General features: G+C 42.2%; 2 protein-coding genes and 1 pseudogene across 3 annotated transcripts; 1 reads left to right on the forward strand and 2 right to left on the reverse strand.

Annotated features, from left to right (window-relative positions):
* The first annotated feature begins 44,114 nt into the window (after positions 1-44,114).
* NIT4 (nitrilase 4) lies at positions 44,115-120,904 on the forward strand. 2 transcript variants are annotated; one of them, XM_086515317.1, is made up of 6 exons: positions 44,115-44,445; positions 69,790-69,969; positions 83,851-84,144; positions 84,284-84,565; positions 119,388-119,550; positions 120,462-120,904. In XM_086515317.1, the coding sequence occupies exons 1-6, from the start codon at positions 44,286-44,288 to the stop codon at positions 120,517-120,519; spliced, it is 1,137 nt and encodes a 378-aa protein (XP_086371443.1). In that variant the 5' UTR covers positions 44,115-44,285; the 3' UTR covers positions 120,520-120,904. The 2 variants fall into 2 exon arrangements, with proteins under 2 accessions (XP_086371443.1, XP_086371438.1); XM_086515312.1 differs by having other exon boundaries at positions 44,119-44,445; positions 119,388-119,565.
* On the reverse strand, positions 59,165-61,331 carry LOC147464505 (uncharacterized). Its single transcript, XM_086524695.1, has 2 exons — positions 60,754-61,331; positions 59,165-60,665 (listed from the first exon to the last, which is right to left on the reverse strand). Exons 1-2 carry the CDS (start codon positions 61,329-61,331, stop codon positions 59,165-59,167), a joined length of 2,079 nt encoding a protein of 692 aa, XP_086380821.1.
* On the reverse strand, positions 114,391-115,482 carry LOC147464506 (uncharacterized; annotated as a pseudogene).
* Positions 120,905-144,179: the final 23,275 nt, after the last annotated feature.

A 144,179-nucleotide genomic window follows, 5' to 3' on the forward strand; every position in this document is an offset into this window, starting at 1 on the left:
GGATCATAAGTGCACTCTACATTAAATGCCCATTCTACATCAACATCAACATCACAATCTCCTTTGACAGAAGACTCTACAATCACTTCACTTTTATTGGACACTGTAGTGGATCAGCGTCTTTTTTCTTAGCCTCTTTTGCCTTCAATTTCAAACATTGCTTGATCAAGTGATCATTAGCTTTACAATAATGGCAACGCATCTTCTTTTTTCCCTTATCACCAGAATTTCCAGACGAAGTGCTTCCAGTAAAAACATTAGGAACAGAAGTTTTCCACTTGCAGCAAAACCATAAGAAGTGGTTACATTGTTGTTCCCACCTTTTCTTTAAGCTGCAATAAAAGCCTATTCAATTGCACACTGCCTAGTCCTGTTTTTTTGGAAGTGACTCTTTCAATAGCAATGTGCATAATGCATCAAACTTGACAACTTCAAGATTTCCTTGGGTCATAAGTCTCCAAGTACTAGTAAAAGTCTGGTAAGAATCTGGCAAAGCATCAAGAACAGTCTACACACAAGTGAACTGTCAGAAATGACCTCCTGCGGATATTAGTTGCTCATTACACATCCTTGACAACAGTAAGGAAAGTGTCCATTTCAACTTCCTCATGCATAATCTTTTATTCAAGCTCTTTACACAGCAATGCAATTTTAGCCTCATTGCGGCTTGCATAAAGACCAATCAAAATATACCAAGCCTGTTTTGTAAATTTTGGTAAATGAATGTGAGGAGTAATGGTGCGCTTTACCCACAACGCAATCAACGCATGAGCCTATGCATCCTTTACATCCCAACGAACTTGTTCTACCATAGACAAAACAACTCTGACAGCATTAACCCTTGCAGCAAGACCTGCAACATCCTCGACATCGCCTACATCCTCAGAATCAGGACATACATCAATGCCCTGCACAATATTCTAGACATCCTTTGACACAAGAACATGTTGCATCATGTGAGCCCACATAGGGTAATTGTCCCCATCCAATCTGTCCTCGGTAGCAAACATCTTGAACACATTTGTGTTGCTGTCAGCCATGGTAAATGTTGCACCTTATGTGAAAACTGACCAAAAAGAGGATAAACAAAGCAAGAACAACACGTGCTATATAGCACAAACTGTAGAAGACTGTCAGGGACCTATTATGCATGTTGGGAGGCATTGTAGAAACGACCTAATCGCAACCCACACAAAATTATCAATCCGTGGATCGGCAACCCGGTTAGGGCTTGGAGGCACGAGCATCATAGGATGCATCGAAATAGAGGATTCAAGAGAATACCTCACCAATGCAAGTAGAGATTAGTCATGGCAAGACTAACTCTAATCATACTTTAATCACTAATCAATCAACTCCTACACACATCAAGCCCACCAAAGTCTGACTTGCCAATCGTATGGAGTCACAAGAACACAATCAACACAAGCATCCATGATCAAAGCACACACTAATTGCATTGAAGTTGGCTTTCCCAATCATCACATGCAAACCAAGGTACTCTAATCACATCACACACAAGTGGCATTGAGCTTAAGGCTCTTAAACCTTCACACACTTAAGCACACAATTAGTCACAAACTCTAATGACATGACCAAGAGTGCACACACACTACACTAATCAAGAGAATTAGAGAAGTCATCAACTAATTGAAATACTTATGGAAGAAGAGAGTTAAGATCAAAGCAAGAAGTAATTACCTCTCTCAAATCTAGAATAATGAGTGTAAAACTACTTCATGACATAATGAAATGTAGAGAAGATAAGACTAATGAGTAAAATAGGGATTAGATTAATCAAGAAGAGCTTACTCTAATTACAATGGATTAGCACTATCCTCTTAAGCATGAGCATTAAGCTCAAGGCTAGGCCATCCATAGAGTGAACACGAGAGAGAGAGAGAGAGAGAGAGAGAGAGAGAGCTCAAAAGTGGATTCTCAAGAGTGGATACTCAAGAATGAAGCCTCCTTGCATAAAGGCTTCCTTTTAAAGGCTTTCACCACAATCCCTTCTACTATGGGTTTAAGTTTGATCCCTCTAAATAGGATATACAACTTTGGAACTCCTAGTGAGCCCGAGACTTATACAAAGTGAGTTGGAAATATTATGCACAACCATAGCATATCTCCTGCTCGATGCATAACTAGTGTAGCATGAGTTAGTCATTGCTAACATTCCCCCCTTCCTAATTTGGCACACGTCCTCATCTGTCGGTGAAGCAAAACATATTGACATGGTAGAAAGCAAGTCCATGGAAGAAATATTGAGCTGCAAAACATAAGAACAAGTAATGAGCAGCAAAGGCCAACAAGGATAAAACATAAAGTACAATGAACAATCATGCAAAGTGAATTTTTTGCTTCTAAAAGATGGGTGAATCATAGTCAAAAACTAGACATCACAAAGCAAAAAAACTCAAACTATCATGAAGATTAAACCACTTGAAATTTCAGTTTTATGCATGAAACACAAGCAATCAATTATGACCCTAGGCTAATGCAAGTTCATAAAGCTACTAGATTAAAAACTAGGTGACCAATCTTAATAAATCATTCAAGCCTATCATGTCTACATGCTATAAAAAAGCTCTTAATCTATTAGTACATTGTCAGAGTTTTTTTTTTAAGCTCATGGAAGTTTGTTTTTGTCATTTATAGAAAAATGTAAAGCACAATACAAGGCTACCACCCCAAGGAAAGTCTAGGTATGACTCTTGGCTTCTTGAACCCTCAAGAAGGTGTTCCAAAAGCCTACTAGCCCACCAAGGTGACGGCTAACCCCTATCAGCTTAGGGCATCAATTTAGGGCCTTGACCAAGCGAGCCAAGGTGATTCCCCTCGCCTGCCAAGTGCCAATAAGGCACTAGGCCTCACAAGACACAACATAACATAGAAATTTTCTTTTCATGTGTCTAGTAGCATTTTTGCTACTTTTTCTTGACACTTTTTTGCTTCATTGTTTCATTTTTTAGCACTTTTTTATTGCTTCCAACATGAGATGCTAATGGCAGATGGACTAATGGGCTAAAGCCTAATCATAGCCCTAGGTCATGTTAAAAATGAATGGAGTATTAAGACTATCATTAAGAATCTAGGACTATCAAGAAATGAATCTATATTAATCTAAGGTCAAGGCCAATTACCTATGATTAAAACACATAAAAACTAATTTTTTGATGAGTTAATATTCACAAAGCAAAGTGCTGAAACTTTAGTATGCCTAGCTTTTGAACATGAAAGAACCATAGCTTAGAAGCAAAAATTATTTAAGCCAAGCATAGAGAATGGAGAGATGAACAAAAAAGCAAAATCATGGAAGGATTTCACCTATTCATGCTCTTTGTGCATCCTTGAACAAGCATCCACTTTGTGTACAGAAGTTTCTTGAATTTTTGCAATCCAAGCTTTTTGAAGCTAAGTATAAGCACAAGCTATAAAAGCCATTTATTTGAAATCCAAAAACAACATTAATGAAAACCTAAAGCTACGGTTTTGCATACCCGAATTTGCCAAAGAGAAAAAACCCAAGGGAAAAAGTGTCTTTGATTATGCACATAATGCTCTTTGATAGCAAGTGTATGCGTACACAACAAAAATGAGAGAGAAAAATGCTTCTTCATAAGCAAATTTTGCAATTTAAAGTCTCTCATGCAAGATTCAAAGTTGATTAATTTCTAGCTTAAATGAAATATGGAATTTAAAACAAGCCAAGAGCTAAAAATAATACAACTTTGATGAGATGAAGTGGCTCTTGAAAGTCAAATTTTACAATATAAAGCTCGGAACAAGTTGGCTAAACAGTAGCTCAAATGAAATTTTACAATTTTAGAGCAATCTATGAGCTAGAGATGATAGCAACTTGTTGGAATGAAAGTCAATGGCTCTCAATAGCCAAATTTTGTACTTTGAAAGCTCTTGAAAAAGTTGGGTAAACACTAGCTCAAATGAAAACATTTGCATTTAGACCAAGCTATAAGCTAGCATGTATACAACTTTTAATCCAAATAATTGGAATGGCTCTAAATAGCGAAGTTTTGTAATATTTTGCAATGATGACCCCTCCTTGAATCAACAAAAGTTTATATGTGCTCGCAACCCTTCACAACAAAGCACAATTGTTAGTGCTATTAAAGCATCTATACATGCACATCCAGCACCAAAAAGAACGAGCTCAATCATAAATTCACAATGGTTTAGGTTTTTCAACAAAGCTCAATTTTAGTGCGATGCAATGATTTTGCATTCAATTTCAAGCATTAAAATGCATATCCAATGCCATTTTCAAACATCAAATCCCAACCAACAAGCACAACTCACCATCCATATATAGCATAATAGGCCACTACCTCTTCAAAATGAAGCTTCACCATCAATGCATGAAAGCATTTCACATCAAACACCCAAAAATCTATTCTGCTAGTTTCATTACACAACCTTGATTTCTTTTCTTTTTTGGTTTTGGTCTCTTCTCTCAAGTTAAGTTGCAAACCAGCTCATTCCAAGCCCAAGCATTCCTCCAACCCAAACTTAGTCTGGCTCAAGATTAGGTTCAAGTACATTTTACTTCGATAAACCAGGTCGCATTTGTCCCCATCTTGGAATTGTTATCTTCCCACGAATTTGAGAGAGGTATTTTTGTCGAAGTCTCTCAGTTGGAATTCCGTCCTCATAAGAAAACTTTCATTATCGCCTATGAAAAGGTATTTTATATTTTTTAAATGGCCAGAGCGGCGGCCTATGCAGGTCGACAGAGAGCGAGCTTGAGGGTAGGGAGCTCAGGCCTTAGGTTGCGGGCCTGCAAGTGAATAAAGTGTATGTGTACTGTGTGTGGTCAAGGGTGGAGCCAAGGAAACTCGGCAGGTGCGGGTGTGTGAGCTCGAATTGGCTCTGCACGTAGGCAAGAGCAGATGGAGGAGGCGCAAGTGTGACGCACCATAGGCAAGGCTTGGGACGGGGAAGCCACGATCTGCGAGAGAGAGAGAGAGAGAGAGAGAGAGAGACGAGCCCAGCTCAGTTGATTGAGCATGTGTGTGTGTGGGGGGGTGTTTTTCAAGCCACAAGCGCCAGCCCAAAAAGCGCTGTGACCTGACACATTGCAGGTTGTTTGCTCTCAACAAGTCAACGCATGCCCATTGCAATTGATGGGAGAATCAGCCCCTGTCACACTGGGACGGGTGCCCATGGTGATTTTGCAAGAAGGCACAACCTTTCGTGTCACATTAGGTCAACAACTAAAAGTTGGCTCCTGCTGCCAGCAAACCGGCATTGGCCAAATGGTAGAGCCTCCGGGTTTCACGCTGCAGGGCAGGGATCAAATCCTATAAGACGTTTTCCCACATTCACTTTTTCAGTTGGCCACAAGTTGGGAAAAATGGGTAGGCAAGCAAGGCCGTCCCTCTGACAATACCTCGCGGCCAACTTTCCTTTTTCGCTGCAGCCAACAACCGCGCGCCACCTCAGCTTGGGGCGCTTTTGCCTGCCCCAATGTGACACCGGCCTCACTAGCATAGCTGCAACTGCAGCGCCCTTCAAGATGAGCACCAAAGAGATGGGAAGATATGGGCCTTGACGTGCAGGCTGCAGGCGCTGGGAACAACCCCTGGCCTATATCTCACACGGGCATGGGAGGAGATGGGATCTACGGTGGGATGATTGAGCACCGTAGATCTCGGGCTTCCGTGGACAATGTAAACTCGGGTACCCGAGTTTACTTCGCCCATCCCCCCCGTCCCGAAGGATTGAACCCACAACCTAGGGTTTGAGGGCCATGTGGCCTATCCACCACGCCCGCGCATGTCACTGTGGAATGTACACCTTTCCATGGAGTTTTGACGTGCAAAAGTATCGGGGCGGGCAAAAGTAAACTCGGGTATTTTTGTAAACTCGGGTACCCGAGTTTACAAAAATACCCGAGTTTACTTTTGCGACAAGATCTACGGCGCGCGCCTAATGTCAGGGCCCAAAAGTGATGGGAGCCTTTGATCCCATCTCCCATGCCCGTGTTAGATATAGCTGGCCGAAAAATTCTCAAAGTATGTGTTCATTGAATGTGGTCAAGTGGGACCAGTCAATAGATGCCGCAAACAATATGTGCGTGTGTATATTTGGAAACAAATCATTTGGCATGCTTCTCTAGGTTTGAAGCGGTGTGTGTGAGAGCTATGAGCCAAGCTTGGAAGTTGGCGCGTAGTAAGGAGGGGTCAGAGAGGCGGGGTCATGCTGCTGCCGACTCATGCAGGTCCCATCATGCGGGTGTGGTTAAAGTAGGAGAGCAGGAGTGAAGCGGGAAAGTGGGGCCTGGTTGAGCCGAGGAAGGTTGCATGCGGCAGCAGCTGGGCAGTTTGTAGGTAGCACATTGAAGGCATGATGGCCCCGCCGACTAAGTCAAGGAGTGTGTGTGTGTGTGTGTGTGTGTGTGTGTGAAGGTAGGGTCAGCAAGTGGCAGCCAAAAGTGACTAGGTAGTTAAAGTGGTGTGTGTGTAATGAGCTCCATTCTAGGCAAGTACCGTTTTGGGCGGTGGGTAGCGACAGAAAACAAAAAGAGTTGGCCTGGCCTTTTAAAATAATAATAATAATAAGTCTCTCTTGGAGTACATTCCCGTGGTGGATCACAAGAGTGTGTGTGTGTGTGTGTGTGTTCAGGGACATGAGAAAATGGTAGTCGATTCAGTCAAACATGAGTTATCAAGGGTGTGCACATCAACAATCCAATACATAGTACGCAAACAATTCAATTAGGACATACATTCCTTAATCGAATCATCATACAAGCTCAAAGAATGGATTTGTTGCTTATAGATCAATCATTGCACCCACAATGTGGCGCGATACTTCTCCTCGAATGCAAATGCATATACAATTTTCAATCATTGCAATATTGAATTGCTCATATCCGAGTTCTCTAATCATCCAAACCATTTAGATTTGTCATATTAGTTTTTATGTCTACACATGAGTGAATTTTGGGTGCAATTAGACACATAATTGAATGCAAAATTGCCATGTTCATCACATTGCTCAATCATTAGCATGGCGATATACTAAAAATATTCACAACAATTAACCATCAATTGAGCGATCTATCTCACTCTTAGAGCCAATCTTGTGATACACACGTCAAATATTTTGCCAAATCATCATCATAATTGGTAAAAATTACCAATTATTCATTCACATATTGGATTGCACATGCCATTGATTGGTGCGCACACCCAAATTTAGGCCAAAATTACATCAAATTACACCCAATTATTGGATTGCACGTGCCATTGATTGGCGCGCACGCCCAAATTTAGGCCAAAATTACATGCAAAAAATACATCAATTGCATAATGCAATGCTCAAAATTTTACAGTCGATCAAGCATAATCGAATGCATTCATGCTCAATTTCTAAAAAATTAACACTATATTGACCCAATCAAGCAATGCACACACTCAAAAATTAAGCACAAAAGATCAAATTTGGCTCAATTGGCAATGCATTTAGGCTTATACCTAATGATTACACACCTTTTTATGTACATTTCACAATCAAAAAGCATTTGGGTGCTCCAATTGACCATCAATCATTGAAAATCAAGTGACTTGGATGGGCACACACACTCAATTTTTGTCCAAATTCTTGGCAAAAAAGCATAACCAATGATTAGAATTGCCTATCATACACATCAAATTACATGATTGCACACTCACATGTCATCAATTTTATCAATTTCTATGCATGCACACACTCAAGATTAAGTGCACACACACTTGAATTTTATGGCAGTTTTTTCCCTCTTTGGTGTAGAGTCTTACCAAACACCGAGCAAAACATTCCGAGTAAGCCAAAAAGCGAGCAAGTTCTTATAACACTTTTGGAGAGACGTTATACTATGAACCCCCGCCCCCCCCAGCTACACACACAAAAACTCTCTCTCTCTCTCTCTCTCTCTCTCTCTCTCTCTCTCTCTCTTTGCTCATAGTAGAGCATTAAATACCAAACACGCACACACACTATCTATATCTCTCTCTTGTTGCACATATATTCATACTCTGTGTCTTCTTTTTTAGAATTTATAAACCATATCATGCACATTTTCTATCCCTTTCTATCTCTCTCTGTCTCATAGTTTGTGGAATACACAAACGTCTCTCTCTCTCTCTCTCTCTCTCTCTCTTTGCTCATAGTAGAGCATTAAATACCGAACACGCACACACACTATCTATATCTCTCTCTTGTTGCACATATATTCATACTCTGTGTCTTCTTTTTTAGAATTTATAAACCATATCATGCACATTTTCTATCCCTTTCTATCTCTCTCTGTCTCATAGTTTGTGGAATACACAAACGTCTCTCTCTCTCTCTCTCTCTCTCTCTCTCTCTCTCTCAAACACACACTCTCTCCCTATGGAGTGTTCTAGAACTTGGTCTTAGTCTCTTTGTGTATCTCTCTCTCTCTCTCTCTCTCTCTCTCTCTCCCCTACCTAAAATATACATACATAAAAATTTTGCATGCACATATAGTTTCTCTCTCTCACTCTCTCTCTCTCTCTCCCCCATAAAAAATACATACATAAAAAATTTGCATGCACATGTAGTCTCTCTCTCTCTCTCTCTCTCTCTCTCTCTCTCACACACACACACACACGCACACACACGCGCGTGCACGTGCACAAAAGTAAAGCTTCTTCTCTCAAGTTGAAAAAAGGGAGAGGAATAAGGTTTAGATGTAGCTACATAAAAACAAAACTCTCTCCAGCACCACGCGCCAGCCTGTGGTGTTTGAGGGAGTTTTGTTTTGATTTTTTCCTTTGAAAAAAGGCCAAGTGAAAGGCATCACTTGGCAAAAAATTAAAAGAAATTTAAACTTTTAAAAGCTTGAAGCTCTAAGGTATAATACTTTGGATTCCAACATTTGAACTTCAAGGAAAATTCGTCCTAAGAGTTAAAATATATCCTTAAAACTAGAACCTATTTGCTTCCCACCTGTCTCCATCATCTCCCTCCCCCTTGCCTCTACACACAAGTGTTCTGTATCGTAGGTGCGACCTCTCTCTCTCTCTCTCACACACACACATACAAAACATGCAATCTCCCTCTCTCTCTATACCTTTGCCACACTAGACATTGCATAGCTCTCTTTGTTTGTTTGTCCTTGTCTCTTTCTATTTGCGACGACAATCGACGCTTGCCCTCCCAGCAAATATGCTTCTCTCCTCTTGAGGCAAGATTCATGCCCTTCGCCTACCAAGGACCACTCTCGAAGCGTGCAGACAAATGAGATAGAGGCAAAACAAATGCATCTCACGAGGCTCTCTCGTTGCTTGTCTTGGATCTGGTGCCTCCCCTACAGAGGAATGACAGAGAATTCAAAACTGTCAATTAATTTGTCGTTCAAGTGCTAGAAAAATCTGCAAAACACCCCCTTGTCTCTGGTCCCCCCCCCCTTTCGCTTGCTATGCATGGCTTCTACCTAATCTCCTGAATTGACTCACAAGCTCTGGAGCTAAACCCTTTCCTATGGGCCTTCCTACCTTGAACACATACACTCCACCTTCCACCCTCGTTGTAGAGCCCTCCCTATGCCTGACACCAGTCACCCTTCCTTCCCTTCACTTCTATCTTCGCCAAGGCTTCCAACTGTCACAACAGAGCAACACATACAACTATACCATCGCCACACAATGACAACAAAACAAAATAAACAATCTCCCAGATCGACCTTATACATCATTGCAATTAAAGCTTGCTGGAACGCCTCCCCTTGCACTTTAGACCTCCAAGCCCGCGATAGATCCTCCTAGATGACTCTCCGTCTATACCGCGCACTACCTCCTGCCACACCCACATTGGCTCTCCAAGTGTCTTCACAAATAGCACGACAAAGGAAAATATCTAAGAGAGAGAGAGAGAGAGAGAGAGAGAGAGAGAGAGAGAGAGAGAGTTCCATTCAAATTGAATCCCAATACGCAACCATTGTCCGTACCATCGAAAAGAAGCTTTGCTCGTGACTCATGCCTCTACCTCCTCCTTTCTTTTCACCCATCTACCCGATACACATCTTTGGAGATTCTTCTTAATTAGACTCTCAAAATTAAAAAAAACATGGGCAAGACCTAATCATAACTAAGTCTCCATTTTAATCATATACCCAAGGGTCTACAAAAGCTTAAGCTTCACAGAAATTGGAAGTCTCACATTTTGAAGCTTCCTCAAGTGCAGCTTAGAAAAAAAATGGGAGGTGTTGATGACAACATGAAGTGGTTGGTGTCCATATTGTATCCGGGGGGTTCACCTTACATAGTATGTAACCTATCACGTGAGTTCAACAGAAGGGTATTTAAATCCCTTAAAACTTACAGAAATAAATTTACATAAGGATATGTTTTTTACAAATCTAAAAAAAAATTACAGAATTTAAAAGAAAAGGGTTCATTATATTTCCTAGAGAATTCACAGAATAGGGATTTTAGAAAAGAGCCCGAATGCACGTGATATAGAGGTCTTAAATATAGTGAACCCCTCGGTATATTGTAGGGTCCTTTTTTGCACTCTTCGCACCCATATATCGTGTTCATCAGAACATGGCTATAGTTCTCATAATTTTCTAATTAATCAAGAGGCATTTAATTGAGAGAGAGAGAGAGAGAGAGAGAGAGAGAGAGAGGGAGGGAGGGAGAGAGAGAGAGAGTCAAAAAGTATGCGAGAGAAAAAGACACACATACATACTAATTTTAAGAGTAATTTTAAACAATACCTTTTGTGGTTAGATTGTGTTCTTTATTTTTGTTGACTGCTGCTCGGTTTAGGTCTTGCTCGAAAAGTCTCGCTCTGAGTTTGAAACTCCTCTTGTATGTATTACTCACACAACGGTTTTTATACACACACATGAATTCTTGATAAGAATTAAGCATTATCTTGACACATACAAAGTTCATTAGTCAAAATTTGACCATCAATTTCATTTTAAGTGAATCAAATTAGGTGCAAAGTGTAGGTCGATTGATTTACACACCTAATTTTAGCAAATAATTAGCAACATTGAACCACATTAATCAATCAAGAAGTGACATGAGCAAGTGAGCGCACTTACATCATAATCACACTCCAAGCTATTCCATTGCTCCACGCAAAGAGGCATCATTGCACCCACAAGTGAGTGCACCATCAAATCGGATTCCAAATTGACCATTGTAGGCCAAAAATTGAGCATTGTATGCCAAAAATCAAACACTCAAATCATCAAATTAAGCATAAATTAGCACAATTAATTTGATTAGAGTGATGATTCCACCTCTTACGAGGAGATTAATCATATATTACACATCAAATGTTAGCGGTTAGGTTAAAAAATTTAGCCAAAAATTAAGATGAAATTAGTACAATTAGCATGGAAATGAAGTGAAATTAGCAATGGTTAGTGAGAAGTTAGTGAAATTGGGGGTGGAATTGGGGATTTGGGGTATTCATAACTCAACAATTAGCTTCAATTACTTGCACACCATCATCAAATCAAACCAAAATTGAGTTACACACACTCAAAAACCAATGAAATTAGTAGTGAAATTACTCTATTCTAAACAACCTTTACTCACTAGCTTAAGTTATTGATTCCCAGCAGCAACGCCAAATGTTGGGATGCATTGTAGAAACGACCTAATCGCAACCCACACAAAATTATCAATCCGTGGATCGGCAATCCGGCTAGGGCTTGGAGGCACGAGCGTCATAGGATGCATCGAAATAGAGGATTCAAGAGAATACTTTACCAATGCAAGTAGAGATTAGCCATGGCAAGACTAACTCTAATCATCTCTAATCACTAATCAATCAACTCCTACACACATCAAGCCCATCAAAGTCCAACTTGCCAATCTTATGGAGTCACAAGAACACAGTCAACACAAGAATCCATGATCAAATCACACACTAATTGCATTGAAGTTGGCTTTCCCAATCATACAACACAAGCTCCAGCACACGCTTGCTCACTTTCTTCGATTTCTGTGGAATTAGGGTTGCAGGGAAACACACACAGCTTGGAGAAGACAAAGGAAGCTCAAGGCACACAACAAAGAGTGTATTACTTAGTGTGCAATGGAAAGATAGATAGCCCTAGAATGATTGGTAGTATATACAATGCACAGGGGGAAAAACCTCCTAGAGAGGGAAAAAATGCACCGACGATCCTAAGTGTGTTCACAGACATCACTACCACATGTATATGGTAACACCTCTTCATCTAAGGTGGCACACTCTAAAATAAGGGACTTCTTCCCCACCACTACCAAAACAAGCAAAGCCACAGGATCCCCCATCGCTTACTCTCTCTCGACGCTCGCTGCCCTGAGATGAACGTCGACGCGTGCTGTTAGAAGAAGTGCATCAATGATGCTCAGATGAAGCATGAGTGGAATGGAGCGGCGTGGGGCCCTGCGATGGAAGGGGATTAGGACCCTGCGATGGAAGGGGAGTAGGGCAATAAGAAGGGACAGTAGAAGGAGACACCGTCGGTGCAAGTCTCTGGACATAAGGAGTCCCTCCTTGCCTCTCCCATGACGTGCTTTGCTAAGAAAGACAGTAGGCCGCAAGCTGCTATGGAGTGTAGCAACGAGGTAGCAGCCAAACAATCTCTCTATCGAACGAAGGTACTCGTCATGTAAAGAGAGTGCCCGTTGGAGGTCTTGATCTACCACTGGTGGAGAAACCTATGTACATGGACCAGCACCTTCGTAGGTGTAGGAGGGCCATGCCTACAAATAACAAAGAGAAACCTACACTCATGCTCACAAAAAACTAGCTACAGATAATCTTAATTTTTTTGTTTAGGCTTATCGCCTCAAGACTTAGGTCCATTGGAGGAAATGTCCACCCTGAATGGGAGCCCATCTGAGACGTGAACCAACCAAAAGAAGAGTGCGATTACTACTCCCCACCAGATGGTCTCTCGTCTGAAATTTACATTACAAGTTGATAAGTGTCAAGAATTAATGCTATATCTAATCTGCATATCGCTAGATGCGTAAATCCAATCCTCTCTTTACACCTAAATATACGTGTACCTAAACCTAAACATATGTATTCATCTACTCCTTTATATCTCTCCCTATATCTATCTCTTCTCTCTCTCTCTCTCTCTCTCTCTCTCTCTCTCTCTCATGTATAGAGAGGGTAGAGATAGATAGAGATTAAAGCTTCAATTACTACTTCTCTTAGCCTTTGTAAAAATGCACTCAAGTAACTACACCCGTGTTTAGAATATTGTTTATTGCAAAGAGTAGTGGAGTAGGTTTAATACTGCTAAGTTGGCACCGGTTCCTGTCGAGCTTTCTAATAGCTCAATAATGGTTAATCCATATGCAAGTCCAAAAAGACCCATTATTAAGACCATAGTCCTCGATGGTGCCCCTCAAACCCTGTAAACAAGCATGCCAACCAAGAATATATATCCCAGTCCCACTTAGCCTATTGCAATACTCGAACCTTTCATAGATTAAAGGAGTACATCTCTTCTTAGGTAGAGAAGAAAGAAACCTAAGCTCTTGTCACTAACTATCTATCTCTAATCACTATCTATCTATCATTTTGAGCTTCTCTTCTGTAGGTCATCTATATCCCAACAATCCACCAACCAAAACTTTGGTTCGTATTCGTAGTTCTTGTAACACCTCGGGGGAGAACCATTTTTGCCACTAATGAAGTGGAGACCATCTTAGACCCTCTTCCACATGCTACTTTGGATGAGGGGGGGAGAGAGATTGATGATTCAAGTCCCACGGCCACAAGTCTTGGCAAGGATGATTGCCATGATAATGATGATGATGAGATGGAGGATGATGAATTCAAAGATGATGAAGCCAACACATCCACAAACGACAATTATATTTCTCTCGTTATTGATTTAGGAGCCATGGGCTTATAATTGGATGACGCTTCGTGTTGAGATCTTTTGGAAGATGATTTGTAACATTTTGTATACTTTAATGTTGGAATTAGGATTGTAGAAAAACACACACATCTTGGAGAAAACGAAGGAAGCTCAAGGCACACAACAAAGAGTGTATTACTTAGTGTACAATGGAAAGATAAGGCAGCCCTAGAGTGATGGGCGTATATACAATGCACGGGGGAAAAAACCTCCTAGTGAGGGAAAAAAATACCCCGACGGTCCTAAATGTATTCACACACATCACTACCACATGTATATGGTAACAAATCCCCCCTGGGAGTGATGCGTTGAACGAGAGCTAGCACATAGAGTATAGGGAAGTGCCATGCCCTGAGGACATGATCAATCCACAAAGGGGAGTAAGTCCAAAGCTTTTTGGAAAGCTTCAAACTTCTCATGAGACAATGCCTTCGTGAAAAGGTCTGCAAGGTTGTCCTATGTTGGCACATAAGCCAAGCTGATCTCTCTTGCTGAGAGCCCGTCCCTGACATAGTGGTAATGCACCTCACTGTGCTTTGTGCGAGCATGAAAAATTGGGTTCCTCACAACTGCCAATGCGCTCTGACTATCAGTGTAGATAGTGTTGCCAGTGTCCTTTCCAACACCCAAATCGTCCATATGGCATCTGAGACATACACACTCAATTGTAGCTATGAATATTTCCATATACTCAGCCTCACAACTGGAGGTGGCCACAGTAGGTTGCTTCTTGCTCAACCATGAGATACATGAACTATCGAGCATGAAACAAAAACCACTCCTAAACACTTGTGAGTCAAGCTAGCCAGCCCAATCTGAGTCGAAAAAATCATGTAAGTCTGGCGGCAATGATTCCCCCTTGGGATAAAACAAGCCAAGATGTAAAGTTCCACTCAAGTAGCAAAAAATCCTCTTGACAGCCTGCCAATGCTGTTTAGACCCTAGGCTATGCATAAATTTGATGACATGTGAGACTGTAAACTAAATATCCAGCCTCGTGTTGTATACAAAAATAAGGTAGCCAATATCAGTTTGGTAAAGAGTAACATCGACAGAATTAGCAGCATTATGAAGACTCAATTTCAAACCTGTTTCTATGGGAGTGCCAATAGGTTTGCAATCCTCAAGTTAAAACTTACATAGCAATGTCTCTATGGCATCTTGAAAGTAGCATTCAAATTAGCCTTAAACTCAGTAGTATGTCTCTCATTTGGTCCAGTGATCAACAAATCATCCACATAGAGAACCACAATAAGAAGTACATCATCCTCATGCTTTACATACAATGTGCTTTTGTTGGACTATTACGAAAGCCTCGTTTGACCAAATGAGTGCTAGCCTTCTCATACCAAGCACAAGGAGATTGCTTCAGCCCATACAAAGCTTTCTTGCATTTGCAGACTTTATTTTCTTTCTCTTTAATGACAAAACCGCGAGGCTATGTTACATAAACTTCCTCAAATATGTCACCATTCAACAAAGTAGTAACAATGTCTGATTGATGTACATCCCAACCAAAATGAGCTGCCAATGCACATAGAAAACACACAATAGTCATACCACAAGTGGGAGCAAAAGTCTCTTCATAATCTATGCCTTTTTGTTGTGCATAACCCTTTGCAACAAGTCGAGTCATATAGTGACCAATCTCACAATCCGGCTTGTGTTTCAACTTGTAAACCCACTTTGTACCAATGGCCTTTTTGCCAGGAGGCAAATCACATAATATCCATGTATCATTTCCTATAAGTGCATCATATTCTGATTGCATGGCAACCATCCAATTTTTTAACTTTGTGCTTCATCAAAAGACAGAGGCTCCTCAACATCACATAAACTAGACACCGCCGAAGCATAACAATCTGATGCATAAGATGCATGATGAGAACCTGAAACGAGTACAACTAGACAAAGGTGCATCCAATTTACAGTCACGCAAAGTATGCACCATCCATTTTGGCATACCTTTAGCCTGCTCATTCTCAGCCCTTTCCTCATCATGTACATCATCTGCATCAGTAGTAGGCTGATCTATAACATTTTTAGAAAACCCCATAGGCTGTACATTTGCCTCATTGGAATTTACATTTGAACTTCCACCACTGAAATAGGCAACAAAGTGTCATAAATGTCATGTGAGCTTACATAATTATCTCTAGTTCATGATAGCAAGGGCTAAACAGAATCTTCCACAAACACAACATCCCATGAGACCAAGATACGCTTTGTCTGTGGATAAAACAACCTGTAACATTTGCTTTCAGCACTATAACCAACAAAAATGCATTTCACAGTCTTATCATCCAATTTTTTGTGTTGCATTTGTGGCACCAAAGCATGTGCCAAACAGCTAAAAACACGCATGTGCTCAATAGAAGGCTTTCTATCATGCCATGCTTCATATGGAGTCGTGGACTGCAAAGCTTTCATAGGATCCCTATTAAGTACATAAGTCACACACATGATGGCCTCAAGCCAAAACAAATGTGGCAAAGCTGAACTTGACCATACATAGTGCCACTTTGTAAGTGACCTATTTTTTTCTTAGCAATACCATTTTGATGAGGTGTATACGCACTGTACATTGGTGTTTTATCCCACGACTAGCCAAAAATGCGTTAAATTCATGAGACATGTACTCCCCCCCTTGATCGAAAAGAAGGGTGCCTATAGTACATTTTAAGACATTTTTAGCCATAGCCAGGAATTGCTTGAAGCACAAAAACACTTCGGAATTTTCCTTAAGCGGATACACCCATGCTTGCCTGGAGTAATCATCAATGAAAGTCACAAAGTAAAGGTAATTGCCCAAGGATGGAGTTTGCATAGGCCCACAAACATCACTATGCACAAGTTGCAACTTGCATGTGGCCCTAACTGAACCATCCTTTGGAAACTTTGAACGCTGCATCTTACCCAAAATACATCCTTCACAAACATGTTTGAGAGGTGCTTCAAGAGGTGGCAAAGAAGCAACCATATCATATTTTGCAAATGCAACAAACTGGCAAAATTCAAATGCCCAAAACGTGCATGCCAAAGTTTTACATCTGAAATAGCCTTAGAATCCACAACAACATTTGCAAAATTCTGCCCACACTTGTCCTATAAAGTGAGCTTATGTAGCCCATGGCATAAAATGCAATTAGATGCAACAATTTCATCACCAAAATTGAGATCATGCACTGTACATATGTCATCCACAAATTTGACTACAAGAGCAAGTCTAGTAAGTGCAAATACAGACAAAAGATTCTTCTTGATCCCAGGTACATACAATGCACCAACAAGTGTGAAAGAATGCCATTTGCAATAGTAAGCACAATCTTTCCAACTCCCTTGACCGGATAAGAGGCATTGTTGGCACGTGACCAAATTCCCATGAGGGACAGGCTCAAGACATGCTTTATAGCACCACTGTCAAACTACCACACATATGAATCTGCAGCAACTGACAAACATTCATCACGGACAAAAGGATCATAAGTGCACTCTGTACTAAAAGCCCATTCTGCATCAACATCAAGATCACAATCTCCTTTCACACAAGACTCAACAATAGCTGCATTTGCAGTGGAACCAACATTAGAAGTGGAACCTGCCTCTTTCTTCTTAGCCTCTTTGGCCTTCAACTTAGGACACTGCTTGATCAAGTGATCATTAGCTTTATAATAATGGCAACGCATCTTGTTTTGGCCCTTATCACCGGAATGCCCAGACAAATTGTGGCCAACAGAAGCATTAGGAACATGTGATTTACCACTTGCAGAGGAACCATGAGAAGTGGTTACATTGTTGTTACCACCTTTTCTTTAAGCAGCAATACAAGCCTGTTCAACTACACGTTGTCTAGTCCTCTTTTTTTTGGAAAGTGACTCTTGCAACAAAAATGTGCATAATGCATAAACTTGACAACTTTTGGATTTCCTTGGGTCATAAATCTCCAAGTACTAGCAAAAGTCTGGTAAGAATCTGGTAAGGCATCAAGAAGAGTCTGTTGTTTGAAATGACTTCGCCTGCAGAAACAAGTTGCTAATCGATATCCTTGATACAAGCAAGGAAAGTGTCCATGTCATCTTCCTCATGCATAATCTTCAACTCTAACTCTTTATGCATCAATGCAATTTTAGCCTCATTATGACTTGCATAAAGACCATCCAAAATATCCCAAGCCTGTTTTGCAGATTTCGTTGAACAAATGTGAGGAGTAATAGTGTGCTTACAGATAATGCAATCAATGCATGAGCCTATGCATATTTTACATCCCAACAAGCTTGCTTAGCTGTAGGCAAATCAGCTCTGGCAGCAACAATCCTGCCACCAAAACCTGCAACATCCTCAGAACCAGGACGTACATCAGTGCCCTACACAATGTTTCAAACACCCTTTGACACAAGGACATGTAAGCCAATATAGGTAATTGTCCCCATCCAATCTGTTCTCAGCCAACATCTTAAACACATTTGTGTTGTTGTCAGCCACCATGGCAAATGCTGCACCTGATGTGAAAACTGCATGAAAAGAGGAGAAACGAGGTGGGAACAACCATAGAAGATTGTAAGGGACATGTTATGCAAAAAATGACACTAACAAAAATTTTGCACAAAATGACAAAATAGCATGCACAGTTCTGTGTATAGTGGAAACGGAGGCCGAAATGAGCCCGAACCAGAAATCCAAAAAGACCAAGCTCTATGAGCTTGCCCAAAGTATCTTTTGACCTACGGATTCTCATCAAAGCTCACATAAATCAGAGAAAGTAAGCAGGCGTGTGTTGGAGCTGCTGGCGACTAAGCCCGGGGGAATGCAACCTGCTCTAATACCAATTGTTGAAATTAGGGTTGCAGAGAAACACACACAACTTGGAGAAGATGAAGGAAGCTCAAGGCACACAACAGATAGTGTATTACTTAGTGCGCAATGTAAATATAAGATAGCCCTAAAGTGATGGGCGTATATACAATGCACGGGGGGGAAAACCTCCTATGGTGAGGGAAAAAATGCCACGGCGGTCCTAAGTGTGTTCATACACATCAATTATGCATGTATATGGAAGCATTTAAGTTAAGATTATATTTTTGTGTCGACCATTCATGATCTCTCTCCCCCCTCTTTCTCTCTCTAATTTTGTGAAGAATGCTAAATTATGTTAATCAACTGGGAGTGAATAATATAATTAATAACAAAATATCTCTAATTTTTTGGAGAAGTCTTTATGTAAAATAACAAATGCTTTGAATTTTTCTAAGAAGCATTAATATTATAAAACGTTATGGGTGTAAGTGGAGCTAGCATTTTGTGTTGTGCACAATGCAAGAGTGCTCTGAAGAAGAGCTTCTTTATTGTGCTCCTTGTTCAACACCTTTCATGACAAGAGAGCTCTTTGGCACCACTACATAAAGCCTTTCATAATATGCGAAGAGTGCATGGATGCAGTCGCTCGGGTGAAATGTGTGTGCAGTAGTAGAAGTGTTAATAAAGGCAATAATAAAAGCAAAAATATATGCGGTAAGCAAGAGAATGAGAAAGACTCCTGCAAAAGTGTAGGCCACGCGCACATTGTTACAAGATAGCGCTTAAAGAAACTAACATAGGTGCTACCATCTGGTAATTGCTTTACATGGAGGCGCATGCATAACTTTAGGATGGAGCAAGCTCTTCATAGTTTCATGTTTATCCACATAGCTATTGTTTCATGTTTTAATGTCATTTTTTTAAAATTTTTATAATTTTAATATAATGTTCTTTAATTTTTTTAGAAGAAAACTGAGGGAAACACCAAAAGCTGAATGTTTAAGCACCTAATCAGTGTTCGGTAATAGACGTGATAAGTTTAACGTTAATAAGTACGATAATAAACACGATAATAACAGTGGATATATGTGCGGTAATGTTTGAAATACAAAAAATACCCCCCACCCTCCTCTCTCTTTCCTGTCGAGTGCTTAATTTTTGGGAGCTTATAATTTAGAGCTTTTTCTAAAAGATTTAGGTCTTTTTAAGTTATGGGCAAGATTTGGAAAAATCTTGTAGTTGTACCCTTTTTTAACTCTTTAATTTCATGAAAAAAAATCATTTCCTATATTATTAACCTTCACTTTGCTAATTTATGTTCAACCTTCCAATTTTCATAGCCTTCCAATTTTCATAGCCTTCCAGTTTCCACCAATTTCCCATTGCACCTCTCAATGTTTTAGCCTAAAGTAACAATTTCTTTTTCTTTTCTAAATTGTGGTGACTTTGATGAACTCTAAAAACAAACAATATAGTCCCCATATTTCATATAATAGATTTTCAAGTTACACCCAATAATAAATGCATTTTCTTTGAAATATACATATGATGTGAGCTCAAGTGTTGATCTAGCGGACCTTATGCATCAAAGTTGGTAGCATGGCATTGGGTATAAAAGTCCAAAGAAGCCTTAGCTTGATAGTAACCTTGATTACAAAGAGAAAAATTGTCCATGTACTTACACAACCATATCTTCAAACACTCTTTCTTTTAAGAGGAAACGTAATCACCAAAGTTGGAATCATCATCATTAATATATTTAGTTTTCTATCCATAATATGGAGCATAGGGTGCTTACAATGCAAGTCTTTTCACCTCTAAAGACCAAAAATTTAGGAAATAAATTTGTGTGTAGGTAAGGAAATAAAACAATGGAGATTTAGCATGTTAAGGTGGCAAGCAAGGGTTGAGAAGTGTCCAGAGATATGCACAAAAATCAATTGAGGAGATATGTATGGAGTGAGATTGGAATTCCATTTTCAAGGTTGACCACCTAAAATCACTATGGGATGCACTTGAACATGAGTCTTTCTCCACTTTCAAAGGCAAAGCCATGAAAAAAGCCCTCATTTATCAAGTTGAAGGAAAATTGATTTCTCGTTTAGAGGGGACCTTAGACTTGTTGATTGAAAATGATTTATTGTGGTAGATCTTAATGACAGTGAATATTTTGATTCTTCCTTCCTCGCAGGTGAAAAGAAACGATTAAAATACTATTTTTTTATGAATTCTAGAAACCCATTAAAGCTTCATTGAGACTGGTTAGTTCCAAATACTTTCTAGCATTTTTTTGACATTTCTTATTTTTTGGTGTATTTTGATTCTTTGTTAGAGGGTTGGAAGGGACACACCAACTCACCATACAAAGTATAAGATTATATGAGAATTTATTAGGTAGGACAATACATAAAGAAGGTACAAAGTCCAAGCCTAAGCTTTTTGAATTAAAGTCCTAGATCCAGGTCTTACATGTATACATCTCCTTTCATATGTATAAATGATGGTAATCATAGCTTATTTATCTTGTCATTTAAGTTCTATTACACTATGTATGTATTCAATGTTTTGTTTTTAATTTTTTTAGAACTACATCAAGCGATCAAAACCATTAGTAGCTAGAGTGGCATGCAATGTCATTTTCATTGCAGCTACTATCAACAACTATCTTTTCAAAGCAATACTAACAAGTGTGAGTGGAGATATTATCTTAACTCAACAAATAATGAACAACAAGACTTAACTACTACATGTGACTTGAGGGGAAAACACTTCTCAAAAGGTGGTGTATAATTCATAAGCAAAAGACCGTGTTTATCTTTATCTAGTAGCTTCAACCAAAGGAAGCGGTCTATTTTTCCCAAGCAGTTAATGTAGTGTATGTTTCTATTCTTTGACCTGCACAAATGTCCCTACTCTTGATCCTATTAAATATATAAGCTCATTGCTTTTGGGTATGATATCATTGAACTGAGCTATCACAAGGATTCCACAAAGGTTAAGATAGCAATATCTAGCTATTTATGTGCACACAAGCACTACTTGGTGCTAAAATCTTCTCCCTCTCAAAACTAAACCATTCCTAAATAAGAGTAACTTCCATGTCCTTTGTGCCCATTTGCAGATTGACCCTGTGAGGAAGGGAAATCTTTTAGTAGATGTAAGGGATCCTACAAAGCTACTTTGCACCCAGAGATTCATAATAGGGATAGGCCCCACAACACCTTCAAAGTGATTATCTTCATCGAACTTGGCCATATTTTACTTTTCAAATGTTGTTCATACGTTTTAGCCACTTCTCTTCTGACCAATTAACCCTCCACAATTTGGTGAGTAGAGTGAACCATTTCACATTATGAATTGCACATAATTTCTAAGCCTTTATTGATCATTATCCTTTCATTTTAGATTCAAACTATGTTGCACCACCAATAAGTCCACATCCTTCAAACAACAGTTTGCCATCATTCGAGAAATGTGCCAGCTTGTAGATTCCTTTGTTACTCACCAGTTTCTCTCCAAAAGGTATTCAAGGATCCTCCTCGTAGCTAAGAGAACCAAGGGACCACTGTAAGATGGAGCACTTGAAGTATTTGAAGGTCTCTCTCTCTCTCTCTCTCTCTCTCTCTCTCTCTCTCTCTCTCTCTCTCTCTCTCTCTCTCTCTCTCTCTCTCTCTCTCTCTCTCTCTCTCAAATCCTAAAAAAATGGATGTGTGTGTCACAAATTGTGGTTGACGAAGGAAGGGCTACTAGCTTTTGGGGATATAACCTTTGCATTAATTTGTGTAGGATGCCAACTCACAAAATGAAGTAAATAATTACTCAATTGATTTCAGTTTTATTAGTAGGAATCTTTTGAGATTCCATTGTCTCCTCCCAATTAAGCCCACCTCCTGCACTCATCTCCTACCCAACATGTTGTCTCATAGTCCCTCACAAGCAATGAGGATTCCTACCCATTCTTTAAATGTAGCCTATAGATCGCATTTCTCCCAGGCAGTGTGAGACACACATTTCTCCTAATAATATTCTTCTTTGTTGCATATATTATCTATTTACTGATGCCCTTGTGATCAAGCACAACCACATGACACACCCACACCCACACACAAACACACACACACATACATACACACAAAAATATCCAAACTCAATCGCCTCCTTCCCCCTTGGGCCCCAGCCTTGGCTCTCTCGTAGTGACCAATGCATGTCGCCTTGACATTGACCCCCCCAGAGACACGCACCTCGCTCACATGCCGCCTTCACCTTGCCACTTGTCATCGCCTCCTTTTTCATTTTAAACCCACAATGGGGATCTTTTGAGATTCTGCTTTTTGAGAAATAGTTCCTCCTCTATTGGATTCCTTATGTGTCGCCGCTAATGGGCTTCCAGTAGCTTCAATTGCTAGAAGTATAGACTAGGGCAATGAGCACGCAGACTATCCGCACATGGAGGAAGAACAATTCCCACTTGAATTTTGCAAGAAAATAGTATAAAAATATAGTTTTAGTTGCACAAATTAAAGTGATTTTTTTCAATGGAAAAATAGCCACGTAGGTCGTTGAGCACGCAATCCGCCGTCCGCGCGCACACGAACCGGCTGCGTGCTCAACCACCTAGGGTCGCTATTTTTCCATTGAAAAAATCTCTCCATTTTGTGCAACTAAAACTATATTTTAGCATATTTATACTATTTTCTTGCAAAATTCAAGTGGGAATTGTTATTTCCTCCCTTCTCAATTGACTTTCTCCAATTTCCAACTAGCTCAAGGCTAAGCCGAGAGACCTTTTTTCCAGCTCATGTGAGTCTGCACTCACTTTTATTATAAAGTATTTTTCATAGCTTGAGCTCATTGTCCGTCTGCGCGCGCGGACGGACAGTGAGCTCAAGCTATGAAAAATGCCAGATGATGCATAGACGAGGAGTGTGCTTATAACTCGACGAGCTCAAAATGATTTAGTTGCCTTTGGGTGAAACGATGACCACAACTTGAAGAGCATGGTAGAGCAAGAAGCACCGGTGAGGTGCTGTCGGATTGCTTTGAAGTTAAAAATGCAAGAGAAAGTGCTACTAAGAACGCTCATTGCCAGCTGCATGGCATATTCAATGTTCGCTCCAAAGGCTGCAGACACTTCGTCTTCGCCCTCAACATCGTCTCAGCCCCCCAACCCTCGAAACTTACGTTGCATGAGTTTGGAACTCCTAAGTAGAAATATTGTAATAGAATGGCCATTTCTCGCAATCATACAGCTGCTGCTATGGAGCGAGTCGAATCTGACTACATGTGTTGTGGATGGAATGGATGGTTGTATGTACTGCACCTAGGAAAACACCCATGATCTACGACTATTGGAAGGGGAGGAGGAGAACCTAAGGGAAGGCCTGGAGAGGATGTTCCTTTAGGATAGCAAAGCAAAGCAAGTACATGAAGTGGATCATGGAGGTGCAGCTAGCGGAGGAGGATAATTTGACGAAAGGACTGCAAAGGGGATGTCGCCAAGAATAAAGCTTCTCATAGCCTCCAAAATGAGCGAGTCATTATGCATTGTCAGGGACCTTAAGGTGGCCATCTTGGATTGTGGCAGCTCAAACTGCAGCAACCATAAGAGTATTGAAGATCGGAGGGAAGAGGAGGTTATGAGGCTTGAAGAAATGCTGGAGGACCGTCCAAACTGATGCTAGAAGGCAGAAACTCTTTAAATTTTATATGAACATTATTAGCATGTGAAGTTGATAAAAACCTCCATGTGAAAATTTTTAGATGTAAATTGATATATTTGAAGGTAATTTTTACACTTAATTTTGTATATATTCTCACCTTTGAATTTAAAATTCACAGCTTAGTTTTGAAATTTATAAGTGGTATTATGCTACACTTCGGTTGGTTTATATCATTTTGATTATTTACAAGCAGTATTTGGAAAAAATGTGTCTCAAGTTACAATTAGGTCGCTTTGAAATTGAAAAATTCCGCTTGAGAGTAAGAGGAAAAGGACAATCGCGTTTGGATTTTTAGAAAAATAGTGTGAGAATATATAAAATTAGCTTTATTTTCTCAAATTGTCCTTTTGAAAAACTTACTAGTGTGAAAATATATATAATTAGATCTTTTCCTTTGTACCACATCTCACTCTAGTCAACCTTAACTGCTCCTACCAACAACCTCATTTGACTAGGAGTCATATCAAAGTCAAGATGCAGAAGCGTACACACACACACACACACACACACACAGTCTCATGAACCAATCAACCTTGGGAATGAATAAGTGAGTGTGTGATACAATGGAGGCAAGGGATTGCATATATAGCACCTCAGTAAATTGCCCTACCCAAAATTTGACAAATAAGTAAAATAAGTACCTAAAGGCCAAAATAAATAATGGGATCACAGTGGGTAGTTCACTTGAGATGCCAAAACTCTAACACCCTCTATGTAGCTCATAGAGGACATAAATAGTGAGACCAAGTTGATGAAGAAGCTGCTACCATGGAAACCCCAGCAACACCAGGCGTGCTTGATACACCTTCAATTTGCTACCCTCAACTTTGTACCTTAGAAGAATGCCATCTTGAGCATCGGTTTCCTTTTAGAAAGTTTGAACTTGTAGACTACACTATGTCCAAGAATCCCCAATGGTGAAGTGTGAACACATCACCTCCAGAAATAATACTGCAAGATAATGAATTATGGAACACATCATGTCCATGATTCAACCAACAACAATGGATTGGTGCGCTCATCCATAGTGTTTTAGATACATCTGATTGGTTCCCTATTGGATGCATGTGCCTTGAACTCCAACCTATGTGTTCAAATAGTTGTGCCTGGGTCATAATGAGTGGATGCGACAATATTGATCACCTTTGAGAGCATTTGTGATGAAGCTCTTAACATGCCGTGTTTCACAAGTTGTGTATCGGTTCTACAACATCTGTTTTGGTGACTTGGTATCTGAGTTTAAAGAAAAAGAGTTCAAATTGGAGGATCCAAAGTTCTTATTTATAGTTACACACAGTGCTCATAAATTTTTGTTTGGATTTAGTTACTTCAATAGAGTTTTCTTAGTTATAATGTTTCTAGAATAAAAATGAAAAAAATGATTAGATTATCCTTTACAAATAAGCAATGCTCTCTTTGAATTTTGATGCTCGCAACAACTAGGTGCCTACATGTTCTAGTTTGTAGTGTGAATACCCAATCAAAGATAGAAATATATGTGATCCATATATAAAACAACAAGGTAAAATACCCTAAAACAAGGAAAATGCCTATCGTATATCAAGCCTAGTCATATATACTTGAAAAGGTTATTTAGGATATTTCATCCCAAAATCTTGAAAGCCTTCAGAATCTCAATAGCGTAAAGGGGAGCCCTAAGCACATGATAGCCACGTTTTCTTTGTGGTGCCCCTTTTTAGCATGGATAGGTGCAATGGATAGAGAGGCCAAAGAGGTTTCTATAACATAAGGCTTGATGGGATCAAGAATTCATAGAGTGGGAACAACAACAAGTGCGCTCACGTTTATCTAAAGCAAGGACTAATACTTGAAGTGCAATCCTTAGAGGTGAATTTACTCAATTGAAATTTTATACACTTAATTTTTCCAATATTTGTTGAGTTTCACACCTCCTCATGGAAGACACAGAGACAATTTTGTGGTGGGAATTCACTACACCTAGGCTTTTTCTCTTTTAAGAGCATCCCTCGACCAACTTCTAGAATTAGAAACATTTTGCAGTGCGTGAATCTGCCTTAATCTTGATATGACCTGACCGTTGATGTTGGAAGTTAGAACTTGGAAGAATAAAGAGTCAAACAAAAGGTAAACGGTACAATGCAAAATTTTTGAGTCTCGATCTTTAAGTCTATTGACTTTCTAGCGTTAAGTCCCGCACGAGCTAATTGCCACTGAGGAGGAAAAGGCTGCTACCATGGAGCCAATTTTGATTGCCATCTCAAAGGAGTGCTCAAAATATATCCTTAGTTGTGATAATGGAGGGGAAATCCTCAAATCACTCTGTAGTTTCTCTTTCCCAGCTAGCTATCCACTAGCCTCAGCATGTCAACAACGGCTATCTCTTCACCCAGCACATAATGTGCCGTCTTTTTGTCTGGGTATTTTTCCTCGTTCCACATACACCAAAAACATAAGATCTCAAAGTTAATGTTCCCTATCCCACCAAGACTTGATGCACTTTCACTAAAAGTGTCTCGATATAGATTAGCGAAGCAGTAGCTGTCACCCTTCTTTATGAGGAGAAAGGCTTAAAATTATACCAGAGAAAAGACACACATGTATATTTAACACTAATTCTGTAATCGGACACTCAAATGTCCTGAGACACTAAAGTGTCCTATTTTTCTAGCAAATTGTCATAATTATTTGGTGAATCTAGAAATAACCATCATATGCCACGTTCATAACTTAGGTCAGCTATGAGGTGAAGAACATAGCCAAATTTTACTTTTACCAAAATTAATACCAAATTAAGATTATAATGATAAATTTTAAGATGAAAAAATCGTAGAAATTTAGTGCAGTCTTAACAAAATTTTCATAAATTGAATATAACTTCTCATCAAAATAAGATTTTCCATAGATTTCAAGGTGTATGGATAGGAAAAAACTTATTTTAGCAAGAAATTGAGCTTCATAACTTAGTTATGGAACTAAATTTTTGTTATAATCAAAAGACCAAAATCTTGAAAATGCTGACAAAGAGAAAAATTTTGGTCTTTCAAGGCCTCTTTCATTAACATGATGAGGTTATGGGACAAAACCTAAGGTGTATAATGTATCTATAGGTCAATACCCATCAACTAAGCATTTTTCAAGGGTTCAAACTCATAGGCATCTTGTAATTTAAGCTCATTTAAAAAAATTTGTAGTGCGTAATTTCTTGCCAAAAAAACCATTGCTATGAAAAACTAATGAAAGTGTGTGTATAAATCTCCCAATTGTGTCCATATGAGGTGTTTGTATACAAATAAGTGACATGAACAAAAAAAAAATCAAAAGTGGACTTTATTTTAAGGCTTATCTTTGATAAATAAAGAATCATAATTACCCCATGCGCAGTTTTTTGGATATGCCATAAATCACCAAGCGTGGCTTGCATAACCATTAAAAATCATCACCTTATGTAATGGAGACATAGATCTAGTATATATGCATCATAATACTTTGTAAATTTAGATGAACTAAATGTTTTTTTTTTATTGTTAATTGAATTTGTGAAAGTTGCATATTTGACCCACAAGACTTTCTATATTTAATTCTAGTCACAAAGAATTTTTTTTCTCACAATGAAAGTTGCCAAAATATCAAACACATATATAAGTAGTTACTACAGATCATTGCATGCATCCTGCTCATTTTTTTCTTAGGCTAGAGTACGAGTTTTAATGAAACATTGAATGTTGTTTTGCGCAGGTTCTTTTCATGAGTGTAGTTATTATTGAGGTTATGATCAAAAGTGAGGAATTATAATTTCTATGAGTACTTTGAACAACATTTTATAGGTTTGCAAAAGCATTCCTTGAGATGTGTTCTAGATTTCATGTACCATTTTTATTTAAATTCGCAAAAAAAGGACACTAAAGTGTTCTTTTTGGTACCAAACTAGTATTAAAACAACATAAAAAGCTGATTTCGTGGGATAGAATCCAAAAAACTTTCTATTGAATATAAATTTGTATGCAACTTAGAATATCAATATGAACTCTTGAATACAGAGCTATAAAATAATGTCAAAAGGCAGTATGTTTGGGAGCATTCTTGTGTGTACGATAAGCCCATTTAAGCACACAATTAAAAAAGATCTAAATTTGTGTCAAAAGCTCTATTAAAAGCTTACAAAATTATTATCCCCTTCCTTGCCCAATCCATTTTGGACTCTCTCTCTCTCTACAAAACACGGTAAATGAGCGTAGTAAACGTTTTAAGATTTTTATAGTGTGGTCTAATTGTTTGTGATACTTCTTTTTGCTTGTCGATACCCATATGTCCATTATTATCTTTTGTGTGACTTCTACCCTTGTGGCTATTGTTGTATCCTCTAGAGAGGAGTTGTTTTCCTATGGATGATCAAATGGTTCATAGAAAACATGTAGTGTTCAACACAATTCTAATTGCTAGAGGGGTTCCATAGGTTCCATATTGCAAGCTAATCTTAGTTTGAAGATGCTCAACATTAATAACTCATCATTACTTTATTTTTTGCATCAAGTGACCAACTTGGTAGGCACCAAAGCAGATAATCATTGCATATAAAACACACATCATTGATACCTACTTATGGATACTCTCACATTCCCTCTCACATAGATCTCGTTAGATCCTAGCAAACCTAATCCGTAATCACGCACCGTGCCAATAACAGACACCTTGTATTTAGGAGAAGATCAATGTAGAGTGAGGATGTTATTTTTAGGAGCATTTCCACAGAGGCCAAGGAAGGCAGAATCCTATATGGAACTACAAAACCATCTCACCATGAATGGCATCTGGATCGCAACCATCTAGGCAATTTCTTACACCACGCACTTCCTCTACAGCCACATCAAAGACTAGCAGGACACGTTAGAACTCTGATATGTGTCTCCTTGTTGTTTACTATACATTAACTTTTATTGTGGTTCAAATTTCTCTATAGTGTTAAGTCAAGATTCCAAAAAATTTCTTCATGCTAGGTTTTCTCAAATTTAAGTTTCTAGTTCAAGCATAATTCATTTTCTCAATTTATGTTTAGTTTATGTATCAAGATGACACGCTAGGAGACAACACTTCGTGACTGATTCTTTTTATTGATTATTTGAGTGCTAAGCTTTTGTACTATTCTGGTGGATGATTAATAAAGAATACCTATTTTCTAAGTGAGGTGGCATTTTCTATCTATAAACTCTATCGCAATATTTCATATTTAGAATTGTTTTCTCTTGGACTTGCTAAACATAAAATAATTGTTTGATAAAGCATTTAAAATTCACCCTTCTACTTTATGGCCATGGGCATCTCAAGGGATTTATTTATTGATGCACTAACAATTAATTATTGGCGATGATTGGTGGAAAAAGCACGGTCCCTCATAACAATGAAGGCACTTACTATTGAATTTTTTTTAAAAAATATTGGATGGCCAATGAACATTTACCAACCTTAACACCTCTCATTATCATCTTTACTTGTATTAAACAAGATTCATATCATTTTTAATTCTCGTGATTTACCAATCATTTCTCCCTTCAAAGGATATATTGGCAGGTGCCTATAACCCTTTAACTTTCTAATTCTGGTGTAAATTGTCATAAAAGGCCCCCATGTGCAATCAAACTCAATATTCATCTGTATCACTATAGAGACTAAGTGGTAGTGCTATTCTTTTTTAGTATGTTTTGACATAAATTGATTTATCTTAAACATGATGGCATCTTGTTTTATTTCATAACCAATTATTAGCACAAAATTGACACATTTTGTGGTGTTAGTTTGATAGTTATAGCTCTCTCCTACTTGTACGTCTCTCCACACACACACACCGGCACTTATATTTTCAATTGCAGTATATCTTCTAGGTACGTACATCAAATACCTCACTCCTCTTTTTATATTTTATTTACCTACATTATCTTATGAGCTAGGAACCTAGCCATCTCTCACGTCGTTACTTAAGCTTGCACTGAATGAAATTTCTATTGAGATGATTTGACATTAACATATAACTACCCACATGAGCTAAGATGGTTTGGGATAGTGGACAACAATTTCTAAGCACTTTGCTACTTAAACATATACCAATTTGTTGTCAAGCAAGTAGTAAATGTTTTTTCTTTTATGCATTGTCTAGTCCATTGGTCACATGCACACAAATTTGCCGATTTAGGCAACACCAATTATCCGTGTAGTTTCGTTGATTTAGATAGCATTAGTATAGATTCACTGATTTAGGCAGCACACCAACAGACTCCCAACAAACAAGAGACTCACTGGTTTAAACAATACTAAGTGCAGATTCGTTGGTTTAGGTAGCATAAGTGTAGATTCATTGATCTAGGCAGCATGTTTCATTGGTGTCAATTCGCCGATTAAGCAACACGGATCACAAATCATGTTGTTGTGGCTGGCAATGATTTTGGATTGGACATTGAACTTGATCTGGATTTGGTTTATGATGAATGGTTGTCAACACTGTGTATAGAATTGGACTTGAAATTTATGAGAATTGATTACTGACCGATGAGTGTGACCAATGATATCCCGATCCATCAAGAAATGATATACACTGCTTATTCTCATGGTATGGGACACTAGAATATGCAGTATGTGGATGACGATAGGCATAAGTAAAATTGTTTGTGTAAGTTATGACCTCTATTTTGTTCCATGATATTTTTGACACATAATTTTAACCTTTGTTTTTGACAAGCATGATTTGTAGATTCTTAACTTAGCAATTGAGGACAATTTCTTTTCTAATGGAGAGGTATGTAATGCAAATGGAAATATATTTATTATTGCAACTCACAGGTGGCAAAAGCATAAGCAGTCAAGGGACTATGTGAAAGGATATTACAATACTCTTTAATTAAGAGCTATGGTCACTGTACATTCGGGCAGACAATCTGTATTCATTAAGAAATCTATAAATAAATAGATGCAAGAGGAAAATGCTCACACTTGCACGGGGGGGACATTGCACCCGATGTCTGTGTCTTTCTTCTCTCTTCTCATCTTTCCTCTCTCGTCCGGCCTGTGTAGCACTCCGCTCTAGGAGGTGGACTTGCTCTCTATCGCTCTCAGATCGTATATGGCATCGATCATGTGCTTGTGGGATTTGTCAAGTATGAAAATCTGTTGTTTTTTATGGTTTGTATCATGTTATTTCTAGTATTTTGTAGGGTCCTCAACACTCCCATCTTTAACATTGTGCTTGCTCACTACTTGCATATATGGCTATGCGCTTTCTCTTCAATCAAGAGATGTTTGCCCTTGGATTGGACTCACTTGGTTTAGTGATGCTACTTATGATCGTAGATCTCATGTTGATGCTTGCTTATGCATGGTTACTCTATAGATTTACGTTGAGTCATGGATTTTACATTGTATACCTATTATAAAATTGTTTTATGCATATTGAGGCATTGGTTTGATGCGATTGATTAGGTTATGATTTTGTAGTGGTTAAGTGATCTCCACCTTACTTTTATGCACATGCTCTATTCACTGGTATGCCATTTATCATGTGTGAAAATCCAGAGTCGATAATGATGACTTGTAAGAGATGACAGTCTCATAGTTGCCGATATATGCGATGTTGTCATTGTGGGCACACATGGCACATTAGGCATTGCTATTTTAGATGTACGAGGCAACAACGAAGATGTATGCATGATGCATGTGAGGTTCTGACACAAGCTAGAGAGGTGGTTGAGTATGCCGCCGGTGACACTGCTATCAAATTTATCTCTAGTGTTCCTTTGCTCATATGCATGGTATAGGTGACACTTCTTCATGGTGGTTACTAGATGATTGTGCATTCTTCCACATCACATCATGTCATGAGTGATTTAGCACCTTCTCTAGTGGGAGACTTGGTCGTGTGTGCGTGATTGATGGTTAGACATTGAGAGAGAGAGAGAGAGAGAGAGAGAGAGAGAGAGAGAGAGAGAGAGAGAGTTGTTCTCCTTTTGCAATTGTTAGGGTTTATGAAGAACACATACGAGACAATGAGGTTATCCTAATGGTAGTAGGGTGGAAATATCGTGGTGGTTGCCAGTGCCTCTAATTGCATGTGCTCACCCCAAGTGCCATTTTGTTTACATTTAACCTCTCACATGATTCATTGTAATACTACAAACTAGACATGTAGCTAGAGATAGAGAGAGAGAGAGAGATAGAGAGAGAGAGAGACCTATATTAGCTCAGTTTAAATGACTAGACCTTTATTGGTTTTATGGGAGGGCCCTAAAAAATTCTTATATTTTTCGAGCACACTTCGTAAAGCTAGCCAAAAACAAGAAGTAGATATAGATCGAGAGAGAGAGAGAGAGAGAGAGAGAGAGAGAGAGAGAGAGAGAGAGAGAGAGAGAGAAGAAGAAGAAGAAGAGAATTTTCAATGCGATATGGTCAATTGCAAGAGACCTTTAAATCCATGCGACGAGTCTTGATAGAGGCAAGTGTACGTGCTAGCTAGGTTGAGTGAAATCCAACCTAAAAATTTTGAAACTTACCCATATATAGAGCATCTAGTGTCATAAAATCTAATATCTAATATCTAATATCTAACCAACCCAAATGATTTTCTCATATAAAACTGATCACTTAATGTGGGAGAATAAACGGGAACAAGGGTTAAGATGTAGACATGTGCTTATAGATCTATCTCAACACGGGGCCAATGGTAAAGGGGCCCAAATAAGAGATGGTCTATCAAAGAGCAAGGCTAACCAATGGAGCGTAAGACCTTAGGGTTATCTTCATTGAAGACCTCCAGTAATGCGCGTAAAAGTCCTTTGACCTTAGGTAAGCTAGGACAGAGCTTGAGGCGGGAACCCTACCCAGCTCAAGGTGCTTGTCCTGCTTGTCATGCTTGATGACTAAGGTGCTTGAGGTGCTTGAGATGCTTGAGGTGCTTGATGATTGAGATGATTGAGGTGCTTGACATGCTTGAGATGCTAGGGTTGCACTTGAGGTGAGAACCCAGCCCAAGCTTAAAGTGCTTAAGGGCCAAGCTTGTGGTGGGAACTGGGCCTATGCATGAGGGGCTTGAGGTGTCAAAAGGTCAAGATTCAGTCCCTACAAGGAACGGGCGAGCCCTACAAGAGGGGGGATGAGAGAAAACACCCACACACTCACACAAGGCATGAATGGTACAAAGAAAGCAAAAGGACACTTGTCAAGTTCCTCCTCATGTTGCCCTCATGGTGTGCCTGAAGCCTATTGGTTGGCCACCCAAGGGGTCCAATGATAATTTAGGAGATTTAATTAATTGATTTTGCATTTATCAAGTCCTCTCTCTCAAAGGGGAAAGGGGGACACTTGTCCCAAGGCTACCCTTGCTGCTTGTAATGCCTCCTGCTTGAGATTGGCTAGGCCTGGAGGGGTCCAATGAGCTTCAAGCATGAGCTACAAGGGGGGGTCGACCCAAGCAAGCTAGGGGGTTACTTAGGGGGTATACTCACCCACACACACTCACAAACACTCTCATTGTGTGCTATGCAAAGTGCAAGTGCTCCCTCTCCTTCTCCAAGCAAGTAGAGGTTGAGAGCCTACACCAACACTCTTGGCTATGGAGTGCAAATCCAACCAAGAGCCATGCTTCAATGCTTAAGCTTGCCATCTCCTTCTTCTTCATTACTATGCTATTATGTACGCTAGCAAGAAGAGTTATGATAAGTGAGGAACTAATTCTTTCTCCTATGAAATGTTTCTTCTGCCTCTTCCCTACCCTCATTCCGTGCTAGCTCTCTCCACCTTCGAAGGTGTTTGATGTCTTGGGAGTGAGGCTTTGGATAGTTAAAGCTTTCTTCAAGTTTATGTATTCTTGTGATGCATGAAGCTTTCCATCTTCATTGCATCACCTATGTCAGAAGGAACACAAAGATTGTATTGTAACAAGTCTCTCTTAATGGGAGAAATCATAATACAAATGCCTATTGGAGGGGGGACCAGCTCCACATAAATCCGGTCCTCAAGTGTTGTCATGCTCTCTAAATTCTCTCTCTTACAAAAGTATTGTTCATGCCAAGTTAGCGAATTGCTATGATTATGTTGCTATTTTCAATTATGTTCACCCACTATGCTCACAAATTCATTTCTCAAAAGTACTCGCATTAATTTCCACTACTCTCAAGTTAAATAGGCCAATTCCATTACATTGGTATCAAAGCATTTGGTTTCTCTTTTCTTGCTTAAGAAGAGAGGTCCTTAAGTAGCCTATAAATGGTTGATGTTTTTACATATATTAGGGTAACTGGAACTGGGATCTATTATTGGTTTTCTTGAGCCCACTATGTAGGATATGGTGCACACCTTGGGAGCTTCGGACTTAATAATGGAGTCTTTTTAGACTTGCCTACGGCTTTACCATTATTGAACCATAAGAAGTCCAAAAGGAGCTAGCCCTCGGCACCTCTGCTATGTTAGACCTACTCCTCTACTCTCTATAATTAACCACTTCGAGCCGTGGGTGTAGATACTTAAGAGCGATTTTCAAAGGCTAAGAAGAGTGGCAACTAAGGTTTTGAATTGCCAAAGCATACACTAAGTACATACATAAATTTTGTTAACATGGCTGACAATAATCAAGAGAGTAGAATGAACATTGATAGCTTTGATTTTGCACATGAAGGTGCTAATGATGATGCTCCCATGTTTGTGAATTATCTCGTCACTAGGTTGCAGCAAGCTATGGGTAACCCTGCTTTGCAAGACGAAGTTACTCAACAACTTCGTGCTTATGGAATTTCCCTTCCTCTCCAAGAGGAAAGAGAGCATAGGAGGCCTCTTGAAGAGACCCACAAAAGAAGACTCACTCCCATTCAAGAGGAGGAATCCAAAGAGCAAGAAAGCAATAAAAGTTTAAGTTCCTCTAAAGACGTGGCTCCACAAAGACGGCGGTCTAGACGATCGCCCACTCCTCCCAAGAGGGAAAGATCAACACATAGTCCTTCTCCTTGTCACTCCGAAAGGGATGAGAGGAAACAAAGGAAGAAAAGGGCTAGGAAGAGGTCACCCTCTTCTCCTTCTTCTTCACTTTCCTCCTCTTCTGACGAAAGCTATGGCTATTTTTCTAGAGAATAAAAGAGAAGAGGACATCGAAATCATTTCCTGCATGGCGAAGGTCACAAAAGCTAAAGAAGTTCAAGGAGGGAGGAAAGAGTATCTCTTTTCTCACCTATGATGGCACCTTTGGTGCTACCGACAAAGTGTTGGCATTCATCTAGCAATTTGATGCAGCGTTTGGAGATGAGGGCTTCACAGAGTCCTCCAAGCTATGCCATGTAGCTATGCACTTCCAAAAATCAGCTCGTCAATGGTGGGCTAACCTTTGTGGCAATGGTGAAGCCCCAAAGACATGGAAAACTCTACGAGTTTCCATCATGAAGAAATTCCTTGCAAGCGATGCAAAGGACAAAGTGCTTACCGAATGGCGCAGCTTGAAGCTTCTCTCCCATGAGTCTATCCACAAGTATGTAGACAAGTTTTGGGATTTACATCTCAAGGCTACTGTCTTTCAAAAGATAGACTTTGCCGAGCAAAGGTAGCAATTCTGTGCGGGATTACCTGAAGAGATGGTTGAATACATCAACTCTCAACGGCCTGGTACTATTAGCAAAGTAATCCGTCACACTTGCTTCACGCATCAATTTCCATCAAGGGGCTAGACGTAATGTCAAGCCCATGGAAAACGAAGACAAAAATGATGCAAAGGGGAAAACCAATGTTCAAAATTCTTCCCAAGGCACTTCCAACAACAACAACAACAATCGGTCCAAGGAGAAGGGAGTTTACAAAGGTAAAAACAAACTCTCTCCTGAAGAGCTTGAAGCTTTTCGCAAGGACCATAAGTGTTTCAAGTGTGGGGAGCAAGGACATGGCTATCATTCTTGCCTCAAGAAGAATACTCGCAATGAGACTCCTGGGGCTTCCACCATCGAAGCTCCAAAAGAAGATGCTCATTGCAAAGGATCGTCACTTTCCTATGCTTGGGGAAAGGTAAGAGAGCATGATGCCTTCATCTTGTTTGACCCTGGCTCTACTCACAACTTCATATCAACGGAGTTGGCAACCAAGTTGGATGTTCAAGCTTTTGAGATGGGAGATATGGTAATGGCTGACGTAGCTTTCAAGGGACAGCAAGCCTCTGTTACTCCCTTGATTGGGAAGTTGAGGCTTCGTGTCCAAAGCTATGTCGACAAAGAAGACTTCTTCATCTCTCCTCTCCAACATGAGGATGCTATCCAAGGGGCACCATGGTTTGATCGCATGGCTGCCAACATGAAGTTCCCTGAAAGGAGAATCTACTTCACCTACAGCAGAAAGAACATGTATATAGATGCTAGTGAGTGTGGTCACACTATTCCACTTGTAAATCCTCTTGCTTTTGATAAGTCAATGAAGAGCTCAGTTTCTGCGTACATGATTTTTGTCAAAGAGTCTCTAAAAGATCCTAATGTTTCATCAAATGTAAATGGTAGGAATTAAGAAGAGTTAGAATTGTCTAATTTTCTAAAAGGATTCCAAGATGTGTTCATCGATGATATCCCTATGGACTTACCTCCAAAACGAGGGGATGATGACCATCGCATTGAGCTCCTTCCAGGAAGCTCACCGCCTAACAAGCCTCCTTATCGAGTCTCACAAGCTCAACAAGAGGAGATCATGAGGCAAGTATAGGAATTGGTAGACAAAGGGATGGTGAGGCCTAGTTCCTCTCCCTTTTGTTCTCCAGTTCTTTTAGTGCAAAAGAAAGATGGTACATACCATATGTGTGTGGGCTATCGACGAGCACTAAACCATATCATTATCAAAAACAGATTTCCCGTGCCTTGGGTAGAAGATCTGTTTGATAATCTACAAGGCTCTACCTACTTTAGTAGGATTGACCTTTAGAGTGGCTATCATCAAATAAGGATAGTGGATGAAGATATCCTAAAGATTGCGTTTCGCACAATGTTTGGTCTTTATGAATATCTAGTCATGCCTTTTGGCTTGACTAATGCACCAGCTACGTTCAATCGTCTAATGGAGAATTTTTTTAAGACCTTATCGTAAATTCACTAGAGTGTTCTTTGATGATATCATCATCTACTCCAAGTCTTTGAAGGAACATAAGCAACATCTCCAAGTGATTTTTCAAGCATTGAGGGAGAATAAGCTTTTTCTCAACCAAAAGAAAAGTGATTTTTTCCTTCAAGAGATTCAATACTTAGGTCATATTATCTCTCAAGATGGTATCCGTATGGATCCATCAAAGTTAGAGGTAATAAAAGCATGGCCTAACCCAAGGAATCTACATGAGCTAAGAAGCTTTATTGGTATGTGTGCATACTATAGACGCTTCATAGCAAAATTCTCTCAAGTAGCAAGACCACTACACGACTTAACTAAGAAGAACGTTAAGTATGTATGGACTGCTAAGGAGCAAAATGCTTTTGATAAGATCAAAGAGAAGCTTACTTCCCAACCAGTCCTCGTACTTTTGGATCTCTCAAAGCCATTTGAGGTCCAATGTGATGCCTGTGGTGATTGTCTTGGAGTAGTTTTGCTTCAAGAAGGGCATGCCATAGCATATGAGATCTGAAGGCTCAATATTGATGAACGAGTCTTGGTCATTTATGAGAAAGAGCTTTTAGCTGTTCTACATGCCCTAGACACATGGAAGCACTAATTATTGGGGACTCCATTTATTCTACGAACCGATCACCAAAGTCTCAAGTATTTCATGATGCAAACCAAGCTTTCTGACAAACAAATGAGGTGGGCAAATTTTCTATCACAATTTAATTTTCATATTGCTCACATTGCTGATAAGCACAATCAAGTGGCCGATGCACTTTCGCGACGACCAAAAGTTAATGCGGTGTCTATAGCTACTCACAATGATGTGTCTTCTATGATAGATGAGTATGCTACTGACCCTGACTTCAGAGACATTATGTCAGTCCTTGCTTTGGTGAAGAAAGAGGAACCATTCACCTTGCAGGATGGTTATCTTCTCCACGGCAATAGGCTATGTGTTACACATTCCCTTCGTGAGAAAGTTATATATGAATCCCATGCTCCTCCATATGCGGGGCATAGAGGTATTCAACCTACTCTCCAAGGAGTAGAGACATACTTCTATCATGAAAGTGGACATACAAGAGTATGTCTCAAAATGTGTAGTATGCCAAAAGACCAAGTATGATAGAGGGAAGCAACCTGGATTACCCCAGTCATTGCCTATCTCAAATTAACAATGGGAGAGTATATCCATGGATTTCATCTTTGGATTACCCAAGTCTATCCATGGGAATACAGGAATATGGACAATAGTCGATAGGTTTAGCAAGCAAGCACATTTTATTCCTGTCAAAAAGACTATTAAGGCACATCAAATGGCAACTCTCTTCATATCTCAGATTTTCAAGCACCATGGATTACCCACATCCATCGTGTCAGATAGAGATCCTAGAATGACCAGTCTCTTTGAAAATCTAGGAACAAGATTGAATTTCTCTTCAGCTTATCACCCACAAACGGATGGCTAAAGTGAGATAGCCAATCTTACAATACTCAATCTACTCAAGACTTATGTTACCGAAGTAGATCAACGCTCACAATGGGAAAAGTACTTACCTCTTGTAGAGTATGCCTACAATAATACTGTACATACTTCTATGGGAAAAGCACCTTTTGAGATCATTGAGGGAAGACCTAAAAGTCCCTTGCTACTCAAAGTACATGGGAAGATCTTTGCCGCCGATGAATATAGCCGTGACCTACAAGAATCTTTTCAAAAGATTAAGGAGGCTATATCCATCTCTCAACAAAGGCAAAAAGCTGTTGCTGTTGATAAGCACAGAAGGGCCTTACTGTTCAAAGAAAATGATTGGGTCTTACTCAAGTTTCCTAAGGCTCGATTAAGGAAAACGACGGGCAAAAATCCTACGGGCCATCAAAAGTATTATGCTAAACTAGCAAAAAGATACTATGGTCCTTTCCAAATCTTGAAGCCCATCAATGAGACGGCTTATCAACTCAAGTTGCCCAACCGTTGGCTAATACACAATGCCTTTCATGTAAGCCTACTTAAGCCCTACAAAGGAGACCCACCAAGTGAACCAATTATTGAAGACCCTCCCGAAGTTGAAGACCAAGAAGAGGTGCTACAACCCGAAGCTATCCTTCGGCATGAAGACAAGGTACTAAGACATGGTAAGATTATCCGACGGTATCTTATTAAGTTCAAAATTATCCTTTTGAAGATGCGATATGGATGCAAGGAATACAGCTTAAGATAGTATGAACCTTGTCAATGCTTACAATGCTACATTAGAGTAAGCAAATGTACAAATTTCTTTTAAATGACTCATGTTTTGTCTTATAAGACTAGTCCTCTTTTTAATTGTGCACAAATTTAACTAGTATGCATGCTTAGAATCATGTTTGTGATGACGACGTTTCTCAAACACCAAGTAGAATTTGTCACTCTACTTTAAGAGAATGAAATGGACTAAAGAGCAGACATGCTTGCGACAGCTATGTCTCCCAAGCACCAAATGGATTAGTCATCCATCTTGGAAAGATCTCGTAGGGTAAAAAGGGATCCTCTACCCGCTGAGTAAAATTGACTAATGACTAACACTAGAATGGTAACATGACACTTTTATGTCCTGTTAAGTGACCATTTTGCTTGAATTATTTGAAGAGTATGAAAATGAATTTCTAGGTGCTATATATCCACAAAGTTGCCTTATGAGCTGGAAAAAACTTAGCATTTTTTTTTGAGTATCGATCTCACCATTAACCTTACTCTTGCACAACATTTTTGAACTTAAACTGTGTGAAAAAACGGGTCCTGTTTTTGGCTTTTTTTCAATTTTTGGCAACTATACCACTCTAAACTTCATGTTTGTGAGGTTTAGATGGCTAGAGGTTAGGACTTCATAGTTCTCAACATGTTTTGATGCTTGTAGGGAGAGCTAAGTGTTAAAATTGAAAGTTATGACCAATTTACAAGAATTGCATAATCCTGTTTTTTGGCCAAAATTAGCACTTTTATGATTTTTTTGGTGGCTTTCTTGATATCCAAATTCAATTTTGATTGTGTAAATGTAATGTATAACATAAAGCTAATCTTCCTTGAGTTTTGGGGGACCTAATATGCTATATAGCATAGTATATGATGATGGTTGAGTTTTTTGATTGCTGAAGAATACGATACATTTTAGAGTAGCAAGTATAACTTTCTCAATATTGCTAGTTTCTTAGGCCAATTGTGTGTATTTTGTAGGTATTGACCATATCTAATCATAGACTACAAACTTGGCTAGATATTGAGTAGTTTCTATGGGTTTCTAGAGGTCATAATGCTAAACCCAGTTTTTTCATGTTTGCTGTATTTAGCACTTTATCATTGCCCCCAAGGTTCCAATTGTAAGAGATCCATTATCCTTTTGACATGCTCCATGGCTCCCTTTGAATCCAGAGGCCCAAAGGGAACTAAGAAAACATGTATATAGTATCTGTATTGAGCGTGACTATAGAAACTTTGATGATAGGTCCGCAGAATGGCAAAAATGCAACTTTTTTGTACCTATTTTTTTGCCCAAAAAAAAATAGTGAGGTAAAAGCAACCATATGTTTTGGTCACAAACCCATTGAAGTTAACGAGGAATTTTATCTCATGTCCTACAAAAATCTCCACTCTTATTTATATGCAATCAACCGTAAGAAATTGTTGTTTTGGGCAAAATGCACTGGTCCATCAACTTTGGAGGCTTGTAGTGACCAAGGGATGAGAAAAATTACAAGTTTCTCATTTTTTCCATATGTAGTAGTTATTGAACTATAAGCTCATGAAAGGATTTTTCAAAATGAGTGGATCTACTATGGTTTTGGAATTTTTTCCCAAAACCCTGAAAGGACACTTTTATGTCCTGTTAGGTTACCATTCTAGTGCTACGGCTTTATCTTTTCTACCTCTTAGTCGAGGACGACTATGATTTTAAGAGAGAGGTAATTTCATAAAATCTAATATCTAATATCTAACTAACCCAAATGATTTTATCATATTAAACTGATCACTTAATGTGGGAGAATAAACGGGAACAAGGGCTAAGATATAGACATGTGCTTATAGATCTATCTCAACACGGGGCCAATGGTAAAGGGACCCAAGTGAGAGATGGTCTATCAAAGAGCAAGGCTAACCAATGGACCATAAGACCTTAGGGTTAGCTTCATTGAAGACCTCCAATAATGTGTGTAAAAGTCCTTTGACCTTAAGTAAGCTAGGGTTGAGCTTGAGGCGGGAACTCGACCCAGCTCCAGGTGCTTGTCCTACTTGTCATGCTTGATGACTAAGGTGCTTGATGATTGAGGTGCTTGAGATGCTTGAGGTGCTTGATGATTGAGATGCTTGAGGTGCTTGACATGCTAGGGTTGCACTTGATGTGAGAACCCAGCCCAAGCTTAAAGTGCTTAAGGGCCAAGCTTGTGATGGGAACTAGGCCTATGCATGAGGGGCTTGAGGTGTCAAAAGGTCAAGATTCAATCCCTACAAGGAAGGGGCGGGCCCTACAAGAGGGGGGATGGGAGAGAACACCCACACACTCACACAAGGCATGAATGGTACAAAGAAAGCAAAAGGACACTTGTCAAGTTCCTCCTCATGTTGCCCTCATGGTGTGCCTGAAGCCTATTGGTTGGCCACCCAAGGGGTCCAATGATAATTTAGAGATTTAATTAATTGATTTTGCATTTATCAAGTCCTCTCTCTCAAAGGGGAAAGGGGGACACTTGTCCCAAGGCTACCCTTGCTGCTTGTAATGCCTCTTGCTTGTGATTGGCTAGGCCTGGAGGGGTCCAATGAGCTTTAAGCATGAGCTACAAGGGGGGGGTCGACCCAATCAAGCTAGGGGGTTACTTAGGGGGTATACTCACCCACACACACTCACAAACACTCTCATTGTGTGCTATGCAAAGTGCAAGAGCTCCCTCTCCTTCTCCAAGCAAGTAGAGGTTGAGAGCCTATACCAACACATGTATGCTAGCAAGAAGAGTTATGATAAGTGAGGAACTAATTCTTTCTCCTATGAAATGTTTCTTCTGCCTCTTCCCTACCCTCATTCCGTGCTAGCTCTCTCCACCTTCGAAGGTGTTTGAGGTCTTAGGACTGAGGCTTGGGATAGTTAAAGCTTTCTTCAAGTTTATGTTATGCTTGTGATGCATGAAGCTTTCCATCTTCATTGCATCACCTATGTCAGAAGGAACACAAAGATTGTATTGTAACAAGTCTCTCTTAATGGGAGAAATCATAATACAAATGCCTATTGGAGGGGGGACCGGCTCCACATAAATCCGGTCCTCAAGTGTTGTCATGCTCTCTAAATTCTCTCTCTTGCAAAAGTATTGTTCATGCCAAGTTAACTAATTGCTATGATTATGTTGCTATCTTCAATTATGTTCACCCACTATGCTCACAAAGTTATATCTCAAAAGTACTTTCACTAATTTCCGATACTCTCAAGTTAAATAGGCAAATTCCATTACATCTAGCTTCAAAATTTTCTATAGCAATGCAACCACCCCCATGTCACAAACCCATAATGAATACTACCTATGAGACGCAAACAACACATTGCTCGTCAAATCCATTGTGCATACGGTGTCCAAAACCAATGGCATAGTGTCTCCTCCTCTTATGTAGTGTAATGTTCGCGTGTTGACTCATGGATGGTACATGTATCCTAAGTGCTAGCAAATAGCACTTGATGACTCGACTGACTCTGATGCCCGAAATGTAAGACCAAAACTACACCAGAGAAGCATGGGAGAGTTGCTAGCATGACCAGTTCCTTGATTGGTGTGGATGGTGAGAGGGGATGCTAATGCCTATAAAGAATTTGTTGTTCAATGCAAACACTATGTTCAAAGGACACTAGCTCTCCATTAGTCTACTTAGAAGGCCACTACCACTCACGAGGATCCCATATCAATTGTTGCAAGGGGACTCTAGCCTGATCACAAATTAGCTGCTCCTTAAAGAGAAACATAGGATGGCAAGACGACATCATGCGAAGGGAACCCATTACTTAATTCAATCCCAAGAGACGTCAATTTGAGATGATAACTTTAAAACTCAACACACGCGCACACACACGCGTGCGCGTGCACACACACACACACACACACACACACACACACACACACAATTGTGGGGGGGGGGGGGGGGGGCAATGAAATTGCCATGATTGGGAGGAGTGTGTTATAGGTTGGCATGACCAACTAGAAGGAAATTTTCTCTTGAGAATGTGGAGAGTAACTACACTTCATTAGTTGTTAGATCTTACACTCGAAAATATAGACATAGTGTTGATCCAAAATATAGATTTGTGCTAGGTTGTAGCGAATGTGGAGAGCGCTTAGACCTTGTGAGTTGTCATACATTGCCCTCGAGAAAGTAGTAATAGCGATGGTTGATGCAGAAGCGTATTAAAGAGCTCTAAAAGCTCACATGAGAATCATATGCATGTGCCCTCACTGTGGACGGAAGGTGATCAGCAACGGTTGCTCCAATTGAAAGACACCTTCTTCTTGGCCACAACAACGCATGGGTCACATACTAGTAGGCTATATGCTACATGGGAAGAAGTGCCCACTGTTTTGAAAGTACCCGTCCCCAAAATTGACCGGCATGCATTGGGTCAAGTTGATAAAGTCAGTTGGAACTGGGTGCTAACCGGTGAAATGTGAGGACTCGGAGGCGGGATTTCAAATTCAGTCATCAGTCAGTACTCCAGAGTGCAAATGGTTTTGCATGCTTAAGCCATAGCCGCCTGCGGCTCTTTCAATTTGCGCAAGAGATGATGCAGTCAACTGTGGATACGCCCATTGTAACGGCAGCTATGACGGATGATCCCGCGATGGCGGACACCGACATGAGCGGATTTTCATCAGCTCGCAACATTCGCGCAACTGTTGTGCAGGCTTCAACTATATTTTATGACACGCCGGCTACTCTAGGTTTTTACTCTTCTATCTTTATGTACATATGTGTGTCTGAGAGAGAGAGAGAGAGAGAGAGAGAGAGAGAGAGAGAGAGAGAGAGCGAGCTTTGTTTTTATAACTTGGAACTTCTTTTTGGCTTTACCAAGCAAGATTCATGGCTAGCTACTTTCGTTTTGGTGCACAGAACGTTGAATGGCTTTCTTGTGACAAGCTACTTTTGGGAAGCTGCATTCTATTCTGATCAAGGTTTAAGCTACAAATCTAGAGGCTAGTAGGTTTGGCATGGAAACAAATTGTTTCATAATGAAAGCTCAAATCGTTGTGGAATAGGACAGAATATCGACCTCTCTTACTTAGGCAAGGGTCTTCTTGCACTTACCGTAAGATTGCTTGGACTGAAGATGCTCATGTCATGGTAGTTATCAAGTCGAATGTTTTCCAAAGGAGTATCCTCATCCTTTGGATAACTTAGAATTTGGTTTTATAGGACAAGAGATGGGAGAGCAATTTTCCATACCATATTGCCAAAGCAAATCGTGAACATACTTCTTGTGTCCGACAGATGAAAATGTCTTTAGTAGGACTAAATTATTTTTGAACCAAAAGTAGTGTAATGAATCAAGATCCATTATAGAAAAGGTAGATGTCATGTGACACATCCCAACCCTATGTGTCCGTGGACAAGCTACACCATAGCAAGGTTCCCGTCAGTTCAGTCAAGTCTAGATTAGCAGTGATCTAGTGATCTGGCACTTTTGTGAGTCTATTCGTAGACCGTGCATGCCCAGTCACTTAGCATAGATGCATATTCTCCGGTTGCACACAGCATGATCATCGGAATTCCCATCAGAATCCATTAGCATCAGTTAGGGGAATTTTCTAGTGCATTTAGTCTATTTTCCTATTTTTGATTATTTTCACTTATTATTTTTAAGTGACTTTCCAACAAAAGTAGGTAGGGCAATTTTGCTAAGTTAATATATAAGCAAACCCAAGTTAGCACTTTCTGGCAGAAGAGGCAGCAGGAGCTTCCCGCTCAACAGGCAACTTCTCACCAGTAACCCCCCCCTCAGCATTAGATCCATCGCCACCATCTCCCCTCATCTGGCGTTTTCTGTCACCAGCGTGTGACTACTATTCCAGCGTGTGACTACTATCTATCCTTTTTGTTGATTTCTTTCTTATTATCTATTTACTTTCACTTTTTGGAAACACCCCTCGGGAAATCTAACTGCCCTGCATTGCATAGCTAGTGTGGAACTGTCCAGAGGGAGTCCGGGCCTGAGGGCAAGAGAGCACTAAGGTTGGACAAGGACTATGGTTAGCCAAGTGGGGTCATTGACTAACCAAAGTGGAATCCTTTGCTACAGAGGCTACATTTCAGTTTTGGATGTGGCCGCAGTGTACAAAGAGGGTCGGATGACCTAGAAAGATACAATGGCAGCATCTCCTAAAATTTAGGGAACTGCTATTTTGGGACCTGAAAATGTCTTCGCGTCATTACGTGCAGTTTGACATGGGGATCATTTTGTTACTCTGTGGCCAAGTCAACAGAGGCTGCAGGTGAGATATTTTTAGACCCGAGGGTCTAAAGCGGGAAAATGCACAAATGAGTGACACTTGGCACTTTGAGGCCAGTTTACTACTTATAGAGAAGGCAAAAACGTGATTTATAGTTGGGAGGCTCATTTTGCAAGTCTCTGTCACAGGTTAAGAGCTATGGAGTGCTTGCTTTCCCTCTTATGCACAGTGCGGTGCCAGGAGTGATGCCCTGCACGCTACGCACTGCCCTCTCTCTCCCCTTTGGCAGTATGTTATGCCCCTCTAGTGGGCTCTTCATTTGACCAATGTACAGTTGTGTGGGTTCATGCGCGATTGCCGAGGCAAGAGCCTCTTGCACAGGTACTGGATTAGCTAGTGGCTAATCCCCCCGCAGGTACAGGTGAATTCGGAGAGGTTTCACGCCAGAAATCTCGTCCAATTCAAAGGGCAAGTAGCCCTACAGGCGCGGGAGCTCGAGGACTTGCTAGGGATGCGACCGGCACGCGAAACGGAGCCCGAAACAGTGAATTACAGCCTGCTGTGTATTTTTGCAGGTTTAGGGTTTTGGCCCTAAACGGACCCTAATACCCCCAGGAGGTTCGGGGACGCAAGGGAACCGTTGTACAGGCGAACTGGCGCATTTTCAGGGCTGAAAACAGAGAATTCAGCGTGCTGCAGATTCTCGCCAGGTTTTGCAAAGTGCCCGTATGCGTCGGGAAAGTCAGTCAATGCGTGGGAATACTGACCGTGAAGGGTTCTAGTACAGTTATGCTGCCGAAATCGGGCTGGAACAGTGGAAATTCAGCCGAGTTTGTGCGGGGCAGCTTGTAGGAACCACAGCGTTTATTCCCTCTTTTGAACAATAAAGAAATACCGAAAGGGGCGCCTAAGTTAGGGGCCAATCTGGTGTCCGTCTACTCATACAGGTGCAATCTAGCAGCCTGTATCCCTCTCCCCTTTGTTGTGTCTTGAAAGTACAGGTAAAATAGACGACTAATAATGGGTGAAAGCTAAATCAAGGTTTAAAGTAAAGTCTACCGCCCTTTTTGGATCAAACAGGCCGGTTTCATGGTTCCATGGCCGGGATTAAATCACTTTTTCCCATAGAAGTGAGCCTTGGTCAGTTTTCGGCTTGAAGACACAGGGGATCATAGACGAGACACAGGGAATTGTAATTATGGCTGACAGACCAGATAATGTGACTGAAGAGGTTTCCTCTTCACAGGGTCAACAGACACATGAAGTGGGTGAGTCCTCAAGACCACCACAGACTGATGATGATATATTCAGGACCCAGTTGGTTACTGCTGTGGCTATGTTCACACAAGTAATGCAGAATCCGAGGTTTTTAGCCTTTCTGCAACCTCCTGTTCCGTCTCAGCAAGTTGGGTCACTGGATCATATTCAAAAGCCTGTTAAGGCTCGAGCACAGGTGATTCATACCGCACAGTCAATGGAAACACCTGTACACTTGACGGAGAACATGCAGTCTCCACAACGTATGCCTAAGGTGCAAGAACAGGTGGCTGAGATGCCAGTTTTTCAAGCTGTACCAATTCAGCCCGCCACCTTTCAGCAGCCTATAGCTGGTTCTAATGGGCAGGGAAGCAACTTACAGGCTATGCAACAGGTCTTCCCACCACCTTCAGTACACCCTGGCTATTTTGGAGGTGGATCGGTATTTCAGAGCATGGCTGGTCATGCACCTGGAAATCAGTTTTATACGCCAGAAACAGTGTTTGGGGGTGCTCAAACGATGATGCCTAACCCCATGTACAGTGTCATGGGTATGCAACCAGGGTTTCAAAGCACTCAGGGACAATTTGGGATGCCACAAGCAAATTTTGGCATGGCTGGAATTACAAATCAGCAGCCAAATATGGCATTTCCAGGTCAAGTTAATAGCGGCCAAGGAACACAGATGAACCCTAATAGTGTTCCCATGTTTCAGTCACTTCCATATGACAATTTAACGCCGCTGGAGAGGCCAACTCCGTACAAAGAAGGTGGCAAAGGAGTGTCATTCACGACCTTTACAGGGTTTGATGACAGGAAGAAGGCTCTTTCATTCCTCCAGCAGTTTGACAAGGCCTATGCAGGGGGAAACTTTACAGAGGCTTCAAAGGTCCGCAAGGCAGCCACTTTCTTGACAGGGAATGCGGGACAATGGTGGACAACTTTATTGCTTCAAGGGCAAGCTCCGTCCACATGGATTTACTTCAAGCAGATTTTTGCAGCAGCATGGTTATCTGATGATTTCGAAGCAGATGTCATGACAGAATGGCACCAGCTTAATGCTGCCACTTGCAGAAATCTGGATGATTACAATCGGAAGTTTTGGAAAGCTCTACTTCCAGTAACTTCCTATAGGTTTGTGCCATTGACAGAACAGATTGAAAAATACTGTTGTGGCCTACCTAAAGGATTGAGAAAGTACTGTACGAAGACAAAAGTCACTACTTTGACGCAGCTCATCGAGGTAGCAAACACTGGCAATGGTTTGCTCAAGGGAGAAGATTGTGAATTTAACACTGGCGTCAAGGCAGGATCAGGCAAGAAAAATTCAGCCAAGAAGCACGTTCCCAATGAGGCTCCTAAAGGGACTCAGGAGTCGGCCAACGCAGGGAAAGACAAAGCTACGGCTGAATCAGAAAAAGGACCAGCAAAGAAATGGAAAAGACGTTTTCCTCGCAAGTCAGAAGAGCAAAAGAAGGTCCTGAGGACAGAGAACAAATGCTTTATATGTGAGCAGCCTGGCCACATTGCTTACAACTGTCCTACAAAGAAAAGGCCAGCTGATTCTGAAGACAAGGAAGACAAGAAAGGAAAGAAGCCCATGGCTGGTCTAGTGCCAGATATGGTGGGCGACAAGCCAAATTCAGATGCAAGTGAGCTTTGCAGAGCATGGGGAAAGGTTAGGGATCAAACAGTGCTTATCTTCTTTGATCCAGGTGCCAAAGCCAACTTTATTTCCCCAGAATTGGCTTCAAAGTTGGGAATCAGACCTGAAGAGATGGGGTATACAGCAGAGGCAGGTTTGGCATGTCCTGGCCATACAGAGGCTGTGACACCCATCATTGGAAAGTTGCGTCTACATATCCAGTCCTATGTAGATGCTGAAGAATTTTACATCATGCCACTGGACGGATGTGATGTGTTGTTAGGTATTCCTTGGTTGTTTCGTGTACAGGGAATCATGGATGCCTACAACAAAAAGATCACTGTACAGAGCAGGGGAAAGACTCACATTCTGGATGTAAAGCTTAAAGGGGAGTCTATTCCTACTGTATCAGCTTCTGTTATTACTTCTGTAATGAAAAAGCATCTTTCTGCGTACTTGGTTTTTGCACGTGAAGTGTCAGATTGTGATGAATCAAATTTATCTGTGCTAGATAAAGAAAGGTCAATGTTTTTACAACAGTATAGTGACTGTTTTTCCGATTCATTACCGTCTCAATTACCGCCAGAGAGACCCGAGGACCATGCGATAGATTTGGTGCCAGGCAGTAGCCCACCAAATAAGCCTCCGTACAGGGTTAGTGCGGCTCAGCAGAAAGAGATAATGGGCCAAGTACAGGAGCTGTTAGAAAAAGGGCTGATTCAGCCCAGTTCATCTCCATTCTGTTCTCCAGTATTGTTGGTGCAGAAAAAAGATGGCTCATGGCGTATGTGCATCGACTACCGTGCACTGAACAAGAATACCATCAAGAATAGGTTTCCTATACCTAGAATTGATGATATTATGGACAAATTAGAAGGAGCAGCTATGTTTAGCAGGATAGATCTAAAGAGTGGGTATCATCAGATCCGCATTAGATCAGAGGATGTGCACAAGACTGCTTTTAGAACAACGTTTGGCCTTTACGAATTTTTAGTGATGCCCTTTGGTCTCACAAATGCTCCTGCTACGTTTAATAGGATGATGGACAGAATTTTCCGTCCACACCAGCAGTTTGTTGGTACGTTCTTTGATGACATGATAGTCTATTCAAAGAATGAAGAGGAGCATAGGCATCACTTGGCCATTGTGTTCAAAGAGCTACGCAGTCATAGGTTGCTCATCAATGCAAAGAAAAGTGAGTTTTTTCTGGAAGAGATTCACTTTCTGGGACACATTGTCTCAAAGGACGGTGTCAGAATGGATCCTGCAAAAGTCGAAGCGATCAAGTCATGGCCAAATTTGAAGACGGTGCATGATGTCCGAAGCTTTTTGGGACTATGCTCCTATTACAGAAGGTTTATTCGAAATTTCGCTGAGATTGCTTCACCTTTACATGCTCTTCAAAAGAAGGCAGTCACCTTCAGATGGACACAGAAAGAGATTTCAGCTTTTAATCTCTTAAAGGAAAAGATGACTTCAGATCCAGTCATTGTGTTGCCGGATCTTAGGAAGTCATTTGTGGTCCAGTGTGATGCCTGCGGTAGTAGCATTGGTGCTGTGCTAATGCAAGATGGCAGGGTAGTAGCCTATGAGAGCAGAATTTTGCAAGGGCCAGAGATGACCATGCAGGTCTATGAGAAAGAGTTACTGGCTGTGATTCATGCGCTCTTAAGTTGGAAACACTACCTGCTAGGTGCAGATTTCGTTGTCCAAACGGATCATCAGACCTTGCGATACTTCTTGACACAGACAAAGTTATCTGAAAAGCATATGCGATGGGCAAATATCTTGTCCATGTTCCATTTTCAGATTGTGCATGTGGAAGGCAAGAAGAACGTTGTGGCCGATGCCTTGTCAAGGAAGCCACAAATTTCAGCTGTGTCAATTCCTTATCATCATGAACTTGATGATATGAGAGAACAGTATGCAAATGATGAAGATTTTGCAAGGGTCTTCGAGCAACTAATGGATGGACAACGTCATGAACACTATCTTCTTAAAGACGGGTTCATGATGATGCATGGCAGATTGTGTGTCACAAAGCCATTGCGACGCAAAGTTATGGAAGAGAGTCATGTCCCACCGTATGCAGGGCATCGTGGTATTGATGCTACAGTTAAAGCGGTAGAGACATTCTTCTATTGGCCTACATTGAGAAGGGATGTGGATGCCTTTGTGCGAGAATGCCTAATATGCCAAAAGGTCAAGTTTGACAGGCAAAAGGCACCAGGGTTATTGCAACCACTACCTATTCCAGATAAACCATGGGAAAGTATTGCTATGGATTTTATCTTTGATCTTCCAAGAACGCAGACAGGAAATGATGGTATTTGGACCATTATTTGCAGATTCAGCAAACAGGCTCATTTTATTCCTGTCAGGAAGAAGATAAAGCCAGATCAGATGGCACGCTTGTTTATGAGCAATATTTTCAAGTATCATGGCATGCCACAGTCGATTATTAGCGACCGTGATCCACGCATGACTAGTTTGTTCTGGAAAGGCTTGTTTGAGAATATGGGTACCACGCTCAAATTCTCTTCGTCATTTCATCCTCAAACAGATGGGCAGTCAGAAGAGGCAAATTCTACTGTCCTAGATCTGCTGAAGTGCTATGTGTCAGAGCATAAAGGAAAGTGGGAGCAGTATTTGCCATTGGTGGAGTATGCATACAATAATACAGTGCATTCATCAACTGGCAAGGCACCCTTTGAGATAGTTGAAGGTGGCAAGAAAGTTCCTCCCATACTGCATACAAAGGACAAGATATTTGAAGCAGATAAGTATGTTCAGGACATGGATGAAATGTACAAGAAGGTCAAAGTGGCCTTAGAAAGGACTCAGGCAAAGCAAAAGAAAGCAGCTGATCGTCACCGTCGTGAAGTGGTATATTCACTTGGTGATTGGGTGCTTTTACGCTTTGAAAAGGCAAGGTTAAAGAAGATGAAGGGCAAGGAAAGACTATTTCCAAAGCTCAGCCTGCGTTACTATGGGCCTTTTCAAGTGTGCGACATAATCAGTGATGTTGCATATAGGCTGAAATTGCCTGACAGTTGGAAGATTCACAATGCGTTTCATGTGAGTCTTCTCAGACCCTATGTGGGTGATGTGCCAGAAGATATGCCAGCTGAAGATCAGCCGGAAGTCGAGGAACTTGACGAGATCTTGGTCCCTGAACAGATTTTGGCACACAAAGAAAGGAAAGTGAAAGGCAAGGTTGCCAGGCGTTACTTGGTAAAGTTCAGAAACTATCCACCAATGGATGCTAAGTGGATGGAAGAAGGTGAACTTGCAGAGTCACCAACTGTGTTATCACTTTACCTGGAAGCCTTCGATTTGCAACCTACCTTGACCCCTTGAGTTTCAAAGCTACATGGATTGTCAGTGTGACAATGGCTTTTGAAACAAATGATGTACATGGTATTTAAAGTGAGCTCAAATCAAATACCTGTTACATCAATGTTAGAGCTGTACAGATTGTCAGTTTGGCAATTGCTCTTATGAAATGTCCAAAAGTTTGGTTAGTGCTATAGAAGTGAGTATTTCTTGTCAGTTTGTCAAGGATACAATGATTGCTTCTATTCAGGAGTACATGTGTAACTGCATTCTTAAACTGTCGGTTTGGGTATGCTCGAAAGTGTTACGGGATCCAACGTGTACTATAAGACAGTGGCAAAATGTGCAGCTACCATTTTGTCATTGGAAAGTTCGTGACTCAAAGCAATGGCAGAGTGCGAAGCTACCACTATGTCATTGGGACAGGGTTCACACGCAGGCAATACATGAGTCGACGAGGTGTTGAATACACCAGGGTTGACAATGAGCATGTATGTGTCGTATATGTGTCGACAGGTGTTGAATACATCAGTGTTGACAGTAAGCATGGACGACATAGATGCAAACGAGGACGTTTGAGATTTCAAGAGGGGGGTATGTCACCAGCGTGTGACTACTATTCCAGCGTGTGACTACTATCTATCCTTTTTGTTGATTTCTTTCTTATTATCTATTTACTTTCACTTTTTGGAAACACCCCTCGGGAAATCTAACTGCCCTGCATTGCATAGCTAGTGTGGAACTGTCCAGAGGGAGTCCGGGCCTGAGGGCAAGAGAGCACTAAGGTTGGACAAGGACTATGGTTAGCCAAGTGGGGTCATTGACTAGCCAAAGTGGAATCCTTTGCTACAGAGGCTACATTTCAGTTTTGGATGTGGCCGCAGTGTACAAAGAGGGTCGGATGACCTAGAAAGATACAATGGCAGCATCTCCTAAAATTTAGGGAACTGCTATTTTGGGACCTGAAAATGTCTTCGCGTCATTACGTGCAGTTTGACATGGGGATCATTTTGTTACTCTGTGGCCAAGTCAACAGAGGCTGCAGGTGAGATATTTTTAGACCCGAGGGTCTAAAGCGGGAAAATGCACAAATGAGTGACACTTGGCACTTTGAGGCCAGTTTACTACTTATAGAGAAGGCAAAAACGTGATTTATAGTTGGGAGGCTCATTTTGCAAGTCTCTGTCACAGGTTAAGAGCTATGGAGTGCTTGCTTTCCCTCTTATGCACAGTGCGGTGCCAGGAGTGATGCCCTGCACGCTACGCACTGCCCTCTCTCTCCCCTTTGGCAGTATGTTATGCCCCTCTAGTGGGCTCTTCATTTGACCAATGTACAGTTGTGTGGGTTCATGCGCGATTGCCGAGGCAAGAGCCTCTTGCACAGGTACTGGATTAGCTAGTGGCTAATCCCCCCGCAGGTACAGGTGAATTCGGAGAGGTTTCACGCCAGAAATCTCGTCCAATTCAAAGGGCAAGTAGCCCTACAGGCGCGGGAGCTCGAGGACTTGCTAGGGATGCGACCGGCACGCGAAACGGAGCCCGAAACAGTGAATTACAGCCTGCTGTGTATTTTTGCAGGTTTAGGGTTTTGGCCCTAAACGGACCCTAATACCCCCAGGAGGTTCGGGGACGCAAGGGAACCGTTGTACAGGCGAACTGGCGCATTTTCAGGGCTGAAAACAGAGAATTCAGCGTGCTGCAGATTCTCGCCAGGTTTTGCAAAGTGCCCGTATGCGTCGGGAAAGTCAGTCAATGCGTGGGAATACTGACCGTGAAGGGTTCTAGTACAGTTATGCTGCCGAAATCGGGCTGGAACAGTGGAAATTCAGCCGAGTTTGTGCGGGGCAGCTTGTAGGAACCACAGCGTTTATTCCCTCTTTTGAACAATAAAGAAATACCGAAAGGGGCGCCTAAGTTAGGGGCCAATCTGGTGTCCGTCTACTCATACAGGTGCAATCTAGCAGCCTGTATCCCTCTCCCCTTTGTTGTGTCTTGAAAGTACAGGTAAAATAGACGACTAATAATGGGTGAAAGCTAAATCAAGGTTTAAAGTAAAGTCTACCGCCCTTTTTGGATCAAACAGGCCGGTTTCATTTTCCCTCTTGCAATCATCGTGCCCAACTTCCAGTCTCTGGCGCTTGTGTTCCCTTGCATGATCGCCCTACAACAACCCTCATCCCAACGTTTTTCATTGCAAAAACGCTAGACCTTCATCAACGTTTTTCATAGCAAAAACGCCAGCCAGATCTCAGCCCTTTCCAGCAATTTCAGCCCCAACCACTAACGCTAGGAAACCTGCAATTCAGCAGTGAAAAAACGCAGGAATTCAGCCATAGACGCAGTAGCAGATCAGCCCTTAGACGGTTGCAGATGTTCCCCCAAGTTTAGCCTCGAAAAACACAGCCAAAACAGTCATTTTCAGCCACCAAAACAGTCCCGAAAAACAGCAGATAGAAGACTACAGATTTCAGCCATTGAGTCGTCGTCGTAACCACCGTCGTCGTCATCGGCATAGTCCCATTGCATATGCATTGTACACCTTTATGCAATCAAAGTAGACCACTCTCGCCGACGAGAGTGGGGCCTTCGGAGGAGGGTTTTACAACCTCTCGGGTGTCGTATCTCTTCTCTCTCCTTCTCTCAGTCTCATTCACTTGCACGCACAATATCCACTCACTTTGTTTGTGATCGTAGCATTCTCCATATGACGGAAAGCTCTCTCTTTCCCTAAGAAGGAACCTTGAGCAATAAAGATCACTAATCTTGAGAAAATACAATATTCATTCCGCTGCACCTTACATTGGTATGAGAGCTTTGAAAGTGTTCTGCATTACTCAAGGAAAGAACCACAAGAAGCACAATATTTTTTTTTGCTTGTTGTGATCGCACGAACCCAAGTTTACTTGGGCGTGGCGATTCCTAATCGTGTTTTGTTGAAGAGTGACAGGAATCCCAAGAAAGAAGGGCTTGTCCAGCCTCCCTTTGTGTCTCTTTTCACTCATTGAGAGCGGACCGTGCACTTAGCGGTCGGCCAATCGATGTGAGGTGGGAAAAAGCAACCTTGGTGTGAGCGCAAGGCCGCCAAGGGGTGCGCCCACAGAAAAGGGTAGAACTCGGGTGAAGAGAAGATCCTTCTGCAACGCGATTTGCAAGCGAAAGAAAACCTCAAGAACCGCAAGATCCTCAAGAACCCAAGAACCCAAGAACCAATACGCTCAAGAATCCAAGTTCCTCGCGAGCTTAAGACCCCAAGATCATAGTGTATGGTCGTCACCCGAAGCGGCATGGATACTTCGCATTCAGGTGATGAGCATGAGAAAGGCGACGAAGGATTCTCCCCATCGGGAGATTTTTCCAACCCTCCCCCTTCGCCATCTACGCCAGACCCTATGGAGGCAATGGTCAAGCAGATGATGGCCATGATGGATAGACAGGCAGACAAGCGCCTTGCTTTAGAACGCGAGTGCATTGCTCTTGCCGCAAAACAAGAAGAAAATCGTCTTGCTCAGGACCGTGAGCGCGACGACAGAATTGCAAGAATGGCCGCAGATCAAGCAGCCAAGGACCGCAAGCGCGACGAAAGAAACAAAAGATTTGCCGCCCAACAAGAAGAAAATCGACTTGCTCTCGAACGCGAGCGCGCTGAACGAAATGAACGAAAAGCAGAAAAGGAGGCCGAGCGTGAAGCTCAAAGGGAGCTTCGCAATCAAGAATTTATTGCCCAAATCCTAGCCTCGAAGACCGAACCACCCAAAGATCGTGGAAGTTCGTCAAGTGGCGCAAGCCACGATGCGGATTCCAACCATTCAGTTACAGAAAAGTTGATTTTCAGTAAGTATGACGGGAAGATGGATACTACTGTTATTCATTCTTGGTTGCATCAATTTAATGCTTATTTTGCGACAACTAAGAAGACAAGCAATAGCAAAGTTTTGACGGCAGCTATGTACCTTGCCGGTGATGCCATTAATTGGTACAACTCATGGCAAGAGGCACAGCTAGCCGCGCACCTAGAGGCAGCCGACGATTTCACGCCCCTCTCTTTTAGTTGGGCTGATTTCCAAGACAAGCTCAAGGCGCGGTTTATGCCAACTGAGTATCTCGCACGATTGAAGGACGATTGACGCGCTCTCAAGCAAAATGGTATGCCGGTTATGTCTTTTTCTAATCGTGTTTTGCAGCTAGGTACCCAACTACGCATGTCGGATGAAGAGCGCAAAGAGGCTTTTCTCTTTGGATTGGACGAGTATATCAAGTACGATGTCGAGGTACTCGATCCAATCGATCTCAACAAGGCGGTAGCGATTGCTCTCGCACAGGAGATGAAGCACAACAAGGGAAAGCCTAAGGAGAACAAGACTTCCACAAGTACCTTGCAGACTCCTCAGAACGGTAAGAATGGTAAGAATGATAACTCTTCTAACCAATCTACCAACAATATCTCATCAAAGAATTCTTCCAATGAATGTAAGGGTAAGGCTAACACAATTGCTAAACCTAAGCTTACTCCAGATGAAAAGGTAGCACAAGGAATTGTAGGAGGATACATCACGTCGGAAGAACAAAGCACTTATTCTAAAGAAGGTCGTTGTTTTCATTGTCACATTAAGGGTCACATAAAGAGAACACGTCCTAAGCTTGAATCGAATGAATCTAAAGAACCCACAGCACCCACTACATCTGTCAATGCAATGAATGATAACATGAGTGTGCCCAAAGTTTCTCAGGACCCTCCCATTGATGATTCTCTCATTAAATGTTATGGTCGTACGTCGGGGCACCGTTTTGTCATATTGTTTGACGGAGGTAGTATGCATGATGTGATCAGTCCCTCTCTTGTTGAGAGAGCCCACCTCGAAGTTAGTCCGAGATCTCCTATCGAGGTTTCTGGCTTTCGTCCTGGTATGGACGCTCTCATCACGAAGGAGTGCCTTGATGTGTTGTTTGTAATTCAACAGATTACCTTCACTAGAAGATTTGTTGTTTCTCCTCTCTCAGGATGTGATATGATTTTAGGCATGAAATGGTTTCGTGAAATAAACCCTCTCGTTGATTGGGAGGCGAACACTTTAACTCTCAATGTCAAAAGTGATTCTCCTAGTGTCTTTCATGGAGAGGACATTGTTCCTTCTCCATCTCTCATTGCTAATATGCAGGACAAGGTTGAAAGGATTCGAGATAAGGAGACTCTCTCAGTCTCTTTTTCTCCACAGCATGATACACAGAACTTGCATGATTATGAGAAGCATGATGATTTGAATGATAATGATTTGCATGTTGATTTGGATGATAAAGACAAGCATGATGAATTGCATGAAGATGATGTGATTGTTCATAAGGCTGATGTGTTAGTGTATGCTTTTTCTAGCGAAGCTAACCTCGTTGTAGATTCGAGAAGTCACGAAGATCTGATCTTGGCTTTCGAGTTAAGGTCCAAAGAACCTCCACAGGACGATTCGATCATTCAGGACGAACCGATCTTGGCTCTCGAGCCTTGGTCCACAGAACCACCACAGGAAGTATTATGTGTTCGCATGATTGATACGCACGCATTGTTCGAGTGTTTCATTCGTGAAGGTTTCCTGTATTTTAGTCAGCATCGTTATGTGATCCCTTTTACTAGGCATGACATATTGTATGTTGAGCACGTTTCTCTCATGGATGAGCACGAATGTATGCGGATTGTGCATGAAAAGCTGAAAAGTTTGTATGTCAGGAAGTTGCATTCCATGCCTCTTCCTTGGCATGACACAGTTTCCGAACGAGCACATGATTGTATGAGCACTAAGCATGGGCATTTCCATTGTGATTTGCCACAGTTGATTGATTTTGATCAAACAGAAAAGATTCTAGCGCATTGTTTGCATATGTTTTGATGAACGGGTTGTCACTCCGTCTCTATGTTCATCTACATTGCATACACAGTCTTTAGAGAAGACAATATTTTTTTCCTTCACTTTACATGGAATGGGTATGTTCATGGTTTTGTGTTGGAGATGGTTTCATGAATTTTCAGCCATGGAGATTCTTGAAGACGAAGGTAGTAGGACTCTAGACGAAGTTGAAGCAACAAAGGAGATTCAGAAGATTTTGTGTCGCTTTCGGCGCGGCCTAAAGAAGCAAGCGTTGCAGACCTTTATGAAGTTCAAGTACCGCTCGACCCACACAACAGAGTGTGCCGGCGAAGAGTCCCTTCCAGGATTCTGGATGCTGTTGGCGATTTCCCTCGACGCCATACAGTTCGGTACCAGTACCTCACTTTGAAAAGGAGGGGATGTCACGTGACACATCCCAACCAAAGTTACCCGGAACGGGAACGGGGGCCTCCGGAACGTTTCCGGAATGGCCTCCCTCCAAAAAAGCGAAACGAGAACGGGGCCCGGAACGGTAAGTTTAAAATATGCTTAAATTAGGTTGGATTTGACCTATATGTTAGTAGAGAGCCATACACACCCATTAGTCCAAGTAGAATCCTATTCAGGCATGCTCTGCAATGATTCTTCAGTCTTAAGGGCCAACTTCCAAGGCTTACACACGATTGCGCAATACACAATACATGAATCCTTCACAAAAGCATCTTGAATCTTGATCCTTCATAGAAAGAACATTAAATCAGAGTCGAAGAATAGAATCTAGAGTCCATGCTCTACACAAAAGCTTGGAGGAAAAAGATGGTAGATCATAAATTATAAAGATGGCTTACAAGGCCAGCCAAGGCGCTACAAAAAGACATGTAGAGGCTAAGAGTGCTAAATAACAACTGTAAGAGTCAATAGGTGACATGTCAAGACTCAATCACTCATATGGTAGTGCAATACAAAAAGGGGGCAAAGCCGGCGGCCACAAAGGAAACAAATATCAAAAACCAATGAGCAATGAGTCATGACTCATGCCTGAAGTTCACCTCTAGGTAGGGGCAGAAGAGCATCCTCCCTTCCAATTTGTAGTGGCGTCCTGGACGTCGTGAATATCATCTCAATCCTCCTGCATAGGCTCATCCTCATGCGTAGATCCTCCTGCCTCTCCAAGCACCTCTGCCTCTGCCTCCATCTCCCACTGTAGAAAGGGGTCTGTCACTTTGGATGCTGACTTGCAAAGCATTCTTAAGTTTGCACTGACAAAAACAAGGTCATTTGCTTTCTCCACTCCAAGTCGGTTCCTCTTTCTAGATGCAATGTGGCTATATACACTCCACAATTGCTCCAAGCAAGAGGAGCTAACCGCTTGGCTGAGAATGCGGACGGCAAGTCGCTGAAGATCGGGACCATCTGAACCATTTTCTTGCCACCACAAGACGGAGGAAATCTTGGTGCGATCAATTTGGGCATCGGCTGTCCCAAATGATCCTCGCATATCCCTGTAAAATGCAAGCTGATCCTTTATCTTGCGTTTCATGTCACGTTCAGGGTGAAGCTTCTTCAAGATGGTGTTCCAATGTGTATTTACCTCCGAATCATGCTCCTGCCCTGCACCCTGGAACTCTGGGTCCAACACAAAAGCTGCACCATGAAGAGGTGAACTATAGGCATTCCACCTGCTACTGCAAAGCTCTTTGATTTCTTCGAGTCTATCTGGGTCCTGCTCATACTCTTCAAGGGCCTCGACCATGCGATCCATTGCTTCATAGACCTTGCCAATGCAAGGTTGCACACCATCCATCACTCTAAGCAAGTGGATCACTGGTTTCACCATTTTGTCAATACTCTTTAGGGACTCCCAGAACTCGGGATCCTCCACCTTCCCTGTACAAATGATCCCTGCTACTGTACTTGCATGGGTAGTCTGAGCAAACTCTGTACTGATGAAGAGCTGCCGCACTGCACTTTGACACTCTACAAACCGGCTCACCATTAGATAGTTGTAGGCGAAGCGGGTCTCACAATACTTTAGAAGCACTTCGCTCCTCGACCGCTTCAAGAACTCGGCTCGAAGTATGTTGTGGTTATTGATGAAAGCAACCACCTTGGACGTGGATGCAATGAGAGGCTCTATCCAAGGTAGTTTGCTGAAATCCTTCAAGAGGTTGTTAAGGCAATGTGCCATGCAAAAAGACACCGTGATGTGAGGATAAGTGCCTTCCAAAATAGCTCCGGCTGCCTTGTTTGATGCCTCCCCATCGGTGACCAAACCTATCACAAGGTCCGACCCAATGGTCTCTACGACGGAGGCCCACTCACCCGCAAGGACATCTGCTGATTTTCTCGTCTCTGTGGCGTCATGGGAGTGGGAAAAATACATCTTCCCTTTGGAATAGGCAACAATGCCATGGATGGACCTCCTCCTAGTGTCGCTCCATCCATCCGCAATGAGGGTCACTCCATACTTCGTCCATTGCCTCTTCATGTTGAGGGTTGCCATCTCCACTACGGCTTTCTCTCTATCGAGTAGAGTAGTGCGGAGGGCCTCGAAAGAGGGTGGCAGGTAGCGTGCCCCATACTCTCGAATCCTCGTGCACATGGTCTTGAAGTACTCCGACCTAGACATTGCACACAAGAGGTATTAGTATTTACTATTTAATTGAGAATTTACTATTTGATTGTATTGAAAATGATAGTAAGTCTTACCGAGCCTTTATGAAGGGGATGTGATCGTGATAGAAAAAGCGGGCAACACTTGCATCCACATTCTCCTTCCTTTTTGGATCCCAAGTGGTATGTAGGGTGGGTTGTTGAGAGTTGGGGGTGGAGACCGGAGTAGTATTAGGCATTGAAAATGCCGAGCGAAAAGATGTCGCTACCGTCTCCGTCGTTGTCGCATTGCTATCACCACCAACCGATGAAGAAGGTGTAGAAGAGGGAAAAACCAAGTTGTTGGGGTCGATTGCGGAACGCTTAGGCCTTGCTGATTCTTTCTCTTCTTTGTTGGCTTTCATGGCGGCATCCTTGGCTTCAAATTCCTTCAACCGTTGCTCGTTGACGGCCTTGCATCTTGCTTCTTGTTGTCCCTCAAGCTTAAGGAGATGAGCACGGACTTTGGTTGTACCGGATTGCCGGTCGAAGCCGCATAGTTTGCACTTCCATGCGCGTGCACCACCGGACTTTCCCAACACTCGGGAATGCACTTCATCCCACCATGATGCTTCGTCCTTCTTCTTCTTGGCACCCAAGGGATCACGTTCACTTGATGCGGAAGCTTGCGCCATAAGTGATGAGACTCGATAGAGGAAGGAATCTTGAGAGAGAGAGAGAGAGAGAGAGAGAGAGAGAGAGAGAGAGAGAGAGAGAGAGAGAGGGGATGATGGCGCGGTAGAGAGTGATGGAGAGGTGGAGTCTTGATTCTTGAATCTCAAGCTTGAGCCTTGAGGCCCAAGGGAGAGGAGACTCGAGAGAGGTGATGAATGAGAGAGATGGAGAGGTGGAGCTTGAGAGGTGGAGCGTCAAGCTTGAGCCTTGAGGCTTAAAGCCTTGAGGCCCAAGGGAGGGAGAGACTCGAGAGAGTGCCTTGGGAGAGAGAGAGACTAGAGTGCCTTCAACCTTGCCCAATGCCTTGAGCCTTGGCTTGCTTCATTGCCTTGAGCCTTGGCTTATTATATAGGGAAGATCTCCCCCCAAAACCCATGGCGTTCAAAATTTAAAAAACCCAAACGCCCGTTTTTTTATACCAACGGACAGTTTTTTAAAAACTGCTGTTCTGCTAGGCCGCCCGTTCCGCCGGCGTTCCGGGGTCCGTTCCGGCCGCCGTTCCGGTGAGCGTTCCAGCAGGCGTTCCGAAAAGTGCCCGTTTCCGTTCCGGCTGTCCGACCCCCATGGGAACGCGTTCCGGGAACGGGAGGGGCCCGTTCCGCCCGTTCCTTGTTACTCTGATCCCAACCCAATGTGTCCGTGGACAAGCTATACCACATCAGGGTTCCCGTCAGTCCAAGTCAGTTTAGATTAGTAGTGATCTGGCACTTTTGTGAGTCTATTCGTAGACCGTGCATGCCCAGTCACTTAGCATAGCTGCATATCCTCCAGTTGCACACAGTATGATCATCGGAATTCCCATCAAAATCCATTAGCATCAGTTAGGGGAATTTTCCAGTGCATTTAGTCTATTTTCCTATTTATTGGTATTTTCACTTATTATTTTTAAGTGACTTTCGAACAAAAGTAGGTAGGGCAATTTTGCTAAGTTAATATATAAGCAAACCCAAGTTAGCACTTTCTGGCAGAAGAGGCAGCAAGAGCTTCTCGCTCAACAGGCAACTTCTTAGCAGTATCCCCCTCAGCATCAAGATCCATCGCCATCCATCTCCCCTCATCTGGCGTTTTCCCCACAGCATTCAGCCTCGCTGTCGATTGGCATTGCCTAGCGACTTCCCACAGGCCATTCAGCCCAGCGTTTTCATTACCAAGACAACCCACTTTCAGCCAGCGTTTTTGATGCAAAAACGCCAGCAAGACCTCAGCAATTGTCCAGCGTTTCAGCCCTAGTCACTAACGCTAGCCTATTGCAGTTTCAGCAGAGAGAAAAACTCAGAATTCAGCCTATAGAAAGGTAACAGATTCAGTCCCTCATGGTTGCAGAAGATCCCCAAGTTCAGCCCGAAAAAGGCAGCCAAAAACAGAGAATTTCAGCCACCAAACAGTCCCTAAAATCAGCAGATAAAGATCTCAGATTTCAGCCATCAAGTCGCAGTTGTCACCACCGTTGTCGTCATCGGCATAGTCCAACTTGCATCAGTCCATTGCATTCGTATTGTACACCTTTGTGCAATCAAAGTAGACCACTCTTGCTGACGAGAGTGGGGCCTTCGGAGGAGGGTTTTACAACCTCTCAGTGTCGTATCTCTTCCCTCTCCTTCTCTCAGACTCATTCACTTGCACGCACAATATCCACTCACTTTGTTCGTGACCACAACACTCTACAAGACGGAAAGCTCTCTCTTTCCCTAAGAACTAAAAGGAACCTTGAGCAGTAAAGATCACTAATCTTGAGAAAATACAACATTCATTCCGTTGCACCTTACAATCTATCCCTCTCTCGCCCCTACCCCTCTTCCCTCTCCCCTCGCCCCTATCTACCCCTCTCGTCCCTACCCGCTCTCATGCCCCTCGCCCGTATCTATCCCTACCCCCCTCTACCCCCACCCCCTCTTGCCCCTATCTACCCTCCCTCACCCCTACCCACCCTCCCTCTGTAACAAACTTGGACACCCCAAGTCAAGATTCTACCGCGACACAACAGAGATTTACTTCAAGACACTTCACAAAAGACGACACGGCCCGGCGTAGTTCCGTGCCAAGAGGTATTGGCCCCAAAGATTGGCACCCCTGTCAGTATTTCTTTTTGAATTATTCTTTGAGCAAAGTACAACTCCCGCGGGTGCTCGCTCTCAGACTCTGCGTCCAGATGCTCTGCAGACTGAGCCCCCTTGGGTTCATTATAAAGGTTACAAGGAATGCTAAAAACAGAGGCCCAAAAGCTTTCAAAATCAAAGGCAACTCGATCTAAAAGCTGCCAATATCTGTTCTGGAATGAGTATCTCTTCGGTTTCCTCCAATTCGGGTTGCTCATCTGGCTCCCCATCATCAGGCACATCGCCTTTGAAAGGCTTCAATAGACTCACATGAAATGCATTGGGAATCTTCCAAGTATTGGGTAGCTTCAGTCTAAAGGAGACATCATTTATCTTTTCTTTTATCTAGAAAGGGCCATAATATCTCATGCTAAGCTTTGGAAAAAGTCGCTCCTTTCCCTTTTTCTTTCTTATACGCGCCTTCTCAAAACGTAAGAGCACCCAATTGTCTTCCTTTAATTTCAAATCGCGACGGTGTCGATCAGCCGCCTTCTTGCTCGCGTACTGGTCGGCTTAAAAAATCTTACCTCTCGTGCTAAGGAAGGGTGGAACCTTCAGAGCACCTTCAATGATCTCAAATGGTGCCTTCCTCGTAGAAGAGTGAATCGTGTTATTGTAGGCAAATTCCACCAAGGGCAATTTTTTTTCCCATTGAGTCTTCTAATCAGAAATGTAAGACTTCAATAAATCCAGTACAACTGAATTTGCAATCTCAGATTGCCCATCTGTTTGCGGGTGGAAAGATGATGAGAACTGCAACCGTTTGCCAATGTTCTCCCAAATAGCCTTCCAAAACAAACTCGTGAATCGGGGATCTCTGTCGGAGACTATTGTCTCAGACATGCCATGTAGTATGAATTTTTTTTCAATGAACAGTCTCGCTAATTGATCCGGCTTGAGTATTTTCTTCACTGGAATGAAGTGAGCTTGCTTGCTAAATCTGTCAATGACAGTCCAAATGCCATCATGCCCACTCTGTGTCTTTGGGAGATAAAAAATGAAATCCATTGCAATACTTTCCCAGGGACGGGTAGGAATGGGTAAAGGTTGTAACAATAAAGGCTGTAACAATCCCTGTGCCTTATGCCTGTCAAACTTGACCTTCTTGCATACTAAACAACTGCGAACAAAGTCGTCCACATCCTTCTTGAGTCTCGGCCAAAAGAAGTAACGCTCCACACCTTTCAAGGTGGTGTCAATGCCGTGGTGACCCGTAAAAGGTGGACAATGGCACTCAGTTAGAACCTTTTCCCTCGACGGCCGTGTGACGCACAACATCGTTTTCTTCATCAAGTAGCCATCCCATATGGAATATCCTGCTACTACCTCCCCATTCTGTATTCGCGTGAATACATCGGAAAAATCCGGATTTGTGGTGTACTGATCAACCATGTCCTCGAAGCTTCTATGATGAATCGCGGAAATAGCCAAGGCTAACGGCTTCCGAGACAAAGCATCTGCCACCAAGTTTATCTGTCCCTGCACATGGACAATCTGGAAGTGAAACTGTGACAAGATGTTAGCCCACCGCGTTTGCTTTTCTGAAAGTTGCTTCTGTGACAAGAAGTAGCATAAACTCTGATGATCAGTGAAGATCGCGAAATCAGCTCCAAGTAGGTAATGTCGCCACTAAGTAAGAGCATGGATCACTGCCAAAAGCTCTCTCTCATAAATATGTGCTGTCAATTCTGGCCTTAAAAAAAGTCGGCTTTCATAGGGAATCACATGGCCTTCTTGCATTAAGACCGCTCCCAGACTACGACCATAAGCATCACAATATACTTCAAATGACTTTTACAAATCTAGCAAAGTCAATACTGGTCCAGTAGTCAATTTCTCTTTCAGTGGCTGAAAGGCAGTCACCTCTGTGGGTACCCACGAGAAAGGGACTCCTTTCTGTGTCAAAATGTGCAAAGGGGAAGCTACCTTTGCAAACTTTCGAATGAACCGCTGATAGTAAGAACACAAGCCCACGAAGCTTCTAACTTCACGAACATTCTTCTTCAAATCGGGCCAATCGCGAATAGTGTCAATCTTGGCCAGGTCCATCTCTACTCCTGTTATTGAGACAGTGTGTCATAGAAAGTGTATCTTGAGCAAGAAAAACTCGCTCTTTTTTTTCACATTTATAAGCAATGTATGCTTTCTCAGTATCTGGAAAACCCACAAATGGTCGGTACTCTTTGAAAAATCCAAGAAGTTGTCCTGAAAGCTGTCGTGTAGACGTCTCCAGGAGCAATACAGATCTGATGATAATTACTCTTCGTATCAATTCGGCAAGTAGAATTCTAAAGTCTGTCGAGTATATTAGCGATCCTCGTAAGGTGGAAATCTGTTCGGGTTCATTGGTTCTTTATTTTGGCCTCGGCTAACTTTGTAAGTGGCCGATTCGGTGGTGTACTAACAGGAATCAATCATGTGATCTTCACGACGTAAAGTAGGCAACTCGCTTTGTACGCCTTCAAAGAAACAGTCAGCCCCTAATGCAAAAAATCTTGTCGTTCTTTTTCGAGGTCAAAACATATTGACCTTCAATTATCATTCAGTTCTCTCAAGAAAATCGAGTAAAGAAACTGAATTTTATCAAGTACAATCTCTTCGCCCTTCATTTGTCAAAGTCTCTTTCTCAGCGCGAACTACGGAATTCCGGCAGCCTATCCACGTCATCAGGCTGCCACATCATCAGTTTGTGACACCCTCCCCCTCTCGCCCCTATCTACCCCTCTCGCGCCCCTACCCCCTCTCCCCTCGCCCTTACCCACCCTCCCTCCCCCTCTCGCCCCTATCTACCCCTCCCTCGTCCCTACCTACTCTCCCCTCTCCCCTACCCACCCTCCCTCCCCCCCTCGCCCCTACCCACTCCCCGTCGCCCCTCACCACCCCATCCCCTCCCCCCTCGCCCTTACCCACCCCTCCCCTCTTCCCTAGCCCTATTCACCTCCTCAACCCTCCCCTCCACCCTCCAATGTTACAACCCTCCCTCCACCCTCCAGTGTTTTACCGGCGGAATTCGTGGTTAGCTTTTGAGCTTGCTTTGAAGAATCCGTAAATTTTTGTAAGTGTTAGTGTAATTTCTTGCAAAAGCTTCAAACCTTGACCTAACCCGGGAGCATTCAAGCCACGACACTAAGTGACACAGGATGGGACGTGGGGGCGAGTAAAGGGATCGACGGTGAAGGACGATGGCGGGGATCTCGAGGCGGGCAAGTCCACCCAAAAAATGGCGGCGCTGTTGGGAGGCGGGGGTTTGAACGCAGGACGTCGCCCCTCAATGCTTTTTTAAGCATGGGCTAACCACTACGCCCGCCAGCGCACATTTGAAACCAAAGCCGTTTTACACAATGATATAAACGATAAACTTGGACGGCCTAAAACTAAACCCGGACGGGGCCCTTGGCCAGGTTTAGTTCTTGGCCGGGTTTAGTTTTAATAAGCCATCTACGGCCCAGAACACCTCGACGGTCGCGCATGGAGTTCCCGTCCATTGATCCCCTCACCCCCCCCTCTTAAATGATCCGTGTCATTTAGTCCTGAGGGCATTCAAGGCCATTCGTGGTAGCCAACTCTTCGCCTTTTGGATGCATTTACACTCGCTTTGTGACTTTCGGGGCTTTTGTTCATGCTGGGGCATTCTTTAGTTTCTGCTTCTGGACAGATTATCTCTCGTGGCGAGGTGTCTGTACTTCTTCATCATCTCCTACAGTTGCCTACATCTCATGAGTGTACCTTTCCCTCAGAACTTAACTATCTTCTCTACACACAACTTCTTCAGTCTGGTTGGTCTACATTTTTCCTTCCTGCCAGTTTCAGTGTCCTCTAGTTTTAGTTTTCTCTTATTGTTTTTTAGTGTTCTCTCTCACCGAGACGGTGAGTGGTCTTGTGGCGGGCAACCTGTAGGAGGGCTACAATGTCATTGGCGCAAAACAGGCAGTTAGTTTCAGTTGGTCACGATTGGTCGGTCAATTGGACGGACTCTCGCTTGGGCAGTGACACGTGGCAAGTGTTACGGATGGTGGTCCTGTGGACACCGTGGCCAGATCACCACCACCTATGTGTAGGTGCCTCTCAAAGATATTAGAAGTGTATGGATTGCATCACAAGCAAGTCTAGGTTGGAGATTGATACAATGTCTAGGTGGCAGCTTTAGGGATGTCTCTTCTAGCCACTGCTTCCCTTCAACAATCTGTTAAGTCATCTGCCCTTAAGAAGGAAGAACAAAACGCTTTGGCCTCCGATATCGATGGTGCCTTTCTTGAAGCACTAGCAGATTCGCAATAGTAAGGCAACAATTGACAAGCCCACTTTTGAGAATAGAAACGCATTTCATTAAGTTTCCCTTTGCGACATGCTTCGCCTTGAATCTCACAAATCAATGATGCATTTGACCTTGGAACTGAATTGACGCCCTCCCCTAGACCTAATCTACATGGTCGTGTTGCTGGATGCCCAATGAAGTGTAATAACGAGTGTCAAACACGTGTATAAATCATTTATGCATGAGGGTTCCAAAAGTGCGATGCGATACAATGGACTAGTTTGGACATGCAGGTGCTACGAACAGGCCAACAAATTACCGGAACTAAATTCCCTTGGACTTTGTAGACGAATTTCGGCTTCGAAGACGGCGTAGTAGCGTGTCCATGTGGCACATAGAGACATGTGCACGTGACAAAAATGAATCAAATGGTCTTAATTCACCCCATTTTCCAGTTCTCAAAATTAAGAGTTTAAAGTTAAATTGGTTTGGGACTTGCTGTTGCAAATTAGAAGGGAAAGATTGTATACGATACAAGCCACCCTCTCGATGACCATGAGCAACAGAAGAGTGGTGCATTGTATCAATCACTTTGATGATTCTAAACCCGATGAGTCACCTAACAAGGTGGCAAAAACAATGCAATTATATTGAACTAAACTACAAACAACAAATTGGATTAGAAACACAGAGTGGTAGAGCTCAACTCTTAGAAGCATTGACGCCTCAGCTAGGGGCTGTAGCCTGTTGGCAGTATTTCTTCATTTTTTGATGAATCGGCGTGGTTCCAATAGTTTTGTGTGCTCATACAAACTCATTGATACAATTTCAGAGTTGCAATATAATGCTAGTAGCCTCTCTTTTATAGGCACTTGGCCTCAAAAGCCTCAAAAGGAACTTGAAATCACTTGTTATTTTTAACGAGTGCTAAAAGTATTTAATTGGTGCCCATAAAGCACATAAAATCAACTGCTTTCATCAGTGACGCCCGAAAGCATCCCTTCGCCAAAAAGTGCCATGTCAACCATGGTTTAAGGCTGCCACGTCAGCTATCCGTACACTGTGCCATGCCAGCCCTTGTGATGTGCGCCGAGATTTGCGAGCAGCTATGCACAGGGTTTGCTTCTAGTCTGTCTAGTCTTGTACGGTCATGTCATGCTACCTTTTTGTGACATAGCCCCTCAGTAATCTCTCGCTTACGCCTGCAAAGGAAACATATTACCAATCTTTAGTGGACACCGACTTCATCCAAAACCAATCTTTAGTAGACACAGACTTCTGCCAATGACCATCTTTACAAGATTCCCAAGATTTATTTGGATGTGTTTTAGTGGTATTAGCGGAGGGACATGCAAATTTCACATTTCGGTTGCGATCAGTTGATATGGTGGACACTTTACATGTGGTGCATATGCCCTATCTAGTATCACCTATCTTTTTGATTTACTTATCCTTTTTTTCTAGTGCCTTTGTTTAGTGGGGCTTTGTTATGGCCAAGTCTTTGCATGTCTGGATTCATGACATAGACTCATGTTGATGTATGTGGTGTGTATTGTGTGTTGTGTTGGGAGTGTTGATTGATACATAGTTTTATACTCACTATACTTGAGCTTTCCTTTTCGGGTGAATCTGGGCTTTTTCTATATTCATTTTGGTTTATGTATTCATTTGTAAAAAAGAATAAACCTCAGAGACATATATAAGTGAAACTTTGAGAAATAAGTTATTATAATCTTCAAAAGTTCTCCATGTATTTTATCAGCAGGGTTCTTATGTATTAAAATTTAATCTTCTTTTGCAAAGTTTGGCTGAGTATGATAAGTTTTTTCTGCAGAACCATTTACAGGAAGTAAGTATGATTGAAAGAAAATTCTAACATGTAGAGAGCCACGTAGCATAGGCAGGAAGCTGAGCAACGATGTGTAACGGCAGAAAGTAAAGAGTTAATTACCTTGGATATGATGATTTTTATGCTAACCAGAGCATTTCTGAGAACTTCTTTTGTTATCAAACCATTGAATCTGAATTTACACTAGAAACTTCTCTTATTTTTCAGTGTTATTGCAGACAAAGCAGAAAGGCTTACTGCAGAAGCGGCAGCTCTCGGGTCTCAGCTAGTTGTATTTCCAGAGGCTTTCATTGGTGGATATCCAAGAGGAGCTACATTTGGTGCAGTGATTGGAAATCGGTCTTTGAAAGGTCGTGAGGACTTCAGAAGATACCATGCGTCAGCGATTGATGTGCCAGGTTCGAATTTCAATCTTATGGATGAGTAGATGTACAACTGAGCTGCTCTATAAATCCTTCTGGTGGTAGTATCTGTCTTAAAACTTCATTCTCAGTCGATGGCATATAATGTCATGGCTTACAGATAAAGTATACATTTTCTGATATTTTGCAAGCTTTGGAGGCAACAGCCTCTTGCAGGTTTTAAATAAATATTGTTGAAAGGATCTTCTCCTTTGGATTTCTATCAACTTTCTTTTGGCATCTAAAACTTGCTGTAGGTTTTATATATTTATTTTCTCCTTTTTCAAGATGTTTATGAATTTGTAATCAATGGCAGTATCCTCTTGTCTAGTTTACCTGTTGCAGTTTTTTGCTTCACTTTTTCCTTTTTGATTTTCATTGCTCGTGTTCCATCTTAGGATATACACCTAAGATGCATATGCATTGATAGCTCTCTCACGCAATAGCAAGTTGTTTAAAATCTATTCAAGTACTGTCACTTGTAAGATTTCATCCATTGCATCAGCTTGTTGAGCCATTTGAGAGCTGAAAATAAATGCTTTATATGCAAGCAGCCTGCTCACTTTGCTGCAGACTGCCCACAAAGGAAAAGGCCAGCTGATTCGGATGATAAAGAAGATAAGAAAGGAAAGAAGCCTAAGCCCACGGCAAGTTTGGTGCCAGATATGGTGGGTGAAGGCCAAGTACAGATGCCAGTGAGTTATGCAGGGCATGGGATAAAGTCAAAGATCAGACGGCACTCAACTTCTTTGATCCAAGTGCCAAAGCACTAGAGTTAGCTATGGAACTGGCATCAGAGCAGAAGGGATGGGGTACAGGGCAGAGGCGGGGTTGGCATGTCTTGGCCACTCAGAGTGTGTTACTCCCATCATTGGAAAACTGCGTCTGCATATTCAGTAGTATGTGGACACTAAAGAGTTCTATATCATGCTATTGGAAGGGTGTGATGCGCTACTGGGAATCCCGTGAATGTTCAGAGTACATGGTGTGCTGGATGTCTTCGGCAAAACGATCATCCTTCAGCATAGGGGCGAAACTCATGTTTTGGATGTAAAGCTCAAAGGGGAGTCTGTCCCTATTGTATTTGCTTCGGCTATCACTTCTGTAGTTAAAAATCATCTTTCTGTGTACTTGATCTTTGCACGTGATGTTTCAGATAATTGTTAGTCAAATTTATCTGGTGTTAGATAAAGAAAGGTCAACATTTTTGCGAGAGTTTATTGATTGTTTTTCTGATTAATTACCGTCGCAATTGCCATTGGAGAGGCCTGAGGACCATGCGATAGATCTGGTGCCAGGGTGTAGCCCCATTGAACAGACCTCCCTACAGGGTTAGTGCGGCATAGCAGAAAGAGATTATGGGCCAGGTAGAGGAGCTTTTAGAGAAGGGGCTGATTGAGCCTAGTTCTTTACCTTTCTGCTCTTCAGTGCTTTTAGTGCAGAAGAAGGATGGCTCTTGGCGCATGTGTATTGATTACCGTGCGTTGAACAAGAATACCATTAAGAACAGGTTTCGTATCCCAAGGATTGATGATATTCTTGACCGTTTAGAGGGTGTTGCAATTTTCAGCAGGATAGACCTTAAGAGTGGGTACCATCAGATTCGTGTAAGGCCAAAGGATGTGCACAAGACTACGTTTAGAACAACATTTGGTCTTTATGGGTTCTTAGTGATGCCATTTGGTCTTACAAATGCTCTTGCCACGTTCAATAGAATGATGGACCGGATTTTTCGCTCGCATGAGAAGTTTGTTGGCACATTCTTTGACGACATGATAGTCTACTCGAAGAATGAAGAGGAGCATAGGCGTCACTTGACCATTGTGTTCGAAGAGTTGCACAGTCACAGGATACTCGTCAATCCTAAGAAAAGTGAATTCTTCTTGGAAGAGATCCACTTTCTTGGCCACATAGTGTCAAAGGATGGTGTCCGAATGGATCCCGCAAAGGTTGAAGGTATTAAGACATGGCCAGACTTAAAGATGTGCATGATGTTCAAAGCTTCTTGGGATTGTGTTCATACTATAGAAGGTTTATGAGGAATTTTGTAGAGATAGCTTCACCTCTTCATGCTTTGCAAAAGAAAGGGGTCACTTTCAGATGGACCCAAAGAGAGATTTCAGCCTTCAGTCTCTTAAAGGAAAAGTTGACTTCAGATGCCGTGATTGTTTTACCAGACCTCAGGAAGTCATTTGTGGTCCAGTGTGACGCGTGTGGCAATAGCATCGGAGCAGTGCTAATGCAAGATGGTCGGGTAGTAGCTTATGAGAGCAAAATCCTGCAAGGGCCAAAAGAGACAATGCAAATCTATGAGAAAGAGCTATTGGCTGTGATTCATGTGCTCTCTAGATGGAAGCACTACCTATTAGGTGTTGACTTTATTGTCCAGACAGACCATCAGACCTTGCGATACTTCTTGACATAATCAAAGCTATCTGAAAAGCATATGCGATGGGCAAACATTCTTTCTATGTTCCACTTCCAGATTATGCATGTGGAAGACAAGAAGAATGTTGTGCTGATGCGTTATCAAGAAAGCTACAAATTTCAGCTGTGTCAATTCCTTATCATCATGAGCTAGATGACATGAAGGAATAGTATGCTACTTATGAAGATTTTGCAAGGATTTTTAAACAGTTGCTAGAGGGGTAACATCATGAGCACTACCTCCTCAGCAGAGACTGCTCGTGACTTTTGGTTGGAGCTGATCCATACTCTCAGGGTCAGTTCGAGAGACTTTAAGGCAGGTCCGATCGCATGCGAGAGCGCAGAGAGGCTTTCCTGCGACTCTGGCGCCCAAGGCCCTTCTTCACCATGGTCTAGGATGTGCCCTAATGGCACTATCGGCCACCTGTGTGGCTCTTTCCTCCTCTCATTTTGTGATTTAGTCTCATTGTACATATTGTGTTTACTTACTAGGAGAGTCTCCCCATGCTTTTGATGTAGCCCTCTCTAGTAGAGGTGGTTTGTAGCCCTATGGATAGTTTTTATCAACTAGTGGAAGGATCTTTTTCTCAGAAAAAAAAATTCTTGTCGAGTAGCCTATTTTTAAAGACGAGCTCCCACCCACTTCGACCCCGTTTGATGGGGCCAAGGGGACCTAAAGCCATTAAACTAAAGCGGGACCAATACACACACACACACACACACACAAAGCGTAGAAGATGATGACGAGGAAGCCTGTATAAATCCCCTGCAAAACGTGCTGACATGGTGACGTGGCAGCCTGTACGGAATTCCGTGTTTTACGTTGATTGTGCTGATGTGGCAGGCTGTACGGATTTTCGTAATTGCATTGGCAGCTTTTTACGCCAGCTCTTGGGGCAAGATGCTTTTGAGTTTGAAGCTTTTCGTGTAAACTTCTTTTCATAGGCCAAGGGCCTTTAAATAGGTTCCAAGCGCTCATTCTCTGGCTTGTCTCACGTAGAGCTGCAGAGTATGGAGTACCGGCGTTGTATTGAGTTCAAGTAGTATAAAGAAATACGAAAAGAGGCGCCAACTTTTGGGACCAGTGCTCTCTGGGGGTGGAACTCCTTCACTCCTCGTCTCGTGTGTCGTGCATCTCTTTCAGTTCAATTGTTATTTGAAGTGCTTAAAGTTCAATTTGTTCTTTTCAATTGGCACGTGGTGCCTGTCCCCGTGACAATGTACACACCCTCTCAGTGTTGCATCATGTGTGGTGAGTTCTCATGCCCGTTTGGTGGGCAGTACGCCTAGGAGCTTGATGATGAGGAGATCCATTGCGATGAATACGAGATCTAGTGACTGCCCGTCACGGAGAGATGGTTTGCTCGCGGTTGCAGACACGTTCATCACCTGATTCACCCTTTTCCGTTGCACCTTTGACATGGTGTTAGAGCTGCGGCGTGCTCTCGAATCGGAAGGTTGTGGTGCTGATTTTTCGCGACGAAAAGAGACAGTTTACTTTTTTTTCCCACGTTTTTCACTGTTTTGGGGCTGAATTTGGCTGTAGTGGGTAGATTTTCAGATTTTACCTTTTACCTCTACCTAGCCTTATCAAATGCCTAGATTCTCCCAACACCATGGAGAGGAGTGATGATTCTGAAACCAATTCAGCCCATGGTAACGAAGTAAACCATGAGGATGGATCGGCGGTAGTGAGACCACCGTCAACGAAGAATGGGGAGATTGGTCCCAGTTCTACTCCGGCGTAAGTGATCAACCAATTAATATACCTACACTCCCTACCTTTCCCTCAGATCGGCAATTGAATGGATACAACTATGCCATTTGGAAAGCCACCTTGATGGTGGTCTTTGACTCTTACGAGCTTGGAGTTTTGGTCTCGAGCAACTTTTAGAAGCCAAAGGACCCAAGGGAGCGAAGTTATAGGAGCTTGTCAATGCTCGGATCCGGTCCTTCATTATCCTCAACAATACACCGTTGGTGATTAGCCATATAAGTTTGATGAAAGATGCGAAGTTCATTTGGGATCGGTTTTCTTCCCTTTATGATCGAGTTTCTCCAATGAAGTGGATAGCTCTCGAGGTGCAGTTGAGGACCTTGGATGTGAAGCACTCTTCCATGCAGGATCTCATAAAAAAGATGCAAGAGCTTTAGTTCAGAGGACATGGCCATTCAGCTTTTGATCCACTTGCCTCCTCGATACACCAATTTCTATTCTTCCTTGATTACCAATGGCCGGCTGAATACTATCACTTGGGACGAGCTAGTCCGAATGGTTTTGTTCCAGGAGGAGCGGTTCAAAACGGGGAAGAAATCAAGCTCCGAAGCCTTGACTGGTTCTTCCAACAACAAGAAGAAGGAGAAGGGTAGAAGAAAAGAAACAGCGCCAAAGACAAGAAAAGTGATGCCAAGCGTGACGCTTTGAAGGCGGAACGACATTGTGGTGAGAAGGGACATTATTGAAGGAAGTGTCCAAAGCGAGTTGGAGAGGCTTCGACTTCCTCGGCGGTAGTGGTTCAGTCACCAGCCTTTGTTCATTTGGAGATTCTCTCCTCGATGGACTCTTCAAGAACATCGGAGGCTACGATCACTCTTGCAGGTCGAGACTGTCATGATTGATTCTTGACAGTGGTGCCTCACGACACATGAAACCTTTGAAGGATCTTTTGTCCGACATGCGACGACAATGTGGAACCATTTTCATCGGGGACAAATCTGAAATTCCTATTCACAGCGAGGGTTCCATGGAGCTCATCCTCCAAGGTACTTTATGCTCCAAATATGGGATTTCATCTTATGTCTATGCACGAGGTGTGTAAGCTTGGCATGGAGGTGATCTTTACAGAGGACCTGGTATCCATTCGGGAATGGAAAACCGGCAAAGAGGTCAGAGGGGGACTCTGTAGAGAACGGACTCTATTGGCTCCATGCTCTTGTGTGGTCAAGCACGTGACAGGCATTGGCACGACCAATAATTGTAGAGGGTGCAAAAACGTGCCAAAAAGGTACCAAATGATATTAGGGACAAGCTGATTGAAGAGAATTTTTCGAAAGTACCAACATCAAAATAAAATATAGGTGGAGAGCACACACAGGATTCTCTTCATGATGCTCTTATTGGGGATTTTGGTGGCTCATCTTCCGAGGTTCAAGAGGAGCAGCCCTCTGTTGGTTCTAGTAGAAAGAGGGCTCGAGTTTTGCAAGAGGAGGATGAAGGTGATATGCATGCACGTAGGCAAAGCACCTGGCCTTCGCGTGTGAACTCTCTTTCTTGGGTGAAAGAGCGTCAAAAGGTTGCTGAGATGGAGATTGCTTACACTCTCATTGATGCGGCATCTTCTTCAATGTTTTGAGGACTGAGTAATGGAAGAGGATGGTCTAGGCTATAGTTGATGTTGGCCACACAGATTCATGGTTAGGGGTGGAGTATAGAAAGATGCGCACTACAGTGCTTGATGAGCATAAGGCTTTGATAGATAAGGCCTTGGTCCAGATGAAGACACGTTGGGAGCAGTTTGGGTGCACCACTATATCAGATGGTTGGAGTGATGTTCATAGGCGGCACATCATTAATATTCTTGTGTCCTCTTGTCTTGGCACATAATTCTTACGCGCTGTGGATGCAAGGAAGGCCGGAGATCGCATCACAGGTGAGTTTATCTTTGGGCACATCAAGAAAGCTATTGAGGAGATTGGGCCAGAGAATGTGGTACAGGTTGTGACTGACAATGCCTCAAATTGTAGGCTTATGGGTGAAATGGTCGAGGCAGCTTACCCTCGGATTTCTTGGACTCCATGTGCTGCTCATTGTCCTGACTTGCTCATGGAGGATATAGGCAAGTTGCCTTGGGTATTGCCTATTGTTATAGATGCCACTAAGATGACCACCTTTTTCTGCAAAAAAATCAGGCTTTAGCTATCTTCAGGAGCCACAATACACTGACATGGTGCGGCCCTCGAAGACCCGGTTTGCTTTTATGTATTTAGTGTTACAGAGACTCTTCAGATTGAGGGATCCACTTCTTCAGACAGTCATGGACCTGAAGTGGAGATTGATGCACCACTTTCAGACGGAGCCCACTAAATACATACAGCGACGGGTGCTCGATGAGTCCTTTTGGACACAGATTCAGAGTTTGACAATGGCATTGCAGCCAGTATTTGCTTCTATGAGTCACAGACATGGAGGGCTCTGCATTGGACTTAGTCTATCATCTCTTCATGGAGATGAAGAGACACATTATAGAGTGCAAGTCTTTGACACAAGACTAGTAAGTTACTTGTCTTTTGAATTTGATTATTCATTTCATTGCAAATCTTTTTGTTGTCATTTCAATTTGCGGCATGACCCAATTCAACTTTGTTTCATTGCTGAAATTTTCAGCCGAAATGACATCTTGGCCTTTGTAGAAAGGCGATGGACCTTTATGAGTCGTCCCATTCATGGGATGGTTGCATTGCTTCATCCTTTCTACAAGACGCTAGAGCTTTTCCATGAGAGGAGTCTCTTGAAGCTCAAGGATGATTACATCAACACGATGTATGACATTGTCGAGCAGTTGGAGATTGATGCAGAGATGATCAGCTTCATGAACAATCTAGGACGATCCTTTTCTAGAGCTGTGTTGTTGAGGCCAGAGGCTACCAAGTTTGCTCTTACATGGTGGAAGAATTATGGAAGACAAGGTCTTCCAACGCTTACACATCTGGCTTTCCGAGTACTTTCACAGGTAATTGAAAATCTTGAGACTTGAAGTATTCGTACTTGTTATTGCCATATTTCAAACCAAGTGTGAAATCTCAACGCTCATTGCTATAGGATTGCTCTGCTGGTGCATGCGAGTGCAACTGGAGCGCTTAGTCCTTGATACATACAAAGATACGCAATCGTCTCAACACTTCTCAACTAGAGAAGCTAGTCTATTGCCGAGCAAATATGAGGCTTGTGCGAGCCTACCACGCTTTGGGAACACTTAAGCAGGTCCACTTTTACTTTTCACATGAATGATTGAATCATGATAAGCTCGACCCTTGAGTACTTAGTAAATACTAAATAATGTTTCCTCTATTTTCAACAAGCAAACCCAACACGCGTGAGGATGGTGGCGGATCCTAGTGCTATGGACGAGGCGGAGCTGCAAATCAGAAATGAGCAAGAGGAGATGTAATAGACTTGGACACTCCAAGTCGAGAACCTACCCGCGACACCAACAGTTCACAATTGATTCGACACTGGCCCGTGGCGGAGTTCCATGCCTAGAGATATTGGCCCCAAAGACTGGCTCCCCTTTCGGTATTTCTTTTTGTATTATCTCTGTTCAAAGCACAAGAGTGCAGGCAGGCAGTCACTCTCAGACTCTGCGTCCAGATGCCTGAGTTGTGAGAGGCCTACCCGCATATTCAAAGGTTTTATAAGGGATGCTAAAAGCTGAAAATCAAAAGCTTCATTAAAATAAAGCAACTTTCTCACACAAGCCATTACTTGGCTAATAAAGCAATTCACACACAAGCCTTCTCTCTCTTGCTTCATTTGCGTAGAATAAAGCAGATTCAAAAGCTGCGCTGCGTAGACAAAAGCGAGCCAAAAAGCTGCCGTACGGAAATCTGCCAGCGTGATTTACGGGACTGCCGTACATGCTTGCCACGTCATGATCCAGTCCGTACGTTGCCTGTTTTTCAACAGTAGGGCGGGTGTTGTGACATACCTTCCTCTTGAAAGCATTGTAATCGCCCTCGATTACGCCTGCAAAACAGACAGAGGCCATAAACTGTCTTAACAGACATTGACTATTAGTACCAATGATGTCGTCAAAGAAAGTGCCAACGAATAGTCTGTACTCTCGAAAAATCCTGTCCATTATCCGATTAAATGTCACAGCAGCATTGGTTAAGCCAAAAGGCATCACCAAAAACTCAAATAATCCAAAAGTCGTCCCAAAGGCTGTCTTGTAGACGTCTTCCGGCGCGATTTGGATCTAATGATATCTACTTTTCAATTCGATCCTGCTAAAGCACGAGGATCCCTGAAGTTGGTCAAGTATATCATCGATTCTAGGAATCGGAAATCTGTTCTTGATGGTGATTTTGTTGAGAGCTAGACAAGACCCTTTTCCAAGAGGTCTTTCACTTGGTTCATAATATCTTCGTTCTGGGCTCGGCTCACACGATAAGGTGGCCAGTTTGGTGGTGTGCTTCCAGGTATCAGATCAATGGTATGATCTTTAGGATGAGCAGGTGGTAACTCGCTTGGCAGGCCCTCTGAGAAGCAATCGGCATGAGCGTGGAGAAAATGTTGGCGTTCTTTATCAAGTTCAGACATATTTTCCCTCCTCCCATCTCTTGATTTAGCCTCATTGTACATTTGTTGTTTTTTCATTGGGAGAGTCTCCCTATCATGATTGTTGTAGCCCTCTCTTGTAGAGGTGGTTGTAGCCCCATGGGCAGATGCATTAACTAATAGAAGGATCTTTTTCTCGAAAAAAAAAAAGTTCTGACATATTTGTCCTATCCTCATCACTCAACTCTTTCAAAAAGATCGAGTAAACAAACAGATTAGATTTCATTAATTTAGAACTGGCCGAAGACGATACAATAGGGACAGACTCGCCCTTAAGTTTTACATCGAGTACAATGGTTCTGTCCTTCTCTGTGTTCAAAGTCACTTTCCTCGCCCGATAGTCGACCACGGCGTTGTTCTTGTTGTACCAGGGAATTCCCAAGAGGACATCACAACCTTCCAAAGGCATTATGTAAAAGTCCTCATGCCCCAAATACCCCTGACAATGCAACCGAAGTTTGCCAATGACAGGTGTAATGGCTACGCCCTTGTTGGGTGCCACTACAACTGCCTCCGCTAGTGGTCCCATTCGATCGGGAGTGATCTCGAGCCGTGTTGCCAATTCCGGTGAAATGAATTTGGCCTTGGCTCCTCCATCAAAGAAGATTAGGGCTTCTTGGTCTTTCACTTTGCCCAAGCTCGGCAAAGTTCTGTACTCTCGTCCATCGTGCTGGGATCAGTATCCACGCAATCTAGAACCAGTCCTATTTTCATCTTGCCTTTTCTTCCACGATCCTCAGCTGCTCTCGAACTCTAGGCCTCTCGTCGTCCTTGTCGTTCTGTTCTTTCTGTGCCTTTTTAGGGCACTTCGCGAAGATATGCCCAGTTTCCTTTGCATCCAAAGCACTTCTCCTCCTTTATGTAGCGAGCCCTCTCTTGAGGAGTAAGTTTGGGTCGTGCATCCTTTTCTTTCTGTTCTGGGATGCTCTTTCTCTTTCTACTTTCATTTTTCGAAGTCTGTTCGGCTCTTTGCGTCATGATCTCATGTGTGGGGTAGGTCAGACTGCCAGAGTGAATGGCAAAACCCCGTTTCGTACGACTCATCAACTCCTGAATGGAAGCTGACTTTTGTTCTAAGCAGTGATCTCGGATCTCTGTAGGAAGACCCAAGGTAAACTGCTCAATCTATTCCTTGAACGAGATCTTCTTAAATAAAGAGGCGGGTATAAAAGAGCTCCAGAACCTCTCGCATAAGCGTCCACTGTATCCTTCTTGGTCATCGGAAGATGGTTCTAAGCAGTTCGTATGTCGCATTCATACTCTCGAGTCAGCCATGAAGAAATAAAAAGCCTTTTTGAATTTCAGCCATTTAACTGGCGCTGTCTTGTTTAATAGAAGCGTGGACCACCAAGTTCGAGCATTCCCCTTAAAGTAAGAGGCAGTGCGCTGAGTAACGCACTCCTGAGAAAGCTATGTCAAACTTCTGTATAAAAGACAAAGCCTTCGAAGCATCTCTATAACCAGAAAATGTGTCAAATTTAATTGGCTGTCCACCTTCCTTAAACTCTCGAACTTTCTTGCTTTTGTCTTCCAGAAAGTCATACTGGTTGGCTTTATAAAAATTCTTCTTCTTTGCATAAAAGCTGTTGTCGTCAGAGTTCGAACTATCTGAAGACGAGTCCTCTGTAGAACTGTCAACCACGGGGCGAGATTTAGGCTTCTTTTCCTTTTTCTTGCCCTTTCCGAACCTTTGCTTTTTGCTTCGCTTTTTACCTTTTCTATCTTCTTCGCTCGAGTCAGAGGAGCTAGAAGAACTGTCAGAAGAAGAAGAAGAAGAAGAATTGGATACTCCTTTAAACCGAACACGCTTCTTCTGCTTTCTTGCTGATTCAAATGTAGACTGAGCACCCAAATAACCCCGGAAGTCAGCGCCTTTCTTTTGCTTTTTGTCGTGCTTTTTAGCTTTGTTCTGTGCGTTAAAAAGTTGAGCAATTCGTGCATCAACCACCTCTTCTAATTATTGCTCTGTGTACATCCTGGGAGTAGGAGGTTTTTGGTTTGAGGGGTGGCTCTGTGGTCTGCCGCCATTGTGTATGCACCTGGTCGAAGGAGGTCTGGCTCATAAATTTCGCAAATTTCGGGTCCTTTGTAAAATTTAGCATCATCTTTGTTGCATCGCCGATCAATCGTTGACGCTCCATCTCTTCGAGCTCTGCCTGAGTAGGCCGAGGCGGGCCGTACTCCTCGCGTGAATCTTCGTTGTGATCTGTTCCTGCATCTCCTGATGCAGAGGAAGTCGATCGATCTCTGCCTGAAGCCATAAGTGCTGCATAAAAGGGATCGGATTTCCCGTAGAAGAGAAATCGGCCTTGCTCTGATACCACTGTAACAAACTTGGACACTCCCAAGTCGAGAATCTACCGCGACACCACAAATAATCACTTCAAAACAGTTCACAGTTCACAATTGAATCGACACTGGCTCGCAGCGGAGTTTCGTGCCTAGAGATATTGGCCCCAAAGACTGACGCCCCTTTCGGTATTTCTTTTTGTATTAATATGTGTTCAAAGTTGTCACGAGGACGTGGCAACTGCTAACCTTAGTTGTTGGTTTCTTTCCAATGATTTTTGTTTAATTTTTGAGACCCTCTTTTACAATGCCATTTTGTTTGTGAGAAGAGCAAGGATGGCTCTATTCGACTAGAGTACATCCCGACTTCGGATAACCCTGCTGACATCTTCACCAAACCTCTTCCACAGGCGACATTACCCTCTCATGCCAGCTCCCTTGGACTCGTTTCCCGTCCAGGAGCCGTGAGGGGATGTTAGTTTAGATTCTTGTCCGGTGGTAGTTCCAACATCTCCCAGAAGCAGATTAGGGAGTGAGGATTGTTTTGTGGCTGAGCTTGGCCGTACTTGAGGGAGATCTACCTGTTCACGGCGGTGCACTTCACTATGTTGCTCACGTGGTAGGCTTGCATGAGGTGGGATAACTCTAAATGTCGAATAACTCCCCCGCGGCTCGTATTGAATGGCCGTAGGCCTCTTGCTTTTACAAGTGCTCAAAAGCACTAAGAGTAAAGCTCTGCAAAAGATCCTCCATTTGGGTCCAACTCTAGCATGGCACTCGCTCTTTTTTCGGGTTTGTTAGACCATGCCATGTCATCACTTTGTGATGCAAAAGATGGTTTACGTAGGTCCATGACAGCAAACCCTTGCTTCAACAACTCTTGTGACACGATTGGCATGACACATGTTGTGGCTATTGCGAAGAAGTGGTGAGTCAAATGGATAAAAAAGTTCATGCTTGCCATGGGTCTTCATAGGTTAAGCATCAATAGAGCATGATGTACATCTTTAACATGGAGGTCCTTGTTAGTAAAGTTGAAGTAATTTGGAACAGATTACATGCAAATTGCAAATGTCCAAGAAGAAATTGCTCTAATAGTTACCTTATATGTTTGATATTGTTAGGTTCTCCGTGCATCTGCAATTAAAAAACATCTCCAATTGGTGTCGTTCCCCACAAGGCTTTGTTCATGATCCATTAACTGATTGTGAGAAACTATGGATTTTATCTTACTCAACTGGGTGACATTCTTTTTCAGTGGCATGCAAGGAAAAATCAAAGGTAGAAGAAATAATGCCCAACTTAAATGCGTTGTATTGTTGTTGCATTGAGTAACACGACATTTTATGTATTTGCACAAAATACATTTGCCTTAACACTAGTTTGGTACCAAAATTTTGACACTAAGTGTCCTTTTTTCTAGGTTTTGAATAAAATGCCATGTCAATCGAGAAAAGAATCTCAAAATTCCTGTTTAGGGCCTTCTATACAACAATCATAGAGTTTTTGAAAATTGCTTCCTTATACTTTTGAGCTTATCATGATAGATAATTGGGCCCATAAAGAGTGCTTGTGCAAAACTGCATGCAATGAACATAAAGGATAGGTACAATAAGCTTAGAAAAAAAATGCCAAGGCCGAGGAAAGAATTGTACGTAGCTTAAGTATACTAGCCCCATGTTTGTCTGTGTTTTACTCAATAAAAAAATATTTTAATGTTGTATTAAATTATATTAAGTTATGTGGGTCCAATACACCAGTTTCATGCGTGGGATTATATTAGAAGTAAGACATTCTATTTGGTTAGTTTGAAGAGTCTTCACGTTATCTAAACATGTACGCTCCCCAAGTAAAAAGTTAGCTAAAAACTATAGTTGTGTAGGTAAGCTATAATCTTGCACCTCAAAATTGCACTCACTAAATTTTTTTTTTTGCATCCTAGAGTTATAAACTAGAAACATTAAAATAACTTTGAAACTTTCTATCAATTTCAAAATAGCATAGCTAATTCCTCAACTCGATAGATTATGCATGACAAAATTTTGAAAAGCAACTTGGTTTATGAGATTCATGTAAGATTGGACGCAAAATAAAATATGTAGTTTTTTTTGGTATTAACCTACAGATTCACTTCGGATCATAGCTTTGCATTAAGATTGCATCAAATTTTTGATACAAGCTTTGATAGCTCAAATTGCCCCCTTATTAGCAATTTTAAGATTGCATCAAATTTTGATACAAGCTTTGAAAGCTCAAATTTCCCTCTTATTAGCAATTTTAAGATTGCATTTTTTTTTCTTACTATTTTTAATAGGCATGAAAATTAGTAATTATCTATTGCCAAGGATTCACAAACTTGAGGAATAGTTTTGTTTTATGATGTTTTTGAGAGAACATTTTAAATTTTCGGTGAAAATTTCAGTTTCGAACTCGAACTTATTATGATCAATCTCTTAGGATAGTGCTCAATTTGACATGGAAAAAAATCCTCATTTCTATTTTGCTCATAAGCTAACTCCTTGATGAGCAACACTTCAAGAATTGGTTTCTAGCTTCACAAATCAAATCCAAAAAGTCAGAAGCAAAACAAGACACTTTATTTTCTCAAGACACATGAGTGTCCGATCACAGAACTAGAGTTTAACCACTATTGTTGGCTCGAAATGTTGCTAGGGGTACAACTCAGTGGTTCACATGTCCTTGCTCTTGGAATGGTAAAGTTCATCAAATGGGGGAACTTGTTTCAGCATTTCTTTCAAATTCTTCCATTTGCCTCCTCTATTCTCCAGTTTAACTCAGTCAACCCATGCATGTTGCCTTTGCAGGGCCTGAAGTTGACCGACTAGCAAGCATTGCAGCCAAATATAAAGTGCACCTGGTCATGGGAGTTATCGAGCGAGCGGGTGGAACTCTACATTGTGCTGTTGTTTTCTTTGATGGACAAGGTCAATACCTGGGGAAACACAGAAAACTTATGCCAACTGCTTCTGAGCGACTGATATGGGGCTTTGGCGATGGATCTACAATGCCCGTTCTTGAAACACAGGTTGGGCGCATAGGAGCTTTGATCTGTTGGGAGAACAGAATGCCTCTTTTACGAACGGCAATGTACGGAAAAGGTTAGTTAGCCAGGTGCATGTTTTTAGTTTCTTTTGGATTCAAGGATATGTGAATAGTGTGCCGTTTGTCCACTTATACATCAAGCAAAAAGGCATGTCCATGAGTTGAGGTGGCACTCCTATTGTTTGTTTGTGACAGGCATTGAGCTGTATTGTGCGCCTACAGCAGATTCAAGGCCTAGTTGGCAGGCATCAATGACACACATTGCCTTAGAAGGAGGTTGCTTTGTTCTGTCAGCAAATCAATTCTGCCGTCGAAAAGATTATCCTCCACCACCTGAATACATTTTTGAAGGATTAGAAGAAGAACCTTCTCCTGACACAGTTGTATGCCCGGGGGGTAGTGTCATTGTCTCTCCCCTAGGAACTGTGTTAGCAGGACCAAATTATGAGGATGAGGCACTTGTATTTGCAGATCTTGGTGAGTGACTAAATACTTAAATAGCAAGAACTTGGGTAATGTTTGTATCCACACGCGTTGTTTTCTATTTTTGTTTGAGTTTTAAAAAAAGCCTCATCAAAGGTCAAAGGCTGCCAACAACGCGGCAAACAAAACATCCAAGTCAAGGGTCTAAGTCGGAGGGAGGAGGAATAGGGAAAAAGGAAGGAAAGTCAAAACAACCAGCCATCGTTTGCTGCTAGCAAGAAGGGGCTAAGGCATTTTTGTAATCTGCATTTTACTCAACAATCTATAAAAAATCACACCTCTTCAATCTGACATAAAAACGTCAGAGTATGTTGGTTAAGTTCTAAATTGGGTTAGTCTTGTCAAAGCACCTCCAATAACTGGAGTAGACGAACACAAGAGCAAGTGAAATGATGTACTTGGCATCATCCTAGGACTACCTATAGATGCCAATCAAAGTGGCTAATACAGATGACTACTCCACTAGTCAATTTGAAGAAAGGGATGCAAGGAAAGAAATAGGGCTAGGATATGGAAGCCAATTTCTGAAAGGGATTGTTTAATTTGTGGTACACGTTGGAGAAAAAATCATGGATCCACTACACTAGGAGACAAAAACACTGGGACCAAAACCTGAGCCAAAGGATGTTGAGCGGTAGAGGTAAAAGCACAAGTAATAAGTATCGGGCATAGGTCATTGGGCAAATTGAGAAGCCACTGCTACAAAAACATAGCTTTGTCTGCTGGCTCGTAAAGGTAGAGCCAGCCATTTAACTCCACTACAAAATCTCGCATCCCATGGCTGTGCATATCTTTGTTCACCGTTTTAAAAGTTCTCAAAAAGTCTCAGTGCACACACACTTTTTTTTTAGTAATGTTAGATTGAATTACCAATGGGAAACCTCAAAATGAGGAAAACCCATAAAAAGTATTACAAATAGTAAATCAGAAACAGTCAAAGTAGAGCTCGAAATAAACGGGGAGCTCGTCCAAGGTCATAGGCAACTTGAAGAGACTGTCTGAGAGATATCTTGAAGAAGGAAACATATTCCGCTTGAATCTGCTGAAAGATAAGGGAATTCTGTGCCCTCCTTACTATCCAAAGCACCCAGAATCTAACCCAACCGAAAAAGTATGCATACGGCTGCAGCAATGGTGGAAGCACTCCAAAAATCCAGAAAAATTTACCAAAACGTATGCCAAGGAAATGTGAGCGAAGAGCTGTAGAGATGCAATCCACAAACTGTTGTGTGTGAGAACAAGACCACAGTAAATGTGGAATATTCTCAATGCCTGCACCACAGTGAATGCATCACGAGGAGGCCGCCAATCTTCTAGAGCGCAGAAATTTGCCAATCGAGAGAACCCCAACGATACATCTCCACATAAACAATCGCTCCTTGAGAGGTAGTTTAGCATGCCACACTTTCATAACTTTACTCCACCACCAAGTAACACTCTTATTCATATTCCATACCTTGTTACAGTGTTCTTGGATCCAAGAAGATGACTGCAAGTGATAGTACACTTTCTTTGTAGATATCGAATTAATCAAAGCAGCAGCGTAGAGCCAATCACAAAGTCGATTGTCCTTAACCAGCGGCGGCGGAATGGGAGATATCGAGTGAACCGGTGTCCCACATGCGCTTATAGTGTAGTCCAATCCCATAGGCAAGAGCAACGTGTCTAAATGAGAACACCCGTCTATCACATCTGCTATTCTATCAATACCTTTTTGGGAGAGAAAATAAGCCTGTCTAGGAGAGTGTTGAACAAGAGTTTGATCAAAAACTCGGCTCCAATGCAAACTTTCCGATTGAAGTGAATTTCCATATGCGTCATCTCTACCATTCCACAACAATTGCCGCGTGACCAACTTCCAATCTGCCACAAGATTGGAAGCAATAAGGCATCTAGGAATTGTGGCTTCAAAGTTACAAAAACCACATCCAAGTACGACTGTTGCCAATCACCGAAAGCCGGCGTAGAAATCGCATGAGAGCACAAAAACGTCAACATCTGCGTCCAGGGCTGTTTTCGTTCAAGCAGCACCAATAACAAAGTAGCCTTCCTTGTTGTAACATGAGAACACAAATGTAGAATATTCAGACCACCACAACGCTTTGGAGTACACAACTTGTCCATCGCAAGCAATCTTAGGCCCTTTTTCTGAGAGGAAGTAGACCAGAAGTGCTCTAGAATCCGGGACATAGAAACCCGAAGACGACGGGGTGGCCAATGCAACAGTGGCAGGAAAAATTGCATGTATGCCACCAAGCATGCACACACACACACACACACACACACACACACACACACACACACACACAAAAGTGCATATATGTCATGAATTTTGGCCCTTAGGTTCTGCCACACAATATGTTATTTCATGTGGGTGATTGGCATGCAGGATTGTTTGTTGGCACTTGGGTTGCAATCACTGGTTATGATTTGACTCGCTAGATATGTACTTTGCAGCTTGAGTCTCTGAGCATATGTTCAACCAGTGTGGAGGGCAGTCTGTTGTTTGTTGATGAGAGTGGGCATTCATGATGGGTTTCCAACGTGGGGGGTAGCTGCATGGCTTTGGTGATTTCTGCGGTCATACATCTTTTTTCAGGGCTCATCTACAAATTTGCTCTTCATGCTTACTTCATTGGGATATAGACCAGGCACACTGCAGATGATTCCAGATACAGGTCATTAGTTGGACTACTATCAGAGAGAGTTTTTCCTACGATCAGCAACATCACTCTTTTGTGGAAGGCTCATTGTGCTCACATTCTGGGCTCACAGGCTTCTCCTACATCCACCACTTTTTAGCTATTTGGAATGAGCTGCTACATACACTTCGTAGCTCGTGGGATACTTCTGCAGGCTCCTCCAGGGCTGCAAAGAGGTGTAGATTCTCCTTCACATATGGGTGAAATCTTTAATTCTTTGGATCATGGTCACATCACATGACATTATGCACCTTCCTAGTGGTTCATTTATATTCCTCATATAGGCCACCTTGATATGTATCTAATCCTATTGTCATCCTTGTCTTGTACATCCTTTGGGTAATAGGCCATTGAGCATCTCGAGAGGTCTCTCTTGTACACAATATACTATCACCTTTCTTGTGAAAAAAAATACATACATAAACAAAAGAATGGATAAATAATATAAATAAAGTTGGTGCACAGGTTATTGGAGCTAGCTACAGGATTCACAGAGGGGTTGCTGTTCATATGAGAGAGATTAATGAGGCTATTCCACCTGACCGACATGGCTACATTGGGGGACATACTCTTTTACCTTCTCATCAAGGTTGGTGGGGGTACTTCAATCCTCGCTCAAGAGCCCTATTTGTTGCTTAGCAGGGAACTTGTAGCGCAGATAGTGTGTCGTGCTCTCTATAGTGGGTGCTCCTCAGTGCAATGTGCGTGACAATCTCACTCAAACAGACTGAAACCAAGGAACAAATAGATAACAACTGAGCTCACAGAGACACCACAACACCACAGCAGACCACAACATATGACTCAACTATCTCAAAGAACTGATACAGACTCTGGCGTGGCAACACACTCAGTTCCAGCCCAGGACTCACAGGTACAATGGGGTGTCGAGGCTAAGATGTGCAGGGATGGTGAAGCAGTGCTGTGTAGACTCGCTACTCTAGACGACGACGCTGGACCATATATCTAGAAGATGATCCGATGACCTAACAACTGCTACTTATATGTACAATCATAAAGAGCCACCAACGGCTCATAATGTCAGCCATCTAAATATATCCCCAACTGATAACTGAGTGGTGGTGACCTGGCCACGATATCCACTAGACCACCGTTTGTATCCCCTGCCATGTGTCACTGCCCAGCCAAGAGAGTCCGTCCAGTCCAGTGTGAACCAGCCTCAGCCAACTGTAACTGTGTGTCCTGTGAAAGTGACACTGTAGCCTGCTACAGGAACTCTAGTCTTTAGCATTGCTGAGACTAATCATCATGGACGTCACATTGGACTCAAGTTTCAGGGTGAGGTTCCACTTGATCAGTAGTTGACGGCCCATTGGCAGCTTGTTAGAGTGGTAGGCTCTTTCCGGAGGAGATCATGTGTTGATCCTGTGTTCACTATTGTGGAGGCCCCACTTTGGAGATTGTGGATTCGGCAAGGAAAAACCCCTTGTTAACTTGGATTGGGATCCTGGTGAGTGGCAGTGGCCTTCGTCGTGCGAGGATGGAGCCCCTCTATCCTTTATTGAGTACAGTGTGTCCCTTGGGAGGAGGTTTCTTTTGCGGACCCACCACCCACCTCACCATCCACGCCAGTCACATGTATGGCAAGAGACGTGCATTTTCCTTGCTTTCTAGCGGCAGTTTTGGTCATACATCTGAACTCTCTGGATCAACCGTAGAATATATTTTTTTTCATGTGGATGCTAGCACACGCAGTATTGCCTAATGGCACTTGGGCTGTAGTCACTGGTCATGATCCCCGACGTCTGAGATGTACTGTAGAGCCCGAGTCCTTGAGGCACTAGTTCTGGGTTTGTCTATATGCGCAACCAATGTGTGATAGTTTGTTGTTTGTTGATTATACTAGGCATCCATGATGGGTTCGTATGTGGGAGGCAGTTCCATGGCTTTTGGAATTTCTGGGGTCACACACCTTTTTTCAGGGCCCGCCGACAAATCTGGCCTTCATGCTTACTCCCCTAGGATATAGACCGAGTACTCTAGAGATGATCCCAGATGGAGGTCACTAGTAGTTTCACCATGATATGCAACATCACGCTTTGGACCATGTGGAAGGCTCGATGTGCCCACATTCTGGGCTCACAATCCTCCCCTACATCCACCATTTTGACAGCCATTTGGATTGAGCTGCTGCATACTCTTTGCAGTCAGCGAGATTCTTCAGCTGGCTCCTCCAGGCTAGCGGAGCCATAGTTACCTAGAACGGGGAATGGGGAATAACAATGGGCATGAAACGCCATTGGCGGTTATGGATATTCACGTCTGAAACACGGAAAGGGAAGCTGGAATGGGAACGGGGAACGAAGACTAGAAATGGCCACTCCCTATAACTATGAGCGGAGCAGCATCCATGCATCTTTCTTCACACATGGGCGAGGTCGTCAACTTTTTTTAGTTGAGATTATGCCCACATTACATGGCATTATGCACCTCCCAATGGTTCATTTTACACTTATCGTAGAGATCACCTTGATGTTTATATAGCCTACACATTGCTACCTCACTTTTGTACTCCTCTAGGTGATAGGCTATTGAGCATCTCTAGAGGTCTCTCATCCATGCTTCTTAGCACGTTTCGTGCAAGACCAATGCATTTGGGACATCTTTCCATTTTGTAAGGCAGTTGAGTGGGCACGCCAATCAGGATAGTCTAGAGCTTTCATGCTTTTTGATTTTGAGAAAGTTTATGATAGTGTAAATTGGGGTTTTCTAGAGGGCACTATACATCGGATGGATTTCCCCTTACAGTGGATCAGAGGTGTAGCTGCATTATAATGTACTGCCTCCAGTGCCATCACGATTAGAGGCTGCATTGGACGGAGATTCCTTTGCTTGTTTAGCTTGACAGGGATGCCTCTTGGAAGCTTACTCTTTTCTGTTTTTGTCTAGGCCATGTCCCTCTTCTTGCAACATGGATGTAGCGGATAGGATGAATAAGGATTTCTTTGCATACTTCTGGGAGCGTCCCAAGGGGACTTCTATTAGGGCCTCACAAGATTCTGCAGACAGGCTGCACACGGATCCTGATGAGGTCTTTGACATAGCTTCAGATTATTTTGAGCATTTGTTTAGTGCAGATCAACTGATTGATGATGTTTTGCATGCCAGAGAAGAGGTTTGGTCTCATGTTCAGCCTCTGGTTACTGAGGTTATATGCGACACTTTACTAGTCCCCTCCTTAATGTAGGAGATGCATGATGCAGTGGTTGGCCTAGATGGTGCATCTTGTCTTGGAGAGGATGGGTTGACTCCATAGTTTTTGCACTATTGTTGGGATTTATTTAGCCCCGTTATGCTTTCCGGCTTACAACATAGTTTTGACCCAAGCGAGATGCCTGCCTCCATATGTTTTGGACTCATTTCTCTTATACTGGAAGGCGGAGATGCATTGTTCCTTTGACAGTGGAATCAGACCACTCTCATGCCTTTCATATATAAGATCTTTGCTCGCATGATTAATCTGCGCTTGAAACCATTTATGCTTGACCTCATCCATGCTTCACAGACAATTTTTGTGCAGGATCGATGTATTTTGGATAACATCTTCACTTGAGTGGCCTCGTCAGATAGAACAGCCAGTAGCTTCATGCTTCTCGATTTTGAGAAGGCTTAGGATAGAGTAGATTTGGGTTTCTTGGAGGGCACTATATAGAGCATGGGTTTCCCTTTGTAGTGGATCAGAGGTGTATCTACATTATACCGTACTGCTTCCAACATTGAGCGGCCACATTCGACAACGTTTTCCTTTGTCTCGTCTAGTCGGACAAGGATGTCCCTTGGCAGCCTACTTCTTTCCGTTTCTGGTTGAGGCCATGTCTCTCTTCTTGCACGGCAGGACACCACAATTGCGAGGTCTTGCTATGTCTTTGGATGGCTGGCCAGATTTTTTGGATCAGGAGTATGGAGTTGACACTATGCTCTTTGTACGCTATGACACACCCACCTTGGACAAGCTCTCACTACCTTTTGCTTGGCTAGTGGTGCTCTCATCAGTGGGCTTCTGGTTTTCTTGTAGGATTTGATGAGGAGTGCCAGTGGGTGCGCATGATAATTTTACTTGGCTACCAAGAGGACAAACTTGCAAATATTTGGGTTTCCATGTTGGCATTGATGTGTCGATTAAGCAGCAGCTTGCGCCCGTTTTACTGCCTATTAGGAAGAAACTTTGCCATTGGTCTTCCTTGCATTTGTTATTGGGGTCCATGTTGGCATTGATGTGTCAGTTGAGCAGCGGTTTGCGCCCGTTTTACTTTCTATCAAGAAGAAACTTTGCCAGTGGTCTTCCTTGCATTTGTCTTTGGCTAGCAGAGCCCTTTTGATGAACCGAGTTCTTCTTTCCATGGCTTGGTGCACGACATCTTGCATGACTCGTCGTTCTGGTGCCATGGCGCGTCTATGGGGCGTAGTGTGTAACTTTCTATGGGGTGGGTTAGCTGGATCTATCGACACACAACCGCGAGTTCATTGGGACATAGTTATTTTGCCTACAGAGGAAGGACATTTGATCCAAAGATGTAGAGCAATTCATTGCTTTCAAGCTCATAGTACATGGCTTGTTTCCAGACTCTGAGCCTTTGAAACAATTTCTTTACCATGCTTTGTCATGTGCCTCTCCTCGGTTTGGGTCTATGGTTAGTGTAGGAGCTTGGGGTCCAACCATCAGATCTATCGTTACAGATGCTCCTTTGGATATGGTTCATTTGTCACCCTTTATGTGCTGCTTGTTGAGAATCTGGAAGGACCCGTGCCTTGTTTTGATTCCACACTCACCTTCTTGTCGGGAGGAGATAGCGAGACAGCCACTTATTGGGAATGCATATGTGAGAGATTCAAAAGGGTGCAGCCAAGAGAGCGGACTCTCGTAGCTGCTTTTTTTTTCCTTTTTGCAAGAAAAGATCTTTCCATTAGTTAAGAAAACTGCCCAATGGCTACAACCTGCTCTTGCTAGAAAGGGCTACATCAAAATGTGGGGAGACTCCTAATGAAAAGGTAAAATATATACAATGATGGATAAATTAGGATGTGGTAGAGGGAACAACCACACTACGTGCGCCATGAACCATGGTGAAGAAGGGCCCTGGTCGCCAAAGTCACAAGAAGGCCCCGTAGGGCTCTTGCATGCGGTTAGAGCAGCCCTGAAGTTTCTCAAACTGGCCCCCCAAGTGTATGGATCAGCTCCAGCCAAATGTCACAGACAGTCTCTTCCGGTGGGACGGGTGGAGCCTCAAAGATGCGGAAGCAGCGGGCTTTCCAGATGAACCACAGTGTGAGGCTGCATATGAGCTTCCAACAACACTCTCTATCTCTGCTCCACTCCTGAGGAACAAGCTCTGTTGCGGGCTGGAGTGTACGCCGGCCCTCCTGTATCACAATCATCTTGTTGATTGAAGCCATCTCAAAGCAAAGTGTTGGGCGTGTGAGTGTGGACAAGCTACATGGGGAGATATGACTACAATTTGAGCTATCCTCCACTAGTAGGATGATAGTGATATGGGGGGTCGACCTACACTCCAGCTTGCTAGTGCGGCTAGAAGACAAGACATGGGCTTTGGATAGGTGAACTCTGACTCGAACACCTTCTCTTCATGCATGATAGCTCAATCCTAAAATTTCTACATCGATAAGAAAAGGAACCTCCCTGGTTTGCCGCCTAATCCTTCTCTCACCCAAACACAATTGCTTTTCCTCTTGTTCTGTTTATTTTAAAATGGCTTGGAGTTCTACCATTGGACCACGGCCCTAGAAAGGGGTCGCAGGTTGGATTGGAGGTCCTTTTGGTGTGTTGATACGGGCTGTGTTTTTTGCTACCTTTTGATAGTCCTTTCCTTTTGTGCTCTGCTTGGCTGTTAGGAATCTTGCTCGGGTTGGCTCTCTTTTATTTGCTTGTGATATTGTCTTTGTTGAAGATGCATTCGGTACAGGTCATGAATATTAGCTGTAACATTTAATGGTCTAGTAACTTGTGTGTAGCGGAAAATAGCATGAACATAGTGAGCATTTCATTAGAATAGCTTCCTAATGAGAATAACAAGACTGCTTGGGTGGAGAGAGCAACAAAAAGCATAACACCTAGTTAGATAGCATGAACAATACTTCAAAAGAGAGAGAAATTAAGCAATTGACAACAGTTGAGGACCGGATTTGCATGGAGCCGGTCCCCCCTCCAAAAGGCTTTGTATTATGGTTTCTCCCATCAAGAGAGACATTTTACAATACAATTCTTTGTGTTCCTTCAATACTAGCTAATGCAATGAAGATGGAAACTTCATGCACTAAGCAAAATACTTATCAAACACAACATCAATTCCCTCACGGTCTCAGACCCAAGACCTCACACACCTTCGAAGATGGTGAGAGCTAGCAGGGTATGAGAGTAGATTGAGAGGAAGGAGTATTCTTACGAGAAAGATGTACATCTCCTCACATAATCACTCATATTAGCATAGCGTAGCTTAGTAATTAGATTGAGAGGAAGGAGTATTCTTACGAGAAAGATGTACATCTCCTCACATAATCACTCATATTAGCATAGCGTAGCTTAGTAATTAGCATGGTAGAGGAGATGAGCATGCATTGAAGCTTGGCTCTTGGTTGGATTTGCATCACAAAGCTAAGTGTTGTTGGTGTAGGCCTCCCTTCTCACAAGCTTGGAGTAGGTGGTAAGCTTACTATTAAAGCTTGAGAAGGAGAGAGAGTCTTCTTTGCTTCACACATGAGATTGTGTGTGTGATAATGCCTCGCAAAAATCAGCCCTCTCTCTCTCTTGGTCGACCCCCCTTGCTAATTACTCATGCTACAGCCCTATTGGACCTCCCTAGGCCTAGCCAATGGAAATTAAGCAGCATAAGTGATAGCCTTTCGACATGTGTCCCCCTTTCCCCTTTTGTGAGAGCTTTAGGTGATTAATAAATGCAATTAAACTCTCATTGGACCCCTTTGCCTCCTGGCCAATAGGAATCAGGCAAGCCATTGGGCTGCTGAATGCTCATTGGTCCCCTTGGGAGACTGTCCAATAGTCTTCTAGAGAGCTTAATTCTTATTGGTTCTTTTATTAAGTGTTTTTAAATTAATTAAACTAGATTTACTCTAGCCTAATTCTCATTGGTCCACCTCCATGGCCATCCAATAGGATTTGAGTACACCTTGTGGGCATCTGGCCTAGGGAGCTGACACGTGTCCCTCTTTCACCTCGTGTACAAATGAAGCTTGTGAGTGTGTGTGGGTGTTTCTCTCTCATCCCCTACTTCTTGGGCTCGCCCCCTTCTATGTAGGGCTTGACAAAGACTTTTTGGGACACACTCAAAGCATCCAATTTTCCTTATGTTTGACCTTTGGACATAACCTTTGAATTTTGGAACCTTAGCATTTTGGAAGTCTTAATGGGCTGAACCTTAAGGTCTTTTGAGCCCATTGTTGCACATTGCTCTTTTGCAGATGGCCCTCCCTTTGGATCCCTATTTTGCCTCCTTTGGATCCCTATTGTGGCCGGTCTGCTAGCTTAACCAATATTCTAGCTTTTTCTCCCTTGTCACTTCCCTATATTGAATGATCAGTTTAACATGAGAAAATCATTTAGGAGAATTAGATATTGATTATTTTGACATTACCTCTCTCTTGAAATCATAGTCGTCCTCGACTATGGGGTAGAGAAGATAAAGCATATTCATTATTCCTTTTCCTAGCGGGTAGAGTATCCCTATGTTACCCTACGACATCGTTCCAGAATGGATGACTAGTCCATTTGGCGCTTGAGAGCCTAAGCTGCCGCAAGCATGTTTGCACATTAGTCTTATCAATCTTCTATAGTAGAGTGACAAGGTCTACTTGGTGTTTGGGAGACGTCGTCTCCACAAATTTGATCTAAGCATGCATTCTACTTCATTTTTGTGCACAATAAAGAAAAAGAGTCTTATAAGACAAAAACTTTGTTCATTTTTAACATTTGTATATTTGCTTACTCTAGGGAAGCATTGTAAGCATTGACAAGGTTTAGGTTATCCTTTAATTGTATACCTTGCATCCATTTAGCATCTTCAAAAAAGAATAATTCTTAAACTTAATAAGATATTGTCGGATAGTCTTACCGCCTCTTAGTACCTTGTCTTCATGTCGGAGAATGGACTCGGGTTGCAACACCTCTTATTGGTCCTCGATCTCCGGTGGGTCTTCAATAGTTGGTTCTTGAGGTGGCTCTCCTTTGTAAGGCTTTAATAGGCTCACATGGAAAGCATTGTGTATGAGCCAATGATTGGGCACTTGAGTTGATAGACCATCTCATTGATTGGCCTAAGAATTTGGAAGGGACCATAGTACCTTTTTGCTAACTTAGCAGAGTACTTCTGGTGTGCCGTAGGATTCTTGCCTGTCGTGTGTCTTAATCGAGCCTTTGGAAATTTGAGTAAGATCCAATTATTTTTTTAAAAAGGCTTGGGCTCTTCTATGCTTGTCAGCAGCAGCCTTTTGCCTTTGCTGTGAGATAGAGATAGCATCCTTAATCTTTTGGAAAGATTCTTGTAGGTCTCGGCTATACTCATTTGCAGCGAAGATCTTCCCGTGTACCTTAAGTAGCAAGGGACATTTTGATCTTCCCTCAATTACCTCAAAAGGTGGTTTTTCCGTGGAAGTATGTACAGTGTTATTGTAGGCATACTCTACTAAGGGTAAGTACTTCTCCCATTGGGATCTTTGATCTACTTCCGTTACATAGGCTTTTAGTAGATCAAGAATTGTTAGGTTAGCTATTTCACTTTGGCCATCCATTTGCGGGTGATAGGCCGAAGAGAAATTTAGCCTTGTCCCCAAATTCTCAAAGAGACCCTTCTAGAAATTACTTGTCATTTTAGGATCTCTATCTGACACTATGGACATTGGCAAGCCATGGTACTTGAAGATTTGTGAAATGAAGAGGGTTGCCATTTGATGGGCTTTGATAGTCTTTTTGACAAGTATAAAATGAGCTTGTTTACTGAACCTGTCTACTATCGTCCATGTTCTCGTATTTCCATGGATAGACTTAGGCAATCCAAAGATAAAATCCATGGATATGCTCTCCCATGGTGAATTAGGGATTGGCAAAGGTTGAAGCAATCCAGGTTGCTTCCCTCTATCAAACTTTGTCTTTTGGCATACCACACATTTAGAAACATACTCTTGTATGTTTGCTTTCATGGTAGGCCTATAGAAATATGTCTCAATCCCCATTAGGGTAGACTGAATCCCTCTATGTCCTGCATAAGGAGGAGCATGAGATTCATACATTACTTTCTCACGTAGTGAGCTAGTAACACATAGTCTATTGCCATAGAGAAGATAACCATCTTGTAAAGTAAATGGTTCCTCTTTCTTCCCTAGTGCAAGGGTTGAAATCACATTTCTAAAATCGGGATCAATAGCATACTCATCTATCATAGAAGATAGATCATTGTGAGTTGCTATGGAAACCGCATTCACTCTCGGCTGTCTTGAGAGTGCATCGGCTACTTGATTATGCTTGCCAGCAATGTGAGAAATATGAAAATGAAATTGCGAAAGAAAGTTTGCCCACCTCATTTGTTTGTCGGAGAGCTTGGTCTGCGTCATGAAGTACTTAAGACTTTGATGATCCGTTCGCAGAATGAAAGGAGTCCCCAATAAATAGTGCTTCCATGAGTCTAAGGCATGTAGAACTGCGAGGAGTTCCTTTTCATATATGCCTAGAGCTTGCTCAACAGGGTCGAGCCTTTGGCTTTCATAGCCCATGGCATGCCCTTCTTGAAGCAAAACAGCTCCAAGTCAATCACACATTGGACCTCAAATGGCTTTGGGAGATCCGGTAGTGTAAGCACAGATTGAGAGATAAGCTTTTCTTTAAGCTTTTCAAAAGCATTGTTCTCCTTGGAAGACCATGTGTACCTAACGTTTTTCTTTGTTAGGTCATGTAATGGTCTTGCTATTAGTGAGAACTTTTCTACGAAGCGTCTATAGTATGGGCACATACCTATAAAGCTTCTTAACTCATGAAGATTCTTTGGTTTAGGCCATCCTTTTATTACCTCTAACTTTGATGGATCCATTTGGATGCCATCTTGAGAGATAATGTGACTTAAATACTGAATCTCTTGTAAGAAAAATTCACTTTTCTTTCGATTAACATAAAGTTTATTCTCTCTTAGAACTTGAAATATTACCTGGAGGTGTTGCTTGTGTTCGTCTAATGAATTAGAGTGGATGATTATATCATCAAATAACACTCCAGTAAAGGTTTGGTGAGGCTTGAATAGCTTCTCCATCAAGCGGTTGAATGTGGCTGGTGCATTGGTCAAGCCAAAAGGCATGACAATGTATTCATAAAGACCAAACGTAGTGCGAAATGCGGTCTTTACAATGTCTTGATCAACTATCCTTATTTGATGATAGCCACTTTTTAGATCAATCCTACTGAAGTAGGTGGACCCTTGTAGCTTATCAAATAGGTCTTCTACCCGTGGAACAGGAAACCTATTCTTGATAGTGATCCTATTTAGTGCTCTATAGTCGACACACATACGATATGTGCCGTCTTTCTTTTGCACTAGTAGCACATGAGAACAAAATGGAGATGAGCTAGGCCTAACCATGCCCTTCTCAACTAACTCATGCACTTGCCGCATAATCTCCTCTTGTTGAGCTTGAAAAACTCTATAAGGAGGTTTGTTAGGCGATGAACTTCTTGGAAGAAGTTCAATTGCATGGTCGTCATGTAACAAACTGTTGACGTGTCAAAGCCTAAAGAATGGAGCCAACTTACAGATTTGGCCGAGGAGCCTAAACCCTAAGAAGAACAAGTAATAGAAGAAGTGTCATGTAACATTTAATGGCCTAGTAACTTGTGTGTAGCGGAAATTAATATGAACATAGTGGGCATTTCATTATAATAAATTCCTAATGAGAATTACAAGAGTGCTTGGGTGGAGAGAGCAACAAAAAGCATAACACCTAGTTAGATAGCATGAACAATGAGAGAAATTAAGCTATTGACAATAGTTGAGGACCGGATTTACATGGAGCCGGTCCCCCCTCCAAAAGGCTTTGTATTATGGTTTCTCCCATCAAGAGAGACATTGTACAATACAATTCTTTGTGTTCCTTCAAGACTAGCTTGTGCAATGAAGATGAAAGCTTCATGCACTAAGCAAAACACTTATCAAACACAACATCAATTCTCTCCGGTCTCAGACCCAAGACCTCACACACCTTCGAAGATGGTGAGAGCTAGCGGGGTATGAGAGGAAGAAGGAGTATTCTTACGAGAAAGATGTACATCTGCTCACATAATCACTCATATTAGCATAGCTTAGCTTAGTAATTAGTATGGTAGAGGAGATGAGCATGCATTGAAGCTTGGCTCTTGGTTGGATTTGCATCACAAAGCCAAGAGTTGTTGGTGTAGCCCTCCCTTCTCACAAACTTGGAGTAGGTGGTAAGCTTTCCATTTGAGAAGGAGAGAGAGTCTTCTTTACTTCACACATGAGATTGTGTGAGTGTGTGTGTGATAATGCCTTGCAAAAATCAGCCCCCTCTCTCTCTTGGTTGACCCCTCTTGCTATTTGCTCATGCTACAGTCTCATTGGACCTCCCTAGGGCTAGCCAATGGTAATTAAGCAATATAAGTGATAGCCTTCTGACATGTGTCCCCCTTTCCCCTTTTGTGAGAGCTTTATGTAATTAATAAATGCAACTAAACTCTCATTGGACCCCTTTGCCTCCTGGCCAATAGGAATCAAGCAAGCCATTGGGCTGCTGAATGCTCATTGGACCCCTTGGGAGACTGTCCAATAGTCTTCTAGAGAGCTTAATTCTCATTGGTTTCAACTATAGTGACATAGGACGTAATCTTAAAAGGCAAGAGAGGCTCGCAATCTCAAGTATTGATTGCCCTTGTTTTCTTCTTACGTAAATGGAGCTTTGGGTCATGTAGTTACTGCCGATTGTTCTATCCTTCCATCGGATTCTTTGAAAGACCTTTTCTCAAGAGGTACTAAATATAGGCTCCCTTCCTCAAATGACTCTTGCCTTCTCAAAGCCATAGAAAAAGAAATTTCTAGTTTTGTAGTAAAGTTTGAGGAGTCTTTAGGAGTTCAAGGTATTTTTACCCATTGGAAGTCTGTAATCCTCAAGAAAGCTTCTTTGAAATTAACATCTTGCTCTCGCAACGTTTCTTCAGGAAGGAATAGCTTATCTTGTTTTGATCGTGATGCTCTTAGGAAATTTCATCGTGATGTTGTAATCTCTTATGTAGATAAGTGCTCTAATAACTTTGTTGTTACGTGCAAAAAGTTCTATTTAGAATGCTTGTTGGGTGAAGTAAACTCTCAGACTTACAATGATTGTAATCTTTCAATGCAAGAGGTTATCTTGAAACATCATGACTTTTGTAAGTCTTTTGGTTTCAAGTGCTAGCCTAAATTACCTTTTTTATATACCGTTTGGAAGTTCCACAAGAACCCTATAAAGCCTAGATTTATAGCTGCTTCTTGTAATACCTCTTTGACTGAGGTTTCCAAATGGCTTAGTTATTGTTTCAAAGCCATTTTACCTAGCGTAAATGAAATGTGGAAAAATATGCTAAAGGAAGCAGATGTACCTACTGATTCAAGTTGGATTTTAAATGATTCAGTAGGTGTGATTCCTGTTTTAAAGTTTTTGAGCTCTTCAAGAAGTCTTAAGGAGAAATCTTCTCCTTTATGTCTCCAAACTTTTGACTTCACAACGCTATACACGAAGCTAAATTTGGAGGACCTTAAATTTAGAGTCAAGTCTCTTATTTCAAAAGTTTTTGCGTACAAGCTTGAGAAGGATAGGTACAAGGCATTGCTAGTAGAAAAGTCGGCCTTGAACTTTGACTTCTTATGGCTGAAAAATAAGAATGTAGATGTAGACAAAGGCAGAAAGAGATTCACCAGGATTGTAGATGACATTGACATCATATCTTGGTTAGATTTTCTTTTGGACAATTTATATATAACCATCGGCGACTCTTTTTTCAAGCAAACAATTGGTATCCCTATGGGCACCAATTGTGCTGTCTATCTTGCTAATTTCTATCTTTTTACTTATGAGTTTGATTTTATGGAGCGTCTTGTCCTTAACAATATTTTTGCACAAGTTATGCAATGTAAGACGCTTTGTAGATGATCTTTTTGTCCCTGATGTTCCTTCTTTTCAAGATTTTATGTACTTGAATTCGAGTTTTGCAGGCGGAGGAGTTTATCCCAAGGAGTTTTGTGAACTTAACTGTACCACAAATAGTGATTGTTGTGCTTTTTTAGACCTTAAGATTTTTCAGACTCCCTTGGGACTAGTGTCACAAAGTGATGACGTGGCAGACAGCAGAAACCCTAATTTCTGCCAGAAACCCTAAAATTCCTGCAAGCCCTAATTTTTGCTACAAATCCTAATTTCCGGAAATCGCAGAGGCTGAATTTTTTTTTTTTTGTGGTGGAAAATGATGAGCGACGCAAATCTTGTTTTTTTTTATAAAAAAAGAGAAAAGACTCTCTAAGAGAGAGAGAGAACTGATGCTTTTTTATTTTAAAAGCTTTTGGGGCTTTGCTTTTGGGCATCCCTTGTATCTTTAAATAAGTGGTGAGGGCTTCACTTCTCAGAGCATCTGGACGCAGAGTCTGAGAGTGAAACCCTAACCACCCTCTTGTACTTTGATTTGATTAATATAAAAAGAAATACCTAAAGGGGCGCCAGTCTTTGGGGCCAATATCTCTAGGCACGGAACTCCGCCGGGCCAGTGCAAATCTATTGTGATCTTTGTTTTGAAGTGGTTATATGGTGCTGTCGCGGTCGATTCTTGACTTGGAGTGTCCGAGTCTGTTACAGTGGTATCAGAGCACGGCCGATTTCTCTTCTACGGGAAATCCGATCCCTGATTTTTTTTTTCCGCGGCACCTATGGCTTCAAGTAATGATCAGTCGACCCAGTTCTTCTTCTGATAGTTCTTCTAGCACCTCGGATTCGAGCGAAGAAGATAGAAAAGGTAAAAAGCGAAGCAAGAAACAAAGCTTCGGAAAGGGCAAGAAAAAGGCAAAGAAGGCTACATCTCGCCCAGAGACTGACAGTTCTACTGAGGACTCGTCTACAGACAGCTCAGATTCCGATGACGGAAAGTTTTATGCGAACAAGAAGAATTTTTACAAAGCCAACCAGTATGACTTTGTCGAAGATAAAAGCAAGAAAGTCGGAGAGTTTAAGGAAGGTGGCCACTCGATCAAGTTTGATACTTTTTCAGGATACTCAGATGCTTCGAAGGCTTTGTCTTTTATACAGCAGTTTGACATCGCTTTCGTCGGAGGACGCTATTCAGAGGACTCCAAGATTCGGAGAGCTACCTCTTACCTTAAGGGGAATGCTCGTACTTGGTGGTCCACGCTTCTTTTAACAAGAGTGCGCCAGTTAAATGGCTGAAATTTAAGAAGATTTTTATTTCTTCTTGGTTGACGCAAGAATATGAACTAGATGTACCAACTGCTTGGAACCATCTTCGGATGACCAAGAAAGATACAATAAATGCTTATTGTGAAAGATTCTGGAGCTCTTTTCTACCCGCCTCTTCATTTAAGAAGATCTCGTTTAGAGAACAGATTGAGCGGTTTACCTTGGGTCTACCTACAGAGATCCGAGATCACTGCTTGGAACAGAAGTCAGCTTCTATTCAGGAGTTGATGAGTCATGCGAAGCGGGGCTTTGCCATTCACAATGGCAGTCTGACCTACCCCACAGATGAGGCCATGACACAACGAGCCGAACAGACTTCTGGGAATGAAAGTAGAAAGAAAAAGAGCAACCCAGAGAAAAATGATGCACGACCCAAGCTTACTCCTGAGGAGAGAGCTCTCTTCATCAGAGAGGGGAAGTGCTTTGGATGCGGGGAACAGGGACATATCTCCACGAAGTGCCCTAAAAAGGCACAGAAAGAACAAAATGATAAAGACGACGACAGGTCTAAGAGTTTGAGAGCAGCTGAGGAATGTGGCAGAAAAGGCAGATAGAAAAGCAGAACTGGTACCACATGGCGTGGGACCTGCACTGAATCTAATGAATGAAAGTACAAACTTTGCCGCTTTTGGGGCAAAGTGAAGGACTAGGAAGCTCTTTTGAAGGAGCCAAGGCCAACTTCTTTTCACTTGGAATTGGTGGCTCGATTTGGAATTACGCCCGACAGACTGACGCCACAGGTGGAGGTAGTTCGACTGGCACCCGGATGGGATGTTGTCATTACACCGAGCATTGGCAAACTTCGTTTGCAATGACGGGGGTGTTCACGGCACGCGAGTGACGCTCTACTCAGGATCCCTTGGTACCACAAGAACTACGCCGTGGTTGACTACCGGGCCGAGAAAGCGACTTTGATAAATGAGGGCTTAGAGATTGTACTTGATGAACTTCAGTTTCTTACTCATTCTTTTGGGAGAGAACTGTACGTTGGATAAAGGTTGAATATGTTTTGACCTGATCAAAAGAACGCCAAGATTTTTTCTCCACACTCATGCCGATTGCTTTTCAGAGGGCCTGAAGATCAAACCATTGATCTGATACCTGGAAGTACGCTACCAAATCGGCCACCTTATCGTGTGAGCCGAGTACAGAATGAAAAGATTATGAACCCAGTGAGAGACCTCTTGGAAAAGGGTCTTGTCCAGCCTAGTACTTCACCGTATTGCTCTCCAGTATTGTTGGTTTTGAAGAAAGACGGATCTTGGAGAATGTGCATCGATTATAGCGCTCTCAACAAAATCACTCTCAAGAACAGAATTTTGATTCCTAGGATCGATGATATACTTGACAGGTTACAGGGATCCTCGTGCTTTAGTAGGATTGACTTGAAGAGTGGATATTATCGATCAGGATAGCGCCAGGAGATGTCTACAAGACAGCTTTTCGGACGACTTTGAGTTTTGGTGATGCCTTTTGGCTTAACCAATGCTCCTGCGACATTTAACCGGATGATGGACATGATTTTTCGAGAGTATAGGCTGTTTGTTGGCACTTTCTTTGACGACATCATTGTTTTCTCCAAGAATGAGGCAGAACACAGAGATCATCTGCTTCAAGTCTTTCAGGCATTACGAAATCACACGTTAGTGATAATGCAAAGAAAAGTGAATTTTTCCTACCAGAGATACACTTTTTGGGACACATTGTGTCAGCAGCAGGAGTGCAAATGGACCCGGCTAAGATAGAGACTATCCGTGATTGGCCCGATTTGAGGAATGTCCATGAAGTTAGAAGCTTCTTGGGACTGTGTTCGTATTACAGGCGGTTCATACGAAAGTTTGCAGAGGTTGCTTCCCCTTTGCATACCTTGACACAGAAAGGAGTACCTTTTTCGTGGGGACCCACAGAGGTGACTGCCTTTCGGACATTGGAAGAGAAATTGACTATGGGACCTATTTTGACTTTGCCGGACTTGCAGAAGTCATTTGAAGTATATTGTGATGCTTGTGGTCGTAGTCTGGGTGCGGTCTTGATGCAAGAAGGCCATGTCATAGCTTACGAGAGCCGTTTGTTCTCTAGGCCGGAGATGACAGCACAGATCTATGAGAAAGAGCTTTTGGTGGTTATCCATGCTCTTACTCGGTGGCGGCATTACCTACTCGGAGCGGATTTTAATGTCTTTACAGACCATCAGAGTTTGCGCTACTTCTTGTCACAGAAGCAGCTTTCGGAAAAGCAGATGCGGTGGGCGAACATCTTGTCACAGTTCCACTTCCAGATTGTCCATGTGCAAGGACAAAAGAATGTGGTGGCAGATGCTTTGTCTCGGAAATCGTTGGTTCTGACTGTTTCCGCGATACATCATAGGAGCTTCGAGGATATGGTCGATCAGTATGCCACAGATACAGATTTTGCAGATATTTTCACACGGATACGGGATGGGGAGACAGTAGTTGGATACTCCCCCTTCGGGAAGGCTACTTGATGAGAAAGACTATGTTGTGCGTTACACAGCCGTTGAGGGATAAGGTTATGACTGAATGCCACTGTCCACCTTTTACGGGTCACTGCGGCATTGCTACCACCATGAAGGGGGTAGAGAGATACTTCTTTAGGCCGAGACTCAAAAAGGATGTGAAAGAGTTTGTGCGCAGTATGCCAGAAGGTCAAGTTTGACAGGCATAAGGCACAAGGATTGTTACAGCATTTACCCATACCCACCCATCCCTGGGAAAATATTGAAATGGATTTCATTTTTGATCTCCCGAGAACACAGAATGATCACGATGATTTTCCGATTACATGGCACGCCTGAGAGGATTGTCTCCGACAGAGACCTCAGATTAATGAGTTTGTTTTGGAAGGCAATTTGGGAGAACATTGGCACGCGGTTGCAGTTCTCGTCATCGTTCCACTTGCAGACTGACGGGCAATTTGAGATTGCCAATTTAGTGATTTTAGATTTATTGAAGTCTTGTATCTCGGATCAGAAGACTCAATGGGAAAAGAACTTACCTTTGGTGGAATTTGCCTACAATAACACGATACACTCTTCGACGGGGAAGACACCATGTGAGATTGTTGAAAGTGCTGCGAAGGCTCCATCCGTCTTGAGCACGAAAGATTAGATATTTGAAGCGGATGAATATTCGCGAGATTTGGATACGGCTTTTGCCGAGGTTCGCGAGACTTTGCAGGAGTCCCAAGAACGACAGAAAAAGGCAGCGGATCGCCATCGTCGCGACTTGAAATTGAAGGAGGATGATTGGGTGCTCTTACGTTTTGAGAAGGCACGCCTACGAAAGAAAAAGGGAAAGGAGAGGCTTTTTCCAAAGCTTAGTATGCGATACTACGGACCTTTCTAGATCATTGACAAGATATATGATGTCTCCTTCCGATTGAAACTGCCAGATACTTGGAGGATTCACAATGCATTGCATGTGAGTCTCTTGAACCCTGTTAAGGGTGATGTGCCTGATGATGGGGAGCCTGATGAGCAACCCAAAGTGGAAGAAAACGAGGAAGTTCTTGTTCTTGAGCAGATTTTGGCACATAACGATACGAAGAAAGGTAAAGTCCGAAGGTGGGTTCTTGGTTAAGTTCAAGAACTTTCCTGCATTTGATGCGAAGTGGATGGAGGAGGAGGACCTAGCAGATACTCCTCGGATTGTGAAACTTTACCTCGATGTTTTGGTTTAGCATAGTCTACTCCAAACGGAACCCAGAATTCAGCTTGGCCGGAGATATGGTGTAGTGGGATGCACAAGAGGGGAGTCACTCCGCTCCCTTGTCAACAGATGCCTTGATTTTGATACTAAAGTCATTGATGTCTCTTTGAGATTCAGGGATACTGAGAGCTGAGAGTATTCTGCTGGATGACTTTATGAAATGGAATTCCTGATAATGATACTGATTTGTTCTTGACTTCTTGTGAGTGCAGGAATTGATAGACGAAATGACTGCAGTATTTTGGTCTGAGTGATCTCGAATAGACATGGTTGCAATAGGGGTTAGTCAATCGGACATCGATGAGGTCCCGATTGGACCTAGATGTGATTGCTAGCTACATTGCCGATAAATCATGGTCTAAGATCCGAATGAATGTTGAATGTCATGTGATGTGACTGTCGATTTTGTACATGTGCTAGATGTGTGTTCCTAGTACGTAGGTACTAACAGTCAGTGTCTGCTAAGACGGTTATGGCTTTTGTCGGTTTTGCAGGCGTAATCGCGGTCGATTACAATGCTTTCAAGAGGGGGGTATGTCACAAAGTGATGACGTAGCGGACAACAGCGGAGGTTGGATTTTTTTTTTTTTGGAAAATGATGAGCGACACGAATCTTGCTTTTTTTATTAAAAAAGAGAAAAGACTCTCTAAGAGAGAGAGAGAACTGATGCTTTTTATTTTAAAAGCTTTTGGGGCTCTGCTTTTGGGCATCCCTTGTATCTGTAAATAAGTCGTGAGGGCTTCACTTCTCAGAGCATCTGGACGCAGAGTCTGAGAGTGAAACCCTAACCACTCTCTTGTACTTTGATCTGATTAATATAAAAAGAAATACCGAAAGGGGCGCCAGTCTTTGGGGCCAATATCTCTAGGCACGGAACTCCGCCGGGCCAGTGCAAATCTATTGTGATCTGTGAATTGTTTTGAACTGGTTATTTGGTGCTGTCGCGGTCGATTCTTGACTTGGAGTGTCCAAGTCTGTTACAATTAGAGGTAGATATCTATGATAAGCGCCTTGAACCAGAATATGCCAATCTAAAAATCATCCGTATGCCTTACATTTCTTTGAATATTTCTCTTTTAGCTAAGTACAGTGTCATTTGCTCTCAACTATTTAGATTTTCTCGTCTTTGTTCTAGTAAATCTACTTTTGTTGTTCAATCTTGCCATCTTGTTTCTTTACTAGTTGAAAAAGGATACTCATTCAAAAGAATCATGAAAAACGTTCGTTCATTTTTGCATCGTAGTAAGTTTATTTTTAATGTTTCTTCCTTTGGAATGTTCAAGATAATCAGTAGTAAATTCAATAGAAGTGGGGAGCTAAAAAGCCCACTTATTGTTTGACTTAATAACACCTTATGTTGTTGTTTTGATCTTTAGCGCTTCTAGTATTTTTACTATAGCTTGACAAATGCTAGCCTTTATCATGGCCGAGTATACCCATCACCTCCGGAGGGTGATAGAAACTCAGATTGTTGGTTTTATAGAGTACGTTCAAAGCATAAATGACCTCTATATAAACGTGCACCTACTCTTGGGCACTGACGACGTGAGTAGGGATGTCATAGCTGTTGTCCAAGCTATGCATGATAAAGGTGATAATCTTATTCTTCCTGTTTGGACAAACAGCGAAGTTGAGATCACATATTGTCAAGTTTGTTCTTTGCTCTTCGTAGGTTTGTAGTAGTATTCATTTTTCATTTTCGTATTTAGCTTACGTGAGGACTTAAGAATGTGTTCCGTTAGAAGTTGTTGTGTGAAGTTTGATTTCTAGGATTAAGTTTTTAAGATGTCTTATCCTTTTTCTGCTTAAAGTTGAGTACTTGTTTTAAGCCAAGTAAGTTGCGTCATCTTATTTTACACATGCCTTTTCTAAAAACATTTTTAAGTTAATAATGTTTTGTTTTATCTAGTTTTGTTTCGTAGCAAACAAAGTGATTTAGTTAGTTTGTTTGTTTGTTTTTGTTTTTCTTTTCTTTTCTTGTGTCCCTTGCTTTTATAGTTTTATGAGTGCTTTATTCCCTCTTATAATTCGTGAGTTCAGACTATTCTGAACTTATGAAGGTCTAATTAAACTAGATTTACTCTAGCCTCATTCTCATTGGTCCACCTTCAAGGCCATCCAATAGGAATTGGGTACACCTTGTGGGCATCTGGGCTAGGGAGCTGACATGTGTCCCTCATTCCCTTTGTGTAAAGGGAGCTTGTGTGTGTGTGAGTTTCTCTCTCATCCCCTACTCTCAAGGCTCGCCCCCTCCTATGTAGGGATTGATAAAGACTTTTGGGACACACACAAAGCATCCAATTCCCCCCATGCTTGACCTTTGGACACAACCTTTGAATTTTGGAACCTTAGCATTTTGGAAGTCTTAATGGGCTTAACCTTAGGGTCTTTTAAGCCCATTGTTGCACATGGCTCTTTTGCAGATGGGCCTCCCTTTGGATCCCTATTTTCCCTCCTTTGGATCCTACTGTGGCCGGTCTGCTAGCATAACCAATATTCTAGCTTTTTCTCCCTTGGCACTTCCCCATATTAAATGATCAGTTTAACATGAGAAAATCATTTAGGAGAATTAGATATTGATTATTATGACATTACCTCTCTCTTGAAATCATAGTCGTCCTCGACTATGGGGTAGAGAAGATAAAACAAATTCATTAGTCCTTTTCTTAGCGGGTAGAGGATCCCTATGTTACCCTACGACATCATTCCACAATGGATGACTTGTCCATTTGGCGCTTGAGAGCCTGAGGTTGCCGCAAGCATGTCTGCACATTAGTCCTATCAATCTTCCATAGTAGAGTGACAAGCTCTACTTGGTGTTTGGGAGACGGCGTCCCCGCAAACTTGATCTAAGCATGCATACTACTTCATTTTTGTGCACAATAAAGAAAAAGAGTCTTATAAGACAAAAACTTTGTTCATTTTTAACATTTTGCACATTTGCTTACTCTTGGGAAGCATTGTAAGCATTGACAAGGTTTAGGTTATCCTTTAATTGTATGCCTTGCATCCATCTAGTATCTTCAAAAGGATAATTCTTAAACTGAATAAGATATCGTCGGATAGTCTTACCGCCTCTTAGTACCTTGTCTTCATGTCGGAGAATGGACTCGGGCTGCAGCACCTCTTCTTGGTCCTCGATCTCCGGTGGATCTTCAGTAGTTGGTTCTTGAGGTGGCTCTCCTTTGTAAGGCTTTAATAGGCTCACATGGAAAGCATTGTGTATGAGCCAATGATTGGGCAACTTGAGTTGATAGGCAATCTCATTGATTGGCCTAAGAATCTGGAAGGGATCATAGTACCTTTTTGCTAGCTTAGCATAGTACTTTTGGTGTCCCGTAGGATTCTTGCCCGTCGTGTGCCTTAATTGAGCCTTGGGAAATTTTAATAAGACCCAATCATTTTCTTTAAAGCTTGGGCCCTTCTGTGCTTGTCAGCAGCAGCCTTTTGATGGTGGTCTTTTTACCTTCCACCCTTGCTCTCAAGGGCAGGCCTTGTGATTTTATTACTTGTTCGAGTATACAGTTAGGATTGGGTGTTTTGCCCTAGTTAGACATCAGAGAGAGCAGCCTACTCGGTTGCAGATTTTTGGTTATAGGAGGGTCTTTCACATGTATATCTGAGACATAGCTGGTCAACACTTTGGGATTTCAATTTAGCTAGACGGATCTCTTATTTTCTATGGCTGCTAGTCCATGGTGGATCATTTGCTAGGACTCTGGTTGCTTCCATGCGACATGATTCCCCATGCACTAGGTGTAAACTTCACACTATTGAGCTCCCCAATCATTGCTTATGGATGTGCCATGCTGCCTATCCCATTTCAAGAGCGTTTGTTTTATTGTTGAGTAGATTTGGTGTACAATTTGGCTTTTTCATGTGAGTTACAATGTCTTGGCTCATGCACCTCCTTGGAGAACACTTGTTTTATGAGTGTTATGTCATTGGTCCGGTGTTCATGCTGACAGAAGATGGATATTATCAAGGCACTTTGAGCATGATCCTGGCGATAGCCAAACAGTGTGATCCACAGTCTGGAGACCTGATATTTTGCACGATAGTCATGATCACCTTGTGGAATGTTTGGAAGGCTCGCCGCCTCCACGTTTTCGGTGGGGCACCACTGGGCTTACAGGAGATGCTCGCTCACCAGCATTTGGCTTGACATTATCCACTCTCTTCGGAGTCAATGGAATAAGCGGGGGAGCGGTAACATGCTTTTCTTCAATGTTGGTGCAGATCAGGTCAGTTTTTAACTTTCCAACAGAGATGAGATACAATGGCAGTATGCTCCATCTTGATGGTTCTTACTCCATTCATCACATGAGCCACCTTGATGTATAGCTTGATTATGGTATAGGCCTTCTACTTTCCTATGGCCATGCCATTGGATACAGTTTTGTACACCCCACGCGACATGCTGAGAGAGAGAGAGAGAGAGAGAGAGAGAGAGAGAGAGAGAGAGAGAGAGAGAGAGAGAGAGAGAGAGAGAGAGAGAGAGAGAGAGAGAGAGAGAGAGAGAGAGAGAGAGGGGCGGGGGCGGGGGAGGGGGAGAGAGAGAGAAATGAAATGATATATTAACGTCTACAAAAGGCCAAAATGACCTATGAGACCAACTGATTACAATGATGAGTCTAGTACCAAGTCTGGGTACAAACAAAGAAAACTACAAACAAAGAACTGATAGGAGTGCTACCGACTCCTATGGGTGGCTGGTAGGCTGAGCAATGGTATCATGCCATAAGGGCACAAAGTGGGGATAAGTGTCACCATGATACAATATAGCAGTAGCATGAAGCCTATCGTGATCGACACTCTGGGTGTCGTGCTAGAATCCTGTGGATCCTCTGCCGCAATCTCCGCCGGTGCTGCGTGGCTCCCCTCCTCAATCGCGGTCGTCTCGATCTCCCTAACTCTATAGCTCGATCAATGAGAGTACCGCTGGTGTGTGTATGGATGGGAACCGAGCTCTGTGGTGGTGGTGTCCCCTCTGCCTCTGTGGTACTCAGACTGGAGAGAGAGAGAGAGAGAGAGAGAGAGAGAGAGAGAGAGAGAGAGAGAGAGAGAGAGAGAGATGAAATGAAATGAAATATTAACGTCTTCAAAAGGCCAAAATGGCCTATAAGACCAAAAAAGTTACAATTGGTGAATTTGATACCATGTCTGAGTACGGAAATTACAAAGGTACAAAGAACTAACACTAAGATGCTAAGGAGAAAGGAAATGGGGTTGTGTGTGTGTGTGTGTGTGTGTGTGTGTGTGTTTGTGGGTTCAGATGAAATTTCTCATTGGTCGCTGTCGGATCTCATCGACCTCCTCCATGATCAGTACTCTGGTAGGGCGTCTTGCATGTCGAGCTAGAGTGATCTGTATCTTCTGTTGCAGCCTTCATCTGTAGTGGGGGACCCCCCGAGGTCGTGGACGTCTGGATCTGCCAAGTTTCGTGGCTCGATCAAGTAGTGTACCTCTAGTATGAGTAGGCTCTAAGATTTGTTGTAATGACTGCTCCGTTGGCTCTCTTGTGGCTGGTGTAAAGAAATTTGTGATTCGTCTCTGAGACTGTCTTTCCTCTGATGTTCTCAGCAAGCTCTCCCTAAGTTTACGCAGCTCTGGCAGGAACAATCCGAGACACCTCTGATCCTTGTATCTCATGACTCTAGAAAAAGGTCCGAATCCTTCTCTGAAAAGGTAGTGGGAGCGGCCGCGTATCTCATAGTATACCGGGTAGTGACATGTGTAGTGCAGCTCTGTCTCTGGCTCTAAGTTGCATAGGTGACATATCCTAGCTCCTACCGGCACCCCTCGAAATCGGCTAGTCTCGATTTGGAGCTGATGTGAGGATGTGCGTATCTGTCCAATAGCGCATCTTATCCCATGAGATAAGTGTGTGTCCATGTATGCAGGCCTAGTCACAAAGCCGTCCTCCGTGAGTTGGAGAAGATGCTCTCTGTAGAAGGCCATCTTCGTGCCCAACTCCTGTGTCGGCTGTATCCATGTGCTCCTGGTATTTAGCTGAATCAGATCCTGACGTATGAGTCTGGTGATCTCTGTCCGTGTGAGAGACAGGGAGGGTGCATCCAGAGAGTATTGAAGCGGAGGTAATCTATCCATCTTGAGACCATGAGACTGAAACCATGCTGTCATCTGTCCATACCAACATGCTGTATCGCCTTGAGAGCTAGTTGTCGAGATGACTCGCAGGCAAGCCGAGCGTATCTGTCCCTGGGGAGATCTCATAAACTGTGCATAAAAGAAACTGATCTCGTCAACGCCTCCACCACGAGAAGGGGGGGGGAGGCGGCTAGCTCGGCTCGGATAATCTCATGTGGTACTGAGGCCTTAGCCCGAATCATCCGAGCGAACATAGAGACCAGAGGCCTCTCCATACATATCCATCCATCTGTGTTGCCAGATCTCCCATGGTGGTCTAATGAGGGTCCCCATACCTGAACTCCATAGAGCATAGCTGGAGTCACTAGAGTGTCAAAAAGCCAAAGCTTTGTTCGCGGTTCCTGAAACTGAACGTGCGAACACATCCTCTTCAGTCCTCCCAAAGCTGCATATGCTCTCGTCAGTCTAGTCTCTGATGCTCTCCTTAGTGAAAACACCGGTCCACCGAAGACTACCCCAAGATAAGTATATGCATTTGTGTACTCCACAGTCTCCTGGCCATACATAAATGTGGGTGCCGACCTCCTGACCCACTGTGGTGTGGTGTTGAACACCATAACCTTGGTTTTCCCCAGATTGACAGACAATCCACTGTCACGAGCAAATGTATGCAGAGCATCCAAGTGACGCTGCATCCCCTCTGGTGAGTCAGAGATCAGCACAATATCATCAGCATATAGTAACAACGGAATCCATGTCCCTGCTAGTTGAGCCCCCCTGTCCCCCTAACGCTCTACATAGTCCAAAAACTCATCCACATACATCCCAAAAAGAGTCGGGGATAGGGGGCATCCCTGCTTTACTCCAATATTGGAGAGGACCATGTCCGACATTCCCTCAGTGGTGCGTACCCGCCCCATCACTGTCCTGTATAGAGCCAAAATCCCCCAAATCAGCTCTGTAGGCACACCCATGTCCTGTAATCTGCGTATGAGTCTGGCTCTCGGCACTGTGTCAAAAGCTTTGCGGAAATCCACAAAGCAACAATAGATCCTCTTGCCATGGTGTCCACCCTCCTCAATAATACCTCTAAGTGTCAGAATCTGGTCAAGAGTGGAGAAACCTCTCCTGAAACTTGCTTGCCTTGGTGCTCTTATGCCCTCTCGCTCTGCCCATCTACTCAGCTCTTGTTCAAGAATGGATGCATACAGCCTAGCTAATGTGTGCCCAACCATGATGGTGCGATAATTCTCGGGAATCATGGGACATACTCCAAGTCTCAGGGAAGCCTTCATACATGGCTCGATTAAACATCATAACCAGGAGCTCTGCGAGCATATCCCTGGCATGGATGAAGTGCTCTGCTCCCAGACCATCATGATCATGCGCTCTCCTTGTCTTCATCCTGTCAATAGCTTTCCTTACCCTCTCGGCAGTAAAGAAAGAACATGTCTCCGGGCATGTCTCTAGTGAGTCCGGTAGAGGTGGTTGTCCTGGTGCTGTGTAGAGAGATGTGGCATATTCCCCCCATGTCTCGGTGGAGGTGACCGTTGGTGGTGGTGAATGTTCGTGGAATAGCCTCCATGCTTCGCCTGAGTCCCAACTTATAAATAACTGATACAGATCTTGCTCTAGCTGGGATAAATAAGCCCTTTTCTTTCGTCGCACTAGGCGGCGAAAGATAATCCGTGACTGTCTGTGTGGTAATACCCATGAGCACTTCCCTCTGTAACTTGATCCTCATCCTCTACACTTCTCATCATACCAACTGTTCTGGGGCATTTTTCCCGATCGTCTCCGTGTAGGCTGGTTGTGGGGGTATGCTTTTGATGCTGCATCATGAAGCGTCTCTGTTAGTATCTGAGTGAGTTCATCTAGTGGCCGTCTTGGCTCCTAGGTGCATAGCTTCTTGTATATCTCATCCATATACACAGAGTCCGTCTCCCTCATGAAGGTATACTGGATGTGTGTAGGGACCTCTCCTAATGGAGCTGTGCTGAACTGAAACGTCAAGGTGAAGGACAAGATAGCATAATCAACTGCTACTCCAATTGGCCTAGTGCCCACCATGAAATCTTGAAAGAATGGAATGAGAGTTGGCTGGGCCATAACATAATCCACTGTGCTGGCACCATGTCGGTGTGGAAAGCAATTAAAACCTCTAGCTGTCGAAAATCTTTGTAGGCCATTCAAAATGGCCAATCTATGTGCGATTCCCATATCTATCAAGTATCTGCCATATTCCGTGTATTCCTCATCTTGTGATAATCTGGATAGACCCATCTCTGTATCGTCCAGCTCCCTAAGCATTTCCTCGGAAGTATTATAAAATATTGTCAAGTGGTGGGCAGTCCTAGCATTGAAATCCCCTAGTATGATAATGTCACCATCCTTAGAAAACTCCCATATGTCATATTATCCAAAATAGCAAAGGGGAATTGTTCCCTAGGTGATGCATACACTGACGTACTAGGAGAAAAGTAACAGATAGCAATGTAGAGGTATCTGCCCGTCTCTGAGAGAGAGAGAGAGATTAAATGAAATGATATATTAATGTCCTTAAAAGGCCAAAATGACCTATGAGACCAAGCCGTTACAACATAGTGAATCTGATACCATGTTCGGGATCAAAAAGAACTGAAACAAAATACATTGTGTAGTAATGAAAGAAGGGGGGAAGATATGGTGGAGATCCATCCTCATCTGCACTGTGAACGTCAAGAAAGTATGGCTCAAATCCTCTGCTGTAGTCTCCGTCGATGTTGTGTATTTCCTCTCCTCAATCGCGGGCGTCTAGATCTCCCTAGCTCCAATGCTCAATGTATGAGAATGCCAGTAGCGGTAGTATGAGTGCGGGCAGAGCTCTGCAATGGTGTCTGCTCCTCTGGGGGTCCAATATCTAGTGTAAAAAAATTTGTAATCTGTCTCTGGGACCGTCTCTCTCCAGCTTTCCTCAGTAAAGTGTCTGTGCCTGTGTAACTCAAGTAGATACAGTCCAAGACATCTTTGATCCTCATAGCTCATGACCCTAGATAGAGGCCCAAAACTCTCTCTGAATAGACAATGAAAATGGCCTCATATCTCATAGTACACTGTGCAATGACATATGTAATGTAACTCTGTCTCTAGCTCTAGATGACATAAGCGGCATATCTTGCTATCTGCTAGTATCCCTCTGAATGTGCCAGTTTCAATCTCGAGCTGATGTGAGGATGTGCGTATCTGGCCAATGGCACAACGCAAGCCATGAGAAAGATGTGTGTCCATATAGCTAGGTCGAGTCACAAACCCATCCCCTGTGAGGTGGAGAAGATGCTCTCTATAGAAAGCCATCTTCGTGCCCAACTCCTGTACCGGCTCTATCCATGTCCTCCTCGTGTCCAGCTGGATCAGATCCTGACAAATGACTCTAGTAATCTCCACCCGTGTCAGAGACATCAAGGGTGCTTGTAGATGGCACGATTGAAAAGGAGGCAGCCTCTCCATGGTGAAGCCATGTGTGTGAAACCATGATGTCATCTGTGCATACCAGCATGATGTATCCCCTTGTAGAGCTAGCTGTCCGGAGGACTCTAGGTCCAGCCTGGCATATTTGTCTCTGGTAGTATCCCATAGGCTGTGTACGAAGGAGACTGATCTGGTAAGCGCCTCAATCTCCATAGGGGGGGCAGCTAACTCCGCTCGAATGATATCATGTGGTACAGACGCTTTGGCTCTAATCAGCCGAGAGATCATAGATACCAAGGGCCTCTCCATGTGTCTCCAACCATCCTGGCCTACAGAAGGTCCCCAAACGTGCACCACATATAGCATAGTAGATGCAACCAAAGTATCAAAGAGCCATAGCTTTGTCCTAGGTTTCTGAAACTGAACCTGCGAACACATCCTCTCTAGTCCTCCCAGAGCCGCATAAGCTCTGGTCAGTCTAGTCTCTGCTGCTCTTCTCAAAGAAAATCTTGGCCAAGTGAAGATTGCCCCCAGGTAAGTGTACCCATCTGTATACTCCACAATCTCTTGACCATATGTGAAAATAGGTGCTGATTTCCTGATCCATTGTGGTGTGGTGTTAAACACCATAACCTTGGTTTTACCAAGGTTTACACACAATCCACTATCCTCTGCAAAATTGTGTAGTGCATCCAAATGTCGCTGCATACCCTTTGGTGAGTCAGATATCAACACAATATCATCAGCATATAACAACAATGGGATCCACGTCTCTGCCAGCTGGGCACCTCTGTCACCCTCTCTGTCAATGTAATCAGACACCTCATCAACATACATACCAAATAGAGTAGGAGACAACGGGCAGCCTTGTTTCACCCCAATAGTAGAGTGAACTAAATCAGATACCCCTTCCGGAGTGCATACATGTCCCATCACTGATCTGTACAAAGCCATAATCCCCCATATCAACTCTATGGGCACCCCTATCTCGTGTAGTCTACACATCAATCGAGCTCTCGGTACCATGTCAAATGCTTTGCGGAAATCCACAAAGCTACAATAAATCCGTCTCCCATGTGACCTGCCCTCCTCAATGATGGCTCTAAGTGTCAAAATATGATCAAGAGTGGAGAAACCCCTCCTGAAACCGGCCTGACCCTTTGCCCGTACCCCCTCATGCTCTACCCAAATACTCAAGCGTTGCTCAAGAATGGATGCATACAACCGTGCCAATGTGTGTCCAACCATAATAGTGCGGTAGTTCCTAGGCTCTGTAGGATCCCTTGCCTTGAAGATAGGCACAATAGTAGACAACCTCCAAGTCTCAGGTGTGAAATCCTGAATGCAAGGGATAATAAAGCTCGGCTGTGTCATAACATAGTCCACTGTACTGGCCCCATGTCTGTGTGGAAAACATGTGAAGCCGGCTGCTCCAGGAAATCGCTGTAAGCCGTTAAGTATGGCTAACCCATGTGTAGTCATCATCTCTGTGAGGTATCTCCCATACTCCGTTTGCTCTCTGTCATGTGAGCGTGTGTCAAGCCCCAACTCCCCCACATCCAGCTCTTTAAGCATCTCATCTGAAGTGTCGTAGAAGACTGTTTGAGAGTTGTCTGTTCGGGCATTGAAGTCCCCTAGGAGGATGATATCACCATCCCTAGAAAACTCCCATATATCATCGTTCAGTATAGAGAAAGGCGACTACATTTGGATGCAGCATATACTGACATACTGGGAGGGAAGTAACATATGGCAATGTATAGAAATCGACCTGTGTCAGCTCTCAACCTCACCCACATGTATCTAGCATGCTCAAGCCTCATCTCTCCGTACAATATGTAGTAGGGGCTGTAGCTCCTCTTTAAATAGCACTGCTACTCCTCTGGAACCTTTACTCCCATGCTCAAATCTCGTGACTGTCCTGTAGGCTGTCTCCCATCTATATCCCCCCACATGTGGCATCACCTGTCCAGGCTCTTGGTGAGTCTCCGAGAAGAATACAATGTCCCTGTCTCTGAAAGTGTCCTCGAAGGCCCCAACATCCAACCTCATAGACCCATTACAATTCCAAGTAACCATCTTCAGTGTGGTCCCATAGGTCTCGCACCATCATGTAGGGTGTCTCTTCGTAATGACCACTCTTCCTTCTCTGTAAAAAGCTGTCTTCCCTTTTTCTCTTGCGGCCCTAATCTCTGGCATGACTTCGTGCATGTGGGCAAGCTATGAGAGGGTGAGATCGTCACCAAAGAGAGAGAGAGAGAGAGAGAGAGAGAGAGAGAGAGAGAGAGAGAGAGAGAGAGAGAGAGAGAGAGAGATCTTTTTAACGTCTATGTGAGGCCGAAGTCGGCCTATGAGACAAATCAAGTATACATGTGTGTATGTCCTCCGTCTATCGGCGGAAAAGATAAAACAATTCAAACTGGTATAGAATAAAAGAAAAAAACTTATGGTGGATGATGAGATCTATGGGGGTGGGTGGAGCTCTAGTACTAGGGATATGTGCATGTCTATATGCTTAGGGTAGTACAACCATGAAAATGCATCAATCTAGCTCCATCCTGTTCTAATGGGGGGATATAAAATGTTGTACATGGGAGGGTCGGGAGTAAGGGCTGCCCTAATGAACGTAGCTGGGTGAGTGGCTCGTCTCTCCTGAGCAGCTCGACGCTCTCGGGTCTGGATCTCCTCGATCTCACTTGAGCTAAGACGGGCAAATGTGATACATGTAACATTCTTCAATTACTCTCACAGTTACTCGAGTCTCTTGACATGTACGCACAATATGGTTACGATATATCATGAGGCTCAAGTAAGATTGAGAGAAACTTGAAGAACGTTACACATATCACATCTTATTTGTTTCAACTCAATTGATGTGTGATCGCGCATGGCTTGTTTGTAGATTGTCCTCTAGGTGCCTTGTGTGGGCACCGTGCTGACACATGCCCATGTTCTCCACATTCAAAACACTTCCCCGTTTTGAGATACTCAGATCGTTGTTCCTCTGTCAATCGGGGACGTGTGTGTTTCTTTTTCTGAAACTTTCCTCTTCTTCTGTTACTGTTATTCGAACTTTGCACGGTCCTTGTTGTCAAAAGTTGATCAGTGGGATACGTAAGTGTATCCGCATGCATTGCAAATCCTGTCTTAGCATATCCCATCAGTTGTTGTATGGACTCAGACTTCTGCAGTAAATAGTAGTGTCACATTTCTGTGCATAGACCACAACAAAATCGCTCGATGTGTTGCTTAAAGGTGATCTTTTTAAAAGAAGAGGCTGGTAAAAAAGTATCCCAAAATCTCTAGTAGTAAATATCTAGATATCTACCTTGGTCATCGGGAGATGATTCCAAGCAGTGACCACATCACGTTTGCACTCCTGAGTGAGCCAGGAAGAAGTAAAAAGTCTCTTGAACTGTAGCCACCTCGTTGGTGCTTCCTTTCGTAACAATAGGGTGGACCACCATGTCTGTGCATTTCCTTTCAAATAAAATGCTACCCTCCTGACCTTGGAGTGCTCTGAATAGCGCTCTCCAGAATAAGCTACGTCAAACTGTTGAATAAAGACGAGGGCCTTATGAGTATCTCGAATGCCTGAAAAAGTATCAAACTTCAGGGCTTGTCCACCTTCCTTAAAATCTTTGATCTTCTTGCTCTTGTCCTCGAGAAAGTCATATTGGTTGGCTCTGTAAAAGTGCTTCTCTTAAGAGTAAAACATCTGCTCATCAGAGTCCGAACTCTCAGAAGAGGATGAATCCTCCTTAGAATTGTCTGAATAATTTCGAGATCTTCAATGGGACGTGCTCTTCTTAGCCTTCTTGTTCTTTCCGTATCTTTGGGTCTTTCTTCGTTTCCTGCCGTTTCTGTCCTCATCACTCGAATCAGAGGAGGAAGAGTTGTCGGAACTATTAGAAGAGGATGAGGATGAACTGGAAACACCCTCAAAGCGTATGCGCTTCTTTGTCTTTTGTGCATTTGCAAAAGTAGATTTGTGACCGCCAGGATAGTCTGCTTAGATTAAGAGTTTTGCTTGACAAGTAAGATGTTGCCTTGGAGACGGAAGAGGGGGAGGAGTAGGTATTTAATGATTCATGAGGAGACAATTCAGGAGAGAAAAAGGTGTATTTTCTTCCAGGCATTAGCTGATTTAGTGTTTGCAACGGTTACCTGTTAGTTGTGGCGGTCTCCATCTGTCATCTGTCCGTTTGTATAAAAGTAAATAATGCATTTTCTATAGATTTCATTCTTTCTCTGAAAACATTATAAATGGTGTTTGGAGGTGTCAAAATAAAGAAACATTTGTTGATGCAAAGAAGTGATGAATATCTTTCAAAACTTTGCAGATTTTGGGGACATAGTTCGGGCAAAATTTGATTTTGATGTGGTGGGTCACTATGCTCGCCCGGATATATTTGGACTTACAGTCAGAGATCATTTACCCTCGGCAGTGACATTTACTTCAAAGTTGACAACAGAAATGGAGAAGAATACAGCAGATATGAGAAGGTTGAGTTTGTCCAAGTAAGGAGTGATTGCTTAACCCTGGTTTACGTAATTAAGATGTGCTCATGTTGTACAAAAATTGACATGTTGTACTGCCATGATATCAAGCCGTGACTGTTGTTACCATAGGTTTCAGTTACCATAGGCCACTATAGGGTTCTTTCATGGGCACTGAGAGAAATAGGTTCCATAGATAGTGCCGTTATGAAGGGAACATTTGTGCATATTCCATGGGCATCTTTGAAGGCCAGAAGATCTTAAAAGACAAAACTGTGTTAAGCATCCTCATGTTCCCAAGGGACATCATCTCTCTCTCTCCACCCCCCCCCCCCCCCCCCCCCCCCCCCCCAAAAAAAAAAAAGAAAAAAAAAACCCGCACAAGTATGTGTGCACGCGCGCACACACACGCGAGTCATTAGAAGTGAATGAGCAACATGTTTGTAATGGGAGGCTTTTTTCCGTGTGTTCAGTGCCTCTGAAAGTTCCACCATAAGCCTTCTTTGAACTAAAATTAGGTACGAGGCCCAATATAAAACCATGTAGAGGGCTTGCTCAAAGACAAAGTCAATTGGAAAGCAGATGCTCTTGCTGAAGAAGCATCTTAAAGTTCACTGCAAGTAGTGAAGCAATTTTGAAATTATGTATTGTCATAATCATATTAAAAGTAAACAGGCTCAAGCTTTTTGCAACTGTGGGGGTTCGCTGGATGGGACGAGTTTAGTTTTTATGGCCAAAGTTTACTTTTGTCCTTGCCGGTACACTTTATGTGGCTGTAAAATGGATGCTTGAACAAGTGAACCCATGTGGGCACGCGGCTAGAATAGCAGCCTGCCAACGAGGGGGTTACGGGTTCTGGTAGCAAAGCAAATTCGGAGGATCCCTTGCATCTGTTTAAAGACTGCTCTTTCTTGTAGGGTCTTGCTACCAAAATCTGGAAATGGGTGCAAAGGACATGAAGGTACTCTTCTTTAGGAATGACTTGGTCCTTGGAGGGAGAATCAAGCAAATCTGTTGTACACACGAATAACTAGATACCGCCATGTGAAGCAGACCTGGAAAGCTTGGAATTTGAGTCTTTGAGAAAAACTTTGTGGTAGCTCAATTCCATGATATTGTGAACGAAAGCCCTAATCTTATATACTAAATAAGTTCAAGAGTAGGGTCGGCTATATGGCAGGAGCTACTAGATAAGGAAAAAATAGGGCTTCTTGCCTATGAATTGTACAACCCCCTTTTTGGAAATAGTGTCCCCTCAAGGCACATGTAGTGCTTGAGACTCATTGTACATTCTTTTTTGAGTTAATATAACATTTGCACTCACAATTGTGAGTGGCAAATAATAAGAAAATAAAGAGAATCTCCTGCTAATAACTCCAATTGTGTATTTGACCATGTGTGAAAAAAACCTTTGTAGAGTGTGCACTCAATTATGGTTTTGATTAGCTTGGCAAACACAACTAGTTGACTTTATAAACAAGCTAGCCTTCGGTTAGTTATCTTTGTGTCTTCTGTTTTCTTGCTTATGCTTATATTCCTCGTCAATTTCGTGGAAAACTTGATGATAAAGCAATCAAATGTATTTTTGTAGAGTATAGAAGTGGTAGTTGTGGTTATAGACTCTACAGTCCTATTAAAGATAAGTTTTTTGAGAGTTCTGATGTATTATATGTGTGGAAGCATCTACTACACTTATGGTTACTTTGTATGTAAGTCATGCACGGACATAGGATGTATTTGAAGATTAACTTCCTTCATTTGTGGAAAATCAAGAATTTGAGCAGATTGATAATCTTTGGATCAACATGTGTCACCTCGTGATGTAGAGGAGAAGCAAGAAGCTCTCAGAGAAGAAGAGTATTGCCTAAGTGGGTTTGGTCAACTTTGTAGGACAACAAGCTAGCTGTAACGTTGCCACAAAATGTGTGTTGGTACTAGTTTTGGCAGAGAGCAAGCAAATTTGGCTTGCATTAGCACGTTTTGTGATACAGATAAGCTTCATTCATTTGAAGAGGCTCTAGAGTGTGATCAATGTAACAACGCTATGCAACATGAGATTGATAAGAATCATACATGGAATATAGTATTAGTATTAAATGGGTGTTTTAAGGAAAAAAGAAAGCTAAATGGTACTTTTGATAGGTACACAACGAGGCTTGCTTGATTCATTTGAAGAGGCTCTAGAGTGTGATCAATGTAACAGTGCTAACATGAGATTGATTCTATTCATAAGAATCAAACATGGAATGTAGTGGAATTGCAAGAAGCCTATTGGTTTTAAGCGGGTGTTTAAGTAAGAAAGAAAGCTAAATGGTACTGTTGATAGGTACAAAATGACGCTTGTGGCTAAAGGCGATGCGCAAAAAAGAAGCATTGACTATGATGAAACCTTTGTTCCTACTTGTATGTCCATAGATCATTGATTGCAATAGCTACTCATCATGGATAGAATGTGGATCGGTTGGATATCAAAAATGATTTTTGACACTGGTAATTTGCAAGAAGTTTATGTTTTTCAGCTAAGTGTTTTTGTTGTGAAAAGTGAAGAGAAAAAGGTATGAAGATTGTGTAAAGCTTTGTAAGGTCTTAAGCAGACTCTAAGAGCATGATCTGAGAAAATACATACTAATTTAATTGGCCAAAATTTTCAAAACAATTTAATAGAAAGTAGTTTGTATATCAAATAGTAAGATGGAGTTCTTATTCTGTTAACATTTTATGTGGATTATATGCTTACTACAAAGAATGATGAAGATGAAATTGCAGCATTCAAAGATGCTTTGAGGAAAACCCTTGAGATGTCTAATCTTGGTTTGCTATATTTAATTTGTACAATCCAAAGAAGGCATACACATGTTTCAAAAAAGTGTCCCTATAAATTAGTCCACCAATAGAAACACAATTAAAGTTAAGCATGCTTGATGCCTGAGAGTCTTTTGATGTACGTACTTATGCAATAGCATTTGGTTGCTTGATATATTTGGCAAGCAACACTCATCCACACATTCAACTTGGGGTTTCACAAGCTAGTAAATTTACATACATTCCAAGTGCAAAGCATTGGTAAGGTGTGAAGCACATACTTTGTTATTTTGTAGGTACCCCACCCTAAACCATGCTATGAAGGGGATATTTTATTAGGATCATGGGGTTACTAAGTAGCAATTAGAGTGATGTACTTATTGGAGAGAGATATAGTAAGAGAGATAGAGTATACATGAGATATACATGGTTCACCCAAGTGGGTTACACCCACAAAAAAGAAGCCACTCATTGGATTTATACTTTGAACTTGAAACAAAGAGCCTAGAAACTCTCAATAGTCGTCTTGCCTGATTCTCTCTTTAGTTTGCACTTCTTGCTTTATCAATCATGTGTAGAAGAGGCCTCCTTTTATAGATGCCAAGGAGCCTCTATGGGCTGTCCTCTCACATGAGAGACCGTCGCCTATGTGTAGACGTGTCCATTGGCCATTGATCATTGATCACCGCCCATTGGCCATTGGCCATTGACCACTACCCACTAGCATGGACCTCTGGCCAAGTATCCATCGATCACTTTCTAGCCACTCTCCGGTCTAGATATAGAGAACATTTCGACGAGTTCAATCTCGAGCTTTGCTCGAGATTTGGGATTGATTTTTGGTTTTGAGACAAGTGATTTTTCTTATGCACGTTGTCTTCTCATAATGGGGGCCTTACAAGTGTGCTTTTCTAAAACAAGAATTACAAGGGTAAATCCGACTTCATAACATAGTTTTGGAAAGAATGTTTCTATACAGCTTCTTGGCTACATTGATTTAGACTGAGGTATAGATTTTGATACATACCATTCCATAAGTGGAAAATTATTTTTCTTAAGAAATGCATGTATTTCATTATTCAGTAAGAAGTAATCCGCTAGGGCTACATCGAATTGTGAAGTTGAGTATCACAACACCATTGATTGTCTATGGCTACGAAGGTTATCCATAGATCTTTGTAAGTATTAGCAGACACACACTTTTGTTTTTAATGATAGCAAGAGTGCTTTGGCCGTTGCAAGGAATCTTGTATTTCATCCATTTAGGAAGTGCATGCGGTATAGGAGGGCCTCTTTATTTGACAATTCAAGGAAATGCTTCAAACTTAAGCTAGCTTTGACCATGCTTAAAAGAGTGAAAAAAACGCCTTTGTTGGGCTTTTGATTCCCCCCCCCCCCCCCCCCATATTTTGTCTTTTAAAATAGGTTCTTTTACCAAAGAGAGAAGTGGGATACCTCAATTTTTAAATATATGCGTTTTAGAAGTTTAAATTGTCTTTTTCGCACCCTCTCCTATCGTCCTCCTATCTCTCTTACATTGAATTTTTCATGTTCTCTCTCTGCATTGTCTCTAAAACATGAGTTAACTCTCTCTCTCTCTCTCTCTCTCTCGTCACTTTCCTCTTCCAATCATTGAAGGGATATTCTTTGTTGTTTAAATGTGAGAAAAAGTGGTTATCTCTTAAGGTTGTAGATCTACTCTCTCTCTCTCTCTCTCTCTCTCTCTCTCTCTCTCTCTCTCTCCAAGGCTCTCCATGTTCACCTCAAGCTTAGATCAATGGGAGACTCTATTCTACATAGGAATATTTCTCTCTCTAGCGTAACCATGAATAACCATTTGAATTCAAAGGAGTCTAATCAACATTTCCTCTCTTTATTTCCTCCACATCATTATCAAAATCTCCATTCTCGTTCTCTTTGGTTCTTTCCTTCATAGCCAATATCCTTTGATTATAGCTGTAACATTATAAATCACCATTACACCTTGTCTCTCTAAATAATTTGATCAAGCTCACTCTAAATGTCATTGAATACGCTTTCATTTCAAAACATTAGGAATAGGCCAAAATGGTATGGTCTAAATGCTGATTAGGAACAAGAACATGCAATCGTGTGAGTAGGCACATGCAATCCCGATGGTGCAGATCAGAGCATCAGGTACAAAGAAATCAATGTATGGGTTGATGGTCATATTTACCTGAGCGAAACCTCTAACCAATGCATCACCACCATTTTGAAATGTCACTGAGATCAGTTTTTTAGGTAATGGAAAAGAAGACCTATTTGGCTATTGTAGGAGATTATATTTTATGTTCTTTGATGAAATGAAAGCAAGAAAGTAACTCTTTGCTACATACTCTCTTTATAAGAGAAGAAAATCAAATATGTTCAAAAAGATTAAGAGGAAGTCAATAAGAAGTCCAGGTAGATCAATGAAGAAATGATGACGCTCACATAGAAATTAGGCCACTAAAAGCAAGAGCAAGAGTGGCGGTTGTGGACAATTATGTTCAACTGCCCTAAGAAAAATTCAAATGCAAAACTCTGGCCTTGCCAAAGTCCTATGCCTAATAGGCCTTGCCTGAACTTTTCCTTACTACTAGGAAATTTTGTTGACATGCATCATCGATCAATAATCAACTCAAAAAAAATTTAAAAGAAGTCACCAATGTTTTGCTTATGAAGTATGACTCCGTATGAGTCTGTCCATGAGCAAGGCTTTGAAAACATTTGAACCTTGTGCCTCTAATATAATGTAGAGGAATGGACAAGCCATTTAACACTAGGAAAAAGCAAGGCTTCTAGGAGCATGGCTCCATGCATTGCATGCATGATCTCTCAAGGCCATTGTAGCTTGCCAGTGTGCATGCAAATAGGTACATGAAGTACATTGAAAGGACAATGATTCCACCTGATGTTTCAACTTTCAATGCCAAGGGCATCCATGTTTGGCAATAGATGATGCATGATAGCTAAGTTGTAGATGCTATCTCTATTAATACTAGGAATCTCATGATTGCTAATAAGTTACACGATTTTACAAGGCCGATTCTCTATGAAACTTTGACAAGGTTGATTCTTCTCTACTTTGACATATGTATGTCAACAGGAACACCTGTTAGCTATGGGCACTCAGGATACATTTTGTCTCATCTTTTTGATGAAGTTATGCAAAGCAAGGCTTCACTTCAAGACACTTTGCATAGAAGTTTTCAAATTTTGGAATATGCTGGTAGCATACGGACTTTACAAAACTTGGCAAAATGTCTATCTGATTTTCTCTTGGAGGTCAGTATGACCCAAGCCACGATGACATGGGAGGTACATCTGATAGCTCTCAATTTCTCAACATATACAACTACGAGCTAGCTTCAAGTGATGCCTATTCATCTCAGAGGGGTGACAAGGTTAGTAAATTTCAAGTCATGCTTGGTTTGTCAGCAATTTAGCTTCCATTTCAAAAAGATTTCTTTACAGTGCAATGCAAAGTGCTTTGCTAGACTTCATGTGAAGCAAGGCATCTCTTATGTGCAAAGGTATTATCGATTGACTTCGAATCAACGATAATAACACACATCTTTGGCACTACATGGATATAAGCTCACAGTGTAATCATGCAAGGCAGTATACTAGAAACTCACATGGTTGAGACTTTCATTGAAGCCAAGGGCTTATTATTCTATTTCTTGCTATGTATGCACGTCCTACTAGTACGATGGACGTATGACACCCATCATTACATACACTTTCCCTATAGCACTAGCTACTCTGTCAAGGACGAGCTCAATTATTCATGTTTTAAAATATTTTGTGTTTATGTTTATTCACAGCCAAAGTGCCATACATATGCACCCTGGTATAGTCAATCACATACAAGGTAAGTGGGTCAAGATGTGACTTATGGTACCTCTCTCTACAAGACTGTGGTACAAGTACACTATTGTACGCTTATAGGATAAGCTGCCACACAACCATTGTTTTCACAGAGGCATACACACGGGGCATTCAATACAATAAAATACGATATTTTCCTTAGCCCATCATTCTCTCTCTCTTTCTCCTTCCTAATTCTTTGCGAGAAAGGTCAAATTAGGCATGATTTTACTAAAATATTTCTATGTTGATATGGTAACACAAAGGGCTAAGAGCCATCCATTTTTGAAGGGCTAAGAGTCCCCTATTTTGGAATGGGTAAGAGCCATCTTTTTGTAATCCATCAGTGATTGATTTCAAGATCGAACAATTCTATCTAGTTATCTAGTTGAGTACCCATCAATTTTAATGGACAAGCAAGATCTTGCCATTACTAATTTTTTGGGTGTTATTTTAGCACTACACACTTTGAGTGTGAAGACAAGTTGAGTTTTTGAACGTCTTAAACTCGTAAGGGCTTATCTCTACCAATGTGTATAGATGAAGCTAGCATTTCCAACAGCATGGCTGCTCACAAAAACCCAAGATTATGGATTTTTGGGTCTAGTAAAGATCCGATTGTGAATACGATTCCAACTTGAGTGGATCTCCTATTTCATCTACAACAAAGAGTATTTATACGAGTATAATTTTGGAGTAAGACCCAACTTGTGATTAAACTAAATCACTTATTAAGTGGTGATGGTCAAAGATATGAGTCTTGTATCTCATGCTAGGACACCTGGCAAAAGAGATTATTTAGATTGCTACCAACACTTAGCAATGTGAATATTGCTAAGAAATGGCCAATAACGATCTTTTTAGCTTATTAGGTAGGTTTCAATGCATGGATGATATCATACCCATGGAAGACAACAAATCCTTTGGCTACAACGAGTTCATTCAATGTGTACGTTGACTTGTTGAAGCTTCAAGAGTCAATGATTAGGTTTAATGGGGTGACACAGGAATATTATAATTGTAAAGGCAGAGATTCATTATAAAGCTCGATGAGTGCGAGAGAGAGAGAGAGAGAGAGAGAGAGAGAGAGAGAGAGAGAGAGAGAGAGAGAGAGAGAGAGAGAGAGAGAGAGAGAGAGAGGGATGGGGAATTTACATGGTTTCTCATTACACTAGCTTTTTGAAAGAGAGAGAGAGTAGGAAAATTTACAAGGAATTTATCAAAGGTGGGAAGTCATTGGAGAGGGTAAGACCGCCAGACTGTTACCATATACATGTGGTAGTGATGTGTGTGAATACACTAGGGCCGTCGGGGCATTTCTCCCCTCTTTAGGAGGTTTTCCCCCCCGTGCATTGTATATATGCCCATCACTCTAGGTCTATCTATCTTTCCATTGCTCACTAAGTAATACATTCTCTGTTGTGTGCCTTGAGCTTCCTTTGTCTTCTCCAAGCTGTGTGCGTTTCCCTGCAACCCTTATTACAACAATTGGTCTCAGAGCAGGTTATGTCCTCCCGAGCTTAGTCGCCAGCAGCTCTAGCACAAGCCTACTCACTTTCTTCGATTTCTGTGAGATTTGGCGAGCGCTCACAGGTAAAAAGAAAATTCGGGCTCATTTCGACCTCCGTTTCCACTTCAACCAGGTCTGCACAAACAATTTTGTCATTTTGTGTAGAATTTCTATCAGTGATAATTATTGCATAACAGGTCCTATCCAGTCTACTCCGGGTTGTGCTATGAAGCACGTACTGGTCTCGCTCAGTATCTCCTCATTTTGGGCAGTTTTCACATTAGTTGCAGACATTTTCCATGATTGACAACAACTTAGATGTGTTCAAGATGTCTGCTGCTGAGAACAGATTGGATGGGGATAATTACCCTATGTGGGCTTACATGATGCAACATATAATTTTGTCAAAGGGAGTTTGGAACATTGTGCATGACATTGATGTACGTCTTGGTCCCGTGGATGCAGGCAATGTTGAGGATGCTCTAGGTTTTGCTACCAGGGTTGCTGCTGTCAGAGCTATTTTGCCTACGACTGAGCAGGCTCGTTGGGATGTAAGAGATGCACAGGCTCATGCATTGATTGCATTGTCTGTGAAGTGCACTATCAATCCTCACATTCATTTAACAAAATCTGCAAAATAGACTTGGGATATTCTAGCAAGTCTTTATGCAAGCCGCAATCTCGGGGCGGTCACTTTTCAGAATGTGTATGCTATCACGTGAGTTAACCGGAGAGGATTATTAAAAGATCAAAATGTATCAAAATGTATACATACAGAGGGGGGTAGGGGTTTTTTAAATAGGCACGTAGTGTAAATATAGTATGTATATTGAGGTATTATTAATAACCTCTTGAACACACGTGATATAGGAAGCTTTTGATAAGTGACCGCCTTGGGGCCGCAATAAGGCTAAAATTTCTTTGCTACGTAAAGAGTTGGAGTCGAAGATTACTCATGAGAAAGCTAAAACGGACACTTTCCTTGTTGGTGTCAAGTATGTTAATGAGCAACTAATTTCTACAGGAGAAGTCATTTCTGACAGTTCACTTGTGCATGGTGTTCTTAATGCTTTGCCAAATTCTTACCAGAATTTTGCTAGTACTTGGAGAATTATGACCCAAGGAAATCCTGAAGTTGTCAAGTTTGATGCATTATGCACATCGCTGTTGGCAAGAGTCACTTTCTAAAAAAAATAGGACTAGGCAGCGTTCAGTTGAACAAGATTTTATTGCAGCTCAAAGAAAAGGTGCGAACAACAATGTAACCACTTCTTATGGTTCTGCTGTGAGTGGAAAAACTTCTATTCCTAATGCTTCTGGTGGCAGCACTTTGTCTGGCAATTTTGGTGATAAGGGCAAAAAGAAGATGCATTGCCATTATTGTAAAAGCTAATGATCCCTTGATCAAGCAGTGTCCAAAATTGAAGGCAAGAGAGGCTAAGAAGAAAGAGCCTGGATCCACTACAGGGTCCAATACAAGTGCAATGATTGTAGAGTCTTCTGTCAAAGGAGATTGTGATGCTGATGTTGATGCAGAATGGGCATTTAGTGCAGAGTCCACTTGTGATCCTATTGTCCATGATGCATGTATGTCAGTTGCTGCAGATTCACATGTGTGCTATTTTGATAGTGGTGCTACAAAGCACATTACCTCACATCATGTGATTTGTTTACCTCTATTGAGTCTGTTCCTCGAGGGAATATGGTGACTTGTGCCAACAATGCCATTTATCCTGTTCAAGGAGTTGGAAAGATTGTGCTTACTGCTGCAAATGGTAGTTCTTTCACACTTGTTGATGCATTGTATGTACCTGGGATAAAAAAGAACCTTTTGTCTATATCTACACTTGCTAGACTTGGTCTCGTAGTCAAATTTGTGGATGACAGATGCACAATTCATGATCTCAATTTTGGTGATGAAATTGTTGCATCTAGCCTTTTGTGTTGTGGGTTGTATAAGGTCACTTTGTATGACAAGTGTGGACAAAATTTTGCAAATGCAGTTGTGGATTCAACGGCTATTTCAGATGCAAAACTGTGGCATGCACGTTTTGGGCATTTGAATTTTGCTAGTTTGCTACATTTGCAGTAATCTGATATAGTTGCTTCTTTGCCGCCGCTTGAAGCACCTGTCAAACATGTTTGTGAAGGCTGTATTTTGGGTAAAATGCAGCATGCTAAGTTTCCAAAGGATGGGTCAGTTTGTGCTACATGCAGATTGCAACTTGTGCATAGAGATGTTTGTGGGCCTATGCAAACTCCGTCCTTGGGAAATTACTTGTACTTCGTGACTTTCATTAATGAATACTCCATGCATGCATGGATACTAATCCATTGAAATCTAAGTCCGAAGTGTTTATGTTCTTCAAGAAATTTCTTGCTATGTGGCTGAAAATGTCTCGAAATGTACTATGGGCACCCTCCGTTCCGATCGAGGGAACTCTTGGAAATTGGTTTTCAATCTTCAAGACTCCAAAAAATACTTCTCCATCAACACAAACACCTTTGAGACTATCACTTGTGGAATACTCCTCATCAAGATACATCAAAAATCGATTCATCACATCATCCTCATTGTCAGCACATATTATGTCTTTATCTATCTTCATCTCTTCTACTTCATTACATTGAAATCTAATGTCTTCCTAAATTTCAACCTCTTAAAGATTGATGTCCAATGTTGGTATATGGGTTTGTATGGGATATGGGTGGCTTGTCTGGCTCACCTCCACTTGTATTCCCTTGTTCTCAATCACCAATTCTTCTTTTGGGTAACTCGCCTTCTATTTCGGCAAAGAGGCGTGTCTCTTCAATGTGAGTTTTGGGAATAGCTAACAGTTCTTTTGGCTCCTTTGGCTCATGAGCTACTCTTGGCTTCCTCCTTCTTCCTTCATCATCTTTTGGACTTCATCTCCCTTGCATTGAACAACATCTCCTACTTGAATTGCCTTCTTCTCTTCAGTAATGTGAGTATCTACAACTTTGATCCCATATTCAAGAACATCAAAATCAGGTTGAAAAACTTCAACTGTTGAAAAACAGATTCAAGATTTGAAAATTTAGGTGTTTGAAAAGCTATCGGTAACTAAAAACTAAAAACTAACAACTAACAACTAACAACTTGAGGATGTTTTATGTTGGAAACACTAACAGGTTGTTGAAAACACCATTGAGAATCATCATCATTGAGATAATCATCAAACTCATCGTCATATTTCTCTGAAATACATTCACACGCTTCTTGCAACCTTGATATTCATGGAGCCGTAGAGCATCACTTCCTCTTCTTACCGCTATGCCACTTGTGTGAATCATCAAGAAAATTAGAAAACCAATCTAGATCCTCTTGAGCATCACACATTTCCTGATGACATGATGCATCCTGAAAACTCTACATAATTTGATATAACTCCCTGCACAACTTTGGCATGCAATGCTTGACACAAACATCATCTTTCTAACAAGGCTTACACATGTAAGGACATCGCTTTGCACGATGCCCATCTTTTTGACAAATAGCACACTTTTTTTTTCCGCCATAAAGCAAAGATCAAAGCAATAGAGAACAATAATAATTGCATATTGGAATAACCTTCAAAAGGCTGCATAAAGTTGTTTACTGCATAAAATGCACTACAAAACGATAAAATAGAGAACAATAATAATTGCACATTGAAATAACCTTCAAAAGGCTGCATAAAGTTGTGTACTGCATAAAATGTGTACTTTCAGAACTGAAAACTACCTGCAATAACAAACTATAATTGCTTGAATTGAACTGCAATTGATTTTGCAACAAACTACATAGAATTTTCACATAATCTGCACAAAAGCTGTGAGGAACTGCACAGAGACTGCACATGAAATATATGTGAATTGAAAGATAAGTCAAGTGTCCCTAATGTTACAAACAACAAATGTCTTCTTGCCCCTAAGAGTGTCTGGGTTAGAAATACATTAACACTAGAATGGTAACCTAACAGGACATAAAAGTGTCCTTTCAGGGTTTTGGGAAAAAAATCCAAAACCATAGTAGATCCACTCATTTTGAAAAATCCTTTCATAAGCTTATAGTTCAATAACTACTACATATGGAAAAAATGAAAAAATAGCCTCCAAAGTTGATGGACCTGTGCATTTTGCCCAAAACAGCAATTTCTTACGGTTGATTACATATAAATAAGAGTGGGTATTTTTGTAGGACATGAGATAAAATGCCCCGTTAACTTCAGTGGGTTGGTGACCAAAACATATGGTTACTTTTACCTCACCAATTTTTTTTTGGGCAAAAAAAATAGGTACAAAAAAGTTGCATTTTTGCCATTTTGCGGACCTATCATCAAAGTTTCTATAGTTACACTCAATACAGATACTATATACATGTTTTATTAGTTCCCTTTGGGCCTTTGGATTCCAAAGGAGCCATGGATCATGTCAAAAGGATAATGGATCTCTTCCAATTGGAACTTTGGGGGCAATGATAAAGTGCTAAATACAGCAAACATGAAAAAAGTGGGTTTAGCATTATGACCTCTAGAAACCCATAGAAACTACTCAATATCTAGACAAGTTTGTAGTCTATGATTAGATATGGTTACTACCTACAAAATACACACAATTGGCCTAAGAAACTAGTAATATTGAGAAAGTTATACTTGCTACTCTAAAATGTATCGTATTCTTCAACAATCAAAAAACTCAACCATCATCATATAATATGCTATATAGCATATTAGGTCCCCCAAAACTCAAGGAAGATTAGCTTTATGTTATACATTACACTTACACAGTCAAAATTGAATTTGGATATCAAGAAAGCCACCAAAAAAATCATAAAAGTGCTAATTTTGGCCAAAAAACAGGATTATGCAATTCTTGTAAATTGGTCATAACTTTCAATTTTAACACTTAGTTCTCCCTACAAGCATCAAAACATGTTGAGAACTATGAAGGCCTAACCTCTAGCCATCTAAACCTCACAAACATGAAGTTTAGAGTGGTATAGTTGCCAAAAATTGAAAAAAAGCCAAAAACAGGACCCGTTTTTTCACACAGTTTAGGTTCAAAAATGTTGTGCAAGAGTAAGGTTAATCGTGAGATTGATACTCCGAAAAAAATGCTAAGTTTTTTTCAGCTCATAAGGAAACTTTGTGGATATATAGCACCTAGAAATTCATTTTCATACTCTCAAATAATTCAAGCAAAATGGTCACTTAACAGGACACAAAAGTGTCCAAGGACATAAAAGTGTCCTGTTACCATTCTAGTGTTAACCAATAGACCCAAGAGTGGTTATGCTATGGGAGGAGTTGTTTGTTGGCCTTTTTGGTTTGCAGGTGGGGTATCTTGTATCCTTTTTTCAGGTCCTTGCAATTCAATGTTACCATATACATGTGGTAGTGATGTGTGAACACACTTACCGTCGGGGTATTTTTTCCCTCACTAGGAGATTTTCCCCCTCGTGAATTGTATATACACCCATCATTCTAGGGCAATCTATCTTTCCATTGCACACTAAGCAATACACTCTCTGTTGTCTGCCTTGAGCTTCCTTCATCTTCTCCAAGCTATGTGTGTTTTTCTGCAACCCTAATTCCAACAATTGGTATCAGAGCAGGTTGCATCCTCCCGGCCTCATTCCCAAGCAGCTCCAGCACATGCCTGTTCACTTTCTTCGATTCTTGTGCAATTTGGCGAGCGTTCGCAAGTTGATTTTTTTTTTGGGGTGTTATCAAAGAGCTCTGTCTGCTTGGATTTTTGATTCGGGCTCATTTCGACCTCCGTTTCCACCACAGACAGTACTACGCAAACTATTTTGTCATTTTATCCAAAAAATTTGTCAGTGTTTTTTTTGCATAATAGGTCCCTTACGGTTTTCTACGATTTGTGCTATCGTGTTGTTCCCGCTATATACCATGGCTGTCCACACATATGTGTTCAAAATGTTTGCTATTAAGGGCATATTGGATGGGGACAATTACCCTATGTGGGCTTATATGATGCAACATGTTCTTGTGTCAAAGGGTGTTTGGAACATTGTGTAGGGCAATCATGTATGTCTTGGTTCTGAGGATACAGACAATGTTGAGGATGTTGCAAGTCTTGCTGCTGTTAGAGTTGTGTAAAAGATGCACAAGCTCATGCATTGGTTGTGTTGTCTATGTAGCACACTATTACTCCTCACATTTGTTCAACAAAATCTACAAAACAGGCTTGGGATATTCTGGCTGGTCTTTATGCAAGTCGCAATGAGGCAAAAATTGCATTGCTGCGTAAAGAGCTGGATTCGAAGATTATGCATGAGGAAGATGACATGGACACTTTCCTTGATGGTGTCAAGGATATCAATGAGTAACTTATTTCTGCAGGTGAAGCCATTTCAGACAGTTACCTTATGTAGACGATTCCTGATGCCTTGTCAGATTCTTACCAGACTTTTGCTAGTACTTGGAGACTTATGAGCCAAGTAAATCTTGAAGTTGTCGAGTTTGATGCATTATGCACATTGCTATTGCAAGAGTCACTTTCCATAAAAAAATAGGACTAGGTAGCGTGAAGTTGAACAGACTTTTATTGTAGCTCAAAGAAAAGGTGGTAACCACAATGCAACCACTTCTTATGGTTCTTCTGCGAGTGAAAAATCACATGCTCCTAATGCTTCTGCTGGCAGCAATTCGTCTGGAAATTCTGGTGATAAGGGAAAAAAGAAAATGTGCTGCCATTATTGTAAAGCTAATGATAACTTGATCAAGGAATGTCCTAAGTTGAAGGCCAAAGACGCTAAGAAGAAAGATGTTGACCTCACTACTAATGCTGGTTCCACTACAAATACAGCTATTGTTGAGTCTTTTATGAAAGGAGACTATGATGCTGATGTTGATGCAGAATGGGCTTTTAGTTCAGAGTGCACTTATAACCCTGCTATCCATGATGCATGCATGTCAGTTGCTGCAGATTCACATGTGTGGTATTTTGGCAGTGGTGCTACAAAGCACATTACCTCACATTGTAATTTGTTCACCTCTCTTGAGTCTATCCCTCATGGGAATTCAGTTACTTGTGTGAACAATGCCTCTTACTCGGTTCAGAGAGTTGGAAAGATTGTGCTTAGCTACTGAAAATGGAAGTACTTTCACACTTGTTGATGCACTTTATGTACCTGGGACCAAGAAGAATCTTTTGTTTGTATCTGCACTTGCTAGACTTGGTGTTCTAGTCAAATTTGTGGAGACAGATATGCTGTACACGATCTCAGTTTTGGTGATGAAATTATTACATTTGGCATTTTATGTGTGGGCAGTATAAGGTCAATTTGTATAAAAAGTGTGGGAAAATTTTTGCAAATGCAATTGTGGATTCTAAGGCTATTTCAGATGCAAAACTTTGGCATGCACGATTTGGACATCTGAATTTTGCCAATTTACTACGTTTGCAGAAATCTGACATGGTTGCTTCTTTGCCGCCTCTTCAAGCACCTGTCAAATATGTTTGTGAAGGCTGTATTTTGGGTAAGATGCAACGTTTAAAGTTTCCAAAGGGTGGTTCAGTTAGGGCCACATATAGGTTGCAGCTTGTGCATAGTGATATTTGTGTGCCCATGCAAACTCCATCATTGGGAAATTTCCTTTACTTTGTGACTTTCATTGATGATTACTCTAGGCATGCATGGGTATTTCTGCTTAAAGCAAAGTGCAAAATATTTATATGCTTCAAACATTTTTTGGCTATGGCTGAAAATGTCTTGAAATGTACTATGGGTTATGCACAACAAAGAGGAATAGATTATGAAGAGACTTTTGCTCCCACTTGTTGTATGACTAGTGTGCATTTTCAATGTGCATTGGTAGCTCATTTTGGTTGGGATGTACATCAATCCAAAATTATTACTGCTTTCTTGAATGGTGACATTTTTGAGGAAGTTTATGTGAGGTTTATGTAACACAGCCTCACGGTTTTGTCAAGAAAGGGCAAGAGAATAAAGTGTGCAGATGTAAGAAAGCTTTGTATGGTTTGAAGCAATATCCTCGTGCTTGGTATGAAAAGGCTGACACTCATTTGGTCAAATGATGCTTTCGTAACAGTCCAACAGAAAGCACATTGTATGTAAAGCGTGAGGATGATGTACTTCTCATTGTGTTTCTTTATGTGGATGATTTGTTGATCATTGGACCAAATGAGAGACATATTGCTGAATTTAAGGCTAATTTGATTGGTACTTTTAAGATGAAAGATTTATGGTTGTTGCATCATTACTTGGGTATACAGTTTAAGCAGTGTGATGGTGGTATTGTCTTGTGTTAGTTACATAGAGACATTGTTATGTAAGTTTGGACTTGAGGATTGCAAACCTATTTCCACTCCCATGGAAACAGGTTTGAAATTGAATCTTTATGATGCTGATGATCCTGCAGATGTCACTCTTTACCAAACTGCTGGATGCCTCATTTATGTATGCAACACGAGGCCGGATATTCAGTTTGTAGCCTCACATATCAGCAGACTTATGTATAGCCCATTGTCTAAGCATTGGCAGGATGTTAAGAGGATTTTTCGCTACTTGAGTGATGCTTTATATCTTGGCTTGTTTTATCCCAAGGGGGGATCATTGCCGCTAGACTTACATGCTTTTTCGGACTCAGGTGGGGCTGGTTGTTTTGACACACGAGTGTCCACAAGTGGTTTTTGTTTCATGCTTGGCAATTCATGTATATCATGGTTGAGCAAGAAGCAACTTCTTGTGGCCAGTTCTAGTTGTGAGGCTGAGTATAGGACAGTCTTCAAAAACTACGGTTGAGTGTGTATGGCTCATATACCTTATGGCTGATTTGGGTGTTGGACGGGACATGCCAACACGATCTGACCTTTATAGTCAGTGCGCATTGGCAGTTGCGAGGAACCCAATTTTTCATGCTCGCGCAAAGCACATTGAGGTGCATTACCACTATGTCAGGGAGAGGCTCTCAACATGAGAGATTAGCTTTGGCTTATGTGCCAACACAAGACAACCTTGTAGATCTTTTCACAAAGGCATTGTTTCGTGAGAAGTTTGAAGCTTTTAAAAAAAGCTTTGGGCTTACTCCCCTTTGTGGATTGGTCATGTCCTCAGGGCATGTCACTTCCCTTTACTTCATGTGCCAGCTCTTGTTTGCCGCATCAGTCCAGGGGTGTTACCATATACATGTAGTAGTGATGTCTGTGAACACACTTAGGACCGCCAATGCATTTTTTCCCTCACTAGGAGGTTTTTTCCTCTATGCATTGTATATATGCCCATCATTCTAGGGCTATCTATCTTTCCATTGCACACTAAGTAATACACTCTCTGTTGTGTGCCTTTGGCTTCCTTTGTCTTCTCCAAGCTGTGTGTGATTTCCTGCAACCCTAATTCCAACATTCAGTCCCCGCCCCAATGGTTTCTACTCATGTAGCAACCCCCCTTACAGGTTCTTCTTGGTCATCACTACCAGACTCTTCTTCATGTCTTCTCCTTACAAAAAATTATCTCCTCAGTTCAAATCTTGTGCCGTATGAGTGTTGTGGTATATTAGACCCTTGTCCTAACTCACTCATGCATCGCTTCTTCTCTTCTGTCTAAGTATTGTACCGACACTTTCCTTTCATACACACTATAACATGAATGCAAATTGCAGGCACCAAAATGTAAAAATGCTGTAACTACCTTGTCAACAATTGAAATTTTGATTTCTCCTGGAAGCTTTGGGAAGAACTCCTCCAAGAACTTTGTTGCATATTCCTTAGACTCTTCCTGTGGGGTTACCCAATTTGAGAATTCTTTCATGTGGTCTATGTTAACAAACATGTCAATACCTTGCAGTACTCCTGAATGCCATATGGTTCAGGTTGAACTCGATACAACCGCAGGATCGCCAAAGTGTTAGGGACTCACAACCCTAACGGAGATTCAATAATAGAGAGATATAGTGCAAGGGAAAGAGACGACAACAAACTGCACATTAAGTCACAAAACTGCAAAGCATATGAACAACATACAAAATAATTGAGAGAAAGAAGGTATTGCTTCACTGTATATACATCATCATCATCAAATTATAGAACCAAAATAGCAGTACGACTACACGAAGCCCAACTGCAATTTGCCCGTTGGTTACACAAAAAACTGCTACATGCCATCAAACTATGTTAGGGTAAATACAACCACCTAGGCACTTATATGAATATGCTCTTAAGGTTCCAAGCTTCAACCTTAGTCATTACCAAAAAGTAAGTAAAAGATAATTACTGACATGACATGTCAGACACTAACACAATGGAGGTAGACCTCGACAAGCACGGAATCGAGGAGCAGGTCTGCTTCAAACATAAATGAGAGCTTGAGGGCTTGCAAGGTTGAGCTTACAGGCAATGAAATTGAGGGAAAAGTCAAATTGCAATTGGAATTTTGCAGAGCATCAGGCAATTGTGAGCCAAGAGCAGAGCCTTGAAACCTTAGGAGAAACAAAAGGTAGAGAGCAGGGAATCCACAGCAAAGCAGGGCTTGGAGTAACCAAAAGCTGCAGCGCAGAGGGCAGTAGCGACACAGAACCGAATCCAGAGTGTTGTGTGCATAGTGTGTACACACACACACACACACACACACACACACACACACACACACACACACACACACACACACACACACACACACACACACACACACACACACACACACACACACACACACACACACACACACACACACACACACACACACACACACACACTGGTGGACAAGATTAAAAGCTCGAATTCTTGAGATTTGCATCGACATCACCGTTCTTTTTGACACCTCTCATTACCCGGCGGCTTCTTGATGTCTGACTTGATCCCAATTTTTCTCGTGAATGACCACTTTCTCACAGATGCCATCGCTCATGACCTGCATGGGTGCGGTGCCTCTACTTTAGAGGAGTGATACCTGGCATCGGATTTGAGCGTTTTGGTAACTATTTGAATAGTGTACTTGCATCCCGTGGCAAAAGACAACATAGACCTTTTATCTTTTGATTGCGGCATAGAGAGAGCACTCACAGCCTCTTTTTTTGTGGTCTTTGGAGAGACGCTTTTCTGGAGAGCATTGCTCGGAGGCGGAGTTGTCAACATTGACATTACAGGTGGTGTAAGCTCTTTACAGCACTTGAATCTTTCATTGAAAAATATTTAAAAAGATCATGTTTTAGGTCTTTAATATCCTGCATGTTAGCACTTGCAATCAACATGTCATCAGCATACAACATTAGGATGATGAACTTTCCATCTCCCAAATTCTTTGTGTAGATGCAATGATCTAAGTTGCATCTCTTGACTCAGTGATCCAGCTTCAAGTACCATTGTCTTGATGCTTGCTTTAGACCATACAAGCTCTTCTTTAATCTACAAACCATTTTCTCCTTACCCTTTACTTCATATCCCTTTGGTTGAAGCATGTAAATTTCCTCCTCTAAGTGACCATGAGGGAATGTCATATTTACATCCATTTTCTCAAGATTTAGGTCATCCTATGAGTGTCCGATTGGAACGTAATTTTCCATGTGCATATTGATGCATCAAACTTTTCTATTGGGTGTGTTCTAGCTCAACTGAGAGAACATAAATTAGACTTCTATTAGCTTTGCAAGCCACCAATTGAATGATGCTAAGAAGAGCTACACCACTACAGAGCAAGGAGGCTTAGCTATGATTTATGATGTAAAGAAATTTCTTTATTATCGTCTTGCTAACAAGTTTGTTTTTTATATGGATCATTATGTGTTGTTGTATCCGGTAAACAAACCCTGTTCCAGGGGAAGAATTACGCGATGGTTATTAGTTCTTCTTGAGTTTGATTTCACCGTTGTGATGAGACCCGATAAAAGACAAGGCATGGTTGATCATTTGTCTCGCATACCCAGTGGTGAAGCCCCTACTAGAATTGATGATGAATTGCTCGATGCTTCCCTATTCCTAGTCGAGGCCATGCCCAAGCGGAGTGAGAAGATTGTAAACTTTTTAGTTAATGGGTTTTCACCCAAGGAGCTTCGTAAGGATATAGCTCGGAAGCTACTCAAGGAATGTAAATCGTATTCTCTAATTGTGGTAACTCTCTACAAGCTAGAGAAGGACGATATTCGGAACATTGTGCTCGTGAGGATGAGTAGTTGTACATAGTGCAAGAAACACATATGAGCATAGCTGGAAGGAATTTTTCAAGAGAACTAACTGCTAGAAAGGTGTTGCAATCAGGCTATTGGTGACCTTATTCAAGGATGCATCGCTTTTTGCAAATGGGTGTGATGAATGCCAATGTTACAAGACCACACATTGGAAGGATAAGACGCCCTTACATCCTATAAAAGTGACTCAACCATTTGAAAAATGGGGTTTAGAATTTGTAGGTCTAATTAGTCCGGCAGCGCGTAACACTCAATTTCGATACATTATAGTTTCCATTGACTATGTGACAAAGTGAGCGGAAGCTAAGGCGACACACAAGACTGATGCAAGGACAACAGCTAAGTTTCTCTTTGAGAACATTATTACACGATTTGGTTGTCCCTTTGAAGTGTGGTGTCAATTAGGAAAGCCATTTTCACCTTGATTGTATCTTAATACACACTTCAAAGTTTTCAAGTCTCCTACCAAGTGCTATTCAAATTGGAGCATACCCAAACCTAATACCTATAATCTTTGTCCCTTATTGTCGACTAGCATCATTTAAGTGAGATTGAAATACGACTTGTGTGTCTCATGCAAAAGATGAAAAAATTTGCAAGTCGCCAAATATTCTGCTCCAATTGAGCCCCAAAACACATGTGTCCCTTCTCGTGGGCATTGAAGTCCATGAAGGTCATGTTCATCAAGGTAATTATTATCTTTTTAAAATATCGATCCTCTCTCTCTCTCTCTCTCTCTCCCTCTCTCTTTCTCTCTCAGACACACAAATACATACTTACCTACATACATACATATTCACATACACTCACAATCACATGCTCACATAGAAACACAAAGAATCTCATCTTCAATCTTGGTAATAAGGAAAGTTTGCTAACTCACTCAAGGATTTCATTGTAGCAACACGACATAGAGTCTCTCTCTCTAAAAATACAAGAAACAAGATAGCTCTAGTAAGTAAAATCACTCTCTCATATTTCTCTAGTAATTCTATCTATAGGGGAGAGAGTGAGATCACTCAATCTCTTGAATTTTTGCAAGAGACACCAAGCTCTTCAATTTGGTCTTGGCTACTTTGGAGCGTTCTTTGCCAAGTCTGTGTTGGAATTAGGGTTGCAAGGAAACACACACAGCTTCGAGAAGAAGAAGGAAGTTCAAGGAACACAACGAATAATGTATTACTTACTGTGGAATGGAAAGATAGATAGCCCTAGAGTGATGGGCATATATTGTAGCGTGGATAATGTGTTGTGCTCTCTACAGTGGGTGGTCCTCAGTGCAATGTGTGTGACAATCTCACTCAAATAGACTGAATCTCCCTCACACAGACTTAAGAGAAAGGAAACAATAGATGCCAATAGAGCTCACAAAGACACAACAGCAGACCAGAACATATGACTCGACTATTCCAAAGACTGATACAGACTCTGGCATGGCAGCACACTCATCTCTAGCCCAAGACTCACAGGTACAATGGGGTGTCGAGGCTCAGATGTGCCGGGATGGTGAAGACGTGCTCTGTGTCAAGACCCACTCTAGACGACTACGTACAAGATAATTCCACTGGCCCAAAACGACTACTCATATGTACAATCATCAAGAGCCACCAACGGCTCATAAAGAACATCATCTAAGTCTATCCCCACTGGGTGGTGGTGGTGACCTGGCCACGATGTCCACTAGACCACCCTATCACGTGTCTCTGCCCAAGTGTGAACCGACCAGACCAAAGACCAACTGCTGTAAACTACTGTCCTGTGAAAGTGAAAGTGACATTGTAGCAGGCTACAGGTTGCCCGCCACAAGACCGTTGCCCGTCTCGGAGAGCGGAACTGAAGAACTGAAATATCGACGATCTACTGTTGGTGGTCGGATGATGGAGGAGGAGGAGGAGGTTGATAGTAAGGTGGGTAAGGAGATGGAGGCCAAGTGTATGGTGAGGGGTAGTGGCCATGAGGAGGGTACATCGGGTATGGAGTAGCCACCCCATGAGCAGTAGGCTACGTCAGGTGAGACGGTTGAGGGTGAGTAGGTGGAGCTGGTGGAAACCTAGGAAAAGACTGGGCAGGCTGCGAGGGTGGAACAGGTTGTTGGAATCCCAGGAAGCCGTAGAAGTGTTGAGGAAAGGATGGGGACTGGGAGGGGGAGGCCATAGAGGGACCATGAAATTGTGATGAGACCGATCCTGTTGGCTTAGACTCCATATTGGCAGGATTTTCTTTCTCTGCTGTTTGAGAATCCCCTGAATGTGCTTTGGAAATGTCCGTCTGTGTCAGTATCTGTGTTTCCATAGCAAGAACTTACGGAGAAACCGGGGTTGTAGTTGTAGCTGTAGCTGGAACTGCCTGTGAAATGGCTACAGCTTGGTATTTTGCACAAGAGGGACACAGTGTATGTACCACAGAAGAGAGGTCCTGAACTGCTGCGGTCATATCATTTGCCTCTTTGAACTGTTTTTGCTGAGTGTGGAAAATATGTTTGAGGTCCACTACCTGTTGAGTTAAGATTCTTATGCGATCTTGAGCTGTAGCAATGAAATTGTCCCTATCCATCGCTCATTGAAGATGAGCCTGCACTTCCCTTGTCATACCGTCATTGCAAGCGCGATGCAGACCGTTGGTACCTTGCAATGAGAGAACTACATTGATAATCGTCGAAATGGCTCATCTGTCTGCCTCTAAAAGTCTGTCGGCCTGAGGTGAAAAAGTATCATATATGTCATGCTTGTCAGATATAGGCGTCCCAGAGCTAGATGCCCCTGCAGTATCCTTCAGTGCCCCAACATTATCCCTATGTGCCCTTGCACTAAGAGTAGTACATGGTGCTGGCGACACAACTGGAGGTTGTGTTTTAGTGACTGCAACACTACTCACAAGAGGTGGTGTGAAAGTTGAGGTGGCCACAGAAGTAGACATACGCACTGTTGGTGTTGTAGTATGGACGTAAGAGATTTTGACCTGTGATTCTGAGAAGGGTAGTGTTGCTAGCTGCTCAGATGAATCTTTTTGTACCTTTGACCTCTTGCGCAAGATGCCTTTCCCTTTAGCCATTTTGGAACGGTCTTGCTCTTTTGGATCATCTTGAAGGGTGAGATCTGCTTTTGCATCTGTCTTTTGCTGCATAATATGCACTACCCAATACATAATAGGGGCTGCATAGCAATTGAACCTTTCCGCTTTCCCTTTATGCTTAGTCCGAAAATGCATTGCCCTGTTCTGTAGCGCTTTAAACAGCAGATGGTGAAATGGATACGACAGGCAGTGGTATAGATAAAAAAAGCATCGCATATTGCTGGAGAACCTGGAGAAGATGGAACCCCCGTTCTTTCCGGTGCGCACAGTAAAAAATAATACTGTAACACTGAATACAACTGCTGACTCCTGTGATAGTCTGGATGTGAGTCCAACAAAAGTTCCTGACAAGCATTTGCAGTTTCTTTTGGTGAGAGATTAGAGAAGGTTTTTGTTGCGGGCAAAGGAGCCAGCACAGTCAATATTCCCATAGCCTGTCCGATATCCTCCACTGTAAGTATAGTACCATTCAGCTTTGGAAAAGTGAGCAAGAGGGAAGTTAGCTTGGCAGTAGAGATAATGCAGGACAAATCGGCCTGAGCCAACATTTGAAGACCCAAGTGTATCATTTGCTGCTGAGAGAACACATCCTTGAGTGCTGGATTCGGAGCCTGTAAATGATATATCAATATTAAAGGTACCTTGGAGAGGGCACCAGACGGGCGAGGCACCTGGAGTGTGGTGACTCTGTCAGCAGTGACTGACTAGGGTGAATCTTCCTCTGAAATCTGCTCTGAACTAGGAGTATAGTCTGATTTACTGTCAGAGCTATCCCCAAAGGCAGAGGACTCTTCCTCTGATTGCAGATGCTTTTCTCTATTCCGAGTACGAACCATCTTACTAAATTGTGCGGGGACTTCCAGTGGGAAATTGGAGTAGCAGGGCGCAGAGCTTCGGAGGCACCTGGCAATGGGAAGAATGTGGAGTCCAGATTACTCTTGGCGCTTATGATGTGAAGAAGTTGAGGCTGATTTACTTTTAAGTTGAAGCTAAAAGCAAGTAAGTATAGCTTCGCTTTCCAGTTTTTAAATGTGCTTTTTCGGTTTCTGTTTTTGTTTTGGCCTTGATTGCTTTTTGCGCAAGCCAGGAGGCTAGGTTGGGGAAGGGCAAGGACCAAGGTGAGAGGGGAGGAACAAGGCGAGGGCGAGAGGGTGGGGGGCTAGGGCAAGGGGAGGGATAGGCAGGTCTAGGGGGCTAGGGCGAGGGGA

The sequence above is a fragment of the Adiantum capillus-veneris genome, chromosome 1 (genome assembly GCF_014529385.1).
Source record: "Adiantum capillus-veneris isolate H3 chromosome 1, ASM1452938v2, whole genome shotgun sequence".
Classification (NCBI taxonomy): domain Eukaryota; kingdom Viridiplantae; phylum Streptophyta; class Polypodiopsida; order Polypodiales; family Pteridaceae; genus Adiantum; species Adiantum capillus-veneris.

Excerpts from the sequence above, each read along its gene's own strand:
- NIT4 (XM_086515312.1), top strand. The coding sequence starts at position 44,286 with ATGATGCAGTCAACTGTGGATACGCCCATTGTAACGGCAGCTATGACG. Across the intron at positions 44,446-69,789 it reads TGACACGCCGGCTACTCTAG|ACAAAGCAGAAAGGCTTACT; the intron begins GTTTTTACTCTT and ends GTGTTATTGCAG. Across the intron at positions 69,970-83,850 it reads GTCAGCGATTGATGTGCCAG|GGCCTGAAGTTGACCGACTA; the intron begins GTTCGAATTTCA and ends TTGCCTTTGCAG.
- LOC147464505 (XM_086524695.1), bottom strand. The coding sequence starts at position 61,331 with ATGGCGCAAGCTTCCGCATCAAGTGAACGTGATCCCTTGGGTGCCAAG. Across the intron at positions 60,666-60,753 it reads ATCCCCTTCATAAAGGCTCG|GTCGGAGTACTTCAAGACCA; the intron begins GTAAGACTTACT and ends TGCAATGTCTAG.